The following is a 116,818-nucleotide window of genomic DNA, read 5'->3' as shown; positions in this document are numbered from 1 at the left end:
CCTAGCACCGCCTGGCCAGTTTGTGGAAATTCTTCCAGCTGTACGCGTTGGGTTTGTGCACGTTCCTGTACCTCTGTTATACTGCAATAAAAAGTTGGTTTGGTGGCCAGCAGTCAAGGATCTTACTGTTATTATTTTTTTTTTGTCTTTGAGGCACTTTGCTAAGCCTTGACTCCTGGGCATTGGAGAGTGTATCTGACACATTTTGAAAATGGGAGGTGCTGACGATCCAAGGCTGTGTGGACGTAGGGCAGGCGTTGAGCGCCACGCAGACAGTTCCCTGGGAAGGGGTGGGGATGGGGGTGGGGAATGCCAGGCTGCGGAATTCATGTATTTTGGGAAAACAGTGGGGAATCCCACTAGTCAGAACCTGACATCCCATCCGGTTCCTATTGGGATTTCCCACTTGGAGCAGCGTCTCTGTAACTGAGGCAGGTGGCATCCTCCCCACTCCTCCTGCCTCAGGAATGGATGGGGGGCGGGGGTGTGTGGCTGCCACAAACCCCAACAGCACCTCCGGGTGAGGAGCCCCACCCAGGGCTCCAGCTGGCTCGGCGATGCTGTGTCTTCTGAATGCAGCCCGGTCCCGGCCCCGCCGGGGTTCTCGGCGCCCGCCCAGGCCTCTGAAGGGGCCTGAGGGTCCTGGGACGGCAGGGCCGGTCTGCGCTGCACCCGGGCTGACATGATACTAGAGGGTTCACGGCGGACTCGCGGTGTCGGGCAGCGTGGGGGGCCCGCAGGAACCCCGCTTCGCACAGCAGCCAGCGTCTGCGCGACTGAGAAATGCGGGCTCTTCTAGCTCCTCAGGCCTTCGCCAGGGCGGGGCTCACTCCCGCAGCAAGGGGGTGGGGGGCTCCCCAGCCTCCGAGGAGGGAAGCTCCCCGGCATTCCCTCCTCCAAAGCCTGGAAGGGAGAGGGGGTGGCCAAGAAGGTGTGAAAAAAGATGCGCATGCTCAGTGTAGGACCTCGCGCGTCGCCTCCGCGCCCTCCGAGTGACGCAAGCGAGAGCATGGGTTTCTGGGAAATGTTGTTTATGGGCCTCCGGACCACTGGTGCGCCGCCCCGCCTGGGCCGGGAGCAGGACTCCAACTCCCGGCAGGCTGCCGGGGCGCGAGAGAAGGGGCGGGGCCAGCGAGAGCGGAGAAGGCGGGGCCGGGTGAGGGGCGTGGGGATGCCCGGCGAGGGGCGGGGCTCCGGCCGCGAAAGCGGCGGTCGCCGCCCGCATCTGAGGATCCGAGGCGCGCGGCCGGAAACCGCAAGGCACCTGGCCGGCGGCGGGAGCCCCTGGGGCAGTCGCACAGGCATCGACCGCCCCCTCGGCAGGTTCCCTGCCCTCCGCCGGGACGCGGGAGGGCCCGGTGCGCGACGGGGGCGCGAGGTGGGGCCGGCGGGGGCGGCCAATGCGAAACTGGCTGGTGCTGCTGGGCCCGTGCGTGCTCGGGGCGGCGCTGCACCTCTGGCTGCGGCTGCGCTCCCCGCCGCCCGCGCGCGCCTCCGCCGTGTCCCCCGCAGGTGAGGGCCGGGCCGGGCCGCCGGGGGTGGGGCGGGGCGGACGCGGGGCGGGGGTCCGGGTTGGGGGGGACGGGCCGCACCGGGGGCCTTTTCACCCGCGGGCGGTCAAGTAGGGGAAACTTGGGGGCGCTCTTGTCTGCGCGCGTCCGGCCGCTGGCCCCGATGCCGACCCCGAGTCCTGCGGCCGCCCCAGGCCGGGCCCAGCCGCCCGCCCGCCCGCCTGGCGCGGAGCCTCGCGTGCCCTTTAGCCGCCAGCGGGTCCCTCTCTTCCTCCCCGAGGTGTCGGTCCATCTCGTTGGGTCCAGGCGGAGCCCTGGGTGCTGCGGGGAAGGCCCGCGCGGGGGCCAGCGGCGGCCGGGCTTTGCTGGGAAGGGATAACGGCGCTGCGGGAACAGACGGTCGTTTGTAGTCTTTGCAAACTTGCTGATCGAAGGCGGGTCGACAGACGTGGACGCGAGCGCGAGGCGGGCGGCGAGCGGAGCGGCACCTGGCAGCGTGGTTGGCGAACTTCGCGCTAAGGACACGCACGTGAAATACCGCCTCCGCCCGCATCCCCGCCTCGTCCGCGCTCACGCCGCCCTCCTGGGCGGGAAGCCTGGTTCCGGCCGCGCCCCGGCCTCAGCCATAGGGCGCTTTGCCCCTGGCAGGTGCCCATGGGATTGTGTGTGCGTGTGAAGGGGTCCCACCGCCCTGAACACGACTTAGGGGTCCCTACTCTTCTTCTTTTCTAAGGGCTCACCCTACCTTTAAAGACACCTCGAAGGCTCTTTTAAAGATGAGGTGATCGTCCTGCTTTTTTGTTTGCTTGTTTTTTATTTTTATTTTTTAAAATATATTTTATTGATTTTTTTATAGAGAAGAAAGGGAGAGGGATAGAGAGTTAGAAACATCGATGAGAAGAGAAACATTGATCAGCTGCCTCCTGCACACTCCCTACTGGGGACTGTGCCCACAACCAAGGTACATGCCCTTGACCGGAATCGAACCTGGGACCCTTCAGTCCGCAGGCCGATGCTCTATCCACTGAGCCAAACCGGTCAGGGCTGTTTGCTTGTTTTTTAACTACATGGGGATTTTTTTTTTTTTTAACCATTCTTCCCCCAAACAGCTGTTCCCTTCTCCAAAAGTTGTAAACATTAGGATTGACTGTTTGCAGTTCTTATTACTTTTTTAAAATATATTTTATTGATTTTTTTACAGTGAGGAAGGGAGAGGGACAGAGAGATAGAAACATTGATGAGAGAGAAACATCGCTCAGCTGCCTCCTGCACACTCCCTCCTGGGGATGTGCCCGCAACCAAGGTACATGCCCTTGACCGGAATCGAACCTGGGACCCTTGAGTCTGCAGGCTGACACTCTATCCACTGAGCCAAACCGGTTAGGGCTCTTATAATTGTTAATCTGCATTTTTAACCGGTTAATTGTTAATCCACATTATTAACCGGTCAATAGTTAATCAAAGAAAACACGATAATTTCAAGAGAAACATCAAAAGTGCTTTATTCAAAGTGATGTCCATCGCTAGCTACAGGTTTCCCCCATCTTTCAGGTAATTTGTGGGTACGGTCACAATAGAACTTTTCTTGTTTTGAGGCAGACCATTGAGAGACCCAATTTTCCACTTCTTCGGACGTTTTGAAGTGATACTCAGAAAGTGCGTGTGCCAATGGTAATCTGAAGAAGAAATACAACAAAACAGCATGCATATCAGATCGCATATATATCAACATATGCGTAACTCCATCTATTGAAAAAAATCTGCATTGTTAGCCAGTACACCTAGTATTTGAGCCCGGCCGGTGTTGCTCAGTGGTTGAGCGTTGACCTATGAACCAAGAGGTCATGGTTCAATTCCTGGTTAAGGGCACACGCCCCGGTTACGGGCTCGATCCCCAGTGTGAGGTGTGCAGGAGGCAGTCAATCAATGATCCTCAATAAAAATATATTTTAAATAATAAATGAAAGCAAAATGCTAACATGAAAAATCGCAGGGGTAGTGGTAAGTACTGCAACAACAACAAAACAGTGTCGGAGGCTGGAGAAGGCGTTGCTGCTGTTTTACGTGGAGGTCGGGGAGGCCTCTGAAGGGGTGACAGCCGAGCAGGCCCTGAATGACGTGCGCGAGTCCTGTTTGCCCCTGGTACTTGCCTGATGCAGCCGCTCACCTTGAACAGGGGAACCGCAGTCAGGATGGGCACCTGGGGAAGGAGCAGCAGGTCTCCTGTGAAAGCCATGGGGGTGCAGACGACCACTGAACTAGAGAAGACAGACAAAGGATACCTTGCTTATAACACTGGGTTGGGCCCAGCTGGTGTGGCTCAGTGGTTGAGTGTTGACCTATGAACACTACTAGGTCACGGTTCGATTCCCGGTCAGGACACATGCCAGGTTGTGGGCTTGATCCCCAGTGTGGGGCGGCCGATCCATGATTCCCTCTCATCATTGATGTTTCTCTCTCTCCCCCTTCTTCTCTGAAATCAATACAGAATATTTTTAAAAAATAACATATTGGGCCCTAACTGGTTTGGCTGCTGGATAGATTCTGGTCAAGGGCATGTACCTTGGTTGCGGGCACATCCCCAGTAGGAGGTGTGCAGGAGGCAGCAGATTGATGTTTCTCTCTCATCGATGTTTCTAACTCTCTATCTTCCTCTCTGTAAAAAAAATCAATAAAATATATTTTAAAAAATAACATATTGGTTTGGGATGATGTGTTAGGAGGAATTTTGTAAAGGTTAATTTAGAAAAATGATGTGACCACAAGACTTCTCTAAGGTATTTGGACAAAAGCATAGCCATTCAACAAAGGCTTAGAGGGCTTGGGGTTTTGCTCGATAAGTAGAGGCCAAAGACCAATTGTGAGCTTGCTTTGCAATTTTGCCTGGGGCTGGTTCATCCCAAATAACCCCTCTAAGCTCGTTTTGTCTGTATTGTTTCCTTATTTATGAAATGATGACCTCATAGGGTTGTTTGTTTGTTTTTTTAATGAACATTCAATTAATAGAACAGTGCCTGATTCCTAGTAAACACTCCTTGAATTTTATTTTTTAAATATATATTTTTATTGATTTCAGAGAGAAAGGGAGAGGGAGAGAAGGATAGAAACATCAATGATGAAAGCGAATCATTGATCAGCTGCCTCCTGCACGCCCCCCACTGGGAATCGAGCCCGAAACCCGGGCCTGTGCCCTGAACTCAGAATCATGACCTCCTGGTTCATAGATTGATGCTCAACCACTGAGCCTCGCTGGCCGGCTGGGCAACACTCCCTGAATTTTAGAGAGATGGGTGGAATTGTGGTGGCGGATGCCTGCTAGGGAGGTGTTTGGGGAGGGCATGCTGGTGGTGTGTATGATGATTGATCTTCTCCGTAGATCTGTGATGAACTCGTATGGTTTCCCCATTTTCAAGATTTCTGCCTACTTGTGATAGATGTCCTCTGAGAAGAATTGGTTTTAGCGCAAGATTCCTGGTGGGGTGAAATAAGAAGTATCTGTTCCATTTAGAATGGAAGTTCCTTTAGGAAACATACCTCTTGTGGAAAACAGGTCTCTGCACAAAATTCCTGTCTTCCTGTCATGGTTACGACATGCCCTTCGGAAAAAAAGGTCAACATGTTTTTGTTGTCTTTTGACTGAATACCTAGATCCTGTGGCCTATAAACACATGGCACTTACTGGAGGAAAGGTCGTTTATTTTGGGACACACTTTGGATCAGTTCCCACCGTCGGAGAAAGAGATGAAATGGATCCCTCCTCGGAGCTATTTATAAGCCTGTCGCTCTCAAGCTTTGAAACTGGTGACGGAAACAGGGACAGAGTAATCTTTCCCTTCAGTCTTCCTTCTAAGGACGCATTTTTAAAATGTAATCCCTCCCATCAGACCTTACGACGGTAAAAAAGGAGCCATTCACATGACTTGTCACTTGATTTTTTTTTTTTTTTTTTCTAGAAACCTGGCTTCCCCGCCTTGATTCTTTAGAATAGTTAGTGAGCGAGACACGGTTTGGTGGCTATGGAGTTTATTGGTGTTGATAAGGGTGCTGGTACTAACCAGCATGGGCGTCTCGGCTTCATCCCCCAAACCTACACACTAAACACTTTGCCTTTGAAAGCACGTTTTTATTGTTGTTGTTGCTGTTGAGAGCTTACTATTTGCCTGGTACCAAACCAGTCCCTCTGCACATGCTCTCATGTGATTTACACTCCATGGGAAGAAGTATGCCCATTCATAGTTAGGGGAACAGGTTCAAGAAGTTAAATAAGTTTTTTGTTGTTGTTAATCCTCACCCGAGGATATCTTTCCATTGCTTTTTAGGGAGCGTGGAAGAGAGTGGAAAGACAGAGAGAAACATCGATGTGAGAGAAACACATCGATTGGTTGCCTCCCGCACGAGCCCCAACCAGGGCCTGGGCCAGGGAGGAGCCTGCAACGTGCCCTTGACTGGAATGGAATCCGGGACCCTTTGGTTACGGGCAGACGCTCTATCCACTGAGCCACACCGGTTAGGGCTTAAGTAACTTTTATATGTAATATGAGAGAGCCAGGATTCCGATGGTGGCCTGACTGACTCTGCCGCCCACTCTGCCGTAGTTTACGCCACGGTGTCTTTCCAAACTGACGCGTGTTATAAACATCTTGTTTGTTTTGAAGAGTTTATATATTCACATGAGCATGTACCTGTGTGTGTGTGGAAGACACCACACTGTTAGTAGTAGTTATCCCTGGACAGTGGGTTTATAGGTGCTTTAGAATTCATCTCTTTGTATTTATGTGTACTTTCTACAACCATACATTTATGTTACGTTGTACTAAACATGCTTATGCCCCTTGTTACACTTGGTCATGAGACATGGCATTTCTGATGTGCTGTTGCTTGTTTCTAGATCCACTGGCCCCATCTCCTCCGGGGAAATACAGCCACTACGACGTGGTAGTTGGCGTGTTGTCAGCCCGCAATAACCATGAGCTGCGAAACGTGATCCGGAGCACCTGGCTGAAGCACTCACGCCAGCACCCCGCACTCAGTCAGCGGTAGGTTCCTCTGAGCTGGCACCTGCCGGCTTCCGGGGCGGAAGAGGCAGCGTCTCTCCCTGGGAGAAAGGGCCATTGTGTTCTGTTTTTCCTCCCTGTGGTTGAGCCCCAGAGTCCATGTAACCAGGGTTTGAAGCCAAAAGATAGTTGGGGGAGAATATGGTCATTGGTTAACATACCTACTATTTATAGATGCCTCGTTTGCTGGTTTTATTGTTTTTGTTTTTTTGCTCTGGTTTAGAATAGCAATTCCTTTTTAAAAAAATATATTTTTATTGATTTCAGAGAGGAAGGAAGAGGAAGAGACAGATAGAACCTCAATGATGAGCCCTGGCCGGTTTGGCTCAGTGGATAGAGTGTCAACCTGCCGACTGAAGGGTCCAGGGTTCGATTCCCAGTCAGAGCACATGCCCAGGTTGCAGGGCTCGATCCCCAGTGGGGGGCGTGTAGGAGGCAGCTGATCATTGATTCTCTCTCATCATTGATAGTTCTCTCTCTCCCTCTCCCTTCCTCTCTGAAATCAATAAAAATATATTTTAAAAAGTATGTAGCTATATAATTTAAAAAAAAAAAGAAACTCGATGAGATTGCTGGTTACATTGGTAGCAGGCATTTCAGAGGAAGTGGTGGATATTGAAGCTAAAATTTCTGTTTTATAAAACGAGCAGGAAATGAGAAACTAGAGGCTGCAATTGTCGTTAATTCCTGTGTAGAATTTCACTGTCAGGGAAAGGGTGTGGCCAAGGAAGGACAGGAGGCAAAGAGAAATGATGTCAGGACGTCATCGTATTTACAATGAATAGGGAAGGATGAAGCCAGGGGTTACAGGTAACCACGGTTACAGGTAACCGGTGAAGCAAGGTGGAGGAGGGGAGAGGACAGCCCCTCGGGTAGAAAGGCCAGCCTTTCGGGTAGACAGCACGCAGAGAAGACACGGGGCTGGGTGTCAGGTGCAGGCAGGAGAGGGTGACGGCCTTTGCTTTCCAGCGGTCTGAGCTGTGGCTACGTGTTCTCCCTTGCTCACTGTCTGCGGATGCAGCGGAGGGCTCGCCGGAAGCCACTGGTGGTTGGCCCCTCTGGATAGGCCGGCTCCCTCCTTTGGCGGGGCTGGGAGAGGGACGTCAGAATGAACGCGGCTCAGTCCCCTGCCTCAGTCAGCGCTCTGAGACGGGGAGGAACTGTGCGCACGCAGGGCGAGGCGCAGTGACCGCGCTCATGCCGCCCGCCCGCAGGGTGCTGGTCAAGTTCATCATCGGCGCCCGGGGCTGCGAGGTGCCCGTGGAGGACCGGGAGGACCCCTACTCCTGCCGGCTGCTCAACATCTCGGACCCGGGTGAGCCTCCTCCCTCGGCCCGACGGCCTCCCCGGGGCCGGGCGAAGGACAAGTCCTGAACCGAATGGGGTAGAGTCTGTTTGTAGCGGAAGACAGTGGAGCCGGGTGAAGTGCTTCTTGTAACCTACCCGAGGCATTTATTGAAAAGTTACGTGAAGAAAACTGTTGTTGACCTTGATTAGACGGCGGCGGCGGGGAGTAGAAAGAGCAGGGATTGGAAGCCACTCAGCCTGGGTTCGATTCCCGGCTCTGCCCCGTTCTGTGCCCTTGGGCGATTCCTCAGTCTGGGCTTTGGTTCTTACTCTGGCACCTGGAGGGGGCACCACACCCACACAGTCCCGGTGCAGGGGTCCGAGTGGGGCGTGCGGGCCGTGTGCTGTGCCCGCTCCATCAGGACTGTGCAGCGAGGGCTCCTCGTGGGAGTGGGACGCGTGGCAGTTACTTTGTCTGTGACACCTGCCTCACATGACCCGTCTTTTAAATTGTCCGAGATGTAGGCTTTTTGGATGTTGCCGAGCAAGACTCAATTTAGTCATTATTTATAGCTGTAATCCGTATTGTAACTGAAAACTTGGTGGTTACAATTTTAGAATAATTCTTTCCCCACGAGCAGCCATGTTCCTGAAGCATGTAGAAAGCATTGCCAGTGGGAAGGAGTTCCAGGACAGATAGTGACCTGGACTGTGCTGTCCAGCGGACCTCATGCCTGCCGATGACCTGATGGTGTCACACTCCTTCCCCACTTGTCCCTCCCCCAGTTTTGAACCAGGAAATCGAGGCGTTCACTTTCCCTGAAGACACGCCCGCGGGCTTCTCGAAGGACCGCGTCGTCAGCGTGAGCTTCCGCGTGCTGCACCCCATCGTGATCACCAGCCTCGGGGTGCTGGGCGGTGCCAGCGACGTGGGCTTCCAGAGGAACATCACCGTCAAGCTGTACCAGGCCGAGCAGGAGGTGAGTGCGGCTGCGCACAGGCGTCCCGGTTCTTCCTCTTCAGAAGCGCGGCTGCTTCCTCCTGGCGCATCGCAGGCGGGGACTTCACCTCCCTCCCTACCCATCGGGCACGTTAGAGTGTAGTGCACAGGGGCGCGCAAAACTAGGCCCGCACGTTGTCAAGAAGGAGTGTTAATGAGAGAAACACACACAGTCCACTCAGAGTGCCCTTCATTCTGAGCTACAGACGTTTTCTGGATGGTAAGTTGGTATCTAAGAATAGGCAGGAGGCCCTGGCTGGTGTTGCTCAGGGGTTAGTGTCGGCCCTCGCACTGAAGGGTCAAGGGTTTGGTTCCCAGTCGGGCATGTACCTGGGTTGCAGGCTCAGTGCATGGGCCTGGTTGGATGTGCGGGAGGCAACCAATCGATGTGTCTCTCTCGCATCCATGTTCCTCCCTCCCTCCCCCCCTCCCTCTCTCTCTCCCATTGTCTAAAAATCAATGAGAAAAATACCAAGTGAGGATTAACCAAAAAGAAAAGGAAGAAGAGGCGTGAGAAGAGGGACGTGTTCTGTCTGAGCACAGAGGGAAGGGCCGGGAAGACGGCAGGAGCAGCCGTGCCCTTTGGTGGTGGTGTCTCCCCCAGAGGTTCTTTCTGAGGGGGTTCCGGACCCTGTTCCACGTAGAAGTCTGTGCTATTCCATTTATTCTTAACCCTTTGGGGTTAAATATAGTCAGTTGTCTTAATGCCTCACACTTCCCCTCGTGCCTCTCATGTCAGGGTGGTCGTTTTAAGGTTATGAAGATTATTCTTAGAACTTCGTGACGATTTTAGTTATCTTAACCATCTTTACTTAATAGCCATGGCAGAGCTAGAGACCCCAAATGACATCTAAACCACAGTGGGACAGTGCTAGTAACCAGAGTGGGGCCACTGAGGACTTAGCTGGCCATGTGAGATTTGCAAATACCATTTAGATATGCAAATACCATGCGAGATATGCAAATACCATGTGAGATATGCAAATACCATGTGAGATATGCAAATACCATGTGAGATATGCAAATACCATGTGGGATCTGTAAGGATCCGTGTCCCACAGGAAGTGTTTCTGGTCTCTCCCCTTTGCAGGAGGCCCTCTTCGTCGCTCGCTTTAGCCCCCCGAGCTGTGGCGTGCAGGTGAGCAGGCTGTGGTACAAGCCCGTGGAGCAGTTCGTCTTACCGGAGGTACGGGGTGCGGGGATGGAGCACCCGGGCAGCCTTCGCACGCTGGGCCGGGCTTGGGGCAGGCACTGCTGTTCTGTGGGTCAGGCCGGCTCTCCAGGGGCTAGGGGAGGAGGCCACAGCGGGGTGGGCTGAGCAGTCGAACTCTGCAAACTCCAGGAAGCATCGCCATGCCTCCGAACCACTCTGCAAAGCGTTGCCTGCTACCCTGGTCTCGGTGGTGGAGCGGGGAGCCGTGTGGCTGCGTGGATGACAAAGGATAGTAAGGGAGTCATGAAAAGACCTGATACAGAAACCATCTGTCACGGTGCTTGCATTCCAGTGGGCGAGGTTAGTTTGACAACAGAAAAATAAACAGGAAGCGTTAGCAGAACGGGGGCAGCTGGCACGGCACTGACAGCGGAAACCAGAGAGAAGTCAGGAGAACTTACACCTGTGTCGAACTTGGGGGAGAGGAAGTAACTTCCTAAACTCAGACTTTCATAGTAGTAATCAGGAAGGAAAAGCTTGTCAGGTTAAGCAAGGTAAGACTTCGGGACCTTTGAACTCAGTAAAAAAGAATAAATGGCAAACAATTCTGAAAATTATTTTCAGCATGTAAAATATACACCAGATTATCTATTAAAAGCTCATACCGATTAATATGAAAAATATAAGATTCAGTAGCTAAATGGCAAAGAAGCAAGACAAAGCAATGCCCAGAAAAGGCCATATAATTCATATACCTACTAGAAACCCAAGAAACACAGGAATCATTTTTTTTTAAATTTTTTTAATTAAGGTATTATATGTGTACATATCTTACCATTGTGGAATCATTCTTAATGTAACAGATCAGCTTAAGCTTACTTTCTTTTACCAATATCGCATACTGGCATTTTCATAAGTTGCTAATGACCCTGGAAATTAGTGTAATTTGCTTTTGAATTTTGCAGTTTGCACTGTGTACCGAAATCCACATAAAATATGTTTGTTTCTTATCCCAGTAATTTCATTTCTGGGAACTTGTTTTAAATGAAACACAAATGATTGGTGGAAAGTAAAGTTTGACACCAAAACGTGCCTCACGTGATTGTCGGAGATACTGGCGGCGCCCAGATGTCTGAGGGCGGGGAGATGCTTGAGGAACCGGCTGCTCCGCTCAGCAGCGCCTTCCCCGGGCCTGGTTCCCCGGGCCTGGTTCCCCGGGCGCGGGAGGAGCCGCTGGGCAGTGGCAGGAGCCTGAGGGACCCGCTTTGACTTGGGAGGAATCACAGCAGTGGCTGAAAATGGTCTGTGTACTCTTGCTAATTGTCTTTTGGATGCATATTTAAAAAAGCAGACTCAAGGGTACACACCACAATGTTTACCACGGTGTGCTCATGGTGGGATAGAAATGTTAACCAGTGTGTCTTAGGAAAAAATAAATTTAAAAAAACCCCACTTAAACCCTAAATGACAACCATAAAGAAACGCCTCACTTTTTCTCTTTCACAAAAGAGCTTTGAAGGCACGATCGTGTGGGAGAGCCAAGACCTGCAGGGCCTGGAGTCCAGAGATCTCCGCAGCGTGGCCGTCCATGACGGGGGCGGGGTCCTCAGGGTCACCACGGTAAGTCGTCCTGGGGTCAAGGTTGTCGTGTGCCCGGCAGCATTTTTAATACATAAAGGTGTTTTAAATTCCTTTTTACACCAGCCCAGACAACATGGAAGAATCAGTCTGTGTTTAGAATACGTAGAAAATGTGTAGTCACGGTAAAGATGAAAAACTCTGCTGTTCTCTGCTTTTGTCACTCCACACACGGCACACCCCACACCCGGAGCCGGGAATGAGGGAGCTGCCTGCTGAGGGGGGGCGGGAGGCTGTTCAGAAAGACCTGACTGTGTGTCCTGGGATTGTGAGCGCTGTGTGGGCCGCTGCGCAGGCCTGACGCGCACCTTGGTGATGAGGGGCAGGGAGGACACTGGCGTCGCCGCGGTGCAGGCCTCCTGCCCCCGCAGCTGGGCGGTGAGCTGCTGGGTCACTGACCCCGCCGTCAGCGTGCACACATGAGGGGTGGGACGTGGTGACGACACACTGAGCGCTTGCACTCGTGTCTTTCAGGCCGGGGAGGCGGCGTGGCCTCCTGAACTCACGGACGGTGTGGAGGGCGTGGCCGGCGGCTTCATTTATACGATTCAGGGTGAGTGGGCTGGTCGCAAGTCGGAACGTTCCGAGTCTCACGCTTTTCTCCTTTCTGCTACGGTCATACGTCTCTCTAAGTAAAACATACTTTGGATTAGAACGTTTTGTACTTGACATTTATGGCCTCATATTGCATCTGTCAGTTAGCAACGTATTCTTCTCGCATCATTTTTCAGTGCCTTTGCTCGTAACACGCAAGGGCAGGCTGACCTTTAACCTGCTGTGTCCCGCCGTGTGACACCACAGCTTAGCCATTCCCGGTCGGAGATGTGGCCGGAGGCTGGCTCCGTTTTTCCCGTTACACACGGTGCTGCAGGGAGCAGCCACGTGACCCCGTAAAACAACGTCTGGGGGGACTTGTCCGTGTGGCACCCTCAGCCTAACCGGTGCTGCTTTGCCTCCCACGGAAGCGCATCCAGTCACCCTGAGCGTCCGCTTCCCTGCCTGCACGCTCCCAGCCACCGCCCCCTGGTCCTTGCCTCGGGCACAGAGTGTAGGGCACAGCAGGGCGCGGGTTCTAGCATTTTCTCCAGCTCTCGGCTTTTCCTTCTAGAAGGTGATGCTCTCCTACAAAACCTCCACTCGCGCCCCGGACGACGCGCTGACCACCTGAGGAACCTCCGCGAGGAGGACGCCTTGCTGCAGGAGGAGAGCCGCCGCCACGGCGATATTGTCTTCGTGGACGTCGTGGACACCTACCGGAACGTTCCCGCCAAGCTGCTGAACTTCTACAAGTGGTGGGTGGTCAGTGCCGGCGGCCACAGTGTGTTTCCATGTCCTTTTGGTGGAGAAACAGTTGGTCAAACCATCACACCACTGAGATTTTTTTTTTTTTTTTAATATATTTTTCTTGATTTCAGAGAGGAAGGGAGAGGGAGAGATAGAAACATCAATGATGAAAGAGAATCATGGGTCAGCTGCCTCCTGCACGCCCCCCACTGGGGATCGAACCCACAACTCAGGCATGTGCCCTTGACCAGTATCGAACCCGGGACCCTTCAGTCCATAGGCCGATGCTCTATCCACTGAGCCAAACCGGCCAGGGCGACCACTGAGATGTTTAAGAAGCAAACCAGCCCGCGGCCCCTGCACACGGGGCCCCTGTACACTGGGCCCCGGTCTGTTGCATCCTGGTTCCCCGGGAGGAGTGGCTGGTGAAGGCTGCTGCTCCCTCACGCTCGCACGCCGCAGTGCAAACCGTGGTGCTCTGTCCAGAACACACAGGCCACGCTGATTGCACGTGGGCCAGTCCTTCCTCGAGTTATTTCCATGTTGTCTCACGCCAACGTCAGACGAAAATCAGTGAGCTTGAAAGTGGCCCATTTTCATACCTGTCTACCTAAATCTTACCCCTAGTATAGTCCCTGTCCCCAGGTTACCAGCTGAGTTCTGTCCAGCGGAACATCTACGTTATATTTCCATTCTCTACCCACTTAAAAATGACTTGCCCTGATTTCAAAACTTGCACATAAAATGAAATTCAACCACCCTCAGAGTCTGTCTTATTTATAACTTCCTGAGCCTCCAGTATTTCTGGGGTCTTAGTGGGAATTCCCACCTTTATAATAATAATAGCAACAATAATAGTAACTGTTGTACATACCGTTGTTAATATTAGTTCCTCCAGCGCCCCGTCATTGGCTTTTGAGCCCCTGGATACTGTCCACCCTGACGAGGACTGAACCTTCTAGCCGCATCTGTCTGGACTAAACCTGTCAAGTGTGTTCACATCTGTGTCTTTCCTTTCAAAACTCCGTCAGCGAGTGTGTTTTCTTGGGGAGCCCCGTCTGTCCCTGCTTCTCTGCTGCCCTGGGCACAGTGGGAAATAGTCAAGCATCTGGGGGTGGGGCCCTGGTCCTGAGGTTCGTGTGTGGGAGGAATGTTTCCTATCCGACAAGCTGATGTAACTCTGAGTCGTCCTGTGGGCAGGGGACAGATACAAATAAGACGAGTTGGTGTGACTGGATGCCAGGATTGAGTGGGGCAGCTACTGTAGCTCGGCCACCAGCGGGCCTTCCTGCTGTAAGGGGGCCGAGGCAGGGATATGAAGGGGTGCCGAGGGGCATGGAGGCCCAGGAACGGGACAGGTGTGCGGGTCGTGGGGCAGTTTTAGTGCAACGCGAGCAGCGGGACCGCCTCGGCTGCTGTTTCCTCCTATGGACGCCCTGACCCCCGTCCCTTTTTCGCCGCCAGGACCGTGGGAGCCACCAGCTTTGATTTGTTGCTGAAGACGGACGACGACTGCTACATAGACCTGGAAGCCGTGTTCCACAGGGTCGCCCACGGCACCCTGCAGGGCCCGAGTGTCTGGTGGGGAAAGTAAGTTCAGCTGGTTAGCGGCGGCGCCGTGTGCCCGAGCACCGGCCATTCACGCGGCATGAGATGGACTTCTCTCCGTAAGAAAACGTGGCTGAGATGGGCAGTGTCCTCACTGGGCTCCTGGGTGCCTGCATGTTACTAATCTGTGATCAGAGGAGAAACTTTAAAGTGAAAACCTCCAGCTAATGCAACGAAGGCGAGAAAGTGACTTGTCTTTTCCCTTCTGCCTCGAAGTGAGTGGTTCTCAGATCAGCAGCTGCTGCGTGTTAGATGTTAGAATGTTCCCTTTCTGAAGCTTCCTCTTCAGGAATACATTGTGGGCCCGTGGATTTCTTAAGCAAATATACACAAGGTGATCTGGTACTTGCCATTCAGAAACTACACACGCAACTTTGGGAGAATTTAAATATGTTGATTTCATATAAAATACCCTTCATAGGTAATTCCTCTCTCAGACTACATGAAGTGTTCCTGCTGCTTCCCTCGCTTCTGTGCCCGGTGGTGACGGGAAGTGCGAGTCGAGCAGAACATGGTAGGACGTGTGTCAGGCGCACAGAGGAGGCAGCTCACTCCCTGTCCATCTCAGTTTCAGGCTGAACTGGGCCGTGGACCGGACGGGGAAGTGGCAGGAGCTGGAGTACCCGAGCCCTGCGTACCCTGCCTTTGCGTGCGGCTCGGGGTACGTGGTCTCCCGGGACATCGTCCACTGGCTGGCCAGCAACGCGGGCAGGCTGAAGACCTACCAGGTGGGCAGGGAAGGGCTTCTGCCTAAGGGGCACCACCCAGCCAGCTCCCCCCGCCCCGCCTCCCTGAAGCGGGCCAGCCCCGTGGGAATCACTCGTTAGGGACACACTCCTGTCCCCCACATGTGGCGCTCAGTTCTGTTCCTGGCCCTTTTGGAGCCTTACTACATTTTCCGCCTGTTTACTAGCCCCTGGAGGAGTAAAGATTTACATTCCGCAGGAAGAGGAGGAGCCCTCTTTCCGTTGGGGTGGCACTGGTGACCGTGTCAGCCCACAGCGCTGCCCGGTGACTCGGTCCAGTGTGTTGCGTGCCATCAGTGCTGGGGCGTTGGGGCCCTTGTTGTAGGATGTGCTGTCTTCACGTGAACAGCCACCAGCTTTCACTCTGTGTCCGTGTTCACCTGCCAGGGTTTCGTGTTAGATGCCAAAATAAAGAGGCAGAAGGATAATTTCTTACCCATTAAATAGGTGTGGCGCTGTCTGTACAGATGGTAGAGCATTTAACCCTTCTGATGCGCGTCTAGGGTGAAGATGTGAGCATGGGCATATGGATGGCGGCCATAGGACCTAAAAGATACCAGGTAAGCGGGCGTCAGAGGGGCTGGAGAGCCGAGGTGGGGGGCTGTGTCGCACCTCGGGCGGGAGCCGCGGATAGAAGGTCTCCTAGCGTCGTCGCTGTGCTCATGACTGGACTCACTGTAATCCACCTGGGTTCCCAGGCAACATGTTTCTGAGTTACACGATAAGGAAATGTTGTGAATGGAAGTTCTGCCCACAGAGAAGAATTAGGTTTTATCGGAAGTTCTTTGCAGCTGACAGGAGTTCCCAGCAGGGTGGTGGGCTGACTGATGCCAAGGAAATGCGGGGTGAGACATGGTCAGGCTGCTGGTCAAGTTCACTCATCACCGAGCTAGAAAAGCAAGAACCAGTCTGCGCAGACCAGACCAGACGGGCAGAACAGGGCCCAGAGCCCTGGAGGCAGCCCCCTGGCCTCTGCCGCAGCATTTCTGTTGGAGTCTGGAGTCTTGCAGCTCCCGCTTTGGCCAGAGGAGGTGCCTGGGGCCCAGCCGCGCCCCCCACCTCAGGGGGCGGGAGTGAGCCCCGTCAGCTGGTCCAGCTCGCTGGTCCCACTGCTCTCGCTGTCTCAGTGCCATCTGATTGCTCTCTGATTTGCCCGATGGGATCCGCCTGGTTCTGTGCGGGCGTCTGTGCTGGCGTCTGCAGGGCTGACTGGCTGTGGCGGTGGCTTCTGCATTGCGTTGGCGCTTGTTTCCTGAGTGTTAGAGGCTCTTGCGCTGTGGCCGCCTGCTCCTTGGGAGCTGGGGTCTGGATGTGAAACGCTTCCCCACGGAGAGAGGGTCTGCACCCGTGCTGCCACGCAGGGCATCGCTGTCCGTGAGCGCGCTCAGTTCCGACGGAGACGCGTGGGGCTCCACAGATTGGGACTCGAGCCGGACACCCCGCCGAGGGCGGGCTCTGGTTCCATCCCACCCCCCAGGGCCACGTGAGACCCACCGGCTCCTCCGGACAGTTGTGTTGTCTTATGCCCCAGGCTCTGGCCCTCAGGGTCCTGCCTGGCTGTGGGGTCCCGTCCTCTCCTGGCCCCAGAGAGCCGCAGGCCTTTAGCGCAGCAGCTGCGCAGGGACAGGAAGGCCAGCCCTGCAGCCTGCGGTCCTCCCCTGCGGGGCCAGGCCACCCTGTAGGGCTGTGGGCCGGCCAGCTCTGTGGTCTCGGCCTGAACGGTGGCTCTGGACTGTGTCCGGCCCTAACGCTGGGAGCGGCTGGTCCCGAGTCCCTCCTGCTCTGCACAGCTTCCCTGTGACCCTGAGCAGGTGCCTCCCTCTTAGTTCCAGGTTCTCATCTGTGAGGACTAAATTAGGGGACATTTATAAAGCATTGGTACGGCCCTGGGACAGGTCGCCTCCCATCAGAACAGCCGCGGGAGGCACACCGCTGTGCAGCCGCCAGCTCTGATGGCAAGTGAGAAACTTCCCACTCGCCGTTTCCAAACCCTTCTTCCCAGGACGCCCCTCGGTGCACACGCCGCACGTCGCCCCAAAGCCCGCGTGGCTGTCTCTGCAGTGACTTCCGCTTCCCTGCGCGCACGCCCTGTCTTGTCCTCGAGCGTTGACATCCGTCCTGTCGGCTTTGTACCCACAGGACAGCCTGTGGCTGTGTGAGAAGACCTGTGAGACGGGGATGCTGTCCTCCCCGCAGTACTCCCCACAGGAGCTCGCGGACCTGTGGCGGCTGAAGGAGCTGTGCGGTGACCCTTGCCAGTGTGAGGCCAGATGAAGGTGACTCTAGGGGAGGGGCCTGGGTGTCTGCGGGAACCCCGAGAGCAGGTGCGGCTCGATGCGTGCTCCCTTGGAGCTCCAGGCGGGCTCCCCTGGACCCGCGTTGTGTGGCTTCATGTTCGCCCAGTTTCCTCTTTAAGAATCAACCCTGATGCTGTAGCATAACAAAAACTTTATTTATATATTGGAAGATCTGAAAAATACCAAAGTTTATAAATCCTGATGCACCGTTTCTAGTTAGCCTTCACTAGCGATCGTTTTTGGTTAAAAGTCAGCTTGTTCAGAAATCTTGAGTGCCTGAGAGTTGGACTTTCAGCCTGGATTGCAGAATAGCTTCGTATAGCACGATTAGGACAATTACATGAGACAAAAAACAGCCCTCAGAAATCCTGTGTGATGCTGTGGTCGCTTCTGAGCAGCAGTCACTTGTACCGAAGTGTGCGTTTCTGGAAATAACATCACTTTCTGTGGATGTCTGGGCAAAGGGGGCATTTATACCTGGGGAAGAACCCACTGAGTTCTCAGTTCTGGACCTTGGTTTTAAAGTTCATTTATTATTAGTGGACTAATGCACGTTTTCTTTTGCCATTTCACACAAATCCTGGGAGTCACCGCTTAGTACTCCTATTAAAAATGCGACATTTTTGTGAATATAAGTAAAATCAAGTACTCTCAGGGTTTTAGTGCCAAAGGGAAGGATATTTTTAAATAGTTGACACTTGGAAAGAATTATGCTTGCCTGCTGTCACTGCCTAAAGCTTCCCTAATGTGAGTGAATGTTGGTCAGCGCTGGGAATCACTGACAGGAGTCCAGGCTCCCGTAGGTGTAACTGCAGGAGAGAGCATGTCACTAACTGTGAGAAGTGCTCTTACTCCGAGCTCTGCGGTCGAGGAGCGATCGTAGCATGTCCGCTGTACACAGTGGAGGGTGTGCCCCTAAGTTTAAGGGACATTTCCCTAAATGACGAACCAAATCACTAGTAGCCTTTTAAACCAGTAGTATCAAGAGGATTCCATTAAACTGGTCTTATGACAGACATGAACTGTGTTCAGATTTTATTAGACTAGATTCTATTTAGCATTGGAATCTTCACATAATGAAATGCAATTACGAACTAGAAATATGAAATAAAATGAAAAAAGCATTAGGCACAAAGCCTTTATTGTCGCCATTATGCACAAGCCTAGAAACGGTCTTTCCTGAAGAAAAGGACAGCCTCTGAGACTTGCTCCCGTCGGTCATTTCCTGCCAGTGACCTGGGAACCGCAGTCCCGTCTCTGCGCTTATCGGCGGCGGTCACCATCGCACTAACAGACAGTCTCCGTTCTCCACAGAGTAAAACTGTAAGGACTGCTGGTCATTCTCTAGCTCAATCTCTCGGCCCGGCATCTGAAGTCGGAACAAAGTGGGGTGATTCAGACAGACCGGCCAGAGCTCATTACACGCCCCGCCCCCAAGACGGGAGAGTCCGCCCTGGAGACGCAGTTCACAGCCGCCACCGCTGTGGGCTGAGCTGCCGGCTCGGGCCACTCACCTTGGGGCTCTCGTAGGCCAGCAGCAGGTCCGACACCGGGACCCTGAGGAGACGGGACAGCAGCCCTTTCACCTTCTGAATGGTCATGGAGTCTGTCAGAGAGAAAGCCGCCAGTGCTCAGGTGACAGCCACCTGTCGCAGGAGCTCCCAGTACAGGCCCGCAGGTGCAGTGACAGCTGAACTGTCACCTCGGCGTCGTCCACCCAAGTGACCGATGAGGCCCAGGCCCCGGGAGCAGACCCGGTCTCGGCACTCAGAGCCAGTGCTCGGCCCGCGTGCCCTTGTCAGCGACTTGTCACACTCCTCAGTGGCATCTAATACTCCCTCCTCATCCCAGCCACCGGAAGTCACATTCTCTGCAGAGGAATGAATGTGAGGGAAGTCATTAACTTTCCTTTTAAGTCTTTGGGGTTATGATGGCCTAACTGAAGACCACTGCGGGGCCTCTGTGAAGGGAGGGGTTCCTACATGGTCTGCTAGGCCCCTCCCCGCAGGCGGCCGGCAGTTATCACGCGGGTCACTGTGCTGGACACGTGCAGTGACCACAGGCCTGGACTGCAGCCTGAGTAGATGCTGTGGTTTGTTCAGAAAGCACTGTGTATGAACTTTCTCCAAAGGTAGTTGTGGTAAATAGTGGCTATTTTGATTATGAGAAACACAGTTTCTTTGAAGCTTTAGCTGGAGGTACAGCAATAGTGTGGTGTCCTACAAATATCACATGGATTCCAATATTTTTCTATCAAAAACGATTTTTGTAAAGGCTGTCTGTGTTTTTATGCAACTTGTGATAATAAATGTTCTTTATTTTAGAAAAAACGCCTTTTAAGTGTGTGTATTGAATAGCCAACAGACATTTATCATTTTAATCAGCATAAGCTGCTCAGGTAGTTGTGTCCTTTCGGAAAGTCTAGGTGCACTGGCTTCACTGTTTGGGGTGGGCGAGAGCTGACCAGCCGCGGGCCTGGGAGAGGCCCCCGGGGCTGCGCACAAGCTGTGCCTTTGCTCAACATGTGAGCACACGCAGGGCTCCCTTTGCTCAACATGTGAGCACACGCAGGGCTCCCTTTGCTCAACATGTGAGCACACGCAGGGCTCCCTTTCCACACAGGCTCCTCCAAATAAGCGTTCGGGGAGTGAGACGGGCTCGGTCACCTGTCTCAGAGCAGGAAGAGCTGGTGACAACCGGTACGCTCTGCGCCGACACCGACGCCGGCGAGCAGAGGCTCCTTCCTCTTACCTGGCAGTTGTCTCTCCAGGGCTTTCTGGTCGGGACGGTCAGGACAGCTTATCTTCAGGGCTGGGAGGAAAACGGGAAAGACTAGCTGAGACCTGCTCCGCTACGGGCTTCACTGGCACCTGAACGTTAGGGGATTGCCAAGGGGCGCAGCCACTCGGTCGTGCTGTGAATATTTCACCCGCATTCGCGTTACTGACAGCAAAGGGGCTGGACCGACCTTCTGTTGCTTCCCCTTCCTGACAAGTTCACGAGGTTTTCACGTTAAGACAAGTCACACGTTTCAAATCACAGTTCAGTTCACTGTTCAAGGACTCCCCACATCTATAACACTATTAAACGGGCCGAAAGCAATGAACTGCTAAAATGTTCAATACAGGAACTTGCACGGGTTGGAGAATTTATCATTTCTTTAAAAGCCAACGTACTCGGGCACTGGAGAGAGACCCTCTCTGTTAGGCTGTCACTCTGTTTCGGCGCCTAGGGACTTGAACACAGAGCAGCTGTCTTTGGATTTGGGGTTCTTACTTAGCAGCTGGTTTTTGAGCAGAAATGGTTGTTGTGTCTTGAGTTCCCCATCTTCAGGTGCACCGTATTCTACGTGAGAGAGAAAGAGCGATGAATGGCAATCCACAGGCCACTGTAAGGGAAAAAGTGTCAGGTGAGTGCCAACTCGGGACCAGCCCAGCAGCAGCCGGTCCGCTAACCTGGATCCACTCCCTGTGGAACCTCCCTCCGTCCCTCCGTGTGACACCGCTGTCCTCAGAGGCAGGCAGTGTCCTGACAGACGCGCCCGATGAGGCTGTGCGTTGACTCCAAGGGTCACCCCTGCTAACGCTTCCCTCTCGTTCTGAACTCGAGAGAGGAACCTCGAGCTGTTTGGGACACGACTCACACCTTCACCCAGTTCCAGCCAGATTTAGCCACGCAGGACGGGCCCTCGGAACCACCCCGCCAACCAGGTCCCCGGAAACGCAGCCGCAACCTGATACGAGGTGTAAGGACAGCAGCACTGATGCTGGGCCCTCGGGTGCGAAGGCAGAGCCGTACTGCAGGGCTGCTCAGAACCTTCTCCCTCCCCCACGTGACTGAGTTCGCCGAAAGCAGCCAGGAAAGTGGGCCAGCTAAGGGAGTCACGTGACAGCCATTCCCACAGGCAGCTTTCCTTCCTCACAGAGAAGGATCCAGCCCGAAGCGAAGCAGCGAGCTCCCATCAGGAAACGTATAAAGAAGGAAGTCACGTGGAAGTGACATGTGGAATAGTGATGAAGTCCAATCAAAGCGGAAAGGAGTCGGGGACAGAGGCCTGAGGTGGCAGCTCCGGGCTGGAGTGAGGGCGCACCTGGCACGGCGCCTGCATGCTGCCTTCCAACGGCCTGGAGGCCGAGGGGGCTGGGACAAGTGCCAGGGCCTACAGTCCGCCTTCAAACTCCGCACTTTACATCCCCGGGGTGGACCGGACGCCGGCCCTGCTCAGAGCGGCACCTGCACGTACAGATGACCCACACCCCAGGTTCCTCCTGCTGTCTGTTCTCTAAGGACAGCTAAGACCTGCTCCCATCTTGCCCAAGTCGCCCCGGGAAAGTCCCCAGCACCCACTTAATGAGAGAGAACAGAGCCCGGGAGAGAAGCCACAGCCTGTCTCCCCGCTGCCACCGGGAAGGCGGGATGGGTACGCACTGCGGCAGAGGGCCTGGTATCTGGGGTGGGCGGCCAGGAACGCCTCGCTGGGCCTGTCCTGGTCGGGATCCTGGTGCCCACCCGCCTCTTTCCACTCCTTTCCAAACGCCTTCCGGTAATCCAGCTCGGCCCCCCGCCGCTCCTCGGGGCGGATCTGCGTGGAGAAGTGCAAACAGGTCTATGGAGGCAGTTCTCTCAGCGTGTGTTGTACCCCATCTTCCTCACTGCCCACCCAGAGATCATCAAGCTGATAGGAACAAGGTAATCATTGTATTTTTACCCTTTTTAACACTGACAGTTTATTCAAAAAGAAAATTCCGTTTCCTACTTTTTGTTCATGAGCGTATTGGCCCACGAGCTGGTTTCTGGACTCTCCAGGTGCCTGAGGGCGCCGAGGCGTGGGAGCCCCCCGGGGGAGCGCACGTGCCCAGCCAGCGGCTCCCAAAGGCACTGCCTCCCCGTTTACAAGAAGGGGAGGGTCAACAGGCTCCTGCTTCTGTCTTTCTGCTCCATCCCCCCCAAGGAGGAGGAGGAAGAACCCGGTGTCCTCACCCTCCTTGGGTGACAACGAATCGACCGGGTGACAGGTCACTGCTCAGTCCGATTCCACTGTCACTAACATGCATTTTACCACTTAAGGGGAACCGTGTCGGACGCCCTCTGCAATGTTCAAATACAGCGTCTTCTGCATTTTCTGTGACTTGTTTTCTAGTCTCGGAGACAGCCAGCTGTGGCGCCCACCTCACATCTGTTGAGGGTCCGCAGCTGGCCGATCTTGGCGATGATGAACTGCAGGTTGGTCTTGGCCCCGCTGCCCACAGTCAGGGGGTTCCTGAGGCAGGACAGCGAGTGCAGACTCCGCAGCTTATCCAGCTCGTTGATGAAGGACCACTGACACCCAAAGAAGGGAAGAGACAGGTTTCAGGCTCACTTTTCAGGTGATCTGAACGAGCAACAGAAAAGCAACGTTACTGGTGGAGCCTGAGGGCCAGGATCTCATCGCACCAAGCACTTTGGGCCAAGGAAAAAGAGTGCTTAACGAGTTAAACTAATTCCTTCCTTAATATTTTTGGGTTTATATGAGGAATTTCACTCTGAGGAAGCATTTCCCAGAAAATTTAAAATGTTTTTTCATCGAAGGAACCTACAAGTGGGCGTGAGGGTAGAGAGCGGCCACAGGGCTCGGCACCCGGAAGAGGCTTACTTGCGATATCCGATTGTCATCGACGACAAGAGACTGCAAGGAAGGAAACATTGCTGTTTTGGACCCTGGAAGGAGGAGAGTTACGTTACATAGCAGAAGTGAAAGCAGCAGCTGAAGCATGGAGTACAGGGGAGGGGAATGTTATACTCTCACATACCAAACCCAGCATCCGGGAAATGGAGAGAGGAAATCCCAACGTCACCAAGGATTAGTCGTTCTAATCTGAAGTGACAAATGTTCAGTGTGATTGCACGGAACAATACCAAATGCTGAGGGCTATCAGCCAGACTAGATCTATAAATTTTTTGCTATACCTTAGGTTTTCATCCCAGGTAAAATGCTCAGAGACCATCAAGTCCAACTCAGGGCATGCAAATTACGTCCTCCTGGCTCCACAGCCATCTAACAGTCCTGTGTCTACTGCTGTGCTAGGAGCCACATGGGTCACCATCTTCCCAACGTTTAACGAGTGAAGACTGATTTTAGCACCAGGGCCAAATTATTCACTCTTCACTTACCTAGTACCTGCACAGGTGCAGATTATACTGTATGTGGTTCACAAGTAAGCTCTCTGAGTTCAGATAAAAATTTGCCAAAGAGAAGGAGCCCATCTGGGAACTCCGTCATCATTACTGAATTCCCACTGCAGCTGTAGACGGCATAGGACCCGTTCACTGAGTTGACTGGGCACTAATGTAACCGGCATTCTAGGAGCCATTACCTGGGCAGATATGCTATTAGAAACAGCTGATTTTCATCAATTGACTGATTAGAGGAAAGGTCTAGTATCCTGACCAACTGGAGAACGTCAGCCGGCCTGTATGGAAAAGAATTTTTTCAACATGAATTTAATATCGTAATTGTTTTCAAACACACAACCTTTAAATACCTACATCTGCTATTAAGGAAGGTTGGGGGCCACATACTAATTCAGGGCTTTCCCTCTAATGGGGTTTTCCTCAATTAGCGGTGAAGTTTGAGCTGACATTCTAATTTGTGAAGGCAATGAACGAGCATTTTTCGAATTCTTATTTGCAAATCCCTCTGAAAATTAACATGTGATTGCGATTATTTATTCAGGGTGAGTAGATGGTGACAGGCAGTTCCGTAAACCTTGTTACCTTTCTGAAATGGAAATGTTGTTGGACTTGAGGTACAGCTCCTCGAGGGCCGGCCACCCCTGGGCACAGTGGAGCACCTGGGAGGGAAACGCAGTTCAGGGGGAGCGCCCTCTGCTGGCTGTTTCCCTGTGTTTGTCACTAAAACGTGCACTTTAGAAATAAAGTGCCTTACAAGACATTTCATTGAAGGCTGTAGTTCCGGCCAGATGACATGTTAATGGCCGTGTTGTAAAGGCAGGGACACGTCTTTCGGCACTGAACCAGCCAGTGAGGTATCAATGCATCCCACAGGCATACCCGGATGTGCACTAACGCAGCACACTGTTACCTGCTTCCCCAAAGGAAGGAGACGGATGTGCAACACCTCTCCTCAGTTATCGATGCCAATCGGAGTTTGCAGAGAACATGCTGATCAGTCAGAATTTCTCACTGACTGCTCCTAGACGTTCTCACTTGAACCTCCTGCTCCTAGATGTTACAACTTGAACCTCCTGCCCTCTCCCCACCAACATTTCTGTGGGCCCTTCCTGTCCCGGCGCTAAATCTAAACCTGGAGAGGGGGGCACAGGAAGGAGCCCCAGGAAAGGAGTGCTGTGGCTGTGGCCCCAGTTCAAGACGACAAGGGAGGTGCCTCGGCATTTCACAGGTGAACGCACTGGGGGTGTCCTCTGCCTGTGTCTGACAGTGGCCTGTTCTGGATGTGTGAAGGCAGCTGATCCGACAGAAAACAGCGGTACCAAGTGCTTGGCGGGTGGGCCCTGGAGCCGTCCCAGCGATGCCCAATGAACAGCCATCCTAGAGCTGAGCTAGAAGGGCTGTGAGGACTTCAGCCGCGGTCCCACCCTGAGCTCACTGGTGCTGCAAGCTCAGCCAGCAGCCACTCGAAGCTCTGAAAGCCGAGTGCACGCTCACTGCACGCTCTGCGCAGCCGCGGTTCAGACCCCAGGACGCGTCGGAAGGAGCTGAGACAGGGACTCTGAGACACAAAGTCCTACCTCCCCACCATGACTGTGAGGCGGCCTACAGATCCTATTATGTGAGTAACTGGGTGATTAAAATGAGGCCACAGTTATGCTTCCATTCTCTATTAAACCAGTCACTTAAAAGTGCTTCCTATGGGTAACAGACCAAAGAAACAGGATTACCTCGGCCCACGTGATTCCCGTTCCGTTGAGGACTAAGACCTTCAGTGCGGAGAACGTCCCGGTGGGAGCGGGCGAGGCCGGGGGGAACCGCAGCTTGTTCTCACTGTGGAAGAGGAGGTGCAGTGCTCCCTGCTGCCCAGGAGCCGACACACGGGCACTGACGGCAGCAATTGGGGATTTAGCAAGAGCACCTGGATTATGTCAACCTTACAGTCACATCAAAAACAAAGGGAACCTGGCCGGCGTGGCTCAGCTGACCTATGAACCAGGAGGTCACGGTTGGATTCCCGGTCAAGGGCACATGCCTGGGTTGTGGGCTCGATCCCCAGTGGGGGCGTACAGGAGGCAGCCGATCAATAATTCTCTCTCATCATTCATGTTTCTATCTCTCTCCCTCTCCCTTCCTCTCTGACATCAATAAAAATGGATTAAAAAGTAACAACAAACCAGTTCCTACCTGAGATCAAGGACTTCTAGGTGTCTGAGCTGCTCAGCAATAGCTGTGACTTCCTCCCATGCTGACAGCAGGTTCTGTGACAAGTTGACGACGCTAATATCTAAAAGCATGTTAAGAGCAGTAATACCGAAAGTCACAAAAGACCCGACAGTGGTTCCCTCGTAGCTCTGAGCACAGGGTCTGCACCCCTCCGTGCCCTGTTCTGCACAGAGGACTTTACCTTTTTAAATCGTCCAACTGTCCGTTCAGAAACTAAAAGCTGTCACATACTGCCCACTAGACACAAACACCTACAGTCCAAGTCACTGCCGCACCATCTCGCATTGTCTGAAAGGGGAAAGCCGTGACGGTGCTCATTTATCAGGCCCTGCGTGTCCCCAAGGCCCTGTGAGGTGCTGTCGCTGCGGCAGCCTCACCTGAGCCCTCACACCTCTCCACTGGCCGTTAGCCTCTGCACCGTGGGAATCCCTCAATCGTGGTGGCATCTCCAGGACTACAGGGGTTAGCGTCAACAACAGTGCTACGAATGCTCTGGCTGTCCGGAGGGTCTCCTGCAGGGGGGAGGCAGTTGCTATGACACCCACTGTCCCTGGCCCAGGAATTCAGAGAAGAATAACCAGTAGGACAGAAAGAGGAAGGGACCTGAGCTGAATGCTGGAGGGGGTGGTGGCTGTGCCCCCTCCAGAAGGGCCCAGTTTAGCCAGCCCGGGTGAAGAAATGGAGAGGAGCTTGGGACAGGGCTGGGCCAGCTCAGGAGACTCTCTCACTTATCTGGGCAGCGAATGCCCCATAATCTGGGCTGCTGTTAGGGAGGAAGCCGGGAGATGGACACGGGTGGCCGACAGCGGTGTCCGCACAAGTCAGGTGATCACGGAAAGGATACTAGGACACGTGCTGGCGATGTCTCCTTTGTCACCAGCACAGCTTACTGCACAGCCCCTCAGGGAAATGTCTCGCAGCTCGCTCAGCTGACTGCGGGGAAACAGAGTTCACGTGGACCCGCACACACGGGCGCATCCACGGGCCTTTAAAAATTACACAGCATCTCAGACACATAACAAGGTACCAGAGTTAACAAATATCAGGACCCGCCACCCAACTGAGAAATAAAGCATTACCGAAAAAAAAGAAAGCATTGCACACATCACAAAGACAAGTCACCTGCCTTGTCCCCTTCCATACCGCCCTCTCCCCACCCCAGGGGCCAGCATGCTACATTTGGGGTTTAATCTTAAGCCATCTGAAGTTTCACTATATATTCCCATATCCCTAAACAATTAGCCTCTTGTTGTGTATCATGAGACTTGATATAAATGGAACCCTACTGTATATATCCTCCTGCAAATTGCTTTTTCCATCCACAGTATATTGCTCAGCAGTGATTTAGCTTAGCACAGTGGTCGGCAAACCACGGCTCGCGAGCCACATGCGGCTCTTTGGCCCCTTGAGTGTGGCTCTTCCACAAAATACCATGGCCTGGGCGAGTCTATTTTGAAGAATTGGCATTAGAAGAAGTTTAAGTTTAAAAAATTTGGCTCTCAAGAAATTTCAATCGTTGTCCTATTGATATTTGGCTCTGTTGACGAGTTTGCTGACCACTGGCTTAGCACATGGACCCACAACATTCACTTCCACTTCCCACAGTAGCCACCAGGGGTCACTACTAGGACACATCACCCGGGTCAGGCCAAACCACAGACCTGACAGTGGCTAAAAGACATCATTTCCTGCCCGGCAGATGCTACATGATAATTGGGGAACTTAAAGGGGAGACGCAGGGAATTCTGACTCGATGGGTCTAGATGGGACCAAGGTGATAGGGTGTCAGCTACGTGGCACAGGGAACAGTGCACACTTCCGACTCCATGTCAGGTATCAACCAGCTAGAGATGTCACCACGAAATAGGAAAGGACCAAGTGTCCACCTTCGTTACTGAATAGTCAGCACCAGACAGTAGAGAATAAAAGTTAATGATCGGCAAATCCATCTTTCCATCCCGATCTGGAGAAGCCCAACTACCCTGAGCTTGGGAAGGACTTTACTTTCTCGGAATCCTGACCCTTGGACTCCTGCGGTTTCCAGCTGCTGTTTGTGCAGGAAGCACAGGCCAGTTGGGGTCAAGTTCTGAGTGCGGACAGGGTCAGGTGAACTCGCTCCTGAACCTGATGGGATGCCACTGTCAGCTCCTCAGGTGCTGGCCGTGTGGGCTGATTGCCAACAGGGAGGAGTCTGCTCTCCCATCATCGATTCCACTCACCTCTGCTTTCTAATAACAGAGCCAAAACCAATAGTTTCCACAGGTATGTTCCCGATGGTGACAATCTGCTTTTTTGCATCATCCTCTGGCTCATCTTCGTAGCGGTCCCTGAGCGCAGTGAGGAAGTCCACTCCGAAGTTGGCTTTGTGCGGGCGAATAAAGGAGCCTCCTGTTGGGTGGCTGCACGGGGGAGAAACGGAGCAGTGACTACCCACGGAGACACTGAGATAAGATGGCACACGCAAAACCCCTCAGGACTGTCACTGCCACCAACGGGAACATCTGCGCTTACAAACTTATTCACCAACACATTAGCAGATAAAAGCCATTACAGGCAGTCCTCGGGTTACATCGGACTCGACGTACATCTTTTCGTGGTTACGTCGCCATCTCCCATTTATTTATAAAAAAAAAAAGTGCCATCATTTCGACGTATGTACATATGTGCTTTATGTTTTTTTATTATTTACTGTATTTACCACAAGGTCAGGAATTGTTATCTTTCTTTTAATTTTTTTTTACTGTTTCACTTCATTACTGCTGTGTATGTGCTCCATGTGACTGACGTAGGTGCTTATGTAGGTGAGTTCTGACTTAGGGCAAAAATAGCGCGTTACGTCACGCGCCGTAGGAACGGATCTCTGACGTAACCCAAGGACCTACTGTATACAATTTTAAAAAGAAAAAAAAAATAGCTCAGTCGGCTTAGCTCAGTAGGTTAGTGTCAACCTATAAACCAGGAGGTCATGGTTTGATTCCCAGTCAGGGCACATGCCGGTGGCAGGCTCCATCCCCAGTGTGGGACGTGCAGGAGGCAGCCGATCGATCGTTTTCTCTTATTGATGTTTCTATCTCTCTATCCCTCTCTCTTCCTCCCTAAAATCAAGAAAAATATTAAAAATATATACATATCATCCAGCAAAAATGGCCATAAATGCTGGGAAGAATGCATGCCACGAGCCAGACCCTCTATTTTAAAGCTTTTTCCTAGAGAGCAGGGCCCAACCCTGAACAACAGAGAGTCGTCCTACCAGCCTGAGCTCACCAACACCCCACGCAGCCCATCCTAATATCTGTGAGGAAGGGGCAAACGAGCTCTGCTGTTCTACCTCTAACACACTCGGCCACCTGACCTTCACACACACTTCTGCAGATCTCCCAAGACCGGCATTCTACTATGTGCATGTTCAGGATTCTGTCTGACACTGCTGCTTACCAGGTATCTAGGCTAGTTCTCTTTTCTTTCATTCACTTAATGGATTGTAAATTTGTAGTGAATCAATGAGAAATGTCTACATTCATCCAATTTTTTAAAAACGGAAGAAAACAAAAACACAAAAAAGGACAAAGAAAGCAACCCCAATGTAGGGTTACGAGTCTGTTTTATAGCCCCAGCCAGTTTGGCTCAGTGGATAGAGCGTTGGCCTGCGGACCAAAGGGTCCCGGGCTCGATTCCAGTCAAGGGCAAGTACCTTGGTTGCGGGCTCCTGCCTGGCCCAGGCCCTGGTCAGGGTGCTGGAGGCAACCAATCGATGTGTTTCTCTCACATCGATGTTTCTCTGTCTTTCCCTCTCTCTTCCACTTTCTCTAAAAGATCAATGGCAAAAATATCCTCAGGTGAGGATTAACAACAATATCAAAGAAAGTCCGTTTTTTAAAACATGGAAAAAAAATCTACCAATAGAACTGTGTGTTTTAGAATACACCAAATTCTACATTACAGAACTAACCCAAGAGCCAAACACTTCTTTTCCAGCCATTTTGATTAAACACTTAAATATTATCCCAAATAGCCACGCCAATTCATAATGAAAAGTTACCTGCATTTGAAATACACAGTCCCTTCATGGCTCCCATCATGCTTGCCTCTCTCAGGATTGTCCCATTCCACTCCCAGCCAGAGTCCTAGCAGAACAAGAAACACCAAATGAGAAGTAGTGACAGAGGTACCACTTGGTATCTGCTCTGTTTTTCTGCAAGCAAATTTAGCTTGCAAATACAGTTTATTTAAACCTATGCATGATCCTAGCTCAGGCAATTAAATTTCCAACCACAAGCAGCCATTTGCCAAACATTAGGACTGTTGTATTTCTTTTTAAAGTAATTTTTACATGTTTATTTACAACAACAGCTAACACTTGCACCAGTAACTGGTCCAAGTGCTTTGAACACCTTAACTCGTTTAGCTGTCACAGCAACCCTACAGCAACATTCAGTGCAGTAACCCCAGGAGCAAGTACTAAATCTGTATTCCATTTCTCTGTCTTTGTACCAATTCCATCAGATGACCTCTAAAAGAAACCCCAAAGTAGCACCAACTGAGGTAAAGTAATGGGGAGACTGCCCCATACAATGAGATAATTAATAAAGGATAAATATATATCAGCTCCCTCTGCACAATTGTAATTTTCGGGGGGGGGGAAAAAAACAACACGCCTCACAATACATATATGAAGAATGTGTCAAACTCACAGGCAACTAAATGAATGAAAGGAATATGTACCGCCTCCTATTCGCTAAACTACCATTACGTTCCTCCACCTGCATTACTGTATTTGCGCTACATCACTCCAAAGTGCCAGGAGGAACTGGGCTTATTTCCTCTAGCTGCTGGGCGTACTGGCATTTGTAGGTTAGCACCTTGCCAAGGGCACACCCCCTTCTCAGGGCAACCCCATGATAAATCACTACCGAGGGGTAAATGCCCAGTCCCTCGTCTCAACTAAGAAAGACTGAAGATGCCTGGCTGGCATGGCTCAGTGGAGGTCACCGTTCGATTCCCGGTCAGGGCACATGCCCAAGTTGCAGACTCGATCCCCAGTGTGGGGCATACAGGAGGCAGCTGATCAGTGATTCTCTCCCATCATTGATGTTTCTATCTCTCTTTCCCTCTCCCTTCCTCTCTGAAACCAAAATATATATTAAAAAAAAAAAAAGACTGAAGGCCATCCTAGCTTCAGAGTGCCCCATGGAGTCAGATGAAACCTTTGATCAGATCCTGTCACAGTCCAACTTCTCCTTCTACCCAATCCTGCTCCCTTCTCATTAATTAGTATTGATCCCCAGAACACTCCTAATAAACTTTATGAACACTAAATAATTAAAGTGTATAAGTAAGTATAACCATAGATACCACCGGATATTTTCATCAAATAAAATTGTATACAGGAAGCATCTCTGAATTGGTTATTAATTTCCTCAAAATTGGTTTACTATAGCACTATTGATAAACCTACAAAGAACTACAAATACATACTTATGCACACACGCAAAGTCATACGTTACCAGCCACAGGAGGGACGGTGCCATGAAAACGCACTGTTGCACATTCTCCGTTAACTGAAACTCTGCGACCAACGACATCTGATGTCAACGTGTCATTCATTCTAATGCAAAATATGAGATCTAGGAAGAAAAGTACAGACTTGATGAGCACTTAATAAAATGCTTTTAGACTTCATGTAGATACTCGTGAGGTCCATGCTGCTGAACAACTTAGTCTTCATATCCTGGTGAGAACCGAATCGTTCTATGTGCCTTACTCTGATCATTTTATTTCACCGTCTAACTATATCTGGATAATCTAACGTACTTTTAAAATCTTGTTTGACTCCAGTTAGCTCACATCAGATGCCTTGTCTATTCTGTCATTTCCTGAAGGGGCTGGGAAGGGCAGAGAAGAGAAGGGGATGAGGTGATGGAGAAAAGGGAAAGGAGCCCTGACCGGGTGGCTCAGTTGGTTGGGTGTTGTCCCATCCACTGAAGGATCCTGGGTTTGATTCCCGGTCAGGGCACATACCCAGGTTTTGGGTTTGATTTCCAGTCGGGGCGCATATGTGAGGCAGCAAATGGGTGTCTCTTTTTTTCTCTCTCTCCCCCTTCCTCCTCTTTAGAATCAATGAAAAAAAAAACAAACACACACCACATCTGCTGGTGAGGATATTTTTAAAAAGGACAGGAAACGGGAGACATGAATAGTGTTCCCCTCCCCTACTCTGTCTTTCTTGAACAGTCTGTCTGTGTAAAAACCCCTGGCTGCGGTGTCTTTGGGAACAGGGATGTCACACCCTCATCTGGGTCCACCCACAATTTAGGACCGTTCCCCAACCCCTTGGTCGTAGGCGCCACGCAAAACTTTTAAATGTTCTCCGCCCACTTCACATGATTTCTCCTCCACCACAAATATTAAAAGACTAGAGGCCTGATGCACGAATTCGTGCACGGGTGGGGTGCAGCCGGCCGCCCCCATTGGTACCGATCTGGCCGGGCGGGCCCCATCCCCTGGTTGAACTCCCGGTCAGGGGCACAATTTGCACACTAGTCTTTTATTATATAGGAGGATTTGGAAGGTCGAGGCTGTTTCTCTTAACGTGACACCAAGTCCCCGGTCGCAGGGACCAATATCACGTCTTCCAAAGTGACAAGACAACAGGCGTTTGCCTGACGTGCAGGGCGGCGCGGCCCACCCCGCTGGGCCCCGCCCGGGTCCCGCACCTCCGCACACATCCGCACCCGCACGCCTATATCCATACACAGGCTCGCGCGCGGGGAGCAGGCAACGCCACACCCGGGCAACCTGGGGAGTTTCTAGGAAGTTTCTAGGAAAGGGAAGAAAGACCAAAAGCACGGCAGGGTGACCACTGGCCACGGGCCGCCAGGAACGCTCGCACCCTCGGCTCCTCAGCCGCGCCGATGCTCACCTGCCCGGGACAGCCCAGTGATCCGGGCGGCGGCCCCTGCTGCAGCGCAGCTTCCGGTTCTGGCCGGAAGTGCCTCGTCGGGACACCGGAAGTCCCGCCTCCGCAGTGATTGACGGCCGCTGGGGTTGAGACCAGACTGCGAGTCGAGGCGGGCAGAGGTTCGGTCGTCCGTCCCGAACCCAGCCACTCGGCTGCCCCGGTGCTGGCCGGCGACTCCCGAGCCCGAAGAACCGAACCGCCTGGGGGACGCGGAGGTGCCTGGTCTCCGGTTATCGCGGGAGCGAGTCCCGAGTCCTGGGTGAGGTCCAGCTCCGTGTTTGAGAGCCTGCCCGGTAGGAAGCAGCGGGGATGGATGGTCACCAAGGACGGAGGGAGGATTCCCCCGAAACTGGGGGAGGTCCACCAGCCAACCCCTAAGGCGGAATGGAAGTCGGGCAGTGACGGAGTACGCCAATTCCGTAGTCGGGTTCCTTTCTCGGCGCCGGATCCTCGTCTGTAAGTTTCTCGATGGTTGCCTGCCAGGGTCCGAGGCGAGGACGCCGAAGGGAACGTGTAGCAGCGGGTCCGGTTCGTGATCCGAGCGCCCGAGGCCGAGGGTGCTGTTACTGTTGGTGCAGACGGGAGAGGCCGTTACCCCGCCCGAGGGGACCCTGAGTCACCGACACCCAGCGAGGTGGCTTTCATGATGAGTTGTGTTAAAAGTGGATCTCGACACGGATACCCGTGGTGAAAGTAAAAACGGCTCTTTGTGGTTTAGCGAAAGGGACAAAACTTCCAGGAGCTCTGCTGGGTGAAATCCTACCAGTAAGCACGGAGCACCCCGCTCCTGGCTGGAGGAGGTATGTGGATCATCCTGACACTTTCCCATTCCAGGTAGAGAGCCTTGCAGCTCTAACACGCCATGTTTATTTTAGCTTTGTGGTTGTCAAGGATACAGGACCTTGGAGCCTGCTTCATTCTTACCTACACTCCTCCAATTCTGTGCTCCCCCTGGCTCGCTCGCTCTCTTTTAAGACTCCCCAGTTCCACACAAGGGGGGTGTGGACGTCCTTGTTTCAGCAAGTGAATAAACCTGTTGGATTATAGGTTTGTTTCTGATGGGCTTTATCAGATAGGGGTTATCACTGTTTATTGTGGCCAGTCCTCCTGCACACGTCAAGGTAGGACACCTTTAGCTCCATCTTAGGAGAAAACTGAAGCTGAATAACGGTAACTTATGTACTGATATCCATCTAAGCCCTGAAAAGGGCTGGAGGATTTTTAACTTTAAAGTTTTAGATTGCCTTTCAGCAGAGAATGACCAGTTTCTTTTTTTTTTTTAAAGAAATATTTTATTGATTTTTTACAGAGAGGAAGGGAGAGGGATAGAAAGTCAGAAACATCGATCAGCTGCCTCCTGCACACCCCCCACTGGGGATGTGCCTGCAACCAAGGTACAGGCCCTTGACCGGAATTGAACCCGGGACCTCACAGTCCGCAGGCCGAGGCTCTATCCACTGACCCAAACCAGTTTCGGCCAGTTTCTTTCTAATTACTGGCATCCACCAAATTCAGGTCAGTCCCACCAAGTTATAGAACAGTTACGTGAATCTTCCTCTTCTTTGTAAACTGCTTTCTTCTCTCCCCTAAATTGTGACAATATTTGCCTGATGCTTTATCCACTGAGCCAAACTGGCTAGGGCTACATGTCCAATTCTTTATGGTTAGTTGATTTAACCTAACAGCTTTAATAAGTCATTTCTTTCTTGTAAAGTATTGACATGTTAGAATACCATTTATTAAATCTAAGTCTCTTTAAATTGGTTTCTCAAATGTTTATTCCCATTTTGCATTTTCTATTAAGTGACTGGGAAAGATTTTACAAAGTACCTGTGCAGATTATCATTAGTACTGCCGCCCCCAAATACCTTCCATTATTCATTACGCCAATAATCAGACCTTCAGACATATTTTTCTTTATGTATAGTAACAAAAGTAATTCAAAGACAATAAATTGGTCATTCTCCTATAGCCGTGGTCGGCAAACTGGCTCGCGAGCCACATGCAGCTCTTTGGCCCCTGGAGTGTGGCCCTTCCACAAAATACCACGGCCTGGGCGAGTCTATTTTGAAGAAGTGGCGTTAGAAGAAGTTTAAGTTTAAAAAATGTGGCTCTCCAAAGAAATTTCAATCGTTGTACTGTTGATATTTGGCTCTGTGGACTAAAGAGTTTGCCGACCACTGTCCTAAAGCATAGAGTGCTTCTCAAAGACTACACAATAAGGCAGTTAGTGCTGCCATGTTGGAGAGTCCAATGCCACTTGCACTGTATGTGAATTCACATTGTGGCGTCCATTAGCGACTCTTTTCCTGCATTTCAACAGGCAACAAAGCCTGTTCTAGGTTAACGACAGTGAAAATGGAACAGATAAGAGACATCACAAAGGGCTTGGGAGGACTAAATGGATATCGGAGGCAAGGGTAAGAAATAAATCCAAGACACACTCCTGGGTCACTTAAAGAGTGAAGATGGTGCTTTAAAAAAAGGGCCGGGGTAAAAGTGATTTCACTCCATTATTTAGGTTGGTAGAGGGACATGAAGAAAGAATGAGCTAGTTTTAATTATTTATTTCAGGTAAAGAAGCAGATACAGGACCTGGCTTTGAGGTCAGGCTTTTGATATCATAATGGTAATCATAAAAAAACTGAGAGCCATGTTTTAATTTCTCTATATAGTTAGCATTAAGTCTTTCTAAATAATAATGCTTTCTTCTTTTTAAGTTATGGACTCATAACCACAAAATTCAAATTCCCATAGTGTAGCACAAATACCCATGATTTTAAGAGGTTCCCTAGTCTCAATTAAAATGAAAGATTCAAATTTTCATACAAGTTAGTAAAGACAGTACCCAACTTAAGAAATTTATCTTTATTGTTGAAAATCTTACCGAGGTGTCCTCCAACTTATCGAAAAGGTGTGAGTGCTTTGGTGAGAATGTCTCAGGCCAGTACAGGTGCTGGTGATCAGATCGGAGACAACAGCCTATAGAACCGATCCAGCCAAACGCACTGTTTCTGAGAAACACAACCTTCATTTCGGGATGTCAGCACTTCTAACAGTCACCGAGGCCTCTTCCTACCTCCCGGCCTCAGATGGCTCCAGGGGTTTGGGCTGGGAATTCCACAAGAGGGAGCCAGGGTTAAGGCACTGGACAGCTAATTAGTGCCGGATGGTAGCGTGGAGACTTTGCAGGCAGGCACCAGATCTCATGTTAACACTCTCTCTCCTTTCATCAGAGATTAAAGAGGCCTGCAGCTCCCTTTCCATTCAAGCACCAGCTGCCTTCTAGCGGGGTGGTGCGTGGGAAGGAAAAGGGCATTTCCTCCTGAAGTGAGCTAACTGCTCTTTTATGATTTTTACTACTAACCCTGGGAAAGTAGACAAAGGTTTAAAGGCTCCTTCTTAAAATACTTCTCCATGTACTTTTTTTCTTTCCAAATGGACAGACTGTTATACCCCGATACTAATCAGTTTGGGGGCACCAGTTACTTTATAACCAACCAACTTGGGCCGGCGTGTGAAAGACTTCTTGATGCTGTTTATCACTGTCAGCCTTCTCATGGAAGACTCACGGGAATTTCCAGGAAGGAGACTGATACTCTAAGCAGCAACTTTTAGGAAGAGGAATTCCCATAGTCGATGGGCCATCGAGCCATAGAAACTGGTCCCAAGTAGCCACTGGCTTGGAACTGTCAGCCTTGGGGTAGATGAATTGGGAACTGCCCATACAGTATAGTCCGAAGTATTGATATTCCTGGAAGCTTCTTTTTTTTCTTATTACTGTCTTCCCTCTGTCAAACCCTCAGCCAGCCACTTTCCCCAGGTTGTGTGGGGAGGTACAGGACAGGAACATACAGGGCAGACCAGACCCGGGAGAAAGGTAATGAGGTGGAGATAGCAAGGCCACCACCAGGCACGAGCCCCATGGCCTGAGAGGGCAAAGCCCAGATGGCACAGGAGGGCTGTTGCTTCAGAGAAGGGTCCCTGGCATAACAGTGATGAGGTTCCCAAACACAGTCCCAGCCCCGAGGACCCTGGCTGCTGTGTCCATGTCCCCTGGTTCGGAAGCTGCAGCTGGAAGTAAGCGAGGCCAGGGGACGTGGGGCTGGCAGGCTGCGGAGGCTCTCACCTCTCCATGTCCCCGGTCGTCTCAGCACCACTGCAAGCAGCGACCCCTCAGCAGCCCAGAGGTGCCCCTGGAGGAGGAGGGGTGGAGACCAGCTTGGCGCAGGCGGACACGTTCAGGGGAAGAGGAGAGCTGCTCCCAGTGCAGAGAAGACGGAAGTCGAATTCTTTATTGACAGAATCAATCAAACACTCCTGGCAGAGTTGGCCACAAGGACCCAACACAGCACACTTCGACATTCACATTACACCTAATTAAATGAGACTCCTCTCGGCTCCCTCCATTGTGTACAATGATTACAGAGTGGTTCTACATGAAAACCACCTCACCCACATCGCCCCTGTCCACTCCGTTTTCAGAGACAAACAGCTTGCTCCAAATTTATAAAAAAATAGGCTAAAAGACAAAAAAATAATCAACTAAAATAAGCTGTCAGGCCTAATCAAGAATGGCTTAATATTACTAATTCTCTTCTTTGAACATTTTACTTAGCTGCGTTATTAGAGCTACCAGTTCAGGGTTGCCACCGAGTGCATCAATTTGTTTGTAGGCTTTCGATTCAAGCTCTCTAAGAGTATTCCGAGTATATTCAAAAGAACCGACACTCTCAAGATAATGTACACAGTACTTTTTAATGTCTATGTTTTCGGTTCTCTGGCGCAAGATGTTCTGCACCTGGGTGCTTTCGGGCTTCAACCAGATAGCATGAATAGTCGGGAACGAGAACTTGCCCTCTGTGAGATCTTCACAGAAGCTTTTGTTCTCACTATATTCTTTGGAGTGTAGATTAGCATAATCATCTCTAATTTGGAAAAAGAGCCCCAGTGTATCAAGTAGTGACTTTAAATCTTCTTTGTAATCAGAGAACAACTGCATGAGACCCACTGCTAATCCAAACAGTCCACCGGTCTTCTGCTGCACCATCGCTTTGTATTCTTCTTCAGTGGGACAAGTGTAGCTATCCCTCCAATAAATATCCAGGCCTTGTCCCTGATGGAGTTCCAAGAGCTGGTGCGTAAAAAGCTTAACTGCATCTGGGTGATCGAGAGTTAAGACTTTCTCCAGGCCAAGAAAATACACATAATTGGCAGAATTGATGACAGACGGGATCCCATAGATGCTGTGTGCCACGGGAAAGCCACGGCGGAGTTTTGAGTTGTCTTCGATATCATCGATGAGCAAACTGGCATTATGCAACATTTCCGTCACTTCAATGATAATCTAACAAAAAGACAAATGAAAAGTTCATTTTTTTTTCATATTTGAAATACTACATGAACAGATTATGATGGTCTCAGGTGCCTTAGTTTTTAAAAGTAGTAATTTTTTAGCAACCCCAATATGAAAACAGTAGATTGCATGAGCATTAAACAAAATTAAGAGCTAGGAGTATTTTTACGTGATGCCATAAATTTCTTGGGGATTAAGAATGAGGTTAGAGGCCCTGGCTAGGTAGCCTAGTTTGTTAGGGCATCCCAGCCTGGGTGCATGCAAGAATCAACCAATGGATGCATAAAATATACGAAACAAGAAATCAATGTTTCTCACTCTCTACCCAAAGCAAAAAAAAAAAAAAAAAAGAGGGAGGATTGGAATTGCCTAGATACCTGAAGCTTGTCGTCTGGAACTTTTAGCCAATGATTAAATGCCTGTGAAAGTTTGGTTCTCACTTGCTTACCTGCAATTAAAGAATAAAATTTGGCAGTAAAGTTAATACTTTAATTATAAAAAACATTTCAGAAATTTACTCGAAACAGATCGGACTTGATAAATCCAACCCCATCACCCATTACCCACTGGAGAGCTTCCAGTGCTGGGCCCACTGGACCCTTCTGTCGAAATGCACATTCTAACCCCAACCTTAAAACCAGGGCGGGCAGCAGAGGTTCTAACCCTTCAGCAGCCCATTACTTTCATCTTAACTTGTATCAACAATTCTGGAATGGAATTGGGGTTTAGGAATTATGATCTAATTCATTCCTTTTGAAAGGATGCCAGCCTAGTTAGTGGCAGTTAATTAGCACTGTCAATTTCACAGAACATATTAGAGAACATAGGCATTTTTTTTGAGAACATAGGTATTTCTAGTGAAATGTACATTGCTATTGAATTACCTCATACAATTACCTCTTAAAATTATGTAGCATTCCTTTAAATTAAAGTTTTAGAGAACGGACAGCTCTGCCGCTTTCCTACCAAAAAATAACTACCATGGCCTGAAGTATTCCCCTTTATATGAGAAAAGAGTATTTCAGGTTCCAAGTGACTGGTTTATAAGTGAATTTTATTCTAAGAACTTACACTTGTTATATGTCTGAATTTTTACTATTATCATTTTTTCCAAAGTTAAAAAAAATATCAAAATAACACACGTGCATACACATAAACATGATTAGGCAAGTGTAACCGTTGGAAGCCATGACCAGGTGGCCCATCTTTACATAGGAATAATGTGGGTTATGCTTTTAAGTAATGTGACTTAGAAGCATTACTATTTGGCTGTTAAAGGAACTAGTAGTGTAAGAAATGGAGTGTGTGTGTGGGTAGAAGCATGAGCATGGCAGGTAACGGAAGCTTTTTGTTGTTGCACAAATTGGCATAGCGTTCCTTAACCTAGTGGGGAATAGGAAAGTGTAGCATCCATAAGTAATAAAATCTCCAAAAAGGTACTCAAATGTTTTAAGTATTTTTAATTTTTAGGTAAGTTATATACTTGCATATTTTTAAGGGTACCTCAAAAATGTCCCTTTTAATAACCAATAATCACTTTTCTCCTATGCATGACCTTAAATATAAAAATCTCAAGAGCTGGCAAACCTAACCTTTTCTGAATGCCAACATTTGGTGTGGGTGGCAATAGATGTTTCTCTCTCTCATCCTCTCCCTTCCCTTATTTCTAAACATCAGTTAAAAAATATTTAAGAATTGAAAAGTGTGTTTTTTGTAGTGTACTCTTGAGTATGTAGGTGAAACAATAAAAAAAAATTAGCACACCAGGCCATGGCTCTATTAATTTAGCTTTAGGTTGATGAATACTACGGAATGCCTATGTGAGTCTGAAGGCTAACATGTGAATGACCACTACTATGTAAAACCTACCTGGTAACTGAAGCAAGTACTTGTAGGGTTCTAGAAGAATTCTTTGCACTTTTTCGTGAGTCTTCTCCATTGTTGTTGAATTTCAAAGATCGTCTGTTAAAAAAGAGAATCATAAATATGAACTCATTAATCAAACTATCGTTGAGTGTCAAATTACAAAGGAATTTGTATCTCAAGGAATTTGTAAAGCCAGACTTTGTTTCATTTTAAAAGAAAATTCTATGGGTCTGAAATCTTGAGAACATTATGCTAAGTGAAAGAAGCTAGTCACAAAAGACTACATATTGTATTATTCCACTTACATGAATTGTTCAAAACAGGCAAATCTGCAGAGACAGAAAGTAGATTAACAATTGCCTAGGTAACGTTAGGGTAGAGGGGCTAGGGAGTGACTAATGAGTATGGTATTTCCTTTGGGGGCCATCAAAATGTTCAAAAATTAAGATTGTGGTGGTGGTTGTACAGCTCCGTGAGTACACTAAAATCCACCTAATTGTATACTTTAAATGGGTGAACTATGATATATAAATTAAATCGCATTAAAAAAAGGAAGTTTTCATTCAAGTGATTGGTCAGTGTTCACCTGGATTTTAAGGAACAAAACTTCTATTAAACCTTTTATATTTACTCAACCGTGAAAGGCTTATTATGGTTATGTCAAATTAATGTTAAAACAAATCCACAGATTTCGATTATTCTATATATAATTGATTATACAAATTAGTAAACATACTTGTTTTCTATGAATATTAAAATGTTTTATATACTACATATAATTTAAGGGGAGACTTCTCTGCTGTATTTTCACTACAATCAATCCATTTCAGAGATTCTGATTTAAATTAAGACATGAATTATTAAAAATATTCCCTTCCTTTATTCTTCTTAAATTTACATTTACTTTAATATTTCCTACCATATCACTCATGGTCTTCCTAGATCCTTCTTCACTATTGAATCTCTACTCTCCTGCTCTGTAAAAATCTATTTTTATTTGTCCTCACATTAGAAGTTTTTAAAAAAATATATATTTTTATTGATTTTTTTACAGAGAGGAAGGGAGAGGGATACAGAGTTAGAAACGTTGATGAGAGAGAAACATCCATCAGCTGCCTCCTGCATGACCCCTACTAGGGATGTGCCTGCAAGCTGACGCTCTATCCACTGAGCCAAACCGGTCAGGGCACATTAGAAGTTTACTAATTGCTCTGACATCTTTGACACATTTCAGGTTTTCCCCCTTTATCTGCTTTCTTTTGCTTCTCTGGACAATGATTTCGTCTTTAGGATTATGAATTTAAAGAACTGAAAAGTGCACGCCCTGGCCTGTGTGGCTCCCCTGAATAGAAAGGTTGCAGCTTTGAATCCTGATCAGGGCACTGCCCAGGTTACAGACTCCATCAGCGGTGGGGGTGGGGGTGGGTGGCAACAGATGTTTCTCACTCTCACTCCCCCTTTCTAAAAATCAATTAAAAAACATATTTAAGAATTGAGAAGTGTGTTCTTTGTAGTCTACTCTTGAGTATGTAGGTAAAACAATAAAAAAATTAGCACACCAAGCCATAGCTCTATTAATTTATTTTTAGGTTGATGAATACTACAGAATGTCTATGTGAGTCCGAAACAACTCACTTGCAAAACGCTAACTGCTTTAAATCTATTCAAGCAATGGATGGGTGACAAATACAAAAACATCCTCTCCTCCGTGTGACTACTGCAATGACTTCCTAGCGGTTCCCTGCATTAGCTAGTGATCTTTGTAAAACTGAAATCTTCAAAGGGAAGTCTTCTCTCTCTTTCCACTGGGAAAAAACACACACCAAAACTCCTTAACACAGTGTGTAAGGATCTGGGTCCCTGCTCCTCCAGCCTCAGTTCCGCTATTTCAAAAGCTCCCATTTGACAGGAGGCTTTCCAACGGGCAGTTCTTTAGGTCTGAAAAGTGCTTTCCTTAGTTACCCCCAGCCAACCTCTCAGGTCCAACCTCCCCGGCTCGGTAAAGCCCTCCCTTAGGTCTCTAACCCCACGCTCTATCTCAGCTCCCCTGCAGCCCTGCTCGGCAGCACTCCCCGCCGCTGCCCTCAGGCCGGCCTGTGCGTGCCCTTATTACCACCACCCCGCCCATAGGCTTAGGTCCCCTGAGGCAGGAGCCGGGCCGGTTCCTCTGCCGGTAGGCGTTCCGCAAGTACGCGACTGAACGATCGCACGGAAACTGCCTTCTAACGCGTTCGAGGGTGAAGTCAGGGCGCACACATTAGCGCATGAAAAGATCAAGGGAGGGGTCTGGTGTCAGAACGGCTAGAGAGAGACCTACAAAAGTAAGCGCAGCTCGAAACCTTCCGGCCGATGAGGGGTCTGCAGAGAACGACCCGAGGAGCGGGCGGGGGTTTGAACAACTCCGAGGCCGACTTTGCACCGCGGCGGGGCCGGGAGCCTCCAGCATCCGCTCCGCCTGCAGGGTCGCCGGGCCCGCGAGGCTCCGCTTCCTCTCCGCTCCGATGCCCCTTTCCGCCCCGATCCGGCCCCTCCAGTTTTTCCCTTTCGCCCGCGACGGGACGCAGAACATTCGGACCCAATCCGGTTCAAGCATCCGGGGCCTCACCATCCTTCTTTCTTTCCTCCAGACCCCGCCCTCCTTCCCATCCGGGTCCCCCCCGCTCCCCAGCCGCCACCACTGCCGCTCACGGTTCAGCGATGAGATCACAGCTTCCGCGCCACCGGTCCGGGAGTAGTAGCAGGGCCCAGTATCAACTTCCCACTTTATAGCTCACACCCGGGCTCCTCCCGACGCTTCCATGAATCCCTCCCCCTACTTCATCAAGGAACTCTCCGCCCTCCTCGGCCGCGAGCGACGCCGCATTATTCTGTGCAAGAAAATGCGCCATCCCGGTCCCACTGCGCAGGCGCCGCCGCCACCTCCCTGCACTGTCGCCCCGCCCCTTTCCCCCCTCCCGCTCCGTCTCACGCAGGCGCGGGGCGTTGCGGGTCTTGCAGTTCTCGCGGGCGAGGGCTCGCACACGGGCACCCCGGGTCGGACTACATTTCCCGGTAGGCTTTGGGGCGTCACTTTCTGTTTCCATAGAACTGGTGGGAAAATGGCGTCGTTGTTTGTATCCCAAGGACCAATAACAACGAAGTGTGGGCGGGTTCTAAAACATCCTGGCCAATCCGCGGTCGTCTCAGAGGCCATCCGGGAAAGAGGTAGGGGAGGGGAGACAGCTTAGGGGAGTGGAGAGCGGAGGGAAAGGGGGGGCTCGGGCGGGGGGAGCGATGTTTGCCCGTCAGTCGAGTCCGGAGTGAGGAGCTTGGGCGCCGGAGCGGAGGAGTCTCTGAAGCTTAGCTGGCCGCCGCCACGGCCGCCGCCTGGACCTCTCCCCGGAGCGAGCCGCAGAAGGGTCTGTGGCCGCCGTCCTCTGGGGGGCAGCGCGACGGGGGCCCGGGCTCCCGTCCGGGAGGGTTTTTCGTCGTCCCCCTCCCCCCAGCGAGGGAACCCGAGCGGCCGCCAAACAAAGGTACCAGTCGCCGCCGCGGGAGGAGGAGGAGCCGGAGCCTCAGCCTCGGCCCCGCTGGACGCGCCGCGCGTCTCCCCATCTCTCCCCCGGGCCTGCTGGTTTTGGGGGGGAGCCGGGGAGGGGACCCCGGACGCGCTGGGCTCAGCGCCGGCCTCCGACGAAGGTAGGGCATTTCTGAGGCGTCCGCGGGCTCGTCGGGGGGTCCTTCGGGGAGTCCCCGGGCCCGGCCAACGCGCGGGAGGATCGCCGCGGTGGGCTCGCCGGGCGCCCGAATCCTTGGCCTCAGCTTGCGGAGCCCCCCCCTCCCCCCGCGGTCGCCCCGGCCTGGTGGCCGCGTCCCGGGGTCGGCGAGGGCCCCGGCGGGGCCCGGCGAGCGCGGTGGCTGAGCCGCCTCCGGCCCCTCCTCCCGTCCCCTGTCCCCGCGGCCGGCCCACGGGGTCCGCTCGTCCTGTCGGTCGGTCCCCCGTCTCGGGACGGGACGTGGGCAGCGGCCCGGCGTGTAGGTCCCTCGGAAGCGGGGGAGCGCAGAGGCCCCGGCCGGCCCGGCTTGTTGCGAGTTTCTTCTTTGACAGAAATGGCGTCATTGTCGGAGCTGGGAAACTCTGTCGGGTCCCGACAATGGGGACGCTGAGCTGCCGAGCCGGGTGGGCGGCGGGGTGTGCGGTGGCGAGTCCCCGCATCGGCCTCTCGCGGCCCGGCGGTCTCTCTCCGCCTCGGCCCGCGCAGGGGGTGCCGGAGCAGGGGGTGCCCGCGGTGGTGACGGTGTCTTTTGTTTCCCCTCCAGGTGCAGGTGAATCGGGTGTTGTGGAGGGCGCCGCGGTCCTGGCATCATCATGAAGGTAAGATCGCCGCGGAAAAGGAACCTCTGGGGCCGCAGAATCCAGGAAGCGAGGGGGTCGGATCGAGGGCGCGCTTGGGGCCCTCGGAGCGCTGGGCTTGGGGGCCTGGGGTGCGAGCCCTTCCCGGTGGGGGGGACGAGAGTTAGTGGGGTGGTTGTCGGGGCGCAGTGCTGAGGAGTTGGAGCCAGTTTTGGAATCTCGCACTGAGGATGGCTGTCCCGTGGATCGAGCGCCTCTTTTTGCCGGAAATGAGAGGCAATAATTGCATGCTTGCGAGTGTTGCTAAAAGCTAAGACAGAAAAAGCAGGTCAGGTAATCCGACTCTAGAACCTGAACTGTATTGGGGTTCTATCGGTTACACCGATGTAAGAAAACCCCACTGATTGTGTTAACGGTGCTGTGAGTTTTTAAGCAGACCTACCTGATTAGCCAGGAACAGAATCTTAACGCAAAGATTTTTAAAAGAGGATGTGGGTGATCTTGGCGCAACTCGGAGATGGCAGTGGTTCCTTGTATTTCCAGGGATTTAGGATTGCGTGGGGTAGATGTCCTTGTTGAACTACATAGTCTGGGAATTGTCAGGTGTAGTGTTGCTTTGTGATGAAACGGATGGTCTGGTTCCTCTTAAATGTAAACGTATTCACCGAAGGAGTCGATATTGTCCAAAAAGTAGAATTTGCTTAATTGGTGGAAGAAATGACAGCAGTAAAAGTACAGGCTTGGTCCCCTGTGGAGACGTGTGACTGAGTGCTGTGATGTTTTTCAAGCAGTCTAGGAGGAAAGCCTTAGGCACCTGAGTGTCTAGATTCAACTGGTGGAACTTGGAGGCCAGCAGATATTTTCATCCACGTTCAGAAGCGCGTGTGAAGGAGGTAGCGTGTGTGCACAAGGGCAGAAATGCAACAGATAGTCTGTCAAAATTTAATGCAGTCCACTTTTGACAGTTCCTTTGAACTATTTTTAAACACATTTGCTTCACTTTTCTTCAGAGTCAAGAGGGCTTTTAAAATTTGTAATGCTTGTGTTTATGGCAGAAAGAAGAAGCTGTGGCTACTTAAATGTTTATCAGCTGAACAAAGTAATTATGTTCAGTCCAGTTATTTCTTAGGCTTTTTCTTCCGGAGTTTGAGGTGCTTTAAACACCTAAAATGTGTGTATCTGCTGAATTCCTATCTCACCTTCATGTAAACAAAAAACAAATCAGTGATGTTTCATAAATGAATCCCTTTTTGTTAGTCACAGCTGTGACTACTGTACTGTGATCTGTGTAAAACAGTGACAAGTGAGTTTATAAGAAAAATGTTTGCCTTGCTTGATGATGGACAAGAATTTCTTAAGAAAAATGTTGGGTTGAATAATGTGTAATAGATTCAGAAGCTGAATAACACAGGATTTCATTTGGAATAAATGCTGTAATTTGTCACAATTCCCAAAGTAGTGCCTGGCCTGTTAGGAACTCTGTTAATCTTTGGTTAAAAGAAATGTAGTAAGTTGAAAGTCTTTTAGATTTAAATTTTCTTTTCCTTTCCTTTCTTTCATTTCCTTTTTCTTCTCTTTTTTTTCCCCAATGTGTGTTTAAAAAATAAAAATGAAAGTACGTTGGAAACTTTAACCCTAAAAGTTTCATGGTGTGAGGCAAATGCAAATTTTGGGGTATCATTTTAAAACTAATTTTAAATGCTCAGCATTTCCATTATTCCTGCCTTTAAGAAAAGGTGTTATTAAAATACACTTCTGATTTTATACAAGATGAACTTCCTGTTACTATATACTAAGTTTCCTCTTAGGAAACCTACTAGTAATCAGTAGTACTAAAAACTTAGCTAATTTCTTATAACTTAATTTCTTGTGTGATGAAAGTTGAGAGGCTGCCCATGATTGGTATTTTGCTTTAAAAAAATTGCAATTCAAAAAGTATTTAGTATTGATTATTTTGGACTTAAATTTTTTCCAGGCTCCCAATTTCCATATTGTAATGACAACAGAGCTATAGAGGGATTTATGCCATTTGTTAGCTCTTACCGAACATATTTATACTTGATGTAAGGAGGTGGAGTGTATAATGTTGATGGAAGAAGAGTTGAGGTGGTGAACACACAATATGTATACATGTTGTGGAATTGTGCACCTGTACCCTGTATAATTTTGTTAACAACCAGTGTCGCCCCCCAATAAATTAAATAAAAAGGGGGGGAAATCACTGTAGTTCTGCTTCTGACTGTGCAGTTTAAAAGTAATGATGCTTAGCCCTGGCTGGTGTGACCCAGTGGTTAGAACATCAAACCAAAGAGTTACAGGTTTGATTACCGGACAAAGGCAGGTACCTGGGTTTTGGGGTCGCTGCCTGGCCCTATTTGGTCAGTTGGTCCTTGGTCCGGGTGCTTGCAGGAGGCAACCAATGGATGTGTCTCTCTCATCCTCCTCCCTTCCACTCTCTCATTGGGAAAATATCCTCAGGGGAGAATTAACAACAACAAAAAGTAATGATGCTTAAAATTTTCACTGATTTGTAAAGCATAATAATTTTTTAAAAAGGAAGTAAACTTTTAAGCTTGTTATGTACTATTAGTCACAAGGTTTTTTAAAATTTTATTGGGACATTGTTTTGAGGTAAAAGTGCTCTTTTGGTTGTTGCTTTAAATCCCAGAATAAATACAATGTATATTATTATATGTTTGAGAAGGAATGTTCTTGTAGTGCTATCTTCAAGATTGGTATACTCTGTCTTATATTTTTGTCCAGTGTGTTTTTGAGAAAGCTGACTAACACACTTTTGTGCTTTTAACATAGATCATGATGTAGGTATTATGTTGTATTTATTTTTCATACTTTTGATAGCCCTTTCAACATCAGTGATAGCACATTATCAAGAAATGATAGACTATTAAAGTTTCTAAATTATTCTAAGACTTAATTATATCAGATTCATTTTCTACTTTTTTTTCTCCTGCATCTATATTGTTAATATTACACTGTAGCAAAATTTATTTTACTTATTTATTGTTATTTTAGAGAAAGAGAAGAAGGGGGGGGGAGAGAAACATCGATTTGTTCCACTAATTTATTGATTCTTGTATGTGCCTGACCTGGGATTGAACCCACAATACTTGTGTATCAGGGAGGTGCTCTAACCAACTGAGCTACCCAGCCAGGGCCATTGTGGTAAAATTTCAAGAGAAATGAGAAGGCTAGACATTTCAGAATCTTTAGGGAGTAAGTGCTATAGGTAGTTGTACTTAGAACTAGGGAGATGGATTTTTCGGATGTATCAGTTTCTCTTCAGTAATCACTGGCTTCGATCATATACAAATAATGGGTTGATTACAAATGCCTTTTTAAATGCCCTTTGCTTGTGTGCATGTTCTTACTCCCACTTCCCCTCCTCTCCCCTCTTCTCCCCTTTCCCTCCTTTTCCTTCCCTCTCTCCTTGCCTCCCCCCCTTCCTCACTCTACCCCCCTCATAAATCATTCATTTAACAGCCCCTTGCATGTGTCAGGCCGTGTGGAATGAAGGTGAATAAGCTATAGACCTGCTCTCAGGGAGCTCACAGTTAAGTAGAAGACAGAGAAAACAAAACATAGTGCATATTGAATTAGAAGAATATTGAGTCAATATATGGTAATTATAAGTCCTGTGGGCGGATAGCTAAGTCAGAGAGACCCATGGAAAGTCCTCTGGAATTGACATCTAAGCGGAGAGTTAAAACTTTCACTAGGCAACGAAGGGTAGAAAGTGTTTTCGACAGAGGAAACAACATGTGGAAAATAAAGAAAAAAGCAAGGTAATGTATTTGGAAACGAAGGAGTTCACTGGCTGGCTTACCTTAAAGCACGATGTGTTGGAGGTGGGAATGGTGGGCAGTGATGGGGGATGAGGCTAAGTCAAGGAGTTGAAAATATTCTTGCAAGGTCCATGACATCACTGAAGGTTTTTAAGAAGGGGTAAAGACGTTGGGTTTGTATTACAGAGAGAGCACTTGGGTAGTATTGTATTGAATACATCAAACGGGAGATCTGAATGGAAGGGAGATTCCAGGTGAGGACCCCAACTGAGAAGTGACTAAGCCTTAGTGCACAGGGAGTGGAGCAGAGGGGATGGTCTGAGGTATCTAGGAAGTAGAATTTAGGACCTAGGAACTCACGTGGGGTAGGAGAAATATGCAGGTTCCTTGGGGCATGAGATGGATGTTATCGTCATTTGAATGAAGCATGTTGTCATTAAAGATAAGTAGGGTTTTGAGTATCTAAAGGACCTGTAAGAGGTCCACATTCATATGGATCTACTTACTAAGCTGTAAGATTAAGAGCAGTGTGATGGAGAGCAATCAGAGACTTGATTATCCAGCGTGAATGTTAACCTCATAGTTAATATTTAACTACAATATTCAGATGGATTTAGGTCCATAATGTGACAAATGTATTTTGTCCTATAAATTTGTGGTCTTTTTGATGAAAGGCAATTTTATAAAATACCGACTTGTTTTCTGTCCAAATTGCTCTTTGCTTACTGTAATTTTAAAAAGTATGGCAGATGAGTGTATTTTCCCCTGAAGAATGCATTTTTGCTAACTCGGCCTATAAATCCAGTCACTGAAGAGATATTGTGTACTTTCCTGGTACCAGACATGGTTTTGGTGCTGAGGGTACATCAGTGAACAAGCGTTGACTCCCTTGTGGAGTTTACTTTCTGTTAGGGTAGACAGACACCAAACAGAACAAAAACAAAAGCAAAAAAATGTGGTAAGTGCTATGAAGAGAAACAAAGCAGATTCAGGCTAAGAGGTTAGAGGGACAGAGGGTGTTATTTAATTATTTATTCATTCATTCATTTGTTGTAAGGAAGGGCCTGTTTGAGGCGATAACATTAAGCATCGTGTGAGACAGGTGATAGAGTGAGCCGTTCACTTACCTGGGGAAGAGCATTCCAGGCAGAAGCTGCGAGTGCACAGACCCTGTAGGCCGGCCTGTTTGATCTCGGCATACTGAAGAAGCAGGAAGAGGCTGCAGGGCTGGCATGGTAGGAGATGAGGCTAGAGAGGTCACAGGGCCAGGGCAGTGTAGGGCTTTGTAGTCCATGGTGAGGACTTAGGGGTAAAATCTGAGTGTGTGAGGAAGTCATTGAAGGGTTGGAGCAAGAGAAGGAAGTGATCTAACACGCATTTTCAGAAAGAACAGTAACTGCTGTACAGAAACAGACTGCAGGGAGCAAGAGTGAAAGTAGGAGATGAGTCTGAGGCTCCCAAGTGAGTTCAGTGAGAGGTGGACACGGTGAGCGGTGGCAGTGTTGAAGGTGGGATGATGACAGGGTTTGAATGGAGTGAATCTGGGAAAAGTGCTGCTTGCTGCTACTTAGAAATGACGCCCTCCCCCTTTTGCTGTGTGAGTTGGTAGGTGGAAGTCTTAGAACTTAGTACAGCAAGCTGGTATTCCCTTGTTAGTGAGCAGTGGACAGTCAGATCAACAGTTCTTTCCATTCTACTTGGTTTTGTTTGAATTTTAGAAAATGAGATAAAATTCACCCTTTTGAAGTATACAATTACTTTTTAGTGTTTTCACAAGATTGTGAATCCATCACTGCTATTCAACTCCAAAACATTTTCATCTTCCCAAAAGAAACCCTGTACTTTTTAGTGGTCACTCCACTGGCCTTCCCCTGGCAATTACTAATCTGCTTTCTGTCTCTAAGGGTTTGCCTATTTTGGACATTTCCTTTGAATGGAATCATACAATATATAGCTTTGTGTGACTGACTCCTTTTACTTAGCATAGTATTTTCAAGGGTTACTCACTTTGTAGTATATGCCAATACTTCATTCCTTTTTATTCCTGAATAATACTCCATTTTATTGATATACACATTTCATGAATCCACCTGTTAGTTATAGGACATGTGGATTATTTCTACTTTTTGCCTATGAATAATGCTGCTAATGACATTTGTATACAAGCTTTTGTGTGAACATATATTTTAAATGTTGGGGGGACCTAGGAGTGGACCTTTCCATTTTCAGGGAAGTAATCTATTATTTGTGATACCCTGTTGAGAGCTTGATGACCACCAAGGAGTTGGACTTTTAAAAAATTCAACATTCATTGAACACTTACAGGCTCGTCTCTGTACAGTGAACAAAACATGTAGAAAGTCTCGGCCCTGTGTGCCTTGTATTTTAAGGTCAGGGGAAGGTAAGCAGACAAATAAGAATAAACATAAATAGATTACCTAGTTTGTTAGATGGTAAATAGTATGAAAATAAGAGGGGAGCCGGGTAAGGAGGATAGGGAATGAGGCAGGCTGTAGTATTTTTTTTCTTTTAAAAAATATATATTTTACTGATTTTCTTACAGAGAGGAAGGGAGAGGGGATAGAGAGTTAGAAACACCAATGAGAGAGAAACATCGATCAGCTGCCTCCTGCACACTCCCTACTGGGTATGTGCCCGCAACCAAGGTACATGCCCTTGACTGGAATCGAACCTGGGACCCTTGCGTCCACAGGCCGATGCTCTATCCACTGAGCCAAACCAGCCAGGGCTGTAGTATTAAATAAGGTGATCAAATAGGCTTTATTGAGAAGACTTGATGGAAAGATGTGAGGGAGTTAGTCATGTGGCCTCAGACAGCTTGACTTATTCAGTGAACTGCATAGGGGTTAGGGGGGCTGGAGTGGAGGAAGGAAGGGAGAGACAAGGAGGGGTTGGGGTCAAACCCATAAAGGGATGCAGGTTGGGGGCCCAGCAGATCCGATCGGATCACCTAGGACCTTGAAGGCCTTTGTAAGGAATTTGGATTTCACTGTGATAGAAATGGGAAGCAACTGGGGGTTTGAATAGAAGACTGATGCAGTCTCTATATACTGGCAAATTTTCATTATATTTAAAGGACCACTGACTGCTGTGTTAAAAACTGGCTGTAGGCAAGTAGAAGCTGACCGTTTAGGAAACTGTTTTAATAAAGGATGATGGTGGTGGTGGTGGTGGAAGGAGACAGGACTTGGGATGGTGAACACACAATACAATATACAGATGATGCATTACAGAATTGTACTCCTGAAACTTATATAATTTTATTAACCAATGTCACCGATTTTTTTTTTTTAAAAAAGGGGAGATGATGGTGGCCACCACAGTGAGGAAGGTGAGCAGTGGTCAAATTTTAGGTGTCCCCAAAAACATTTTTTTCTTAATCCTTACTTGAGGATATGCTGAGAGAGAGAGGGAGAGAGAGAAACATTGATTGGTTGCCTTGCGTATGCCTCCCACACTGGGGATCCAATTGGTATCCCAGGTATGTGCCCTGACCTTTTGGTCACAGGACGAAGCTCAATGAACGGAGCCACTCTGGCCGGGCTTAGGTGTCTTTGGAAGGCCGAGCCAGCAGGCATTCCTGTCAGGTTGGTGTAGGGGGAGAGTAAGCGTCAAGGACACAGATTTCCTGGCTGGTAACTGGAAAATGAATGAAGTTAGGGCTGCATAATTTTCAAAAATAAGCATTTATATTTTATATTTGTAAAAAATGCTAACTGGTGTATTGCTCTGCCTAATGCGGCTGTAAACAAAATACAGACATGCTATATTCATTTTTTAGTAACAGACATTTAAAAGAGCTGCAAACTTTTATTCTTGACAAATTGTTTAAAAACAGGATTCTTACTGCCTTCCTTTTGATGTCACAGAACAAAGATGTTTCTACGTTCAGGAGAAGGATGGACTAGTGTTCTGTGTAAGATGACGCCCACAGGAAGCAATGGAAACCATAGTCACACTAATATCACATTTGATATTTAAATGTTGCAGATTGTAGAAGGTGTATATTTTGATAGAGCATAATCTGCAAATAGAATTATTAAAAATTTGTATTGATTACTTAAGTGCAAAGCATCACTTTTAGCTTATTACTTTATACATATAAAGAGCCAGCGACCATAACGCCCACTGTGGCCAGCGAACCAGCCGGATCAGGGGATGGGGCGGGCCAACCGTGCAGCCCCTCCCCCTTCCTGTCCCTCCCCTAATCGGACTCTTCCACCCCGATCAAGGGCGGGCTGCCGGCCAAACTCCCCCCCCCCCAGCCCCGCCCTCGATGGGCCCCCACCACCCTGATCAGCCCACAGCCCCTCCCCCTGGACGGCCCCACCCCTGATTGCCCCCCACACCCCAACCTCCTGCAGCCCCTCTTCCCTCCCGGCCTCACCCCATATTGGCCCCTCCACCCTGATCAGGGGTAGGGCCGGCTGGCCAAACACCCATGGTTCCTCCCCCAGGTCCCTGGCCCCCGATTGGCACCCCCCCACCCCATTCGGGAGCGGGGCTGGCTGGCCCACCACCCACAGCCCCTCCCGATGGCTGGCCCTGCCCCAAATCGGCCCCCTAACCCCAATTGGGGGGTGAGGCCCGCCAGCCAATCACCCATGGCCCCTTCCCCCAGCCGGCCTGGCCCATCTCCTCCTCCTGACAGGCCCAGCCCCGATCCATCCCAATTGGGGCCAGGCCAGCCGGACCTCACTTGTGCATGAATTTGTGCACTGGGCCTCTAGTTTGAATATAAAAGACAAAGGAAAATATGGCCTCCATTAAACCTAATGGATGTTGAATGAAACATAAACATAAACTATAAGTAGGTATTTGGGATATTTTAATTATTTTACATCAAAATGAGACATTTGTTCCCTCTTTATTAATTAGTATGTTTAATTTAATTTAATTTTTTAAATGAAATCTTAATTATTGATTGATTGTTTTGATACAGAGAGAGATCAATTTGTTGTTCCCCTTATTTATGCATTCATTGGTTGATTATATGCCCTGACTGAGGATCGAACCCACAACCTTGGCATATTGGGACACTGCTCTAACCAACTGAGTTATCCAGCCAGGGACTGTTTAACTTAATTTAAAAAAAGAGCTTATATTATAAAAATTATTACATTTCTACTCATTCAGAACTGCAGGAAATCCTGACATTCATTTCATGGAAGACAATGTATTTCTAGAAATGTGATAATATTCATACTGTGATTGGAGACACCATTCACCTTTGGGGAGGAAAATGAGTTTATAAAAGTATGTAAACAGTTTACTGGAAAAATAAAAGGCAAGTATTCTATAATCAGCCTACAGAGACAGAGAAACCAAGCTTCATGTTCACCTTACTATGCTAATGGTCATACTTTAGGCTGGTAAATAGGAAAGGGATAAAATAAAGGAGGCAAAGAGGGAAAGTTATAAAACACTTGTCTTACTCTGAACATAGTTTGCAGTATTCCTTAATTAAGAATTGCTCGTACTCAGAAGGTCCAAGTATGGGTATCAAGGTTTCTATAAATCTCTCTTCCCCAGATTTATGTGCTGAATTTTAATATGGTCATTTTCCTGGGGAGCAGAACCAAAGCTTAGCTTCTCAGTGGAACTCAGTTCCATTTGCCAGTCTGTAAAATACAATACTATAGAAACGCAGCTCTACGTATCATCTGTTAGCTGATCTGCTACCAATCATCTTAATAGAAGTAGTTGTTTGCACGTCTTTCTACTCTTACTTAAAGAAACAGGTAATCTGGTCAATACTCACTTTATTTTCTAATTTTCATTTATGTCACTATACAATTAGAAAAAGAGTATTATATTATACTGTTTCTGAAATGTTAGCATTTACACGAATAGCTTAAAATGTTTGCCTTTTTAAATTTCTAAAGAGAATCAATGTTTTCAGTTATAATTATAAATAAAGATCCTTGGATGGACACGTTTTATAAAATAACTTTAAAAGGTTGCTCTGAAAATCTGGAAGTATAGTTTTTATCACACTAGGTATTATTTATAAAACTATTATAAAAGTTAATGTATGTTTGCTCTTACTTTTCCACATTCAGTGACGTGCCTAATGGGGTCATTTGTGGCAATGATGTACTTAGCTTTAGGGTACAGTTGGAGATCCATATAAAACCCTGCAGCACTGCCTGGTGTGAGTGTTTTTCCAATTTAACATGGTGTTGGCAGTGGGTTGATCCTCTGGGCCAAATTTATGATTGTAAGAAAGATCGTACAGAAAATAGTGTATGTATCATTGTTAAAGTATAAATTTAGCTATCAATTAAAAGGATACTAATTCTGTATATAGTTTTATACTATTAAAATGTGTTACTCTACAGTATATCTTGCACAGTGGAATGGATACTTTATGCAGACTTTTCTTATTTAAGCCATTTTCTTCTAATTTATAGATTAATATTTGGCAGTGTGACTTAACTCTAGGTTATTTGAAGTCCTGTGTGTCAAGGTTTTACAAGTAAGACTGCTTTCTCCTAATTTGATAAACTTGCAGTATAATTGCTTATGAAAGCATAGTCATTAATAACTTTAATAACTTTAATTGAAAATCATACTTAGTTTTGTCCTTTATAGCCAAAATCAAGATTATAAACTGTCAAAGAAAGATTCACTTCATATACTGATAGTAAAAATTATACTTGAATGTATAAAAACCATCTTTTTTTGAGCGAGATCTTGTTTCTAGGACTCTCTCTGTTCCTTACTGTTGAAGTTTGGATAAGGTCATTTATGAAAGTAGACATCAGTTTCATTTTTTTTTTGTAGAATGGGGATAATAGTTACCTTACGATTGTGTAAGTACTAAATGAAATAACATTCAAAATGTTTTATGCTGGGCTTGGCATGGTTCTGAGCAGTCAGTACATGTTAGCTGTATTGTTCTGGTGAAAGCCTGTCACTCCTGCTATGAACCGATAGAATGAGGATTCTTTAATGAAGACTGCTTGGGATTGAGTTGGAACTCCTCTGCTTACCAGGTTGTGGGTAGTTTTCTTAAACTTTCGAAGAAGGCTGGCATTCTTGTCTAAAATGAGGAATGGTTTTAGTACTTACCTCATGGGGTTGTTGGGAGTGACTAAATGTAATAACAGGATCTACTACCTAATAAATTCTCAATAAATTGAAGTTATTGTTATTAGTTCTATGGAAAGAATGTGTAAATTCTTGTGAATTTAGGCTTTCAAGGTGATAATATAGTGACTAGTTTTGTTTTTATTTCTAATTTTTTTTTGTTTCTTTTAAAAAATATATTTCTATTGATTTCAGAGAGGAAGGGAGAGGGAGAGAGAGATAGAAACATCAATGATGAGAATCATTGATTGGCTGCCTCCTGCATGCCCCCTACTGGGGATTGAGCCCGCAACCCTGGCTTGTGCCCTTGACTGTAATCGAATCCGGGACCCTTCAGTTGGAAGGCCGATGGATGCTCTATCCCAGTGGTTCCCAACCTTCCTAATGCCGCGACCTTTTAATACAGTTCCTCATGTTGTGGTGACCCCCAACCATAACATTATTTTCGTTGCTACTTCATAACTGTAATTTTGCTACTGTTAATGAATCGTAATGTAAATATCTGATATGAAGGATGTCTTAGGCGACCCCTGTGAAAGGGTCATTCGACCCCCAAAGGGGTCGCGACCCCCAAGTTGAGAACCGCTGCTCTATCCACTGAGCAGAATCGGCCAGGGTTGTTTGTTTCTTTTAACTTAAAAGTAGATTTGGAAGTTTGGGGGGAAAGTTGTACTTTCCAGATTAAGAGTAAAACCTGTTATTTTTGTCTTAATGGAATCCTTTAAAACAAAATGTTTAATATAAGGTGAAAACCAGATTTCTTTATTCCAGGAACTCGTTGCTCTCATTTCAAACCTTTCGTAGCCCTTCCTGTTGCTGAGGGTTCTACGAAATACTTGTCCTCGCTTCTAATTTGCTGCTGGCTTGCCTAGGTAGGATTCTTTCAAGGGAAAAGTAAATTTTGCTCCCAAGCCTAGAGGGTTGTTAATGGATTAGGTGAACCCTTATACATAGTTACTTTCTGGGTAAGCATCCACCTCTAGCCCTGTTTATGTACGGCAGAAACAAACTTTTCTTCTCTAGATCAGATCACTGTTCTGATGTGGCATTTAGTCCCCTGAAGCTGGTATAGGTGGTGAGCCCGTGGGGGTGGGTGAATGAGTGCTGGGGCCCTGCCATCCCTGAGTAGTTTTCATTCATTCATTCATCTGTTGGAATTACCTCCATTATGGTTTTTAATGCCTCTCTGAGATTGTCATACACAAAAAGTTGCTTTTATAGATTTACCTGTATGTTTAAATACATTTACTTACTGGAGGTTTTAGCATCAAATTTAGTACTTTTGTTTTCTGATTCTTCTGGCTGCTTTGGCACCACGTAGTAAATATGAATGCTTACTCTTTTTAAGAAACGATCTCAATAAAATGTCATCTAGCATGTTTTACTTTAAAAAAACAGATCTTGAATAACTGAATATTTTCTAGGTAATGTCAGCATTAGTCAGTCACTTGGAGAATTGATTCAGCTATTCTCCTTTTTAAAGCATTTTATGTATTGGTGTACGGAAGCCCAGGGCACAATGGAGATTACTGTTGATTCATTTGGGCACTTAACATGTTTCCTTGGCATTTTGGCTTCTTGAAGGATTAGTATTCACCAACAGCTAATTTCAGAATCGCTTATCCTTTTTAGTGTTCTCAGGGAATTCAGTGTTTCTTAGGTGCCAGTGAGGGCATTTGGTTAGATTGACTAGAAAAATAATTGGTTAAGCAGTGCTGATAACTGTGAGGTAGCTGTTGCCTTGACAACTAGAAAACTGTTCTGTTTGCTAAACAAAGGGATGGTAATTTAGTAGTTTAATTTCCTCTTGGCATAGAGGTGTTACATAAAACCTTTTATTTTAGCCTCTGAGATGGTCTATATTATTGACCAGAATCAGAGAAGCAGAGCAAAAAGAGAAGGTAAGAGGTTTTTTGTTTTGTTTTTGGTTGTATACATGTTCTACCTATCAGGGTGGGTGTTGGGCAAAAGACTCTTAATTAACCGGCTCACAGTTCTTTGTGTCTCTCTGTGTTGGACCAAAGTGCAGTAGCCTCAGAATAGGTGTACAGCCTTGGTTGTCTTTCTGTCACTCTAAAGGGTTATGGTATACACTTCCTTATGGAGCATCCCACCAACTCTTAACCTCTCTTGCTATAGCATGCAACACGATTATTTCTGAATTGAGTAAGGGGGATAATATTTATACACCCCTTCATAGTGTACACAATTATACTGTCATCTGCTGTTTATGTAGGATCTTTTTTATTTTATTTTATGTTTTTATTGATTTTAGAGAGAGGGACAACCACCCTTGTCTTAGTTTATGTAATACCTCTCCATCTTTAAAGTTATTAAAATTATTTGATATAAATATGGGCACTTTTGTTACATAGCATTAGAATTTTTTAAAATATATTTTATTGACTTTTAGATAGAGAGGAAGGGAGGAGAGAGAGAGAAACATCAATGAGAGAGACACTGATCTGCTGTCTCCTGCATGAGATCAAAACCCAGGTATGTGCCCTGATTGGGAATCAAACCCCGAACCTCCTGGTCCAGGGGACAAACACTTAATCCACTGAGCAACACCAGCCAAGCACATAGCATTAGAATTTTTTAAAAAATTTAAAATAATTTTTTATTTTTGGAGATGCTAGCCACAACTATTAGGAGTGAATTTACTTTAAGATCCAAGTGAAATTGATATTTTCATTATTTGTTGCTGTATAACAGTATTTTCCCCTTATGTTTTATGGAATGTAATGGTAATAGATGTTAATGGGAAGGTAATAGATGTTAATAGGAAGAAAAAAGAAAGAGGTTCTTTGGACAAACCAGATTGGGAAATGATGAGGCAGAGTGGGAATTCATTCAATAAACCAGTTTTCCCAAATTCTCCCTCTTTTTTTTTTTGGGGGGGGAAGCTTCTTGGGATATTAGTATTTCTCGTAAAACACTTTGGGAAAAGCTACTTACATAATCTTTCTTTGGCTATGGAATTGATTAATATAAGCAGAACTCCTTATTAATACAGATCCTATGCAAAAGTACTATATACCTGATTGTAAAAAGTCAGAGCAGCTACATTAGGACTATTAAAAACCAGTGAACCCATGCCTTAAAGCATTTGAGACATTTTGGCTAAGTTTGATTGGAGACTTCCCAGATTGGATTTTGTAGTTTGAATACATGTGATTCCTCCTGCCCCTTTTATGCCAGTCTGTCTAAAAGTTGTCTAGGTAGCGATATATTCTGAATTTGGGTGCCTGTAAAGATATAGCCTGTAAGAAGAAATTTCCTCTGACTTTGAGCTTTAAGAATCTGCTTTTTCGTGGTCATGTAATAAATATATATTTGAATGGATGGTGGATAGAGGGGGCATTAAGGAATGGTATATATTTGTGATTGAGCAAATTCATATAAACCATGTGTATTTTAATAGAAAAAGATGCCTTTATACTTTATATCATGTACATTTAGTACATTTAAGTAGACTTTGATATATATTTTTTAGTTATTTTTAAGTTAGTGTATTTTATAGATTGTACTTGTTAACATACATAGTCAGTTATCACAGCTTTTATAGCTGTAACAAGATTTGACCTGCCATTCTGAGGGCTGATTGTGGGAAAGAATCAGAGTTTAAATCTAATTTGTGTGCATTTTTAGGCCCTGGATGAGCCTCCCTATTTGACAGTGGGCACTGATGTGAGTGCTAAGTACAGAGGAGCCTTCTGTGAAGCCAAGATCAAGACAGCAAAGAGACTTGTCAAAGTCAAGGTACAGTCTATATAGATTTTATAAATTACATGTCCAGTATTTACTATTTAAACTTTGGTGAGTATATTTAATAATTTTTTTCTGCAAGATGAGTTTAGTTTCTAGGAGTAATGGCTATGAAAATACCTGGGGAAAAAATCATTGTGATTGCAAGTATTTTATTGGAATGAAGTTAGATTAATATTATATATATTCTAGAGGCCCGGTGCATGAAATTCGTGCACGGGGGGAGAGGTCCCCTCAGCCTAGCCTGCACCCTCTCCAAACTGGGACCCCTCAGGGGATGTCCGACTGCCTCTCATAATCTGGGACCACTGGCTCCTAACTGCTCACCTGCCTGCCTGCCTGATCGCCCCTAACTGCCCCCCTGCCCCCGCCAGCCTGGTTGCCCCTTACTGCCCCCCGCCCCCGCCAGTCTGGTCACCCCCAACTGCCCTCCCCCCCGCCAGCCTGGTCACCCCCAACTGCCCCCCCCCCACCCCCGCCAGCCTGGTCACCCCTCCCTGTCCCCCTCTGCCGACCTGGTTGCCCCTCACTGGCTGCCCCCCCCCCCGCGGGCCTGGTCGCCCCCTGCAGCCTGCTGCTCAGTCATTTGGTTGCCCCTCACTACCCCCCCTGCCGACCTGGTTGCCCCACACAGTCTGTTCGGTTGTCCGTTCGGTTGCAATGGTTTCTTAGGCTTTTATTATTACAGATATATACATATTTTATTTTATTTTATTTATTTATTTTTCAGCTTTCATCAGATTTTCTTTTTTTTTTGTTATTTATTTATATTTTTTAAAATTTCTTTATTGATTAAGGTGGATATATACATATTTTAAACCCAAGGATTTTTTTTTTTAATTTATTTTAGAGAGAGGGAGGGAGGAAGAGAGAGAGAAACATCTATGTGAGAGAGAAACATTGATTGGCTGCCTTTGCATGCACCCCAACCGGGGATGGAACCTGCTACCTTTTGGTGCATGGGATGATGCTCCAACCAACTGAGCCACACCAACCAGGGCAGGATATGGTTTTTATTGATTTTAAAGAGAGGAAGACGAGATAGAGAAAAACACTGATGTGAGAGAGGAACTGCCTCCCACAGAAACCCCTACTGGGGGTCAAACCCATAACCTAGTTATGTGCCCTGTCAGGGAATCAAACCCACCACCTTTTGGTTAAGAATGCCACTTGAACTCACTGAGCCACGCGGTCAGGGCAGTATACTGAAGGACACTTTGCTATAGACTTGGTATTGTGTGTGTGTGCATGTGTCTAATTAAATTTATCATCTCTAGGTAACATTTAGGCATGATTCTTCAACAGTGGAAGTTCAGGATGACCACATAAAGGGCCCACTAAAGGTAATTCATTTATTTATTCATTATTAATTCCAATGCTTCAGAGGTAAACATTAAAATTATACCCGGTCATTTCTTTTTAACTCATTGACTATTTTGTTGTTGAATTGATAAGTATGTATTGCTCTCTAAATACATTAATAGAGAAAATGCTGAGAGAGAATCGTGGATCGGCTGCCTCCTGCACACCCCTTACTGGGGATTGAGCCTGCCACCTGGGCATGTGCCCTGACCGGGGATTGAACTGTGACCTCCTGATTCATAAATGGATGCTCATCCACTGAGCAACACCAGCCTTGACACTCTGCTCATTTTTTTAATTGGATAGTTTGTTTTGCTATTGAATTGTTTGAGTTCTTTATATATTTTAGATATTAACCTTTTGCACTCCATTAAAAAAAATAAAACCAGTTTTTGGTTTGTTCACTTACCTTCTAAAAGTTTTTCTAACTTTTAAAAATACTTTAGGTTGGAGCTATTGTGGAAGTGAAGAATCTCGATGGGACATATCAGGAAGCTGTCATCAATAAATTAACAGATGCGAGTTGGTATACTGTAGGTAAGGGAATCCATCTTTTAAAGATGTATTTTCAAAGAGAATACAACCAAAGCAAAGTTTCCTTGATTTACTTCCTCCCCAGTGCCATAGACGATGTCACTGTTAATAGTTATCTTTCCAGATTAAAAAAATTATTTTATTAATATGTGCATAACATATTACTTGAAATTATTTAGTTATACATACACTGAGTGGCCAGATTATTATGATCTCTGAATGCATAATAATCTGGCCACTCTGTGTGTGTGTGTGTGTGTACGTACGTGTACACATACACACACACACACACACACACACACACACACACACACTCGAGGCCCGGTGCATGAATCTGTGCATGGGTGGGGTCCGGCCAGCCTGGCCAGGGGGAGGGGACATGGGCTATTGGCCGGCCTGCCTGCTCATCGAACTTCTGGTCGAGGGGACAATTTGTGTATTAGCCTTTTATTATATAGGATATATACTGAGTAGCCAGATTATTATGCGTTCAGAGATCATAATAATCTGGCCACTCAGTGTATTATAGAATTGGATTTTTAGCTTTTTTCATTTCAAAGTGTATCTTAGAGAAATTTATTTTTCCATCTTAACCATTTTTTTAAATCGTCACCATAGGATATGTTTATTGATTTTAGAGAGAGGAAGGAGAGAGAGAGAGAGAGAGAGAGAGAAACATCGAGTGGGTGCCTCCCATATTAGCCCTGACTAAGAGTATTGAACCTGCAATCTTTTGGTGTATGGGACGATTCTCCAAGCAACTGAGCCACCCAGCCAGGGCCATCCTAACCATTTTTAAGTGTACATTTAAGTATATTTATCTTGTTGAGTCACACTGGCCAGGCTGTTATCTCTTATTATTTTTAGTTTGTGAGTTCTTTTTATATTCTGAATATTAACCCTTTGCTGCTTTCGTTGCAAGTACTTTTCTCATACCGTTTTACTATGTCACAAAATATACGTATATTCGGTGTATATGTAAACTTACAGTAAATTTGGTGGGACATTTTAGTATTTTAAATAAGTAGTTTTCAACCAGGAGCTAGTTCATCACTCAGGGAACATTTGGCAATGTCTGGAGATATTTTTGATTATCACAGCTGGGAAGGGGGTGCTAATGGCATCTAGTGGCCAAGGTTGCTGTTCAATATTCTACAGTCCACAGCACAGCCTCTCCCCCGCGTCCCCCCCCCCCAAGAGAATTATCTGGTCCAAAATGTTAGTAGTGCTGTGGTTGAGAAACCCTGCTTTAAATAAAAGTAGAGTAATTATTTAATGGCAGTCCGAATATATCAGTTTGTGTTTTTTCTGTTTCTTAGCTAAATCTGTAGGTTTTTACCAGCAGGAAAGCTTGCTTTTCCTTTACCACAGTGAGAAGGGTTAATTAGCATTTAAATAGTTTCATACTGAAATGCTAACATTTTTATTTGGTGTTTTCTGTTTGAGGGAAGAAGGTTTTTCATTTATGGTATATTGTTTCTTTTTTGCTAGAGATTGGAAAAGATACTCAATGTTTGAAGCTGTTTATTAGAAAACATAAAATGTGACCTGAATTTTTAATGTAATCTTTTAAAACAATAAATAGCTCTATTTCCGCTCTGAAAATTAAATAATTTATTTTATCTTGTTAATCTTTGAAAACCTCTTCAGCAGTTTCCATTTTTACCTCCTCTCCTAGTTTTTGATGATGGCGATGAGAAGACGCTCCGACGGTCCTCACTGTGCCTGAAAGGAGAGAGGCATTTTGCTGAAAGTGAAGTAAGTAACCATTTAACAGATGAACATCTCCTAATAGTTTGTATTGGGGGGAGCAAAGTCTGCTTTCTCAAATCAAGCAACTTATATGTTAATTAGGAAAATTCATCAATACATAATACCATAATAATACAGTCTGTGAAGCCTGCTTGAGGCCTTGTGTTTGAGTATTCTTTTTTTGTCTTGTAAATGATTATAGGAAAGAGATGTCTGATTTGTAACGCACTTGAACCCCTCATCATGAAAATAATGTAGTTACTACCAGCAATCCAGAACTATTGCTAGTAGCTGACATAATTGCAGCTTCTCCTTAAAGAAGCCTTGCCTGACTGCCCTTTCTAAAATTGTCCCTTCCATCCCTCTTAATTGTTTTAGGTTGGTTTCATTTTCTCTATGGCACATATTGTTCGCTGACTTTAAAATATGTATATGTGCTTGATTATTGGTCTATTATTGTTTGCCTTTCTCATTGGAATGCGTCAGGAGGGCAGGGATTTTGTGTCTGGTTTGCCACTTTGTTCCCAGTGCCTAGAACAGTGCCTGGCACAGAGTAGGAACTGAATAAATGTTCGTTGAATGAATAAGTGAAATGCTTATATTTCTTAGGGAAATATAAAGCATTTCTCAGAGCTTTACATACATTATTACATTTACATTATGAAGCAGAAACAATTATTTTCTTTTACTTACAGATAATGAAACATGGTTAGAGCTGGTTCTCAAACCAGCACTTTCTAGTACCAAATCCATGCTCTAAAATTAAAAGGTGTTATTCAGTTACTAAGAAGGGAAAGTTCACAAAGTTTGTAAATCTGTAGCTTGCTACTCAGAATTTTTAAATGGACATATGGTTATAAATAGTGCTGTAGTGTCTAGACCCACTCCCCCAGTCTATAAAAATTAATGGCCAGAGGGCCCCAACCATAATATTTTTTCTAGTCATTATTTAGAACAGTGTTTTTTTGGGGACATTTAATATTATTTGTTAAATTGTTAGACTTTATTTTATGGGTGTTTTGTTGTTGCTGTTTGGAAAATATTTTTCCTTCCCTTAAATGATTGAATTTCTATTTCAGTTCAGAATCTATATTATGATTCCAGCCTATCTTTTCAGTCTCCTATTCTACCATTTCCCTGTGCTTCTCCCTTATAAGACTCCTTGGTATTTCCAGATTGTGGTTTATACTTTGTTAGCTTGGATTTTGCTGAGCCCTCATCCACTTAAGGCCACTAGAAACCCTTCCTTTTCCCTGGTGTCTTTCATCAGCTCTCTAAACAAATTTGATCTCTATCCTTGGATGCTTTTGTTCTTCTATATTTGGTGTTTTTGGCTTACTTTTCTTATTTTCTCTATAAGATTTTAAGCTGTTCTGGGGAATAGCCCTGTTTTTGTTACCTTAATAGACTCTCCTTTTCCAGTGTTTGCTTCACAAAAGCTCTTAATAAATATTTGTTGAATGAATTGTGAAGGCTTAAATATATGAAATGCATACAGCTTTGGGGCAAATGCAGTGAATTTGGTTCATTTCATTTTCCCTAGAACATGTAGCAGGTCAGTGAATATGGTGGGCTCGAAGACTTGACTTATCTGTTAAGTGAAGAAAGGCATCTTATTGAATCCAGAGAAATATCTAAAATATTAATTTTGTTTTTGCAAGAGAAATTTATGTTGGAATAGTTCGTAAGACAGTTGTAGTGTAAGGCTGAAGCATTATCTCCTGCCGTTCAGGAGGCTAAGTTTTACTGTGTGTGTCTTGTAATGAGGATAATTAGCATTAGTTTGTATTTAGATATCTGAGCTTTAATCTAAGTTGATGGGCACTGTTTCATATAACACTGTGGTTTTAACTTTGAGAAGTTATTATTCTAAGTAGTTCCTCACTTTCACTTCCATCCTGACAGTTTTCTTGGGGTCTTTAGTTCCCTAGTGGTTATGAAACTGTTGTGTTACAGCAAAGGTTTTATTGGAGGATGAAAGGAGTAACAACTGTGGAAAATCTTAAAAATGCAGTAAAAGTAGCAATATTATCAGGATTGATATTCAGAGAAATAAGTTAGCTGAAATAACATCTTCAGAAATCGATCCAGAATCCTTTTTCTTTATTTTGCTTTTAACCATCAACCATTTCTTTGTGTGGACATCATTATTTTTGGATGGGATTAAGGACAAATAGGTTGCCATGAACGTCAGTTGAAAGCAAGCAAGAAATGCTCATAAATTGATTATTGTCTTCATACTAAGCATTATATTGGATGCTGCAGATTGAAAAGGAAGGGAACATAAAATATTAAGTGTAGAAAAACTAATTTTTACATATTCTTTAATAAAGCTTTATTGCAGAAAATGTTTGCAAAGTAATATAGCCTACATTTTTTCAAGCAATTAGATGCTTATTCTGATAATTTTGTTTGTTACTTACTAAGAATTTATTTAATATATTATGAATCCCTATGTGCAAAGAAAAATTTGAGCTGCAATTGGCCTTAACCTAGGAGTTAGTTAGGTCCTTACATATAGGTGTCTTATCTCTCAAAACTGTTTCCATTGAGTTATGTTTGTTTTGTTCTGTATTTTAATCATTGCTAGAAGTCTGTCAACCTTCAAATAGATAATGAAATCATCTAAAGAGAACAGCTAAATTTCTTTTTACCTTTTTTCAGTAATGGGATCAATCATCCTTATTCTAATATCTCTCAAATGAGTTTTCTATCTTTAGGAAGGTTATATTTTAGTCTTCTTGGGAGTTTTTAATGTCAGAATCTAAGCATATTCTTAAACTGGTTTAAAAAGAAGAAAGAACTTGCAATGTAATAACTTTTTCTGGGTTTATGTTCTTACTCACAGACACTAGACCAGCTCCCACTCACCAACCCTGAACATTTTGGTACTCCAGTCATAGGAAAGAAAACAAATAGAGGAAGAAGATCTAATCATATGTAAGTCCATTTTCATGCCTGTTAGTTAAACCTGAATTCATTTCTCCTAGTGTTGTTGTAATAGTTACTAATTTTAAATTGTAATTTCAAAAATGCTAACTGAATCTAATAGTAATTTTAGATCTAGTAGTAATTTCAGACTCCTTAGCGTGGGTTCTTGAGGTTCTCCATGTTCAGCCAACCTTAGCAGCTGGTTATCTACCTCTTATTTCTCCCTACATGTATGGTGATACTGTAGTCAAAATGGAATGGGCCAACATTCCCTGAATACATTCTTTGTTTTCCTGATATCATGCTTTTTTATCTCGAATGCCACCTTTCCATGACAGTGCCTCACTCATTCTTCAATTCTCAAGAGAAACGCTCCCATTTTTATGTGAACCGTTTATCTCTCCACTCTTTCTTTGAAAACAGATAAAATGTTTATCCTCTGAACTCTCTAAATTCTTTGCATTTATCTAATGTCAGAGGCAATATTTCACCACTTATTATCATTACTAGAGGCTCAGTGCATGGATTCGTGCACTAGTGGGGTCCCTTGGCCTGGCCTACAGGGATCGGGCTGAAACTGATTCTCTGACATCCCTGAGGGGTCCTGGATTGTGAGAGGGCACAGGCCAGGCCAAGGGACCCCACCGATGCACATTCGGGGCCAGGGAGGGACCACAGGAGGGCTCCAGGGCGTGTCTCGCCCAATCCCTATCAGCTGGACCCCAGCAGCAAGCTAACCTACTGGTCGGAGCGTCTGCCCCCTGGTGGCCAGTGCACATGATAGCAACTGGTTGAATGGTCAGAGGGACAATTCGCATATTAGGCTTTTATATACATACTAGAGGCCCAGTGCACAAAATTTGTGCACGGGGTTGGGGGTGGGGGTGGTCCCTCAGCCCGGCCTGCGCCCTCTAGCAGTCCAGGAGTCCTCAGGGATGTCCGACTGACAGCTCATCCTTAGCGCTGTTAGCACTGCCGTGGCCACTGAGCTCACCAGCCGTGAGCCCGGCTTCTGGCTGAGTGGCGCTCCCCCTGTGGGAGCAGCACTGACCAACAGGAGGCAGCTCCTGCATTAAGCGTCTGCCCCCAGGTGGTCAGTGCACATCATAGCAACCAGTCGTTCTGCTGTTCAGTCGATATGCGTATTAGCCTTTTATTATATAGGACTAGAGAGAGGCCTGATGCATGAAATTCGTGCAAGGGGCTCGGCCCTCGCAGCCCCGTCTTCGTCTAGAAGGACATCTGGCCTACATTTGGCTATTGGCTTAATTAGCATATTATGCTTTTATTATTATAGAGATAATGATTTCCCTTCCTAGTAGTTTTACTCTCCTTGACATCAGGAACTGTCTTATTTTCATGTGTTACAGTTGTGTCAAATAATCTACATATTTCACAAATTACTTTCAATGAAATGTGCCAGGCTCCAAAAAGCTAATTAAAAAGGACCACAGGATCAAGGGGTCATGATATTTCAGGCCATCAGAGATTTTTTAAAAATCTTCAAACAGTTCCAGAAAGAAAAATAATTATTACAAAGGACTGGGAAGCAGAATGGCATCGGACTTCTCAAGAGTAACTCTGGATGCTAGTAGGAAGTGGATGCAGAAGGGAGGAATGGAAGTCTCTGTTGAAAAGGAGGACTTAATTATCAAATCTAATGGGGGAATTAAAGATATGAAGATACAGACCGACAGAATGGCAAAGACATGCAATAATTTCCCCAAAACATTATATAAGAAAGGAAAATTACATTTACATTAGTAGAATGGAGGGCGGGGAGGTCATTGAATAAAAAAGATTACATCCTGTAACAGCGGGAAGTTAGTAGAAAAAAAATGTATAAAATGTATAAATAAAGAAATATTAGCTTAAGAATATTAGTTAGAGATAAGGCAGTAACTGTCAGAGGAACCGCTGAAAGAGTTAAACATAGTTCTTTTCATGGAGCAGATGAAAGTTGGAAGGGATGGGACTGGAGAATCTAGTTTTCATTTATTTTAATGGAGGTTGTGTTGAAAACAATTTTGAATGTTTTATTTTGATAAAATCTATTAAAAATAAATATTAGTCAAATTATTTAAAAACTTTAGTATAAGTGAATGTTTTCATTCCGTATGCAAAATTAAGTATTAAAACTAATTGTGGCTATGCTTTGGAGACAGAAATTGGGTAAGCAGAGCTCTCATATTACAGCAAACCCATGAAAATAGGTATTAGTTTTATCCTTATTAAAAATTGGGGAAATTGGCTGCAGATACAATAAGTAACTAATTTAAGGAATACAGGAATGAAGGGACCAGAACTTGAACTCATCTGTGCTCCATAAGCCTTTCCCATTCAATTGATTGACCCTTTTTTATTTTTACTTTTTAAAAATGTTTTACTGATTGTATACCTTTTATGATTTCAGGAGAAATAAAATCAGAAGTACCACAGTAGAAAGAAATAATAAACCTATACAGTTCATTTATTTAGTCAACAAATATTTATTGAACATACACGCTGTGCCAAGCACTGTTCAGGTACTTGGTATATATCAGTGAACAAAACAGGCATTTATAAATCTCTGCCTTTAGAGCTTATATGTATTCTCTCATTTAAGGAGGAGATAAACAATAAAGTAAAAATGTCAGAAACAAGTAAATGATATGACAGATTTGTAAGTGCGGTGGAAATAAGAGACTGGACTGAGCAGGTTGTAAATTTGAATAAAGTGGTCAGGGTAGCCTAATTGAGATGACTTTGGAGCAGAGACTTAGAGGAAGTGAAAGTAGAGGGCTCCAGGCTGTTCTGCTGCCAAAGCGGGTAGAGAACTGAGGTGTAGCAGGAGCTGGTGGAGGAAGGGAGGTCAGGGGATTTTTATTTGAGTAGGAGAAATAACAACATACTCTGCAAATAACAGTATGCTGGAAGACTCAGTCTAGTAGAGGCAGCAGAATGGAGACAGCAGAGAGACACAAGCATTGCTGGAACAAAGGCTTGAGGAGATGATGGAGGGAAGGGAATCTGGTCCATAAATAGAGAATGGGTTTGAGGGGAATATGGACATTTACTCTGTTTTATGTTGCCAATCAATTTATGTGTATCTCTCTGGTGTCTGAAGCCTTCACACTTGTTAAGTCTTAAGAAAGAAATTAGAACTTTTATAAGATACAGATGACTTTCTTAGCCAAATAAAGCCCAGTTTTTCTCTTTCTATGTTTTATAGATTTGATATATGTTATCTGTGACATTGTGACTTTCTTGCTAATGATGATGATATAAAGGGCATCCATAAAACCCTAGCTGAATGAGTTTTTTGTTTTTTTTTAATGTTTTCATTTTTTAGTGAGAGAGGAAAGGAGAGGGATAGAGAGATAGAAACATTGATGAAAGAGAAACATCAATCAGCTGTCTCCTGCACATCCCTTACTGGGGATCGAGCCCACAACCTGATTGTGGGCTTTCTCAGAAGCAGATTCAGTAGAATTTTTTGTTTTGTGTTTCTTTTGTCCTTTTTAGTAGTATTTTTTACTCTACTTTTGTCTAATATCACATAGATCCTTTTTCTAATGTCTTTCTAATTTACTAATTCAATATACAATGTAACTAGAAGGGATTTTTAGCAATACAAAAGAATCATATTGTGCATTTTATGAATATTTGTGCATATTTGATATTGAGAATAACAGTGATGATCTCTTATCAGATTGTTTCCTCTCTCTCCCCTGACCCCCAGTAATAAAGATCTGCCTGCCTTCTTTGAAAATTAGCTTTGTACTGAGAGTGTAAAATTACTGTCTCCATAACTCCTTTAATCTGAATGTAGGACCTAATATATTTTACTATGTATATCATGGGGGGTATTTTATATGGGGCCTTCAGCTTTTTGAGAATTTGGGGACCAATGTTAGTCTGTTCTGATCTTTCCCTTAATTGTTTAAAATAGCACTACATAAATGGGAAATATTTTCAGGAAAATGATATGTTTTTCTTTAATGATGTTCCTTTTATGTTGGTATTCTTTAGAAATTTAGGAACTTAATTTTTAAATTAGCCGTTCTGTAGGTATTAGGAAATGGGAAAAGATTTCTAGAATATCTATATCAACTTGGTGTGCTTATTCTTTGTGAAGATAAGTGGAAATGTCTTCCTGTTTTCTTTCCCTAGACCAGAGGAAGAGTCTTCTTCATCCTCCAGTGATGAAGATGAGGATGACAGGAAACAGATTGATGAGCTACTAGGAAAAGTTGTTTGTGTAGATTACGTTAGTTTGGACAAAAAGAAAGCATTGTGTTTTCCGGCATTGGTGAGTAACCTCAATATAAAAGAGTTTCATTTTCAACTACATAAGTTCATGAAAAAAACCACAAGTGATTTTCTTAGTGTTTTTCATAGGTACAAAATGGGGAAATGGTTTTAGCATCATTGAGTTCAGAGAGAGATTAGCTTTCAGAATTGCCTCTGAGTACAAAGAACTCTTGAAGTCATTTAAGAAAGGGAAAATTCATAGGCCTCTTACATTGGCACTGCCTTTGGGAAAACGTGCTTTATCCTCCCTGTAAATAACAGCTGAGGCTATTTCAAATAAAATAAATCTTTTAATGTTAGTAGGAAATCTTATACGGACTCCAAAAAGGTGCCCACTTGAAGTGTTTACTTTTTAGAGTGGGTAGTATTACAAAGAAATGTAATTTTTTTGAAATACTTATTTAACTGTAAATAATATAGAGCCCCATCTCTAGCTTTTTTTTAAGGATGGAGACTGTCCTGAATAAGGTTTTAATACCTGATCCCATTTTGGGTCCTGCCCTTCTCTTACCGTGGTGCAGACCCTCGCTAAGACCCTAGCTCCACTCCATTCCGGCTCTCCACTTCTCATAGGATGCGGGCTCCAGCTTCAGTCTGGTCAGAGCCACGCTTCTGCTTGCAGCCCGAGCCTGTGCCAGAGGCCGCGTGGGGGATCCGTAGGCCTGCGGGGATGTAGGATGTAAATTTCAAATCACTAGGGACTGGGTCCACGTGTGTGTGCCTGTTTGCCCTAAAACTAAATTTAATTTTTAAACTAAGCTGAAACAACTTTCTAAAAGGATTTAAATGATTGGTTCTAATGTAACTATCCACAAATGTGCATTTACTTATCATAATTTCACCCTTTTTTTAAAAAAAGGTGGTTTGTCCTGATTGTAGTGATGAAATTGCTGTGAAGAAAGATAATATTCTTGTTCGATCTTTCAAGGATGGCAAATTGTAAGTATAACTCACTTGTTATGAAAAATATGCTGTTTTTCCACATTAGAATGGTAAATTATAGTGACATTACCCTTTTACTTTTTGTCATTCAGAAAGTTTCAAAGTAAGATCATTTTTCATATTATTAGTAAATGTAGTATGTCTTTCCTTGTTCATGATGGTCTTTGCTAAACTACACTCTCAGGATTGTCGAATTTGTCAATTTTGCCTGTGTAATAGCTGGTGGTTTGTTTAGGCAAATTTGATGTATCTACTATATCTAACCCTTGATTGATATATTAGTGGATACATTTATTGTTCTTGAATATTTAATTAGGACTCTTTAATTGTATCTTAAGTGTTAAAGATATTTTTCATGTAGAACTTTCTTAGAACTGAGTTACAAATTTCTATTTTTTTCCCTTTAAGAATTGTGTGACCAGAAAAGCCCTATCTTTTATACTCTGCCTTATAGGATGACTGCATCTTTAAAGGATGATCATATTTTAAGATTGGCATTTGGGTTTTCAAGTTCTAAAAAGTGATTTATGAAAACCCATGTAAACAAAATGGAGATAATAAGAGAAATTTGAACACTGAAATTGAATACTGGCTTGATGATATTAAGAAATTACTAGTTTTTAAATGTGTGATAATGGTATGATATTTTTAAAAAGAATTTTGAAGCTCCTTAATGAAATTATATGTCTGGGATTTGCTTCAAAATAATGGAGTTCAGGTAGGAGGGAGTAGGTAGGGGTATGAGCAGTGAAGATGAGTTAATGATTATTGTAGTTGGGTAATGGATATGTGGGAGGTCATTGCACTATTTGGTCTACTTTTGTGTATGAGATTTTAAAAATAGAAGGTTAAAAGGAATAGGCAAGCTGAAAATTGTATTTGGAATTGTTTTCAGGCTTTTGTGGATTGACTGACACAAACCAAATGCAGGAAAGCTAAAGAATGATTTATCAGTGTCAAACAGGAAATATATATGATATATGATAGAACCTCTTATAGATGCTTACATCTGATCCCCCTTTATAGTTGAGGATTTTAGTCTAAAATCCAGTTAAAGTTTTGTTAAAAGAGCATTTACATTATAAACTAGTACATTTTCTTCCATTATTAAATTTAGTAATTTCCTATGATTATCCCAAGATAATGGCAGATTCTTGTTGTTTGACTTCTTATTTATTGAATTGATGCATTCTGCTACCCAAACATTTTTATCTGTTGTTAGTTTTAGTATTTCAGTACTTTTCATTAGAATTTCATTGCTTTTAGCCAGGGACCCTTGATAATTTGAGAATACCTTGTTTATAAAATATCTCTATTAAAGGTGGGGTCTTTTTGTAGATGATTACATATATTAACATTTTATCTGTAACTTTCAACCTTGTGTAAATGTCAGTATTCCCATATTTTCAGTAGCTTTCTGTGGTGTGTAATTAGGCTCTTAATTAATTTCTGTTGTATTTTTGTGTTTGTTTTTTTTCTTTAAAATTGAAAAAATAATACAGTACTTCAGTACCAAGAAAGGATGTCCATGAAATTACGAGTGACACTGCACCAAAGCCTGATGCTGTATTAAAACAAGGTAAGGGCAATCTTGGAATAAGTTGTTAACTAAAAAACTGATAGTGTTGTTGGAGATTAAATTTTCTTAGGTGGGGGTGGGTGGGTAGAGATTAACCAAAGAATTTGTGTTCGTATATGCATAGCCCATGGGCACAGACAGTAGTGGTGACGGGGGATGGTGCAGGGTGGAGGTGGTCCAGGGGGAGAAAGGGAACCTCTGTAATACTTTCAGTAATACATTTTTAAAAGGATATTTTTAAAAAGTTGCCTTTAAAGTTGTACTTAGTTTTCTGTGACTTTGTCTTTTGTAAACCCATGTGTCTTTTGTTATCATAGTTTCCTTTTTCTTTTTTCAGCTTAATATTATCTAAAGTGTGAAAGAACTATATCAGCAGCTATTGCTATAGTCTGGCTTTTGCCTCTAAATAAAATGTTAGTTCCTGAGGATGGTAGAAACAGGAATCAAAATAATTTTGATTTGGCATTTCTCATACCATAACAATAGTTATATTTATTATATTATTCAGTGGTTATATTAAATACTGTAATTGCATTTCTTACTAGATTTTTGCCATTGTATGTAGCTGTTGATTTTCTCTTTGCCTATATTCATCAAATCTAATAATATGTTGTGTAGACTGGTTAAAAATCATCAAGAATTTATGGTTTAACATTTATTTCCATGTATTGTAAAATGAGAATAACTGCATAGGTAATTTTAATTGAAGTTAATTGTTAACATAATTCAAGTTTGGAGATGTAGAGAAAATATTTATATTTTCAGGTATTGTATGTTCATTACAGTGGTTCTGGCTGGCATGTGATTCTATTTAATTGTCATTTGTTGGGTAAACAAAGATTTACCTAACTTAAATGTGTTTTTATTAGACATGCTTAATTTTTGTTTAAAAGAAGAAAACGGCTCCTTTGTATTTGTTAGAACCTAGGTCCCCTTCCAATGGTAGCAGTTTTGCCGTATTATAAAAATGGCTGCCTGATGCTTAAGACTGAGCGGGTTAAATGAGCTGCTACACGGAAAAGCCGTTAGCTCAGTGCCTGGCACACAGCAGGCACTTAATAACTGTCAGCAGTATTTGCGCAATGGTTTTCATTTCTTTGTTTACTATCTGTAGACAAGTCAAGTGTCTTATTTCTCCAGTTCACATAGTTTATGGTCTCTTTCCAGCCTTTGATCAGGCACTAGAGTTTCACAGAAGTAGAACTATTCCTGCTAACTGGAAGACGGAATTGAAAGAAGACAGCTCCAGCAGCGAGGCGGAGGAGGAGGAAGAGGAGGAGGAGGATGAGAAAGAAAAGGAGGATAACAGCAGTGAGGAGGAGGTAAGTGAAAACAGCTGAGGCCTTTACATTAAAATTACAGTTGGGTTTTCTTTGAGTTAGAATTTGGCGCATAAGTCATTAATTACTTGAATATTTTTAGTATTAGAAATACTTCATAATAAAATTGTATTTGTGATACTCATTGTAATCAAGTAGTTTGCTTGCTTACCTTAAAATAGAAATATGGTCTTGTGAAATTAAAAATAAGTATAGTTATCCCGATAACCTCAGAAACGTTTCTTAATTTTACTATGCTTTTGGTTTAACAGATGATTAAGGAAATACCCATCTAATATAGCAAAACTTACACATGCTTTTCACTGCCCTGTAGATAGCTGTCACCTCATACAATGTTTACACTACATCTGCGTATTTTATTGAAATACCTAGGAAAGTATAAAATATATATTCCATCTAGTATTAAAAGACTAAGTAAGAAAGTAAAGGTTAATAAGAATCTTAACTGATTTTATCTAATATAGATGGGTAATTCGGATAAGATCATAAATAAGACATCTGAATTTATATAGATAAAGAAGCTAGTACTTTAGGTCTAGCAGACAAGTACCAAGAAAAGATGTCCATGATATTGCTAGTGACATTGCACCACTGTACTCTTGCATGGTTTGTTGAGCGACTTCATAAAAGTTATTGGGGGAGAGGTACAGATAGCGAAGCCTAGTACATTTGATTGTGAAGTGAATTGTATTTAATGTTTTCAGGAAACTAAATGTCAATATGTAATCTTTTAGGTAAGTTATGAAATTCTGCCACATAACTATTATTGGCATAGGGTTGTTTTATGATAAGTGATCTGTGGTGACAATGTGTAAAAGTGTCAAAGTCTTCTCTCCCACTGCTTTCTATTTAAAATGCTAAAATTATATACCTTCTTCTACTCACCTTTGCGCATACTAGGACCTCTACCCTCAGTGTCCTTCCCTCCTCTCCCCTCCCCCAGTCAGCCTGGCACCCTCCTGTTCAGTTTTCAGACCTGACATATGTCACCATTGTAAGGGGAAACCTTCTGTAAACCATCACCTTTCTCACCTCAGGAAAGTTAACCACTCCGTTTGCTAGTCTAAACTACTGGTCCTTGTACATATTTTGTCATTTCTCTGTGTCTGTGTGTGTACACAGACACACATACATAAGTACATTGATTTGTGTCTATTTCTTTATTCCCCTACTGATCTATAAGCTCCTCAAGGGACCTTGTCTTCCTTGTATTTATATTCACAGTGTCTGACATAGTGCGTAACATGTAACAGATGATCAGTAAATGTTAATTACCAAACTGTTGGTGCTTAGATTGGTGTTTTTGTAAAAGCAAATCTGGTTTCCAGTTTAAACATTTTATGTGTCATATATATAAACTTGACTTAAAAATTTTGCAACAGGAATTAACTTGGCAGTTTATGAAAGTCAAATATTGTACCATGGGAACATTAGGTGATATCTAGAAAATAGATTTCCTTAGACTTACATCTGACTACTGTACCAACACACAGCATATGTGGACCATGTTTCAACTGAGATTTGAGAAATACAGATTTATCCTAAACAAGTTAATAATTGTCATTTATTCTCCTCTGCCCAGCTAGCAAGCCTACTAGCTTATCAACATGCGTTTGTTTTTAACTGGCCTTCCTCTGCTCTGCTAGCGTTTAAAATAAAGGGGCAAATCTCATTCAGACAATGGCAGTAGACACAGTTTTAAAAATGAAAGTGATTTATTTAGACTATCAATAGCCAAGTATGCTCCTGCCTTTACTATTAGAGAGACACTGGCCTCAGCCGGAGTAACTGTAGCCTTGGTGTATCGTTTGGACCACTTCCTCTGCAGTTACTCTTCGTCATTCATTGCTCATTTTTCTTTCATTGATTCAGCACCTGACCTAGTGCGTCCACCTACCGGTGCTCATAAAATGTTTGTGAATGGATGATAGTCACTGAATTGATGAGTTCCTCCCTCTCACCTACTACCCTGCTCCTTGCAGGTTGCTTCAGGACCAGCTCCCCACTGCCACAGCCCCTGGCCACAGCAGCAAGAAGCTAGTCCCTCCCTTGTAATTGATAAATCGGGGAACTATTTTATTACTTGAAGATTTCCCTAAGTCTGAATCTTCAGGTATTGTAGATCAAGTTTGTTCCCCACTTTACCGATTTGTCACGCTTGCAGTACTACACAGTGGGGCTGTGTGTAATGATGGACAGACACTTGTAGTTACAGCTACTGGGACCCACACTTGTACAGTGCTATGAGGAGCAATAATCGAGTCAGTTTTGATGTTAAATTAAACCCTGACCCAATTTCATAGAAGTGAGAGTAGGTCTTCTTGAGCCTGTGACCCTGATTTAAAGACTTGATCTCTTACGTGAGCTAAACCAAAAGGTGGTGAGCCATCTTTGTAGTCTCATTTCTTCTATGAGAATTTACATTTGGGATTGTCACTTTGGAGATATCTTTTAGGGCATATTCTTCTATAAAGCCTAAAATGTCTAGAATGTTCTGGGTTCGAACAGCTTAGTATTAAGAAATAATTTGTATTTGATAAAAAGCCTTTGAAATATTTTAGTGAGTATTAGTCTTTGCTGTTGGTAGGAAATCTGCTTGTTTTATTCAATGCTTAACTGAGCAAAATAATATTCTATTCTTCTGTGACTAAAACTAGGAAGAAATAGAACCATTTCCAGAAGAAAGAGAAAACTTTCTTCAGCAGTTGTACAAATTCATGGAGGATAGAGGTGAGTGTGTTTTCTTTCTTTTTTTTTCTTTCTCATCATTAATGTTGTAGGTATCAGATATATAGTTAATATTTTAAAAATAATAATTCTGTTCATTAAGCTTCCTGTTCCTGGTAATTATGGCTGCCTTTTTGATTGCCAGTATCACCAGCACCTTACATAGTGTCTGTCACGTGGAAAGTGGAATGAGGAATTGGACAGTGTTTTGATAGATGTCATGGCCGTGGACCCACTGGTGCCTGTGTTCTGTCCTGTCGTTTCTTCACTCCCATTAGGGCTCTTCTACCAAAGAGCTCTGACGCTGGGGAGCAGCAGCAGAGAGGGGATCATAGCAGCACTGTTGTACTTGCACCCACATAAATGCCACTAGGAAAGGGCCTCCTTCTCCACAACCACTGTTTGACATACATGTGTGTGTGTGTGTGTGTGTGTGTGTGTGTGTGAGAGAGAGAAAGAGAGAGATATGTGGCTACACTCTAAGATGGACCCTAAGTCTTTTTATAAAGGCTCAGCCTCACAACTAAGAGAATGAACCCACACACAGAGCCAGAAGTAAAGAAGTGTGACAGTATTTCAAGGTGAACCTTGGCTTAGCTCATTGAACCTGCCTAGTGTTGTTACGTAAATGCAGGGTTGGGGGAAAGAGGAACAGGTGCTGACCTTCAGTGGAAACCCAGTTCTCCAGGACTATGGGACTGTTACCCTCTTGCTCATCTGTTCAGAGTGTAGTTTCTCCTTTCCTGGGAAGATGCGAGCAAGGGAAAGGAGTCGGGAGAAGCAGAAAGCTCTCTAGCTTGAGGAGAAGGACATGAATGAATAAGATTTGGAAATGCCACTTGACTCTGTAATTATTTTTAAATCTCCATTTTGCTTGCTGATGAGTAGAAGCTGGCTCTGTTTGTCTTTTGCTTTCATAAATGATAGTGGCTGCTATAACGTAGTTATCTTTTTATAGAATATGCATTGTCCTTGATTCCTGTGTTATTTCTTTGTATAAATGGAGGCTTGGCCTAAGAAGGTAGGCTATTTCTTAGGCTTTTATGTAACATAAATAAAAGGTGATGAATAAAATCTAATATTAGAACAGTGATAAAATGTGATTATGCCAGTCATATGTTTTTTGGAAAGGGCCATAGATTGTGTAGCTCTGTTCTGTTATTTCCTCTACGTTTTCTAAAGGTATGATAGTTTGTGTCCTTGCCCTACATTTTTCCGTATTAGAATGAAAGAAAACTATAGCTTTACTCTAGAATCATTTAGAGAAGTAATAATTTAGTAAAATGCAAAGAAAGTAAGCCCTGGCTGGGTAGCTCAGTTGGTTAGAGTGTTGTCCCCATATGCCAAGGTTGTAGGTTCAGTCCCGTGTCAGGGCACATACAAGAATCAACCAATGTATGCGTAAGTAAGTGGAGTAACAAATTGATATTTCTCTCTCATCATTAAAGAAAAAATTAATCTTTAAAATGCAAAGAAGGTATCATAAAGATAACTCAATGTGAAGCAGTTGCCCATCATTTCAACAGTTTTACCAAACCTTGTTTCCCTGATTTTTAAAATTATTATTATGCTTTCTTTGGTATTTATTCTTTAACTCATAAGGAGAATAATAGTGGAATGAAATCATACAAGGTTTCAACAACCTGGTAAGAGGAAAAAAAAATTTAATGAAATGGGCTTAAGTAGAGGACATGTTTTTGATGAATAGCATCCTCCCTCCCCCACCATATATATGCAGGGTAGGACAAAAATAGGTTTACAGTTGTTCGTATGGAAAATGCAATAAATAATCATATAAAAATAAACTGTTTTATACTCACAACTATAAAGCTACTTTTGTCCCACTTTGTGTGTGTATGCATACACTCATTGCACTGTATTTGAATCTTTTGAAATTTAAAAAAAATGCAGTGTGATTTTAATATATTTTGTGTTTTCCTTAATAGGCACACCTATTAACAAACGACCTGTACTTGGATATAGAAATTTGAATCTCTTTAAGTTATTCAGACTTGTACACAAACTTGGAGGATTTGATAATGTAAGTATTATAATCAAAAGTGAAACATGTTTTTTATACATGTTTTCTCATCTAAAATTATTTATTCCAATGAATAAAAAGTGGAAATGACTGGTTAGAAACAGAGCTGGCTTCCTCAGAACAAATTTAAATTTAATTAAAGATTTTTTTAAATGAGCTTCCTGACTTACTGTTAAGTTTGTCAAACTTTCATAAACCACGTAGTTATGTCTTAAGTCACAGCATAACTATATCGATGGAAATTCTTGCTTATGTCTCCCACTAAACTGTAACATACTTGGGAGCATGGATCTGTGTTAATCTTTTTTTTTTTTTTAAATATATTTTATTGAGTTTTTACAGAGAGGAAGAGAGAGGGATAGAGAGTTAGAAACATCGATGAGAGAGAAACATCGATCAGCTGCCTCCTGCACACCCCCTACTGGGGATGTGCCCGCAACCAAGGTACATGCCCCTAACCGGAATCGAACCTGGGACCCTTCAGTCCGCAGGCCGACGCTCTATCCACTGAGCCAAACCGGTTTCGGCTGTGTTAATCTTTATATCTGTAATCTCTTCCACTGTGCCTGATATATAAAACATATCATTTATATATGTATTTATTGAAACATCCAGAAAATCTTTTTTTGAACTAGAAGAAATTATCTTAAGATTGCCATGTTAAATGATGCTCATCTAATTAAGACTGAAATTTTTTCCTGTAGAAACAAATGTTTTAGTAAAATCCATAGAACTGCTTTGATTTATTAGCTTGTAAGTTTTATGGGACATGATACATCATTTTAAAATTTCTGTCTCAGTTTCTTCATTATAAATTTTGATTAGGCATTTGGACATTTTCTTATTTACTATAACAGGATTTATTTAAAATGAAATGGTATAATATTTCAACATTTGTTAATTCTCTGAGATTTGTTAGAATACTAAAACTTACTTTAAGATATTGTGAATCAATTTTTTATTTAGTATTTATTGAGATTGATATTTTTCATCCATTTGAGACTAAAACCAATAAATATAAACATTTATATATACTATGTTTATAAAAATATTTTTATATTCCTACCTTGAATTTGGAAGTTTTCATTTCACTTTGTCCATTAGATTGAAAGTGGAGCTGTTTGGAAGCAAGTCTACCAAGACCTTGGAATCCCTGTCTTAAACTCAGCTGCAGGATACAATGTTAAATGTGCTTACAAAAAGTAAGTCGGTGTACATGGTATAGCTATATTCACTGTTTTATCCAGAAAGCAGGATGGGATGTATCCCATAACTGAGGCTCTAAGAAGAAATCAGAAATTTTCGCTAGAGTAATCACTCTATAACATAACATTTTCTAGAGTATTCTATGAACACTAGATCTATGAGATTGTCTGTGAAGCAGTTTTTGTGGCCAAGTAAGTTTTGAAAGTACTGTGTTAGGTTAAAATGCTAACGTTTTGAAAGTTAGGTACACACAAGTCTGATTCCTGGTTCTGCCAGTTACTAGCGATCGGTGCCCTTGGACCATTCCTTTGTTCTCCTAAGCCTCAGTTTCCTCATCTGTAGAAGGAGATACTACTGCTTGCTTCATAGGATTACTCTGAGGACTACTGCTTGCTTCATAGGATTACTCTGAGGATTAAATGAGGTTTTACATGTGCTTAGAGGCCCAAAGCCTGGCTTATAAAGAAGTGCTCAACAAACATGCTGTCACTAGAGCTTGTAAAAGCTACTGTTGTTACAGTTAGTATATTTATGATTATGATTGTCTTCACTTTTAGCATAGTTTTTTTAAATTAAACTTTCTTTGAAAAATGTTTCTATTTGGGTTAAAAAGATTGGGAAGAACTGAACTAGAATAAATGAGAATGTTAATAAGGCTCCATGTCTGAAAAACAAGAGAAATGAACAAATTTTAATAACCACAACTCTACAGTAATATTTCAATATTTTTCCTAAATGTAATTTCTCTTCATGTTTCTAGATACTTATATGGTTTTGAGGAGTACTGTAGGTCGGCCAATATTGAATTTCAGATGGCACTGCCAGAGAAAGTTGCTAACAAGCCTTGTAAGGAGTGTGAAAATGTAAAAGAAATAAAAGTTAAGGAAGAAAGTGAACCAGAAATGAAAGAAATAAAGATTGAAGAGGAGGAAAAGATGATAATAAAAGAAGAAAAGCCTACTGAAGATGATGTTGAAAGAAAGGAGAATATTAAACCCTCTCTGGTAAATCAGATATTGTCCTTTGCCGCCTTTGGTACATTTTCTACATACTCTATAAAGATTTGTTAATTTATTGTATAATTTTATACTTAGATTGTGCATTTTTTTCAGTAAGTGCTATTTGTGTTTAAAATAGCTGTTCAGTATTTTTGGCTAGTGTTTTAAGAATGCAGGAGTTTCTTAAAATAACTAAAACCTTCCTCAATATTAGTATTGGTTAGTACCTTTTTAAATTAGAACATGGAATTAAGTTGATAGTATTTACTTTTGTTGGTTTAGTTGCTCTGATCTTTTTCTAGGGAAGTAAAAAGAATTTATTAGAATCTATATCTACACAAAGTGATCAGGAAAAAGAAGTTAACCTAAAAAAGACAGAAGAAAATGAAAATCTGGTCAACAAAAATGATGAGACAACTGGGATAGATGAATCCCTCAGCATAAAGGTAGAAGCTGAAGAAGAAAAAGCAAAATCTGGGTAAGAACTCTGTTTTTGGTTAAGATGCATTTTGGCCGAATGAATTCTTGTAATTTTCTCTTTGTATGTGCGAATTGAAATTTGATTGACAAAATATAGAATAATTGGCTGATTTGTACTTATTACATAAATAGCATTTGCCTACTTCAGAGACCCTACCAATGCAAATGTAGCAAAAGGTCATATTTTTTATTGATTCTTTTTGCTCTCATCATAGAAATTTGTAAAATTTTCAGCTAGAGAAAAGTACTTCTTACTACATTAAGCTCTGCTAAATAACCAGATAATACAAATTTGGGAAAATGATTTTCGCCAGTGTTTTGTAGGTGGTATGTTGGCTGTAGATTTTGACAGTTGTATTCATTTCTTAAGCAAAAAATAAGAATGGAAAAGTGCTAATAATTAGTTTTTAAAAGGCCAAAATTGTTATGCTGTGTTTTATGTGCAAGTGACATTTACTTGTTTTGGTTAGTTTGGAATGAAGAATTATTTAGCAATGTAATTTGTACACTGCCAGTGGAGCCCTGGGTTTTAAAGGTGATCTTTGGTGTCTACTCTTATTTCTGAGGTTTAAAAACCCTAAACATTCCTCGGTTAGTGGCCCATTTCAATAAGTACAACCAATGTTTTTTAATCATTTTAATATTTTTCTGAAATTTGGCCACAGCATGAAGCCAAGGAGGGAGGAAGAAAAAAGAAAAACATGTTTAGATGAATATAGTAAAAGGTATTTATGTTTGTTACGTATCTGTGTGTACAAAAGTATATATCTCGCATATTCCTTACTGCTATTGCAACTATTAAGAAACTTAGTGAGTAGCCAGCTTTTTGCCTAAAATCTCTTGATCATTTTAGTGTTATTTTGCAAATTTGGCCTCAGCGTGCAGATAAAATTTAAAGGAAAAAAAAACACCTGGGTTTAGATGAATGTAGTTTGTTTGTTCATTATATTTGGTTATAGTTCTCTGTATGTAAATGTTTATTTGAAATTATACATGCTGCCACTGGGGACTGTTTCACCTATTAAGAAAGAACTTAGTAAGGATTCAGCTTTATGCCTAAAAATGTGACATTTAAATCTGCAGCTATTTCTGGAGCATCTACTGTGTCGAAGGCACTCTGATAAGCCTTTATTTTCTCTTTGTTACTAGTAATTATCTTTACTTTTCACATTAGTACTTTAAAAACATTATTATTAGTATAATCTGTATTTTGTAGGGTTTTATTAATTCATTTAATTCTTCAACTATATGGCTTTCTTACTACAGAGATATAGTAGTATATGTCATACCACAAACTGAAATTATCCTGGTGTGACTGCCCTAGTTTGATATTTTTTAGAAGCATTATGTGTTAGAAATGTCCAAAAGTGATTTCTGAATTTTATTAGTTCAGTGCAATAGAAAATTTAACAGTTATAAAGAATTAATATTTAAGTATTTCTCTGATATATAACTTCCACTAAGTAATTAGCTACGACCTATCGATGCCTCCTTGCTTCTGGTTCTGTTCTTGTTCCCAGTCTATGTTGTTCATCATTTCCCCTAGATGAGCGAGATATATGTCACTAGATATATACTAATAAGAACTGAATGTGAGACAAGCAATAATAGTTATGCTGACAGGCAAATGAATCATCTGTAGCGAGCTTCCCCCTGGACCAACAGTTCTTTTGAGACCCAATTTCAATGTCAGTAGTTCCTTATGTGTACATGTCAGCACTGACCCCTCAGCTCTGGATGGTGGACAAATGGTGGCAATGGAGGTCCGACTCCCTCTGGTTTGGTCTCGGCCTAACCCAGGGGCACGGCGTCACCCAGACTAAGGGGCACGTGGCCTCACCCTTACCCAAGGGGCGCGTGGTCCACCCGGGCCTGGGACCCAGCCTCACCCGGATGGATCCAGGGGCGCACGGCCTCACCCGGACCCAGGATCTCTCCCAGACCCAGGGGCACGTGGCCTCACCCGGGCCTAGGTGCACGAGGCCTCATCCGGATCCAGGGACACATGGTCGCACCCGGACCCAGGGAGGCTTGGCCTCTCCCAGACCCAGGGCCACTTGGGCTCACCCGGGCCTAGGTGTACGAGGCCTCACCCGGATCCAGGGACACATGGTCTCACTCGGACCCAGGGACGCTTGGCCTCTCCCAGACCCAGGGCCACTTGGGCTCACCCGGGCCTAGGTGCACACGGCCTCATCCAGATCCAGGGACACATGGTCGCACCCGGACCCAGGGACGCTTGGCCTCTCCCAGACCCAGGGCCACTTGGGCTCACCCGGGCCTAGGTGCACGCCGCCTCACCCGGATCCAGGGACACATGGTCTCACCCGGACCCAGGGACGCTTGGCCTCTCCCAGACCCAGGGCCAGGGCTCACCCGGGCCTAGGTGCACGCGGCCTCACCCGGATCCAGGGACACATGGTTCACCCGGACCCAGGGAGCTTGGCCTCTCCCAGACCCAGGGCCACTTGGTCCATAATAGGTATTGGTAAGCTGTAGCTTTTTTCTTTTTTTAAAAAAATATATTTTATTGATTTTTTACAGAGGGAAGAGAGGGATAGAGAGTTAGAAACATCGATGAGAAACATCTATCAGCTGCCTCTTGCACACCCCCTACTGGGGATGTGCCCGCAACCAAGGTCCATGCCCTTGACCGGAATCGAACCTGGGACCCTTAAGTCCACAGGCCGATGCTCTATCCACTGAGCCAAACCGGTTTCGGCTAGCTTTTTTCTTTTAATTTGTTTCATTGTAAGGAGTGTGACATCAAACTGGGAAATTTTGATATTTCTTTGTGAATTCAGATAGAATGCATTTTACACATTCAAAGGCTGTCTTTCTTGGCATTCTGTGTTGTATCTGGTTTAGTGCACTTACCTCTGATTTTGCTACTGAATTCTTAGAAGAATTTTCTATGACTGATTCAAGCCAGTAATTGTGTTGTCTGATTATATATACATCAGTATATTATTTTCATGACTTTTATTTGATTTGTGTCTGAAGTTGCTATTAAATGTGAAATTTTTATTTTTTTGTTTTGATTTTTTAGTACTGAGGATTAAGTTTTTATTTAGATTAAATAAATATTACTCTGGCTACCACTTAATGTAGGCTGGTGCTTGCAATTCTTGGCATTTATCAGTTGTGCTGAGCGTATTACGTGATGTAAGATACGTTTAGAGTTGTTTTCATTTTTTAAAAAGTTTAGACTTTTTATTCTATCTTTCTGCTTTTATATCATGATTCTGAGGTGCATGATAAATCTCTTGTTTTGTTGTGGCCAGCACAATACATTTCCTTTTTCCCCTGATATTTTAACTTGTACTTTTATATATGTATATAGTATGTAATACACAGATAAAACATTTGTTTAAGTTTGTTAATAATAGCTTATTACCCATAACACCCTTTCTGATAATTTCTTGGATATTTTAGCTTTACTGATCTTTAATTTTAAAGCTGTTAATGTATTTTCAATAATAGAGTTCATATTTTTTATCTTAGATTACAGTAGGTTTCCTTTAGGTTTTAGGTTTTAAGTATATATTCATTTGGCTGTTGTTTGTTTGTTTGTTTATCTATTGTTGAAAGTATTACAGATGTCCACTTTATTTTTCCCATTGATCCCCTCCACGCCCCACCCAACTCTTCCCAGGCCTTCACTCATTTGGCTGTAGATGAGTCTTTAAAAGAGGAATAATTCTTGAGAATCCTTATAGACTTGGGATATATTTCAGAGAAAATTGACACATTTGACACTTTTATGAACTCAGACTTAATTTCATAAGTTTATTGTGCTTCCTTTCATCCCTCACTGTATAGAAGGAAAGAAGTAGAATAAAAAGGGTTATAATGCTGCTTTTATCTCTATTTCTATATTATTTTTGTTGCCTGTATAATTAGGAATGCTAAAATATGTTATTGCTAAAAAGGTTGCATATAAGAATATTAAAAATTGTCAGTGGAAGTTGGCTTTTTGTATAAATATTATTTCTATTAACTTTTAAAGTTTAATGCTCAGCTGTCTTGTGATTCTGTTTTATGATGTTTATTCATTTGTCAGCTATAAAGTGATGGATTCTTTTTGAGAGGAATCTATTGTAATATATTTAGACATACTGCAGAGCAGATAAAAACTTAACTAAATGTCGAGTTTCATACTAATGCATTGATTTTTTGTAATCTAGTGCTTGGAAAGATTTATGGCTTGAGATTCTCTCCAACTTGTTTAATACAGATTTGTGGCTAATATTAGAAAGTACAGGGTACTGAAAAGATCAGAATGGTTGCAGTGCTGCTTCTGAATGGTTTAACTTGGAATTTCATTTGGAACTTTAAAGTTGAGAGAGTTGGTAGAGAAGAATTTCAGTGAATATGGTAAAGAGAGCAGAAATTTTGAAGTTTAGAAGAATAAAAAGAAAAAAACTTGATGGGATATTAATGTGAAGTTAGTAGAATATACTTGTGACAGGTAAAATAACATTTTAGTATATAATATAACATTTGATTTTAGTTGGAGCACATTTTAAAGTTATTAAGACTAGCCATTGGCTAGTAAAAGTTTTTGTTTTAAATATCCTGAGGATGGAAATATTTGAATGAACAGTAATTTTAGTCAGAAAATAGCTTGAGGTGTAATGATTTTTGTTTTTGTGAACCGAGATGTAAAACACTTTCATAATAAAACCTGAGAAAATTGTAACAGTCGACTGTACTAGTTTCTTGCTCAGCAGCACAACTCCTGTCCGTCTGGCTGTTGGAAGTTTTCTTTTAATGCACTTATTTTTCAATGTTCATGTTCTCTAAATGTATCTTTTCTGTAACCACGGTCATCTTATACAGTTTTAGTTTTTAATATTAAGTTGAAAATCAGAGAATTTCATACACATGGAACCTGCTGTTCCCGGAACAATCACAGCCACAATTTTATCAATTTATGTGGTTTGGAACTGAAAAGCTTATGAAGTGTCTTTTATTAACTGCAATTTTTTAAACCTTTCAAGAGATGAAACGAATAAAGAGGAAGAGGAAGATGATGAAGAAGCTGAAGAGGAGGAGGAGGATGAGGAGGAGGAAGAGGATGAAGAGGAGGATGACAACAATGAGGAAGAGGAGTTTGAATGCTATCCACCAGGCATGAAAGTCCAAGTGCGGTATGGACGAGGGAAAAATCAAAAAATGTATGAAGCTAGTATTAAAGATTCTGATGTCGAAGGTGGAGAGGTCCTTTACTTGGTCCATTACTGCGGATGGAATGTGAGGTAACTTGAGTTTTAGCTAGTGATTGCTACCTGAAAACACTGATAAATAATTTCCTATTTTAAAATTTAATTAATGAATTACAGGCTTATTAGTATTTTCATTGAGGTCATAGCACTATGTAAAAAATAAGTAGTTTTTAGTATGTAAATGCCTCGTGTAGTGACTTCCTACCTCCTGTTGTTAATACTTAGAAGACATCCTTAGTGTCTGCCCAATTAATGTTTACATTACATGTGGATTAATCAAAGCGACACTTGGTGAAATGATAGGAAAACCCTTAAAAATGTGAGAGAGATTTGAGCTTCTTGATGTCTACAAGCCAATGATCAGACTTCTTGCTCTCTTGCATTTTCAACTACCTTGCCATAGTAACCTCTCTGTAATCTTCTTAAGTCATCATTTCTTTCCTTCGGACAACATACTTCTTTCAGTAGGCAGGGAGTTTAAAGTTGAGATTGCTTAAGAAGCTGTGGCTATTTCAAGAAGGCCTTATCTCCTCCGTAACAGTGCTTGTGTCACAGTGTTTTTCAGAAGCCTCAGAAATGTATGTTCATGTTTGAAGCACTGTGGTTGCCATGTAAGCGGGTCTGCTTAGCTTAACCAGAGTGCACGTCTCCCTTTCCTACCTAGGGAGCTGAGAGGCAAGACAGAGGTTCGGTTTCAGGTTGGGTTAAACGAAGTGTTTTTCTTACCAAAAGTTTCCTTTGGTTTATCCAAAGAAATTGTGTATTTCAAGTTTGTCCAAAGTTTCTGTCAGTTTTGGGATCTGATCATTTAGGTATCTTTTAAGAAAAACTTCATTTGGGAATATTTAATACTATTTTTGAAATATAGCCTGTGATAGGGTTTAGCCTTTGGAAAGGTAATCATAGAAGTTTTAAGTGGTGGTTTCATGTGTGCCTAGTCTCTTCAAGGAGGAATATAGTTCTCATGCTTTAAATTATAATTTGTTTGGAAAGTCACTAAAAAAATTTCACCTCTTTCTTAAAAATAATACTCTGTTCCTTAAAAGTACATTTTGTGTTGTCCGGTTGCAGCAGTAGGAAACTCTAGAAACGTCTAATCTGATTTCCTTATTTATTGTGAGAAAAGTACAGATCTGATCCATTGGGCTTGTTCTTTATTTCTAACCAGCAAGATTAACAAAGTTTTGAATTTAAGACTTATCTGTCATCAGTGTTGTCCTGAAACAAGCTTTTCCAGATACTACTTTTAAAATCGTGTGTAATTAATTCTGTTTTCCGTTCTTATGCTGCCTAAAAAAATTAATTATTAAATAATGCCCACAATATAGATAAAAGCACATCATCTTTTTGCCTTCTCCTTTCAGTTCTCCTGGTTATTTTGCTAGTTTATTTTATTTTACATTATACACACACACACACACACACATATTTTGCTAGTTTATCTATAACAAGGCAGTTTTCTTAGTAGCCTTTTAAAATGCTTTAAATTCTGTGATGAGTGGATAGAATTTAAGCATTCTCTAACTTTCACTATAATCAGGGCTTGATTGTTTTCTATTAATTATCTCAAACGAGAGGCTTAGTATGTATGTGAGTTGAGACATTCATAAAATTATTCTGTAGTTAAGATAAAACTTTCTGTCTCGTTAAGAAAAGATTGACTAAAAGAAAGTATCCTATCCTAGGAGCACTTGGATTTTAGGGGGTAGGAAATATTCAGTATTTTAGCTTTGAAATTGATAGTGGGTTGGGCAGGATAACGGGAGATTCTCAATGGAGGCATTCAGGGGTTTAATAGTATAGAAAGGAAAAGGAGGACTATTCAACAAGACTTGCTTGTGTCACTGAGAAGGATGCGCTACTCCTGACAGACAGCTCAAGCATTTGTGTGGTCTGAACGTTGAAGAGAAGAGAACTTACCATCTTGGTGAAGAACTATGGGGTGGATCCCCACACACTGCAGCATCGTAGAGAAAACCGCTGTACTTCAGTAGATGGAGCAGTTAACTTTCTTAGTCAGTAGAACAGCATCCTCTTTCTCTGCAATAGAAACCGAGGCTGTCCTGCTGATGAGTAAGGAATCACTGTGGGGAGCATTGGAGATCTTGCTCCCCAGCATGTGTCGTCAGTTTGACTCAAATAAAATTTAAAAAAAAAGGAAAAGAAATCACACGTAATTTTTGCTGCTCCTTCTTGTCTGAAGCTAATCTAATGAGGACTGCAACAAGCCCTCATCAGCTCTACAACTGTTTTCCCATTATTTTTGGAAATTTAGCTTGATCTCTGAATTTACACTTGATGTGAAATTGAAAATGAAGATTTATGCATGAAGGTTCATGAAAGTATTATTTTCAGTGGCAGCCATTCATTACTATGGCAATTTAGAAAATTTCATGTGGGGCTGTTTATGTGAGTTTTGTGTGATCTGAAACATCATTTTCTAGCAAACAGGGTTTTCTTAAAAGGAAAATACCTTAGTTTTTAAAAATACTGTTCTATGTTATTCTTTTTTTTCTAAAATGCTATATAAACCTTTACATTAATGTAATCATTATTTATACCCTTACTTCAAAACTGAAAAATGTGATAACTAGTGAATGAATATTGAACTACTTTGGACCTCCTGGCAACAGAATTGGGAGTAAAGCAGAAATTAAAATCCGAATTAAAAGGATTGGTTTATAAATGCCATACCTGTAGAATGTAGAAACTAATGGATTGGGCTCAACCTGGAGCCCAGACTCCTCTATTCTTCTATATATGGCAACTCTTAATTTTCTGGGGACCTGTCAAACTGTTCTGTAAAGGTTCCAATTTCTCCGTATTCAAATAAAAGTACTATGGCAGTCAAAAGGCTGTGAGAAAATCTTTTGCAGCATACAAAATACTTAGTATCAGATAGTCCTACATGTAGAGAAATGTAAAACAAAGCTTAAAAGCAATAAGGTGAACTTAAAAAATTACTTTTGAGTTGACTAGTTTTTCAGTGCAAGTGAAAATAGACTTTTTTTGTGTGAAATAAAGATTAAGCAGTTATCTTTACCACTCAAATGGGCTTTCTTTCTGTTTTCAACTTAAAAGAATGTTTATTAAACGGGACTTTTCCATTTCGGAGTTTGTAGATTAGCAGGTGTATTTTATGTAAAACATAAAAATTGGACCTGTTTCATTTGGTGGCTTTGTAGATTGGCAGGTAGTCCATTGGTCTAAATGGACACAAATACAGTAACCCCCTAAATTGATCAATTATTAGTAAAGTAAATTTTTGGGATACTTTAGAAACTCAGTATCTGAATCACAGTTGCTAACCCTTTTCAGTGGTCTGTAAGTAAAACCTGCTCTGCCATTGTTCTTAACACTGCTTACTACCTCTGCCTAAAGTCCTATACCTTTGCTTCAGCTGATAGAGTTAAATTCTCCAGGAAAATGGATTGATATCATTACTGTATCATTCTCTTGGGGTGGTTGTGTCAAATCATAAATTATGCTATAATATTTATGTTTCTATCATTATGCTGTTGTTTTCTTTATTATGATGAACACCATTCATGTGCCTTTGGTATGGGTTTAACAGTATTACATGAAATAGAAATACGGAATGCTAATAGCATGGTTAGAATTTTAGCTTTTCAGTAATATACTTTTATTTTTGTTGTATCCTAAGTACATTACTAAAAGCATAAAATTGTGTTCAGTGAGTCTTTATAAATTTTGTTTTAGATATTTTCTCAAATTAAAAATATATGTATAGCCGGAGAGCTCAGAGCATCATTCCAGTAAGCCAAGGTTGCAGGTTCGATCCCCAGTCAGAGCACATATAAAATGCATAAATAAGTGAAACAACAAATTGATGTTTCTCTTTCTCCCTTCCTCTCTCTCTAAAATCAATCAATAAATTAAAAAATAATAAAAAATATGTGTTGAGATTATAATAGGAAATTCATCAAGTAGGTAAATATCAATAAAATTGCTTATAAAGTTTATTATTAATAACTAGTGCTGCTTTTCATCATGACTTGGTCTTTTTTCTATTACAGTGTCCCATAGGTTCTTAATTAAGGGAGGAAACTTCATCTCCTTGCAATGACAGCATAAATTCCCACTTTAGACATGAGGTTTTTAAAAGCTTAGTTATATGATATATGTAACTTAACCTTTTGTTTATAGGAAGTAAGATATAAAGTATTATTGCTCAGCAATTATTAAATGAATATACATTACAGAAAACAAACTACAAATGACTAATATTTTACTTTAATGATTGTTACATTTTGTCTTTTTTAATAATCTGCATATTTCAGATAGTGAGTTTTTAGTATTATGTCAATTGGATTTTGCTTATGAAATTACTTTGAAAATATGTTTGTATTACGTGTAATTTTAATCTCTGATTATGTCTTTTGGGTGTATATTAACATATGCTGATAAGGTTCCTTTGGACATGGTTTAGTTGGGTTGAAGAAGAACCACATCTGAATTGTTGTTGGTCACAGAAACCATTTATGTCTGGTTGACTGATACTCTTTTCCATTTTTATTATTGCTAAGTGGTTGCTTAGGTGATTTGCCAACATATCCAAGCAAAAACTATAAAGCTTTCTTTTTTGAACTCGACTTTTCTCTGGTGAGAGCAATTATGTTATGGTCTCTGAATGATTTCTTCTAGCTTTGTACAAATATTTTAATTCATCACATTTAAAATACAAATGTTTACGTACCTTCTTTCAGAAGGTGCAGAAGGTTTGTGTTGTTCCTTTTGTAATTCCCATTTAGTGTTGCCGTCTCTGCTCACTTGTAAGCTCCCTGCAGGAAGGAGCTGTGCTGCCTTCACTGCTGAGTACCCAGTGCTCAGTGCACAGCCTGTCACGTGATAGGTGCCTATGACGTATTTGTCAGGTGACTCTGCCCTTGTTAGGTGCTTTTGGTCTTGGAGTTCACAGACTTGATCAGTTCAGGGCCCTCTGGTGCGCCTCCATCCCCCATAGGCCAGGGAGTGACCTTCGGAAGTTCAATGAGTTGCTTGTGCATCTTGTCTTTCATGTTTGTTTCATTATTTAGATGACTCAGTAGAAATATTTTCAAATAAGTCATGTACTTACTTGAAAATATTTCATTAGTATTTTAGTTAAATATCTGGTAGGATACTTGTCTAGATCCTATGCTTTAATTATAAGGAATTTATTGATAACAGAATTTAAGAAGTATGGTCTAATCACTAACAGGCAGTCTCAATTTTTAGAGAGAGAGAAACATTAATGTGAGAATGAATATAGATTGGCTGCCTCCTGCACAACCCCTACCAGGAATCTATCCTGCAACCCGGGCATGTACCCTAAACGGAATCATACCTTCAACCCTTCTGTGCATGAGACAGTGCCACGTCGCTCAGGGCAGTTGGTAACTTTATGCATCAAACCAGGAAGTTGAACTAAATGATCTCCAGGGTTGTTTCCAGTTCTAAAATGCAATGATTCTATTTATTTATGAGTTTCTCTTTAATATGCCATAAGTGTCTCTGTGGTATATGTCTGTATATTTATATCAATTTCCTTTAACTTTAGATATGATGAATGGATTAAAGCAGATAAAATAGTGAGACCTGCTGATAAAAATGTGCCAAAGATAAAACATCGGAAAAAAATAAAGGTAAGTGCTTATTTTTCTCTACAACTTTCCCCCCAAAATTATGCATTAAGTATGTGTGCATTAGTGTTAGCAGAGTTAGAAATACTCCTTAAAATAGTTAATTTAGCAAAAGCCAGATTTGGGTACAATAATATTGTCACTTATGGAAAAGCATGTTGGAAACTGTACTAAATGATTGGTGAGACTTTTCTCAGTTTCAACATCGTAGAAGGCCACCCAGCCAGATTTTACTGATCCATGTCAGCCCTCTCCTGCCCCTCTGATTTTCAGCTAGGGACCCCTAAAGTGGTGGGCCTGGAGCCCTGGGTTACGTACTAACTGCACACTGCTCAGGACACAAGGAGGCTTCTTGGTCTGACTGCAGGGAGTGGCTTAGGCAGGTTCCCAGAGATGCCGCTTCGGGGAAGTTGATGTTACTTTTCTGTATGATCCAATTGCTCTTTCTAAGATTAACTCTCTTTCATGTTCTCTTAGAAAGCAGACCATTAGCTTGAGAACAGTTATCTTGTTAATGGCATTTTAATATTTTGAATGGTGTATGTATTTGAGGTGTTTAGTAGTTCTTCTGAAGTACACTTTTCATATTCAAAGTGAGAAGCTGTTTACTTTCCTGCTAAATAATACTCTAGTGGCCCCTAATAGTGAAAGTTTTCCCCTAAAATGGTTATGCTTTTCTCACTGTAACGTTGGGTCCATGGTTAAGTTTTGGTGTAGCTACCCCAAAGGCCTCATCAAGCCCTTTCATCTTCACTCTCAGTCTTTGTTGGAAAATATGGGGTGACATTGGTTAGCACAATTATATAGATTTCAGGTACCCCAGAGACATGCTAGTCTTTTGTTTGCCTGATTGCTAATGTATTTCAGCTATTTAAATATAAATACTAGACAAGAACTTTTTGCTCATCCTGCATTATTTGTTAAATAATATTGAAAAAACATCTGTGGCTGTTTTGAGGGGCTTTTTGTATATTATTGTTATTTAATAATATATTAAAAGAGTTAAAATTAGTATTAACAATGTTACTAATTTATGGCTAACATGAGATACTTTTTTCCCCTTAACCTAGAATAAATTAGACAAAGAAAAAGACAAAGATGAAAAATACTCTCCTAAAAACTGTAAACTGCGACGCTTGTCAAAACCACCATTTCACACAAATTCATCTCCTGAAATAGTATCTAAACTGGATCTTACTGATGCTAAAAACTCTGATACAGCTCATATTAAATCCATAGAAATTACTTCTATCCTTAATGGACTTCAAGGTAAATATAATAAATATCCTTTTTGCATGCAAGTGTTTGTTGTTAGTTTTTATAAATCAAATTCTGTAAAGGTAATTCATTGACATCAAATTGTTTTTTTAATGGAACCAGAATTTTTTTTTGGTTCTATTACTTGAAATGAAACCAGTCATTGATTGAGGCTTAGAAATATTTATGTTAATAGATCCAAGGGCACCAGTAAATTATAGTTAAAATTTAATATTCATCCTATTGTATTGATTCTGTGCTTTTTTTTTCAGGTTCCATCCTTTCTGTTGCCATGGAAAGCACAGTTAGTGTTATGCCATATTAGAATATAAAGTTAAATTGAATTTTTTGTAAAGAATATTTAACTTTGCTTATCTTGATTACATTTATTACATTCTTTTTTATGGTGACATTACTGTTAATATTTACAGCAGAATGAAGTGTAACTATCAGATAATAACAGTAATAAAGACTGGTGGGAGGGGGAGGCTTATAAATCTGGCTGGCAGGGAAAAGAGGGGGAAGATCTGATCTATCAAATGAAGTAAAAGAATGTATCTCCATAAAAGATATTTCACATTTTTTATAACTTGAAGAGTTCAGATTTTTTTGTTAATCCTCATTGGAGGATATTTTTCCATTGATTTTTAGATAGAGTAGAGCGGGACAGAAGGAGAGAAACATCGAGAGAGACACATCTATTGGTTGCCTCCTTCCTGAGCCCTAACCAGGGTTGGGGAGAAATTAGCAAGTAACTAAAAGAGGAAATATCTTTAGAACTGACAGGCAGAAATCTCTAAATGGAAAGAGCCCCTCAAGTACTTAAAGTGATGCAGAAAGAGCCATGCCGCAGTACATTGTTATGAAATTATAAAATAGCAGGGATAAAAACATCACAAAGGCATGAAAGAGTGTTTCAACACTACAAGCAAAAGAGCTAGCTGTACCTTCAAAATTTTGAAGGAAAATAATTTCACCTTGGAATTCTGCACCGGGTTAAACTAATCACACAGTGAAGTTTGAGGGTCAGGATGTATTCAGACATGTAAGGACAAAGAATATCTTCCTCCCATGTGCCTGTTTTAGGAAACTGCTAGGTGGTGCAACACAACAGGGGAGTAAACCGAGCAAAAGGAAGATGTGAGGTGCGTCTGACAGTGCATCTAACAGGGTCTAGGTCAAGATGAGGTGCATCTAACAGGGTCTAGGTCAAGATGAGGTGCATCTAACAGGGTCTAGGTCAAGAGAAAGCCTGTAGGAGCTTCCTGGGATGATGGCTGTTAGAACTGAGCCAGAGAGCAGCCCCCTAGAGGGAGCAGAAAATAGGCGTTCAGGGGAGGGATTGGTGAGTAAGGAAACTGGATAGAATGCTTGACTTCATGGAGCAGGTGAAATAAATGTGGTAGACATAAAAAAAGGAAGACAGCATGAGTAGAAAAGAACTTCTGGAAACTCCTTGAAAAATAAAAGGCTCTACCAGAAAGAAAGTAACAAGTGTACTATTTCTGCACTGAACTATATTTACATGTTATGATACTATATTTAAATAAATATGTATAGGGAAAGTATGGGGAAAGGGGGATGAGGTATTAATGAGAGAAAATCCTCGCTTATATGAGGTTAAACATAAATCAACAAATAGAATATTATTAAGAGATGATGGTAATAACTATCAATAGAAATAGTTATAACCACCTATATGTACTGCTTTGATCATTTAAAAAAATTTAGTTATGCAGGAACACATTGAAAATTTTTAATGTTTTTACCCATCTTAATTGTCTCAATTTTTTTTAAAACTTAAACCTAGTTAAAGAACATACTACATGGATTTCTTAGAATGTTATAGTTAAGATTCCAAATTCTGGAATCAAATGACTTAAATTTAGACTTTCTCTTGACTTTTTCTAGCTATTTGGGGTAGTTTAACCTCTCTAAATCCTAATCTTCTAAACTATAAAAAGGGATGATAAAAACACACTCCTCAAACACACACCTCACAGCTTTAATGAGGTATAATTTACAGACAATAAAATTCACGACTTTTATGTTTACAATTTTATATGTTTTGGCAAAAGTATATAGTAGTGGAACTATTGCTTCAGGCGTGATGTAGACATTATTGGCGAGTGTCTTAACTCTCAGAAGCAGTTTCCTCACTTGTAAAATGGAATAAAACCTGGCGAGCAGGGTGGCTATAAACATAGGAGCTAATATATAAAGTGCGTGGCGCAGAGAAGATACTGCTAATCTTCCTCTCATACATCATTTTTCTTCTTTCTTTTCTAGCTTCTGAAAGTTCTGAAGACAGTGAGCAGGAGGATGAGACAGGTGCTCACGACATGGACAGTACTGGCAAAGAGGAATCGAAGACGGAGTATTTGGCCCACGCCAGAAATGACCTTCTTTCAAAGGAGGAACAGAACAGTTCATTTTTGCTAGAAGAAAGCAAGGTCCATGCAGAGTTGGTAATATCTAAACCAGCGTCGAAATCTCCAGAAAGGTTAAGAAAAGATATAGAAGGATTGTCCGAAGATACTGATTATGAAGAAGATGAAGTCACAAAAAAGAGAAAGGATGTCAAGAAAGACACCCCCGATAAATCCTCAAAGCCACAGGTCAAACGTGGAAAAAGAAGGTATTGCAACACAGAGGAGGGTGCAAAAACCGGGTCGCCCAGCAAAAAGGACGAGAAGGCCAAGAACAAAGAATCGCTTTGCGTAGAAAACAGTAGCAACAGCTCTTCCGATGAAGATGAAGAAGAAAAAGCAAAAGCAAAGCTGACACCAACTAAGAAATACAACGGTTTGGAGGAAAAGAGAAAATCTCTGCGGACGACTGGTTTCTATTCGGGATTTTCAGAAGTGGCGGAAAAAAGGATCAAACTTCTCAACAACTCGGATGAAAGACTTCAGAACAGCCGAGCTAAAGATCGCAAAGACGTCTGGTCAAGTATTCAAGGCCAGTGGCCCAAAAAGACGCTGAAGGAGCTTTTTTCTGACTCGGACACAGAGGCCGCAGCTTCCCCTCCGCACCCGGCCCCGGAGGAGGGCCCGGCCGAGGGGACCCTGCAGACAGTGGCCGAGGAGGAGAGCTGCTCTCCCGGTGCCGAGCTGGACGCACCGCTGCCCGCCAGCGCCGACAGCCAGCCCGCCGAGGAGAAACCCCTGGAAGCCAGCGACAAAAAGGCGGACTTTCCAAGCAGTGGCAGCAATTCAGTGCTCAACACCCCTCCCACCACCCCGGAGTCCCCGTCCTCCGTCACCGTCACGGAGGCCGGCCAGCAGCAGTCTTCTGTGTCCGCATCAGACGCCCTGGCCCCACACCAGGAAGAGGTGCGAAGCATCAAGAGTGAGACCGACAGCACGATCGAGGTGGACAGCGTGGCGGGGGAGCTCCAGGACCTGCAGTCCGAGGGGAACAGCTCGCCCGCCGGCTGCGACGCCAGCGTGAGCTCCAGCAGCAGCACCCAGCCCGAGCCAGAGCCTTCGGAGAAAGGTGAGCCGTGCAGCCGGGGCCTGCCTTAGGGCCCCCTCCTACCTTCCTGTGGCTTCTAAGGGAGCACTAGTGTGAACGCGGTACAAATGCAAACTTGCAAAGTCACTTGAGTAATGAGTAGTGGAATGCATTTATCTCAAAGCTTGAGCAGGACTCAGCCTCCTCGGCACCCAGGCCCAGTCCAGACCTGTTAGAAAATTCCTTCTACACCGGTCGACTCTGGGGCCTGAGCAGCGTAAATATATTCTGTAACGTTGTGTTTGCAATTGTCATGTGCAGTTTCTCACGACCATTTTGATTTGTTGACAGACCCCTCCAACCTTAACCAAATCTGTATGTAGGGGTTTGGAGCAGCCAACTGGCCAGGCACTGCTTTCCTCAGACAACCGTGTCAAACTGAGTTTCAAGCCTGACTAACTTGTGTGAGTTTGTAAAGGAATTTGATGCTTTTGTAGATGCATAGCTCCCAAGTTGAAGGACCAGTGTGTATGTTACTAACCTGCAGTGATACTTTTTTGACTTTCCGTGACGTCGTTAAAAGTGGAAATTCAAATGAGTAGTTTCCAAAAGTATTAGTACCTTTCGATGGTGCCATAGCTGTACTTCTGTCATCATTTTTCTTATAAACCACTTCGCTCAGGTGTCTTTAAATTGGTATACTCCAGTCTGACACTTGGCTTCAAAGCACTCTTTTCCATTGTAAAGGCAGAGCACGAGGTAGGGTATGTGTTTTATGTAACATACCAGCTTTTATTATGCCAGCTTTAGGGTCTTAGCTAAGCTTAAGAGAGAGGATCCAAGTTTTCTCACACAAATCATCTTCTCCTCTTCCAGCTTTATTGAGATATAATTGCTATAACATTGTCACACAAATCTTGACTTAAAATATTTATCTTGGAACAATAAATACTAAGTAAAAAATATAATTGCTATTAAATTGGGATGTTCTTTGTTTTTTTTACATTCACGGATATAGCTACTATGATTGTATTTGTCTGCCATACTATTTTATGGAACTGAATTGTCCAGGCATAAATAATCTTCAAAATTAGAGAAGCCTTTGTCATAAATGATTAGAGAGACTTTCGACAATAGCATGATAAAATTTTAATACTTATCATTCTTACAAGATTGTATCCTTAACTGTGTTCCTCATGAAAGATTAAATTTTTTAAAAAAAAAGATATGGTAGTCCTTCTGAATTTTAATCTTGAGTAGGTTAAAAAGAAACATGAGAACTTCCAGATTTAGGGTAGCAGAGACCATCTTCTTTATCTTGTCACAGCATATAGTATTTTTAAATTATTTATTCCTTTACTTTAAAAAAAATAATTTTCATTGAACTTTAGAGAGAAAGGAAGGGGGGAGGGAGAGAGAGGAAAAAACATTGATGTGACAGTGAAACATCGATCAGTTGCCTCCCGCATGTGCCCCGACTGGGGATCGAACCCCCAACCTGGGCATGTGCCCTGACTGGGAACGGAACCCATGACCTTTTGGTGTATAGGATGACCAACCAAGCCACACTGGCCAGGGCAGGGATAACTTTTTAAGCACGTGTTTGACAATACCTTACTTTAATGAAGTTGTCTATTGATATTAGAGAATTTGCATTGCATTAAAAATAAAAATGTAAGTCCTGCAATTTAGATTTAGGATTTTCCTCCAATTTAGCCTACATTAACCTGAAAGTTTCAGAATTAAACTCTTGAGGAAAAATCTGGCAATTATTTTTAAGAGTCTGCTTCTAAATAATATCTAAGTCACCTTCTCTATGTTTTATTTTGTTATATTAAAATAGCATTAGGAAAAGTTATCAATAGATACACTCATTAAAAAGGAAATCTATTTAAAGTTTCAAACAAACAGCTCTTTTATTTTTTGACCATGGAAGCCATGTCTTATATACTCAAAGTTGAGTTTACCACTGGTAATAGGACTAAGAAACGTTTTTGTCGCAAACATGGCATAATTTTATCCTAATATTGATTATATCATGTTATTATAGTATGTGACATTGGAACTGAATAGATAGGACTTTATCTATGGAAAAAGAACTTAACTGTGTAGTCCGGGAGAAAATACTTACAGTTAGAAAGCATCAGAAACACAGGAGATGCTGAGGACCAGATTAGTAAAAAGAATGTATAGAAACGACAGTGTAGAGTAGTGAGCCATCAGTGAAGCCTCAGCAGCAGGGAAAGTAGGGAACATTTGGGACTTGGGCTAGGCCTTGAGGGAAAGGAGACACTTATAACATTTTGGATAATCTTCTACCAAGAAGAGGAACTGTTACTTAGAACTGCTTTGCTGGATTTGTAAATGGTGTGTGTGTTAACCAGAGCCCTGAGAACTAAGTTCCCGATGAAATAAATAAATGTGTAATATAACTGTGAATTACTACTAAAATTTATCCCATTCGTATCATATCATTTACAATTATATTAATATCATTATAAGATATATCATTAATATTTAACCTGTAATTAAATTTTAATATTTTGGTTTTACTGAATTTTAACAAATTTTACTTTTTGTTTTCAGCATATGCCCGTTTTTGAATTACTACTAGACTTATAAGCTCTCAGTACTATATTGAGAACTATTTTCAGTTTATATCTGATTTTTCTAAGAAGAATGTTCACACTTCACTTGCTTTAAAAACAAACAAACCCTCTAACGTAATAAGTCAGCTCATTAATAACAATTTATTTGAAAAATAACACTAAGTTCGATGATAAATTTATAAATCTCGTAAGAGCATGTATAGTTTCAGAATTGTTCTATACTTATAAAATGTGGAATTAAGTTATACCTAGGAAAAGCTTGATTTTTATATTATGTTACTTAATAATTTCTTTCCCATCGTAGCCTGTACAGGTCAGAAAAGAGGGAAAGAAGCTCAGGGAGGAGGAAGTTCATCAAAAAAGCAGAAACGAAGCCATAAAGCAACAGTGGTAAACAACAAAAAGAAGGGAAAAGGCAGTAAGTTGTAAAACCTCTAATTTTTTAGATATAAAAATAATGGCGGATATGGTGATCACTTTGTAAGGTATATAAATGTTGAATTACTATTTTGTAAGCCTGAAAGTAATTACTGTATGTCAACTATACCAGTAATTTAAAAAATTATGGCGGTTATTTTTCCCCATTAAGGTATTCAGGATATGGTATATAAGTCAATATATGTATTTTATTTAATCCTCACCAGAGGATATGTTTTTTATTGATTTGAGAGAGAGGAAGGATGTCAGAAAGAGAGAGAGATGAGAGAGAGAGAACCATTGATTGGTTGCCTCCTGTACAAACCCGAAACCTGGGTATGTGCCCTGACTGGGAATTGAACCTGAGACCTTGCAGTGTATCTATGGATGACGCTCCAACCAACTGAGCCACACCGGCCAGGGCTAAGTCAGTATTTTAATTTTGTCACTACCCACAAAATGTCACACAAGTCTTCAGATCGTAGGTAAATTCTTGGATTAAGCAGTTTGGTCTTATTCAGCAGTGTCATTCATTGCTGATGAATGAGCCAGTGATCTTTTTTAAAATAACAGCTACCGCTCCTGTAATGTAAACAACGTTTCCATGTTTGTTTTATGCTCCATAGTTCTTTCCCCTTGTCATATCACATTATGAAATGCTTCAGTTCTGTATTATTTTTATTACGATAAATTGATTGCTTTGTCATTCTTCAAGGCAAAATCAGCCTAGAAGAGAACAGTCAAGACAGCTTTGGCGCTGTCATCCCAACAACTCCAGCTACCACCTTGATCTTGGGTACCTCAGCCATGTGGCCAAGAGTAGCCATGAGCAGTATATACTGTGCACATTGGTTAAAGGGGGCTCTAACTGAAGACTTAACTTTAGCAATGACTGTTCATCGGCCTACAGGGATATATATACTGTATTTCTCCTGAGAGCTGCACATGTTATCTCTCTCTTGTAGACGAAGTGAGAAGCGGAAAATATGTAAAGAATTTTTTTTCAGGTGCCCCACACTGACTCCTGCTGCTCTTCCAGGAGACTCCTGCCACCTCCACTGCCTGACCTTGGCTCTCGGCCGGCTTGGCTGCACTTCAGTGCAGAAAGGGTTATGCGGCCAGCGCCCCGAGGTTCTGCTGAGCCCATATGACTTCCAGGCGGTGAATATGGCGTTCCTTGGGGCCCCGGGCGGCTGTGCTCAGCAAGGCCATGAGAGCCAGGCTGAGTCAGACCACTGCATCATAGTGGGCCAAGCCTTGGGGGCTTAGCGAGGAGTTGCCAGGGGTTCCAGAGCAGCAGTGGGGGGTCTGGGCGGGGATTTGATTAGGAAACGTGTAAGAGAGTGGTGGCGTCTCTTTATTCCTAGAACACCACCTGGAGGAGATGTATACACCTTCCCTGTCTGGAGTATTTTTCAGGCCGTGAGAGCCTAACTATATTCTTTTATTTTTGGTAGCTGTTGTTAAATGAAGAATCAATAAATAGATGCCAATTTGATCGTCAATTATTTGGAGTAACTGATAGGATAGTTAAAGCATTTTTTATTACACTATGATGTTTTTGTCTTCAAGACTTTAGCATTTAAATGACATTTCCTAAGAGGGGTCATCTTCAGCAAGACAGTTAACATTCATATAATTTAAGATAAAACTTTTGATTGCTTTCTTTCATTTTAATTATTGGTCTTACACCTTGGTAAATCAGAATGAGGATACCATCCATTCTTTGAAAATAATTTAGTTAAATGAATTAACTCTCATGGAATCTAAAATAATACTTTTTATCCAGAAAGAGGAAATTGATGGGAAAATCAGTGCCATCATCTTAGTCAATCACATGTTAAACTTATCAAGGTGTTAACCATTTCTATGGTACTGAGGCTTTAGTCAGCAAAACAGATGTAACATAATATTGCATAGCCCTCAGAATTTTTCATAAATTACTGAATCCATTTATCAGGGTAAAACTGATGGTTTATTACAGTCAGCAAGCTGTTATTTAAGAAATTCATTATATGTATCAAAGTTTAGTGTTTACTCCCGAATAATCTTTATTGAACATGATGATTGTGCATCATTGTTTATTTGTGGCCAAAGGAGTAGGATACATTTATACAATCTAAAATGTTAAAATTAAGAAGATTCTATAATGAGTCGGTTTAAAAGATTCCGTATTCTATTTTTTTATATATTAACATAATGGAATAAAAAGCCATTCAGATAATTACTGTAATTTGACAGTTTACCAGGTATAATGGAAGATTAGGGTTGTTTTTTGTGTTGTTTTTTTTTTTAAAAATACTATTGGCAACTCAGGTAAGAAGAGTTTCGTTTTGATAACTGTGCCGGTGCATTGTACACGATGATTTTCCAAGCGTTTAGGCAGCTTCTATAAAGCAAGTTGTATACTGTAGTAATAAGTTCACATGGTTAACTTTAAATTGTCCATTAAAACCTGTGACAAAACCTTTGGTACTTTTCCGTTTCCAATGCTTTCCTTTCGCTTGTGTTTTCAGCCAACAGTAGCGACAGCGAAGAGCTTTCTGCCGGGGAGAGTGTCACCAAGACCCAGCCGGCCAGATCCCTCTCCGCGGGCGTGAAGGCTCACAGCGCCAAGTCGCCTGCGCGGACACAGTCGCCAGGGAAATGTGGGAAGAATGGGGATAAGGACCCTGATCTCAAGGAACCCAGTAACCGGTTACCCAAAGTTTACAAGTGGAGCTTTCAGATGTGTAAGTGGCAGGTGCTGGATTGACAGTTGAGTCAATCTGTAGAAACTTCATCCTGGTAACTCTTGATGCGAGTAATTGAAAAGCAGTTTATAACCAAGCTTAAGAGACCCAGTAACCAGCTGCATCATAGAGACTTTATTTGGATCTTGATTTAAATAAACAGATTGCTAAAAGAAAAATTTGAAGGTAATTGAGGAAAATAGCAACTTTGGCTAGGTATTTCTGATACGGGGTGGGGAGTGCAAGGGGTATAAATGAGACAAGATTCGACATGAATTGCTAATAACTGAAGGTGGATGATGGATGTATGGGGCTTCATTATACTACTCTATATTTCTGTGTACATGAGAAATCTCCATAATACATATATTTATTTTGGGGGATGGAGACTACCCCAGATTTTCTTACACAAAAAAATATTCTTAGGATATTGAAAATTGCTTTAGAGCCTTTGAAAAAAAGTTTCTCCAATTTAAAAGTTATACATATGTACTCATAAAAAAATCTAAAAAGGATTTTAAAAAATGTATCCACAGTCCTGACTTTTGAAAATATAAACAATTTTAACGTTTTGGTGTCTTCCCAGTCTTGTTTCTAAGTATGAGTTTATACGATATACTGTGATGATACTGTACATGATGTGGAATTTTTAGCATACATGTGTAGGTTGTAAGGTCTTTAATTCTCCACACTCATTAGTCCAATAAGTATTGTGCATATATTATGTACCAGTCATTGTTCTAGGCTAAGAAAAAGATCTTAGGGAAACAAATTTACAATCCTTATTTTTAGTTTTTCTTTTTGACCTCATTCTATAGCCACACTATATGTTGTTTCTTTTATATCTTAATATTTTGTTCAAAAATACATATTAATAAAAGTTTTAAAATTTACAGCGGACCTTGAAAATATGACAACTGCTGAACGCATCACAATTCTTCAAGAAAAATTGCAAGAAATCAGAAAACATTATCTGTCATTAAAATCTGAAGTAGCTTCCATTGATCGTAGGAGAAAGCGTTTGAAGAAGAAAGAAAGAGAAAGTAAGTGTTTTTTACCATTACTTGCACATAAAGCAGCTGTGACTCTGCATTAGACTCACAGGAGTTTGTCCTGTATGTCTTTAGGCAAGTTCTTTAAGCTGTCTTATTTTCCTCACCTATCAAATGGAAAAATTTGCCGAAAGAAAAATGATCTCAAATCATAATGTTCACTTTCATAGAGCGTACAGTCTGCCCCCAAAAAATCCTAATAAAATTTCGGTTAGTGAAAAGTGCTGTGGCCCTAGCCTGTGTGGCTCAGTTGGTTGAGCTTTGTCCCATGTACTGAGAGGTCACAGGTTCGATTCCCTGTCAGGGCACATGCTGGGGTTGTGGGCTCGATCCCCAGTAGGGGGCATGCAGGGTCAGCCGATTATTGATTCTCTCATCATTGATGTTTCTTATCATCCTCTCCCTTCCTCTCTGAAATCAATAAAAGTATATTTAAAAATAAAAATGAAAGTGCTATGAAGAGAATAGACTGAATCTGAAGGGAAAACTTGTCAGTTTCAGCACAGGCTGCCATGACAGTGCCACAGACTGGTATGTGGCGCCAGTGTTGGAAGTGAGGAAGACCTAGAGAAGACAGGTTGAAGGCTGTGGACAGAGAGGACCAGAAGCTGCTTTACTCCTGTTACTTTTTGAAATGCCTCTTGGACTTCCAAGTGGCACGCCAGGTAGACAGTGGGATATAGAAGTTCGTAGCTCAGGGGAGAAATCAAGACTACGGATAGAATTTTCAAGTCATTTGCGTATCTATAGTACAACAGTTACTGCACATGGTTTTTTAAGCCCCAGTACTTGAGTAAGTCACCCAGGAAAGAAGTGTGGATCGGACACAGGAAACCTGGAATAAGCCAGCTTTTATAGGTGGAGCGAGGAGAAGCCAGAGCAGCAAGGAGTAGCCGTGAATGAAGAAAACCAGGAGAAGATGGCCAAGAAAAGAGTTTTAGGAGGAGGGGAGTAGCCCGCTGTGCGATGCAGTAGTTGAGCTGTGGACCCTTTTGTTCCATTTTAAGAAGCAGTTAGCCTTCCATTCTCACACCATTTAAATTCACAAGGAAGTCCAAACACAGAAAGATACAGGAATTAGGGGGAAGGGTTTGGGGTGGATTATAGATTTTTTTCTATTGGATTCAAAGCTCTTTCTGGCATTTGTTTTATTATTACATAAAGTTGGCTCTCTTGTATTTCCATGCCCTGATAGGCTGTCTCTTTGTCTATCCAGGCAGGAGCAGTTCCTAGTCTGTGCTTTCTATTCCATCTGCTTAGCTTCTTGAGAAATAACTTGGTTTTCCTTTCTTTATATTATAGGATTGTGAGAATTAACTGTTCTTTTTTTTTTTTAAATCCTTACCTAAAGACATGCTTTTTATTGATTTTCAAAAGAGGAAAGGAGAGGGAGAGAGAGAGGAACATCAATGTGAGAGTGAAACATCGATTGGTTGCCTCCCACTCACACCCTGACTAGGGATCAAACCCGAAACCTGGGTATGTGCCCTGACCAGGAATTGAACCCACAACCTTCTGGTGTACAGGATGACACACCAACCAACAAAGCCACATCAGCCAGGGATGCTTTTTTTTTTTTTTTAATTTATTTATTGTATTTATTGGGGTGATTTTGGTTAAAAAAGCTACGTAGGTAACATTGACTGCTCTTGTAAGCTAAATAATTTTGGAGAATACAGGCGAATTGTAGTCCAGTGATTCACTCCTGTTTCTTGCTGGGTGTACAATTTATTTTTAAGCTATTGATGGGGTTTCCCTTTCCCTTTAGGTGCTGCTACATCCTCATCCTCTTCTTCACCCTCATCCAGCTCCATAACAGCTGCTGTTATGTTAACTTTAGCTGAACCATCAATGTCCAGCGCATCACAAAACGGAATGTCAGTTGAGTGCAGGTGACAGCAGGACTTGCTAAAGCACTTTGCACTTAATGGCTGTGAGGGCCACGTCTTTTTTATACTGCACAGTGGCACAAAAAAATCAGACAAAGCACTATTTTATATTTAAAAAATGTTTCTTGACAAGCTGACTTGGCACTTAAGTGCACTTTTTTTATGAAGAAAAAGTACAATGAACTGCTTTTCCTCAAGCAATAATTGTTTCCAACTTGTCTGGGAATTGTGTGTCTGGTGACTTGAAGGCCTTCCACTGTGGCTAATGGAGGCTTTTCACTGCCTGTAGAGACAATACAGTAAGCGCAATTATTGGGTGGCCAGAAAATGGTAAGATAACTTACTGTATATGTATTCCCTTGTATTTTGTTAAAGCTGGAGCATTTGATATTTTTCCATTTATTTATGAAAAAAATATGAACCTATTTTCATTTGTACAAGCTAATTGTTTTTTAAAGAGAGTCACTTTGCGGTGGCTTTAATTGTATAAGTCAAGCACATGTAATAAATTCAAAACCTGCCGTTAACAGGACATCAGACATCAGTCCTGGTAACCAAATATTAAAGATTCTCTTTAAAAAAGACTGAACATGTTTACAGGTTTGAATTAGGCTAAAAGGTCTTGCAGTGGCTTTTCATACCCCTTCAAATTGGAATGGAACTACTGTACTTTGCCATTTTTCTATAAATCAGTATTTTTTTTTAATTTTGATATAATACATTGTGTGAAAAAAGAAAATGGCTAATAAACTGTATTAAATCTTAAACAATGTATAAAGATTGTATTTAGCCAGTTCAAAGTGTATATTTATTCATAATGAATTATAACAGTTATATTTTTGTGTTTTCTTGTAAATGTTTCTTTTCCTTAAATACAGATAACTCATTTGTATTGCTTATTTTATTATGAGCTACAACAAGAGGACTTCAGGAACAAGTAAACTGTATTAGTATGGTTCAAGGTTGAAGTATAAATAGGTAATCGGGTAGTAGACCTATGAAATTAAATGCCTTGTATAAAATAAATGAACGCAGAATTGTTTTCACTTGTATTGACTTTATGTTGTATGATTCCAACCTCTGTTCTGTTTGGCACTTGTATTTAATTCTCCACCTTTGTAAGACATTTGTATATTGCGGATGTGTTCATTCAAGCTATTTAATACCTGGCACTGTTAATACACAGTACTTTACTGTACAGACTGTTTTACTGTTTTAATTGTAGTTCTGTGTACTTTTTTTTTTTTTTAATGGGGCTGGCATGTTTTATTTGTTTTCAGGCAATATGATGTGAGAATTTTGAAGCGTTTTGTTGTAGATGCTAACGTGTCAGAATCCTTTACATTCAACTTTTCTAAGAAAAGCATTTTCAGTCTTGTAGTGTGTGCTTACAGTAACTAATTTTGTTGAAAATGGTTTCAAGTTACTCAAATTTGTACAGGACTGTAAAGATTTGTTGACAGCAAAACATTGAAGAAAAAGCTTATAGAATAAAAGCTATAAAGTATATATTAGGATCTGCAAACAATGAAGAATTATGTAATATATTGTACAAATGTAAGCAAAGGCTCTGAATAAAATGCCATAGTTTGTGAGTCATTGATTTTGTTTCTAAAAGATTAAGTAATTTTGGTTCATTTATGTACGTGATGACTGACTACAACATATATCTCCAGGCTATATTGTCAGGAGGGGTTAATTGACATACAGAAAGGGGAATGTTCTATCCATAAAAATTAAAAGTCCACTAACCAGATACAGGATTTATTAGGCCTCCTTTTATCTTTGTATACAGTTTTGCTTGAGTCTGAGCATGATGAATACCTAAGACTTGGAGATTTGTCTAAAGAATAAAATCAAGACTTTTCTTTAACATACTTGAAACCATTACCAGCAGCTCCCCCCCCCCTTTTTTTTTTTAATTGATTCTAGAGAGAGAGGGAGAGAGAGAAAGAGAAATCCATGTCTGTTATCCAGTACGCACACCTAGGCAACCTAGGGAATGCTTCCTGACAGGGAATCGAACCTCTGCCCTCTGGTGCTTGGGACAAAGCTCCAGCCAACTGAGCCACACTGGCCAGGGCACCACCTTTTTTTCCTTTAAATGGTAATTGTGTTTTAATTTGCATGGACCCTTGTTGGTCTCATACTTTTAGTGTACCCTACTCATGCACATGGGAATGGGTGGGCATTGCTGAAACAGTAGTCAGGCCCTGCCCTCACAGAGTCCTGTTGACTTGGCTGCAGTAGGACCTGGATATTGATCTTTTTCTTAGGTCTCCAGTGATTTAATGTGCTTCAGGTTTGAGAATCACCGCTTTGCTTCAAACCTTTTAAGATCAATAGTTTCTTTGACCCATTTAATGAACTTCCCACAGAGAGAAAATACTGTTTTAAAAACATACTGTTTCAAGGCCTATAAAGCTCAAATGTGTACTTTTTTACGATTTATTTATTATTGTTTAAAGTATTGCATGTCTTTTTTCCCCATTGACACACACATCCCCCCCCCTCCACTCCCACCCCGGAGGGCAAGCCCCCACCACCCCAGTTTCCCTGTCCATTGGTTATACTAATATGCATGCATACAAGTCCTTTGGTTGGTCTCTAACCCTCCTCCCCTGCCCCTTGTCTCTATTTTTATCAGTTTATGTTGGCCATTATATCCCACATATGAGTGAAATCATGTGATGTTTATCTTTCTCCGACTGGCTTATTTCACTTAGCATAATGCTCTCCAGTTCCATCCATGCTGTTGCAAATGGTAAAAGTTCCTTCTTTTTTCTAGCAGCGTCAAATGTGTATTTTTTTTTAGAGAGGAAGGGAGAGACATCAAAGATGAGAATCATTGATCGGCTGCCTTGTGCAGCCCTCCACCCCCAACTGGGGATCAGACCCAGGGTTGCAGGCTCTCTCCCTCTCCCTTCCTCTCTGAAATCAATAAAAATATACTTAAAAAGAAAAGAAAAACTATATATTAAAAACGAAACAGGAACACGGATCCGGACCCCGCCCCGCCAGTGGGTGTTTGCTGCCGCCAGCGCAGCTGTCTCCGCCCCCAGCGCGGCCGCAGGGGGGCGGAGGGGAAACGACGAAGGAGCGGAAGGGGCGTGGCTCCGACCGGAAGTGTGGCTCCGGGAGGCCTGGGGCTGAGAATGGCGGAACCCGTGCATAGCAGCGGGAGGAAGGAGAAGCGTGCGGCGGAGCGGGGGCTGGCGCGCGGCCCGGCGCGGACGCCGGCGGGTGGGCGGCGCGCTGTCGCAGAGCCTGGGGCGTCTGTCGGCCCGCAGAGCCCGGGCGGCGGCGGCGGGCCCGCGCAGGGAGACTACCTGGTGGGACAGGTGGCCGACAGCCTGGTCCGCGGCGGGCGCGGCGGCGGAGGCGGCACCGGGCGGCTGGCGGCCCTCTTCACCTCCCGGGAGCCGCAGCTCCCCCCTGTGTACGTGCCGGTGCCCAAAGTAAGTCCCCGTGGGAACCGCTTTCAAACAGGAGTCCGCCTCGCGGGGCGTGGTTTCCAATGTGGGCAGATGGGGTGCATCTCAGGTGACCTTGCATTGCTGAGCGTGCCAGGGAGAGAGAGATGCTAACTTGTCAAGACCACTGAATTGTTGTGCTTTTTTAAATTAATTTTTTAGAGAGAGAGGGAGAGGGATGGAGAGAGAGAAACATCAATGAGAGAGAAACATCATTGATTGGCTGCCTCCTGCACGCCCACCCTGGGGATGGAGCCCGCAACCCCGGCATGTGCCCTGATGGGGAATCGAACCTTGACCTCCTGGTCCCTGGGCCAAAGCTCAACCGCTGAGCCACGGCCGGGCAGGACCACTGAATTATTAAGGATGAGGTCTCACACCTGACTTCACACTTTTCAAAGGAAACCACCAAAAAAAGGCAGCGGGAGGAGGAGGAGGAGGAAGAAAGTCCGGCCCTCATTGGAAGCCCACGTTTGCAAGAACCTGCCAAAAAAGTGAAAGTGAAGAAACTTTCTGATGCCGAGAAGAAGTTGTCAGACAGGTGGGTAAAATTCTCTCAGTTGAGAGTGAAGAATGGAGATGGGAAAGAAACAGGTTATTACACCTGCATGATCCATCTTAATTTTTTTCTCATTTCCTAATTATATCTATATTTTTATACTTGTATTATGGAAAACCTCATATATATTCAAAACTTGAAAAGATAAGGACCCCAGGTACCCAACAGCAGCAGCAGTGGTTACTACTGGACCAGTCTTATTTCGTCTTTATTTCAGCATGGGCCTCTCCTTATCCTATATAATAAAAGCCTAATATGCTAAGTGTCCCATCATACATTCAACCAATCAAAGCATAATATGCTAATGATATGCCAAGGCAGCTCAACCGCTTGCTATGATGTTCATTGACCACCAGGGAGCAGACAGTCAACCAGTCGCTATGATGTGCACTAACTACCAGGGGGCAGACACTCCAACTGCTAGGTTAGCTTGCTGCTGGGGTCCGGATGATCGGGACTGAGCGAGATGGGCCGGATATGCCCTGGAGGGCCCCATTCTCCCCAAGGTCCCTCCCTGGCTACCAACCTCCTGCGTCCCTTTCCGGTCCAGTTGTGCACTGGTGGGGTTCCTCGGCCTGGCCTGCACCCTCTCACAATCCCGGACCCCTCGGGGGATGTCGGAGAGTCCGTTTCGGCCTGATCCTGCTCAACACAGAAGCTGCCACCTGGTGGTCAGTGCGCTCCCACAGGGGGAGCACCACTCAGCCAGAAGCCAGGCTCACGGGGAGCAGGCCTAAGCCATCAGTCAGACGTCCCCCGAGGGCTCCCAGACTGCAAGAGGGCGCAGGCCAGGCTGATGGATTCCCACCCCCCCTCCCCCCAGAGTGCATCAATTTTATGCACAGGGCCTCTAGTCTATATTATAAAAAGCCAGTGGCCATGATGTCATAACACCAGAATGACCAAACGACCTGTCACCAGGAGGTGCATTGGTGGGTCCCGCGGTGGCGGCGGCAGGCGGGATATCTGGATCTTGCGGGATTTTGCGTGCTGGGTCTCTAGTGGGAGAATAATAGTGATCAGCATTTACTGAGGACTGACTGTGGGAGAGACGGCCTTTTCCTTGAGAGGCCATTCTCTTGTTTCTTTTATGTGTCTACACCATTTTATCATGAACTTTGCTTATCTTTTCAGAAACTGGACTTCTAAAAGGCCTCTAACCGTCTCTATCTTTGTATTAGCAGAGGCTAGAACTGAGTAGGAACCAGGGAATAGTGAGTGAATGGATGAATGAATGAATGAATGGATGACTCCTACTCCCCATTCTCCCCACTCCTTAAGATACCCCATCAGTTTTCTTATTGGACTGATTGATGTTCAGACCTCACTTTATCCATGTGCCCCAAGACTTTATTTGCCGTCTCAGAATTTACATTCAACAAGCAGTCCTTGAAATATACAGAACTAATAAAAGTAGGAAATCTGGTTTTTCCTGTTGGCCAGATTGCTTTTACAGCATTATTTTGCAGGTGTATTGACCTTTCTAGACCCCCAGGGGGTGCTGCAGTACCCCTAGAGTTCCAGGGCAGATAATGGCATTAGGCATTGGCAGAGTGTCAGCTAAATCTCCAAGGGCTTTAAATGAAACCACTTTTGTTTAAATGAACTTCTGTTCCTGCTGTTACCTGGCAGTCCTAACATATCTTCAAAAATGGAGCTTTTTCTGACTGTTGAATTTTCTAAAGATGCTGGTCACTTTTTGATAATGCTACTTTTAAAATGTAGATGTGTTCGTGAATGGTATGTTTATATTTAGGAAAGTCAGAAGTAGGTGGGGAATATTTTTAATCACTGTGCTTGGTCAAATAGTAGACCTGACTCATGACTATTGTTTCTTCTTCCTTTTTTTTTGCCTTAAAAAGAGAAAATGCTCTAGCAAGTGCTGATTTAGAAGAAGAAATTCACCAGAAACAAGGGCAGAAAAGGAAAATTTCTCAATCTGGTGTTCAAGTAGCAGATAAAAAAATACTTGCTGATGAAGATCACACAGCTGTCAATCAAAGGAAGAAAATTAAAATCAACCAAGAAGAAGAGAGGCTAAAGAATGAGAGAACTGTGTTTGTGGGGAATTTGCCTGTCACGTGCAATAAGAAGGTGAGTGTGCGATATGTGGATGGTACGGATTCAGAGAAGGGAGTCATTTATAACTTGGTTTAATGTTCCTCTATGGAGTAAGCACACAACAGTAAGTCATTGATTCCTAACTTCATTCTACATGACTACATAAGTCATTCTGTAGATTGATGCCAGTATCCACCCCTCTTTTCTGCCCCCATACTCACTGGCCAGTTCAGGCTTTTGCAAATCTTATCTGAACAATTGCATTGATCCTGCCTTACCTTCTGTCAGTGCTCCTGCGTGCAGGGATGTCTGTCTCTTTCCTTCACTGTGTTCTCCCTGGCAAGTGCCCCGAACATATTAGAGGCTCAATAAATATTTACTGTGTAACGGAGTGAACGCATCCTCGGTTTCCTCCGTTACGTCCTGTTCACTAAACCAGAACATGCCCTTTTCTTCCTTCTGAGTTCCTGTCCCAGTCACACAGTTTGGCAGTCTCTTGGGTCAAAATCCTGCTCATTTTGTTTATTTATTTAATATCTTCTTATTGATTTCAGTGAGGTACGGAGCAGGAGAGAGAGAGAGAAACATCAGTGATGAGAGAGAGTCCTGGATCGGCTGCCTCCTGCACACCACACGCTGGGGATCGAGCCCACAACGGAGCATGTGCCCTGACCGGGAATTGAACCCTGACCTCCTGGTTCATAGGTCGATGCTCGACCACTGAGCCATGCCAGCCGGGCCTGCTCATCTTTTAAAGGACACCTTAAATTCCACTTTAAAAACAAACAGTACAAAAAAACTCACTACCTGTTTTTTTCCTTTCCCCCTTACCCTGTTGTCTCCTAGCGTTTTATTTGTGATTATTTTGTAGGGCAGAACACATTTGTGGCATAGTTTTGGTTATTGATCTTTCTGTTAGATTAATAGAGGCTCCAGGGAAGGGAGTGTGTGTGATGTGTTACACGTATAATTCATTCTTTATGAATTAGAATTGATCATAATTCTAGCTGTAAAACATACATTCTTCACATCTGGAGCCAGACATAAGAAGAATGTATAAAATTTCCACCAGACTTTTCTTCCATCCATGGTCCTAATTCCAGACAGCAGGGGAATTTCTCATGGTGAGATAACCTTAAAGTTCATTTCTGGTTTAAGCCAGTGTGAAAAGATGAGAGAATCTATGGACTTGATCCTCTTAGTTTACACGTGGTAAAAATTATCAGAGCTTGAAAGACAAAAGTGTTACGTACCTTAGAGATACTAACATGAACTTAACATTGTGTTTTTTTTCCCATGTTTCAGTAAAAAGTGTCTTTCAACCTGAGTAGTCACCTGCTTTTTCTGAAATGTTCATAAAATAAAACCTGGCAGTAAATGATTATCAGACCGTTTTACTTCATTCCCTTTTGTAGCCATTTATTTGATGCTCTGGAAGTGAACTAAAGTATGTGCTTTTTTATTTTAGAAGCTGAAGTCGTTCTTTAAAGAGTTCGGGCCAATAGAATCCGTGCGATTTCGTTCTGTGGTATGTTTTCTTCCCCCTTATAACTGCATAATCGTGAGACATCGTGCATTGAAATCAGACCTGTTACCCTGGTGGTATCAGTGAGGTGGAGGAGCACTTGACTTTCACTTTTTGACTTTAAACCTAATATTTGAATCAAGAGTTCAAGTCTAGCCCAAGAGAAAAGTCGTGTTTAGTGCCTCTTGCTGACTCTTGTCCTTATTCAATAATTTAGCGAGTCACAGAGTGAAATGATATCCTTGCTGCTAAGGCCAGCACTGCATTTTGGAGGGTAGATGGTGACTTGTGTTTGCTGTGTCCGTTGAGTAAGCGGAAATATTAACCCTTTGCACTCACTTGCTTTTTTCTCGATTCCTTTATTCTAATGCTAACCGTGTCGAGTCACACTCGACATCCGAGTGCAAAAGGTTAATACTTACTGAAGAGCATTCTGGGATTGTAGGCTTTCAGTCTGGGAGGTTTGTGTGGCCGCTTCATACAGTGTGTATGTTCTGGACATAGAAAGATGAAGTATTTCTTAAAAGTCACTTTACTGTAAAACTATACGAGTCCATGGTATCTCACTTCACTCTGTAGACCAGGGATAGTCGTGTTTCTTGGAGCATGAAATGAGCAGTGTTCATACCTTTGGAATGTAATTAATGTGTATCAGGACACAGGAAACGTTTATTCCTCGTCTCACTGCGCTTTCTCACGTGATTCTCTATAAAGTGGGGCTTCTCAACCTGGGTACTATCGACATTGTGCGGAGAGTTCTTTGCCGTTGGAGGCTGTCCTGTGCATTGTGGGATATTTAGCAGCGCCCTTGGCTTCTACCCGTTAGCGGCTGGGCCCGCCCTGCCCGCCCTGTTGTAACAGCCCAGAACATCTCAGATGTTGCCAGGTGTCCTCAGAGGGCAGAACCGCCCACTTCCCTCAAAGTGGACATTGCCCAAGCTCGGGCACAGCTTCCATCGTTTTCATCATGTGTTTGTTTCTCACTTTTGTCACATGTGTTTTGTCTGCCCTTCTGAGTCCTGCTTCCCCATACCCGATCCTGGCCTGACACAGACACTCGGGTATCTTGCCAGGACCCCGATTTCAGTGTCCTGTGCTTTCGTCCCAGCCTGTGCTGCCTACCGATCCTCTATACGATGTAGTGCCATCAGCTGCAAGCCTAGTGTTTGTCATCCCTGCCTGCTTTTCAGCTGCGGTTTCTTCTCAAGAGGAGTCATTCATTGCTTTTTCTTTTTCTTTTTTTTTTTTGTTAATCCTCACTGGAGGATATTTTTTACTTTAGAGAGTGGAAAGGAGGCGGGGAGAAGAAGGGGGAGAGAGAGAAACATTGATGTGAGGGAGCCACATCAATTGGTTGCCTCCCACGTGTGCCCCAACCGGGGCAGGGATCCTGCAACCCAGGTATGTGCCCTTGACCTGAATCGAACTGCCACCCTTCGGTTCCTGGGCCAGTGCTCTAACCACTGAACCCTGCTGGCCAGGGCGCCCTAGAATGTTTTCAATCAGATATTTAGAGCGTATTAATTATAATTAACGTAATATTTCAAATAATGAATTTTCTTTACTTTTTTTTTTCTTTTTAAAAGATTCCAGCAGAAGGAACGATGTCCAAAAAGTTGGCTGCAATAAAGTAAGTTTATAATCAGAGAAGCGGAGTAGTCTTATATTCGTTTCCATTTTGGTTAAAATTGAGACCATCTCTTAGCTCCATAGATTTTTATACTTGGAGAAAACATCATGCTTTACCGGTCCCTTTTGCCTGTAAATAGCATATAAATCTGTCAAATGTTTGTCTTTAAGCCTCAAGGTGAATTGTAAAGTCACGGAAAGTATTGTGAACTAACCTACTGGAAAAGGGGACTCAGTGACAACTAGTAGGAAGGCGTGGGTCATGTGTTTCAGCCAGTGTCTGTGTAGGTGGTGTGTTATTTTTGTTGTTATTAAATATTTATTGAAAGTGATGGAACTTCCTCCAGGAATTCTTGTCATATGTATAGACTGAGAGTAGAAAACAAGCTATTTATTTTGGTGACTTTGAGATGAACAATTTTACATGGTCCTTTTTTATTTTTTATTTTTCTAGGCGTAAAATTCATCCTGATCAGAAAAATATTAATGCGTATGTAGTATTTAAGGATGAGAGCGCTGCTACTAAAGCATTGAACAGGTAATTTTATCTCTCTGAGGTCTGACAGAATTATTCAAGTAGCTATGGGTATTTTTAATTCTTTGGTTTCACTTTAAAGCCAATGGTACAGGAACTCAGTGCTACTTTTTAAGAGCCATTTTCCCTTCATATGTCTGAAGCAGAAATGGGGCCCAAATCGCCGATGGATTCCGTATTAGAGTCGACCTAGCATCGGAGACCTCATCTGTGAGTATCTGCGAGTTCTTTTTAAAAAAATACATTTTATTGATTTTTTTACAGAGAGGAAGGGTGAGGGATAGAGAGTTAGAAACATCGATGAGAGAGAAACATCCATCAGCTGCCTCCTGCACACTCCCCTACTGGGGATGTGCCCGCAACCAAGGTACATGCCCTTGACCGGAATCGAACCTGGGACCCTTCAGTCCGCAGGCCGATGCTCTATCCACTGAGCCAAACGGGTTAGGGCTATACGAGTTCTTTAAAGAACTTAGAGCCTTGGAGAGAGTTTTCTTCTGAGATTTGCTTGGAGAGGAGTGGGCTCAGCAGTGTGAGGGGGGCACCTCTGGGCACAGCACTGGTCCCTGGGATGACACAGGAATGGTCACATCAGCTTCAGGAACGTGGCCCCCCCTCCCACCCTCTGGTTGAAATCATTCTGGAGAGTTAGGCTGGCAGGTGAGTGAGAGCTCATCTGGGCACACGGCTTATTTCATAGATGGTGGGCTAGGAAGTTAAATTACTCATTAGATCGTTTTTGAGTCTCTGTGTTAGGCGTCCTGTGCTGAGATAGTCTCAGTTCTCCAGGAGTTCCCAGTGTAAAGGTTACAGTTCGATTCCTGATCAGGGCACATGCCCGGTTGCAGGCTCGATCCCTAATAGGGAACATGCAGGAGGCAGCTGATCAGTGATTCTCTCTCATCACTGATGTTTCTATCACTCTCTCCCTCTCCCTTCCTCTCTGAAATCAATAAATACCTATATTTTTAAAAGTCTCTTGAAACAAATGAGTAAGAGCTCTCCATAGAAGCATAGGTTAATTGCTGTTGGTGTCAGAAGTTAAGAAGTGACAGGCCTGGTTGACATCCCTGGCCGCGACTGTGGACCTAGCACAGGGTCAGCAAGCTGGCCTGACCCACTTGCTGGCTGCTCTTTTCAATAAAGTTTTATTAGCATACCAACACCCCATTGGGTTGGTATTACTGCGCTGTAGGCAGAAGGGAGCAGTTACTACAGAGACCGCGGGGCCCACAGCCTGGACCATGTGCCGTGGCCCGTTCCCCCAGCACAGCACACCCTTCTCGAGCACAGCCAGGGCCAGTCATGTCGCTGAGAACTAAAGGCCACTCCCTCTTGCAGTTTCACTCCCGCTCCCGCGGGGAAGGTGGGAGAAACAGACTCACACAAGGGACGGGTGT

General features: G+C 43.4%; 5 protein-coding genes and 1 long non-coding RNA gene across 19 annotated transcripts in view; 4 read left to right on the top strand and 2 right to left on the bottom strand.

Moving 5' to 3' along the window:
• The first annotated feature begins 1,173 nt into the window (after nucleotides 1-1,173).
• B3GALNT2 (beta-1,3-N-acetylgalactosaminyltransferase 2) lies at nucleotides 1,174-18,956 on the top strand. Its single transcript, XM_054713082.1, has 13 exons — nucleotides 1,174-1,512; nucleotides 6,400-6,547; nucleotides 7,780-7,880; nucleotides 8,639-8,832; nucleotides 9,943-10,038; nucleotides 11,515-11,625; nucleotides 12,118-12,196; nucleotides 12,752-12,935; nucleotides 14,392-14,517; nucleotides 15,104-15,263; nucleotides 15,785-15,841; nucleotides 17,421-17,557; nucleotides 18,893-18,956. Exons 1-12 carry the CDS (start codon nucleotides 1,401-1,403, stop codon nucleotides 17,553-17,555), a joined length of 1,503 nt encoding a protein of 500 aa, XP_054569057.1. The 5' UTR covers nucleotides 1,174-1,400; the 3' UTR covers nucleotides 17,556-17,557; nucleotides 18,893-18,956.
• On the bottom strand, nucleotides 18,597-32,942 carry TBCE (tubulin folding cofactor E). Of its 3 annotated transcripts, none has more exons than XM_008149779.3 (17): nucleotides 32,892-32,942; nucleotides 31,477-31,596; nucleotides 30,012-30,096; nucleotides 28,192-28,371; nucleotides 26,817-26,905; nucleotides 25,934-26,033; nucleotides 25,477-25,579; nucleotides 24,332-24,408; nucleotides 23,932-24,027; nucleotides 23,368-23,432; nucleotides 23,211-23,275; nucleotides 22,748-22,897; nucleotides 22,007-22,160; nucleotides 20,855-20,923; nucleotides 20,330-20,389; nucleotides 19,093-19,184; nucleotides 18,597-18,947 (listed from the first exon to the last, which is right to left on the bottom strand). In XM_008149779.3, exons 2-17 carry the CDS (start codon nucleotides 31,574-31,576, stop codon nucleotides 18,855-18,857), a joined length of 1,578 nt encoding a protein of 525 aa, XP_008148001.2. In that variant the 5' UTR covers nucleotides 31,577-31,596; nucleotides 32,892-32,942; the 3' UTR covers nucleotides 18,597-18,854. The 3 variants fall into 3 exon arrangements, with proteins under 3 accessions (XP_008148001.2, XP_054569055.1, XP_054569056.1); XM_054713080.1 differs by lacking the exon at nucleotides 32,892-32,942 and adding an exon at nucleotides 32,686-32,711; XM_054713081.1 differs by lacking the exon at nucleotides 32,892-32,942 and having other exon boundaries at nucleotides 31,448-31,497.
• Nucleotides 32,919-34,690, top strand: LOC114234508 (uncharacterized). Its single transcript, XR_003620723.2, has 2 exons — nucleotides 32,919-33,189; nucleotides 33,414-34,690. It is a non-coding gene; the product is annotated as an uncharacterized LOC114234508 (long non-coding RNA).
• Nucleotides 34,691-37,198: 2,508 nt separating this feature from the next.
• On the bottom strand, nucleotides 37,199-43,049 carry GGPS1 (geranylgeranyl diphosphate synthase 1). 5 transcript variants are annotated; one of them, XM_054713075.1, is made up of 5 exons: nucleotides 42,841-43,049; nucleotides 40,458-40,481; nucleotides 40,156-40,248; nucleotides 38,664-38,734; nucleotides 37,199-38,277 (listed from the first exon to the last, which is right to left on the bottom strand). In XM_054713075.1, exons 3-5 carry the CDS (start codon nucleotides 40,223-40,225, stop codon nucleotides 37,519-37,521), a joined length of 900 nt encoding a protein of 299 aa, XP_054569050.1. In that variant the 5' UTR covers nucleotides 40,226-40,248; nucleotides 40,458-40,481; nucleotides 42,841-43,049; the 3' UTR covers nucleotides 37,199-37,518. The 5 variants fall into 5 exon arrangements, with proteins under 5 accessions (XP_054569050.1, XP_054569052.1, XP_054569051.1 ...); XM_054713077.1 differs by lacking the exon at nucleotides 42,841-43,049 and adding an exon at nucleotides 42,470-42,812; XM_054713076.1 differs by lacking the exon at nucleotides 40,458-40,481.
• Nucleotides 43,050-43,402: 353 nt separating this feature from the next.
• ARID4B (AT-rich interaction domain 4B) lies at nucleotides 43,403-107,239 on the top strand. Of its 8 annotated transcripts, none has more exons than XM_028157974.2 (25): nucleotides 43,403-43,830; nucleotides 44,452-44,506; nucleotides 59,053-59,163; nucleotides 60,447-60,512; nucleotides 60,978-61,068; nucleotides 62,744-62,823; nucleotides 65,666-65,757; nucleotides 69,901-70,039; nucleotides 70,901-70,980; nucleotides 72,486-72,562; nucleotides 73,730-73,884; nucleotides 76,560-76,632; nucleotides 78,576-78,670; nucleotides 79,775-79,872; nucleotides 80,637-80,880; nucleotides 81,177-81,352; nucleotides 82,020-82,079; nucleotides 86,358-86,507; nucleotides 92,143-92,227; nucleotides 93,295-93,493; nucleotides 95,771-96,979; nucleotides 99,851-99,964; nucleotides 102,480-102,695; nucleotides 103,592-103,738; nucleotides 105,516-107,239. In XM_028157974.2, exons 2-25 carry the CDS (start codon nucleotides 44,501-44,503, stop codon nucleotides 105,641-105,643), a joined length of 3,891 nt encoding a protein of 1,296 aa, XP_028013775.2. In that variant the 5' UTR covers nucleotides 43,403-43,830; nucleotides 44,452-44,500; the 3' UTR covers nucleotides 105,644-107,239. The 8 variants fall into 8 exon arrangements, 7 of the variants coding, with proteins under 7 accessions (XP_028013775.2, XP_028013772.2, XP_028013771.2 ...); XM_028157971.2 differs by having other exon boundaries at nucleotides 43,404-43,550; nucleotides 86,358-86,615; XM_028157970.2 differs by having other exon boundaries at nucleotides 43,404-43,667; nucleotides 86,358-86,615.
• A 1,524-nt stretch (nucleotides 107,240-108,763) lies between these two features.
• RBM34 (RNA binding motif protein 34) overlaps nucleotides 108,764-116,818 on the top strand; it is a 10,418-nt gene continuing 2,363 nt past the window's right edge. Inside the window, exons 1-7 of the mRNA XM_054713094.1 lie at nucleotides 108,764-109,094; nucleotides 109,511-109,650; nucleotides 111,531-111,762; nucleotides 113,198-113,257; nucleotides 114,841-114,884; nucleotides 115,338-115,421; nucleotides 115,565-115,628. Coding sequence (XP_054569069.1) covers nucleotides 108,792-109,094; nucleotides 109,511-109,650; nucleotides 111,531-111,762; nucleotides 113,198-113,257; nucleotides 114,841-114,884; nucleotides 115,338-115,421; nucleotides 115,565-115,628 — 927 coding nt within the window. The 5' untranslated portion in view covers nucleotides 108,764-108,791. The remainder of the gene's footprint in view (nucleotides 109,095-109,510; nucleotides 109,651-111,530; nucleotides 111,763-113,197; nucleotides 113,258-114,840; nucleotides 114,885-115,337; nucleotides 115,422-115,564; nucleotides 115,629-116,818) is intronic.

Source organism: Eptesicus fuscus, chromosome 24 (assembly GCF_027574615.1).
Source record: "Eptesicus fuscus isolate TK198812 chromosome 24, DD_ASM_mEF_20220401, whole genome shotgun sequence".
Lineage (NCBI taxonomy): Eukaryota > Metazoa > Chordata > Mammalia > Chiroptera > Vespertilionidae > Eptesicus > Eptesicus fuscus.
Note: the sequence above shows the minus strand (reverse complement) of the source record. Positions and strands in the feature narration are given on the sequence as shown.

What these genes read in the sequence shown, in the direction of transcription:
- ARID4B (XM_028157971.2), top strand. An exon ending in CATTGTGTTTTCCGGCATTG is followed by an intron (nt 70,040 to 70,900) that starts GTGAGTAACCTC and finishes TTTTAAAAAAAG; the next exon opens with GTGGTTTGTCCTGATTGTAG. An exon ending in TGATGCTGTATTAAAACAAG is followed by an intron (nt 72,563 to 73,729) that starts GTAAGGGCAATC and finishes GTCTCTTTCCAG; the next exon opens with CCTTTGATCAGGCACTAGAG.
- B3GALNT2 (XM_054713082.1), top strand. Translation starts at nt 1,401, where the DNA reads ATGCGAAACTGGCTGGTGCTGCTGGGCCCGTGCGTGCTCGGGGCGGCG. An exon ending in AGCAGTTCGTCTTACCGGAG is followed by an intron (nt 10,039 to 11,514) that starts GTACGGGGTGCG and finishes CTTTCACAAAAG; the next exon opens with AGCTTTGAAGGCACGATCGT. An exon ending in CTGCTGAACTTCTACAAGTG is followed by an intron (nt 12,936 to 14,391) that starts GTGGGTGGTCAG and finishes TTTCGCCGCCAG; the next exon opens with GACCGTGGGAGCCACCAGCT.
- TBCE (XM_008149779.3), bottom strand. Translation starts at nt 31,576, where the DNA reads ATGAATGACACGTTGACATCAGATGTCGTTGGTCGCAGAGTTTCAGTT. An exon ending in CATCGCCAGCACGTGTCCTA is followed by an intron (nt 26,034 to 26,816) that starts GTATCCTTTCCG and finishes ACATGCTTTTAG; the next exon opens with ATATTAGCGTCGTCAACTTG. An exon ending in TGGCCTACGAGAGCCCCAAG is followed by an intron (nt 18,948 to 19,092) that starts GTGAGTGGCCCG and finishes TTCCGACTTCAG; the next exon opens with ATGCCGGGCCGAGAGATTGA.
- GGPS1 (XM_054713075.1), bottom strand. Translation starts at nt 40,225, where the DNA reads ATGGAGAAGACTCACGAAAAAGTGCAAAGAATTCTTCTAGAACCCTAC. An exon ending in GTACTTGCTTCAGTTACCAG is followed by an intron (nt 38,735 to 40,155) that starts GTAGGTTTTACA and finishes CTTTAATTGCAG; the next exon opens with GTAAGCAAGTGAGAACCAAA. An exon ending in TTCCAGACGACAAGCTTCAG is followed by an intron (nt 38,278 to 38,663) that starts GTATCTAGGCAA and finishes TCTTTTTGTTAG; the next exon opens with ATTATCATTGAAGTGACGGA.